The sequence below is a fragment of the Ranitomeya variabilis genome, chromosome 5 (assembly GCF_051348905.1).
Source record: "Ranitomeya variabilis isolate aRanVar5 chromosome 5, aRanVar5.hap1, whole genome shotgun sequence".
Taxonomy (NCBI): domain Eukaryota; kingdom Metazoa; phylum Chordata; class Amphibia; order Anura; family Dendrobatidae; genus Ranitomeya; species Ranitomeya variabilis.
This window is the reverse complement of record NC_135236.1, coordinates 51,819,836-51,964,014: the sequence shown is the minus strand read 5'-3', so window position 1 is coordinate 51,964,014 and position 144,179 is coordinate 51,819,836. Positions and strand designations below refer to the sequence as shown.

At 46.0% G+C, this 144,179-nt stretch overlaps 3 protein-coding genes across 6 annotated transcripts; 2 read left to right on the top strand and 1 right to left on the bottom strand.

Moving 5' to 3' along the window:
• Positions 1-58,240: 58,240 nt before the first annotated feature.
• On the top strand, positions 58,241-98,533 carry LOC143774401 (tetratricopeptide repeat protein 39A-like). 3 transcript variants are annotated; one of them, XM_077261950.1, is made up of 18 exons: positions 58,241-58,360; positions 71,604-71,705; positions 80,720-80,851; positions 81,134-81,189; positions 84,579-84,646; positions 86,275-86,339; positions 86,451-86,550; positions 87,499-87,564; positions 87,686-87,794; positions 89,073-89,140; positions 90,948-91,007; positions 91,102-91,263; positions 91,558-91,649; positions 91,726-91,846; positions 94,096-94,207; positions 94,307-94,421; positions 96,350-96,466; positions 98,057-98,533. In XM_077261950.1, exons 2-18 carry the CDS (start codon positions 71,611-71,613, stop codon positions 98,175-98,177), a joined length of 1,659 nt encoding a protein of 552 aa, XP_077118065.1. In that variant the 5' UTR covers positions 58,241-58,360; positions 71,604-71,610; the 3' UTR covers positions 98,178-98,533. The 3 variants fall into 3 exon arrangements, with proteins under 3 accessions (XP_077118065.1, XP_077118064.1, XP_077118066.1); XM_077261949.1 differs by lacking the exon at positions 58,241-58,360 and adding an exon at positions 71,242-71,505; XM_077261951.1 differs by lacking the exon at positions 58,241-58,360 and adding an exon at positions 71,351-71,505 and having other exon boundaries at positions 71,584-71,705.
• Positions 98,534-109,479: 10,946 nt separating this feature from the next.
• Positions 109,480-111,957, bottom strand: GADD45GIP1 (GADD45G interacting protein 1). The gene is made up of 2 exons (XM_077261946.1): positions 111,493-111,957; positions 109,480-110,798 (listed from the first exon to the last, which is right to left on the bottom strand). The coding sequence occupies exons 1-2, from the start codon at positions 111,837-111,839 to the stop codon at positions 110,465-110,467; spliced, it is 681 nt and encodes a 226-aa protein (XP_077118061.1). The 5' UTR covers positions 111,840-111,957; the 3' UTR covers positions 109,480-110,464.
• A 31-nt stretch (positions 111,958-111,988) lies between these two features.
• DAND5 (DAN domain BMP antagonist family member 5) lies at positions 111,989-122,692 on the top strand. 2 transcript variants are annotated; one of them, XM_077261947.1, is made up of 3 exons: positions 111,989-112,138; positions 120,374-120,947; positions 121,529-122,692. In XM_077261947.1, the coding sequence occupies exons 2-3, from the start codon at positions 120,582-120,584 to the stop codon at positions 121,799-121,801; spliced, it is 639 nt and encodes a 212-aa protein (XP_077118062.1). In that variant the 5' UTR covers positions 111,989-112,138; positions 120,374-120,581; the 3' UTR covers positions 121,802-122,692. The 2 variants fall into 2 exon arrangements, with proteins under 2 accessions (XP_077118062.1, XP_077118063.1); XM_077261948.1 differs by having other exon boundaries at positions 112,043-112,138; positions 120,454-120,947.
• The last annotated feature ends 21,487 nt before the right edge of the window (positions 122,693-144,179 follow it).

Here is a 144,179-nt window from a genome sequence, read left to right as displayed (position 1 = left end):
CTCAATCTGAGTGCAGAACAAATTACAATTTTGAGGTTTCACCTTTAATCCGTGCTTCTGAAGGCGACTCAACACCTGTTCCAGTTGTTGTAGATTATCCTCAAATGAAGCAGCGTAGACTATAATGCTGTCGAAATAGAAAAGCATGGCTTCAAAGTTCAGATCACCCAGACACCTTGAGAGGTTGAAAAGTTCCGGGAGCGTTGGCCATGCTGAACGGCATTCGGTTGAATTCAAACAGGCCCATGGATAGAATAAAGGTGGTCTTTGCTTGATCCTGTTCAGACATTGGCACTTGCCAATAGCCACTGGCGAGGTCCAACGTAGAAAAAAATTTGGATTTTCCTAGTGCGGACAGGGATTCCTCAATCCTGGGTAATGGGTATGAGTCTCTCACGGTACAAGCATTGAGTTTCCGATAATCCACACAAAAATGCAGAGTCCCGTCTTTCTTCCGCATCAGCACTATTGGAGCTGCCCATGGATTCAGACTCTCTCTGATGACACCTTTCTGCAACATCTGGCCTAACATATTCTTTACCTCTTGGTACAACTGTGGTGGGACTTGACGATAGTGCTCTCTAATGGGCGTGGTATTTTCAGTAGGTATCTCGTGTTTGATGGCTGTGGTGCAGCCGAAATCGTCTTCATGACGAGCGAACACATCCCTATATCGCCCTATTAGAGCTTCCACCTGCTGCACCTGTGCCTGAGTGAGTTCGGCCAACTCGGCCCGCATTTGTTACAGGTCAAGTCGTCCATCCTAAATGTGTTGGGGCTCTGGCGTAGAAGAGGAGTTCACCATCACAGTCCAGTGGTCTCCTTGCTGTACTTTCAGCTGCACAGCCTGAGGTGGTACTACCTCTTCAGGCATACCCACAATCCGGACTAATTCGCTTTTGGGAAAAACTGTGATGTCTTGATCCTCTAAATTGACGCAGCGTATAGGAACAGTTCCATCATGCACAATGGCTAACGTACATGCCACCGAGAATCCCGAGGGAAGTTGCTCTGAAGAAGAAGGCTCAATTTGAATCTCAACTCCTTCCAATGGGATGTGAGCTCAGATAGGCAAAGTGAGTACTGTTTGTCTGGGTGGTAGCATGAGTTTGGAAGAACGATCACTTTTCCTAATACTCCTCCTTCACGGCAAGACTCTTGAGCTTGAGCTACATGAACTAACTGTTGGAATACTCTTCTCTGAGGGGTATGTGGACTCCACTGCTACAGAGTCTCGTTAGAGGGTTCGTTGATGAGGAGACTCACAAATTCCTTCAAAACGTTCATTCCTAGGGTGACTGTGTGTCCGCTACTCACTTCTCCCTGGGTTAGTGGAGCGCCCCCACGTAAGGGCAATGGGGTACTCGGCACCGGGTCCTTCGGTTTGGGGGATGTCACGGTGGCCAGACCCAATCCGTGGCCCTTTGGGGGACGTCCAATAAAGGAAAGAGTTTTTATGGTTTTGGGAAAGGTCTTTAAAGGGGAAGTTCGTGACGCCACCTGTGGTATTCGGTCAGGGTGGCCAACGCTGCTTAGGGGTCCGCTGGGGTGATGTTATGGCAGCAAGATGGTATACCTTCCCACAGGTGAAGTGTGTCCCCAGGGCTTCCCAGAAGTGTAGGTGGTGATGGTGGATGATGTAAGGCGCAGTGAATAACGAGGACACAAGGTTGCAGTCTCTTTACCTTTACTGAAGACTTCAGCATCCACAGTCCAGGGCACCAGATCACAGGGTAGGTAGAGTCCGGCCGGTCTGAAGGCAAATCCAGAGTCCCCTTATCCAGGTGGAAATCAGTAGCCTTCCTCTAGCGCCTGTGTGTTGTAGTACCTCCCTGCTCAGCTTCTTGGTAAGGTCCTCACAACTGTTGTAGATGTTCTAGATGTTATGTCTTCCTCTCTGTCCCCCAGATGGTACAGATAGGACAAACCCATATGACTTGTGGCCTGAGGCTTTTTACAGGGACCCTAGAGACGCCCCGGCCCCCACAAGTTGCCACCGTGCCTCCTGGGTATATGGTCGGGCAGCCAACGTGGAATTAACTGTCCTGCCAGTCTCTGAAGTAAAGCGTAGAGACTATTACTCCCTTGGTGTTCTGGCTCCCGGCTTCTGCGCCTCAGAAGGAGGCAGCCTTTTACTGGGCAGAACTCCTTCTGGTTTTATCTCCTTGTGCTATGACTTCGTTTCTCACCCTCTACAATACAATTCTCTTCGTATCCCTTCTTAGCATGCTGCCGCACGTGGGGCAGGCGCAGCTCCGTAGCCTTCTGTCTAGGCCTCTGACAGGATCCCCCCCCGTCGGGGACCTCTCTGTCTGCAGCTCTGATGTTCCTCCTTTCCCTCTGCCTCACAGGATGCTGCCTGGGTGAAGCCCAGTCAGCTTCTGCCTCGATGTTACCTGGGCAAAGCCCAGCCAGCTTCTGACTAACTTTCTATCCAGCCCACCAGTTTTACCCTATTGTGAGGAGTGCCCTAGTAGATAGGAGCAAGGCTCCCCCTGGTGGACTGGAGTGTGAAGTGTGGTGTATGGTTTGTGATACCTGGTAAGAAGATCTCCTATATTGCCATCAGACGTAATATCACTCCCCCTGGTGGAAGAATAACATTGCCGCAATGACCAGGACTTTGGGGCGCTGCATTAGCACCACACCCTTTCATCCCAGATCCTTTTCACAAATGGAGATCTGCATCCACGCCACCCCTGCGACCGGAATGGGCAGTTGGTTGGCAGCCATCAACTTTATCACTGGGCCCCACTCAGGCCTCCTTGCTTCAGGAAAATGTCGCCGGAAGTAAGTTTCTGGCATCATTGTCACCCGTGAGCCCGTGTCCACCAGGCAGCACGCTGCACAACCATCAAATTCGGCCCAAAGTAGAGGGCACGTTGACACTAGACTTGTAGGACTTCCACTAGTGAGGGGTCTCTGTCGGCGAAGCATTCTAGTGTCAGGGCGGGACTTCGGGCCTTCCCTGTCACCTGGTGAATTTGCCGCAGCCTCCGACTTTTTTTTAACGTCAGCCAATTCTCCTTTAATATTCAGAAGTTCTCTCCTCAATTCTTTCACCCATTGGGGTTCAGTGATTGCATTTCCAGATACCTCCCCACTCCGGACCTTCCCCACCGGGACTGTCACCCCCTGCTGCTGTTCACACGTGCGCACTTCACTTCCTATCTCAGAAAAAGTGGCACGAGGGTTTAATCGCACGCGCTCCCGCAGGGTCTGTTTCGCCAGCGTGTCCCGCAATCCCGTTACTAAAAGGTCTCACAGCATTATGTCCTAGGGTCTATACCAGCGCCATCTTTCCTAACAATCTCAGTATGTAATTCCTGCAGTGCGTTCATGTACTGCATCATAGTCTCCCCCTCCCTCTGCATGCGACTAAAAAGACTCGTCCTCAATTCCCCTACGTCTGTGGGATCTCCATGGGTCTCTTCTAAAATTTGCAGCACCTTGTTAAAAGTGTCTCGCTCCCTGGGGGTCCGCAACATAACTGAGTCTCTGCCTTCTCCATCTAATACCATGATAGCCACCTCTGCTTCCAATACAGGGGTCATGGGGTGCATTCTCATCATACCCCTTATGCGCTCAGTCCAGCTCCACAACATGGTGTTATTTCTTGTAAATTTTGGCAAATTGTCCAACATTTCCCCAGCGAGATACTGGAAACAAGAAATAACACCATGTTGTGGGCCTCCCCCAACTGTTTGGTCTGCCACCTCCGTGCTGTTGGACTGCATCCTGCCGACTACGCCAAGGGTAAGTTTCTAGAAGGTACGCGGGATGCAGTGACAAGCAGGAGGCAGAACAAGAGTTAACGGGTTTTTTTATATACAGCTATCACAGCAGTAGATACTTCACGCAGGGAGTAAGGGGGTTAAGGTAAATAGGCACACAACGTGTAAACGGTAATAAAGTCATAAGAAAGGGTCAAATAACGAGTTAACTTATCAGTCTCTGGTTCCTGGATGATGGTGGCTGGAAAATCCCAAGATGGCGCCGTAGGTGACGCGAGAAGTCTCTGAGCCTGTTCTGGAGGAAAGTGAAGCACTGTCTCTGAACGGCGATGAAGTATCCTGGTCTTCCTACATGTGGTCTCGTGGTCCTGGAATGCAGTGCTGACTGACGGTAAGTCAGATGCACCGCTAATGGTGTACAAAATCCTGGAGTGGAGGCCGCAGTCTTACTACTACAAGCCGCGTGCACCAGAGGATCAGAGCTGCTAAGAGTTTCGGAAGATGTCAGCGGCACCGACCGGTTAATACTGTAGAGATCAGAGAGTAATGGGAAGGTATGTCTCAGGAGATGTACAGTCTGTATGCGTGGGGATGGAAGGATGAATCGCGGGCCTGTCGTTGGCGCCGGTCAGTGGAGAGGGAGTCAACCTTCTCTTGTCTCATACACTCTGGGTACCCGCCGAAAGCCCTGTTACCGTGTGCTCAGTCTCTTATACCACACCCGCCCCCAACAGTCAGGTGCAAAGGTCTACTCCAGTCATAAAGTGCTTCCCCCAGCAACAATGGTGACAGCCCTCTATTCTGATCCATCTTCCTACATCTGCACTCTGGGATGTGACTGCTTTCTCTGTACTCTGGGGTGTGACTGCTACATCTGTACTCTGGGATGTGACTGTAACCTCTGTACTCTGGGGTGTGACTGTTACCTCTGTACTCTGGGGTGTGACTGTTACCACTGTACTCTGGGGTGTGACTGCTACCTCTGTACTCTGGGGTGTGACTTCTACCTCTGCACTCTGGGGTGTGACTGCTATCTCTGTACTCTGGGGTGTGACTGCTACCTCTGTACTCTGGGGTGTGACTGCTATCTCTGTACTCTGGGATGTGACTGTTACCTCTGCTCTCTGGGAAGTGACTGTTGCCTCTGTACCCTGGGATGTGACTGTTACCTCTGCTCTCTGGGATGTGACTGTTACCTCTGCTCTCTGGGATGTGACTGCTACCTCTGCACTCTGGGGTGTGACTTCTACCTCTGCACTCTGGGATGTGACTGTAACCTCTGCACTCTGGGCTGTGGCTGCTGTCTCTGTACTCGGGTGTGACTGCTACCTCTGTACTCTGGGGTGTGACTGCCACCTCTGTACTCTGGGATGTGACTGCTATCTCTGTACTCTGGGATGTGACTGCTACCTCTGCACTCTGAGCTGTGACTTCTACCTCTACACTCTGGGATGTGACTGTAACCTCTGCACTCTGGGATGTGGCTGCTATCTCTGTATTCTGGGGTGTGACTGCTACCTCTGCACTCTGGGGTGTGACTTCTACCTCTGCACTCTGGGATGTGACTGTAACCTCTGCACTCTGGGATGTGACTGCTACCTCTGTACTCTGGGATGTGACTGTAACCTCTGTACTCTGGGATGTGACTGTTACCTCTGTACTCTGGGATGTGACTGCTACCTCTGCACTCTGGGATGTGACTGTTACCTCTGTACTCTGGGATGTGACTGTTACCTCTGTACTCTGGGATGTGACTGCTATCTCTGTACTCTGGGGTGTGACTGCTATCTCTGTACTCTGGGATGTGGCTGCTATCTCTGTACTCTGGGATGTGACTGTAACCTCTGTACTCTGGGATGTGACTGTTACCTCTGTACTCTGGGATGTGACTGCTACCTCTGCACTCTGGGATGTGACTGTTACCTCTGTACTCTGGGGTGTGACTGTTACCTCTGTACTCTGGGATGTGACTGTAACCTCTGTACTCTGGGGTATGACTGCTACCTCTGTACTCTGGGGTGTGACTGTTACTTCTGTACTCTGGGGTGTGACTGCTATCTCTAAACTCTGGGATGTGACTGTAACCTCTGTACTCTGGGATGTGACTGCTACCTCTGCACTCTGGGGTGTGACTGTTACCTCTGTACTCTGGGATGTGACTGTAACCTCTGCACTCTGGGATGTGACTGCTACCTCTGTACTCTGGGATGTGACTGCTACCTCTGTACTCTGGGATGTGACTGTAACCTCTGTACTCTGGGATGTGACTGTTACCTCTGTACTCTGGGATGTGACTGTTACCTCTGTACTCTGGGGTGTGACTGTTACCTCTGTACTCTGGGATGTGACTGTTACCTCTGTACTCTGGGATGTGACTGCTATCTCTGTACTCTGGGGTGTGACTGCTATCTCTGTACTCTGGGATGTGGCTGCTATCTCTGTACTCTGGGGTGTGACTTCTACCTCTGTACTCTGGGATGTGACTGTAACCTCTGTACTCTGGGATGTGACTGTAACCTCTGTACTCTGGGGTGTGACTTCTACCTCTGTACTCTGGGATGTGACTGTAACCTCTGTATTCTGGGGTGTGACTGCTATCTCTGTACTCTGGGATGTGACTGCTACCTCTGTACTCTGGGATGTGACTGTTACCTCTGTACTCTGGGATGTGACTGCTGTCTCTGCACTCTGGGGTGTGACTGCTATCTCTGCACTCTGGGATGTGACTGTAACCTCTGTACTCTGGGATGTGACTGTTACCTCTGTACTCTGGGATGTGACTGCTGTCTCTGCACTCTGGGGTGTGACTGCTATCTCTGCACTCTGGGATGTGACTGTTACCTCTGTACTCTGGGATGTGACTTCTACCTCTGCACTCTGGGGTGTGACTACTACCTCTGCACTCTGGGGTGTGACTACTATCTCTGCACTCTGGGGTGTGACTTCTACCTCTGCACTCTGGGGTGTGACTGCTACCTCTGCACTCTGGGGTGTGACTTCTACCTCTGCACTCTGGGATGTGACTGTCAGTGCTGTAATCAGGGCATTACTGCCCTGACTGGTGTATGGGGCCCGGTGGGCAGACGGGGCCCGCATCGGACCCCGTCTCATCTGCTCACCGGGCCCCTACCGGCAGGCTAAACCGGGCCCTTAGCGGCGCGGCGGCAGCAAAGCTATTGATGTGCAGGCCCGTGCCCGCACGTCAATAGTTAACAGCCGCCAGCCAATCGGAGGCTGGCAGCTGACGTCAGCTGCAACGCGCACGTTGCCGGCGTCTGACGTCATTGTCAGTCACCGGCGAGTGCACGCTGAGTGGAGGGAGCTTCGCCTTCACCGCTGGAGACACTGGGGCAAAATGCTGGACACACTGAGTTCAGAATGCTGGACACACTGGGGCACAATGCTGGAGACACTGGGGCAGAATGCTGGACACACGGGGGCACAGTGCTGGACACACTGGGGGCACAATGCTGGACACACTGGGGCACAATGCTGGAGACACTGGGGGCACAATGCTGGACACACTGGGGCAGAATGCTGGACATGGAGCGCCCCCACAGGCCGTGGGGTACTCGGTACCGGGTCCTTCGGTTCTCGGTGGGGATGTCACGGTGGCTGACCCGGTCCGTGGCCCTAGGGACGTCCGTTGTAAATGGGGAAAGGTCTTAATAGGGATAATGTTCGTGACGCCACCTGTGGTATTCGGTCAGGGTGACCGACGCTGCTTAGGGGTCCGCTGGGGTGATGTTATGGCAGCTAGATGGTATACCTTCCCACAGGTTAAGTGTATCCCTAGGGCCTCTGTCACGAACCCCTGACCGCTTCCACCAATATGTCAGAAATCCACACCGTGACCGTCACCCCTACGTCACAGATCGGGGTGACTTTAGGCCAACAGACGGCTATCACATGTGCAGGGGAGGCTTATCTTTGTTATCCCTCCACTCCACAATGTGATAAAAAGACACACACGAGGCTATTGACCTCTTAGTTTACAGCAGGGGCTTATTTTAGGTATCCCACTGCTCTTCAATATACCATGAACTGCAGGGACTTATGTATCCCGCTTACATTTCCACTTAACCCTTGCAGCTCTCTGGCGCCCCCCTTACTCTCAGGTCAGATTAGGTACTGCACCTAGGGTAATTGGTCGCCAGAAAGGCTGCCTGCTATGTACTGGCTATTGGGCACGCTGCAGCGACGCGATAAACTACTCCCGCTCAGGCAGGAACAATAATTATAAACGCCGCAGTCGCTACACATCACCCAAAAGCCTGCACACTATCGCTGCCACCAGCTCCGATTAAATGGGTCCGAAGCTAACCCAACACAGTAGCGTAATTCCCTTCAGGAGACAGGGTACGTTTAGAGCATGGAGAATGAACTAGTATTAAATATTATACTCCGTAAAGTTTAGGCAGTGCTTTATAAAAACATTTTACAAAGATGTTACAAATGAGACAATTGCAAATATGTACAAGGTAATTATAACATAAAGAGGATTAAAGGAGAAAAGATAACACTCACATGTTCTTAGTTCATATCAGTTCAGGCAAAAACCATGCTGGTGGGCGGTGCTCCCAAAAATCCCAATGCATGAGGTACAGCTCTTCAGATCAGACTCACATGTTCTTCCAGCAACAGACTGACGCCTGGAGTCTGGCCAAAACAGTTATAGCTCAGCTTGGTGACGTCACCAAAAAGGGCTGGCTATCCCCGACCCTCCTACCTTTTCAGTCTAACTAAATGTAAGCTAAATTAGTCTAAGACTTGTAATTCCGCTACAAAACATGTCATAGTCCTAACAATCCCAGCATTCATCTCGGATTAACGTGGGCTTTCTAATGAGATCAAATATGCACTATTTGGGATGTATATTTACACAGAAATCCCTACTTCTTTACCTGATGGAGTTAGAAGCTCATGTTTAGTGTGGCGGATAGATCCACCGAGGGGGATTAAGAATATATATTCTCGTATTCTTAACTTAAATGGTTTGCCTAATATCTTACAAAAACAGAACAAAAGACTTTCATGATTCTGGAAGTTTCTAATCCATTTGAAGCTGGTCACTTTCCACTACAGGAAATGCCGGTCGTAAATACCTTGGCGAGGGGGTGAGGGCTTGTGAGCTGAAAGTCAGGAATTTGCAGCTACAAGCTGCAGAATCACTCCAAGAAGGGGGGCTTAGCCCACAGCATGCTAGCAAGAGAACTAAACTTATATGATATTTCATACCATATCGTCACACCTCCCCTTTTGGAGTGCGCTAGGGAGGTAGAACCCCACGGTATGCCTCCATGCGCACCTCAGTAGGTTCAATGTCATGGTTCCCAATGGCAGGGACTCAGGCAAAAACGGACTAGCTCTAGGAATGATGGAATCTCAGATGACCGCGACGCTGAACCTAACACGCAACTAATAGTAGCCAGGGGGTGTGCCTACGATTATCCCTAGACACCTCGCACCAGCCGGAGATCTAGTTACCCCCTAGTAGAGGAATACACAGACCTGGCTTGCCTCCAGGGAAACCCCAAAAGTGATAGTAGCCCCCCACATATAATAACGGTTAGGTAAGAGGAAAACACAAACGCAGTATGAATATAGATTCAGCAAAGAGAGGCCCTCTGACTAGATAGCAGAAAATACAAAAGAGGACTTCGCGGTCACCTCAAAACCCTAAACAGCCATCCTGAAATTACTTTAACTCCGTTATCAACTCATGACACCGGAGTAGTAATTTCAGATCACTAGAGCTTCCAGCAGCAAGAGAAATATAAATGCATGCTGGACAAACAAACACAAAAAATGCCAAAGATCCAACTTAGCTGAATTGCAGACTTGGAGCAGGTAGCAAGCAACAGAGGTGCTCTGGTAACATTGATTGCCGGCACTAGAATGACTAAGAAGCCAGACTAAGTAGGAAACTCCCAGTTTCCTGATGGGAACAGGTGCAAGACAAAAGTCAGCCAGTACCACCAGTAACCACCAGAGGGAGCCCAAAAACAGAATTCACAACAGTACCCCCCCCTTAAGGAGGGGGCACCGAACCCTCATGAGAACCACCAGGGCGATCTGGATGCGCCCTATGAAAGGCGCGAACCAAATCAGAGGAATGAACATCGGAGGCAGTCACCCAAGAATTATCCTCCTGACCGTATCCCTTCCATTTAACCAAATATTGAAGTCTCCGTCTGGAAACGCGAGAGTCCAAAATCTTCTCCACAACATACTCCAATTCACCCTCCACCAGCACAGGAGCAGGAGGCTCAACAGAAGGAACAACCGGTACCTCGTACCTCCGCAACAACGACCGATGGAAGACATTATGAATGGTGAAAGATGCTGGTAGGTCCAAACGAAAAGATACAGGATTAAGAATCTCCAAAATCTTATAAGGACCTATGAACCGAGGTTTAAACTTAGGAGAAGAGACCTTCATAGGGACAAAACGAGAAGATAACCACACCAAGTCCCCAACGCGGAGATGATGACCCACACGACGATGACGATTAGCAAACTGCTGAGTCTTCTCCTGAGACAACTTCAAATTGTCCACCACATGACTCCAAATCCGGTGCAGTCTATCCACCACCGTGTCCACTCCAGGGCAATCCGAAGATTCCACCTGGCCAGATGAAAAACGAGGGTGAAACCCTGAATTGCAAAAGAAAGGAGAAACCAGAGTGGCAGAACTGGCCCGATTATTGAGGGCAAACTCTGCCAACGGCAAAAAGGCGACCCAATCATCCTGATCAGCAGACACAAAACACCTCAAATAAGTCTCCAAGGTCTGATTAGTTCGCTCCGTCTGGCCATTAGTCTGAGGATGGAATGCAGACGAAAAAGACAAATCAATGCCCATCCTGGCACAGAACGCTCGCCAGAACCTAGACACAAATTGAGACCCCCTGTCAGAAACGATGTTTTCCGGGATACCATGTAAACGAACCACATTCTGAAAAAATAAAGGAACCAACTCAGATGAAGAAGGCAATTTGGGCAAGGGTAGCAAATGAACCATCTTAGAAAAACGGTCACACACCACCCAAATGACGGACATTTTCTGGGAAACCGGGAGGTCCGAGATAAAGTCCATAGAGATGTGCGTCCACGGCCTCTTCGGAATAGGCAAGGACAACAACAATCCACTAGCCCGAGAACAGCAAGGCATGGCCCGAGCACAAACATCACAAGACTGTACAAAGGCACGCACATCCCGAGACAGGGAAGGCCACCAGAAGGACCTGGCCACCAAATCTCTGGTACCAAAAATTCCAGGGTGACCTGCCAACACAGAAGAATGAACCTCCGAGATGACTCTACTGGTCCATTCATCTGGAACAAACAGTCTCCCAGGCGGACAACGATCAGGCCTATCAGTCTGAAACTCCTGCAAAGCACGTCGCAAGTCTGGGGAGACAGCAGACAAAATCACCCCATCCTTAAGGATACCCGTAGGCTCAGAATCACCAGAGGAGTCAGGCTCAAAACTCCTAGAAAGGGCATCTGCCTTCACATTTTTTGAACCCGGCAAGTATGAAACCACAAAATTAAACCGGGAGAAAAACAACGACCAGCGTGCCTGTCTACGATTCAGACGCCTGGCAGACTCAAGGTAAATCAGATTCTTGTGATCAGTCAAGACCACCACCTGATGTCTAGCACCCTCAAGCCAATGACGCCACTCAAATGCCCACTTCATAGCCAAGAGCTCCCGATTACCGACATCATAATTTCGCTCGGCGGGCGAAAACTTTCGAGAGAAGAATGCACATGGTCTCATCACTGAGCAATCGGGACTTCTCTGCGACAAAACCGCCCCCGCTCCAATCTCGGAAGCATCAACCTCGACCTGAAAAGGGAGCGAAACATCAGGCTGGCGCAACACAGGGGCGGAAGAAAAGCAGCGCTTAAGCTCCCAAAAGGCCTCCACAGCCGCAGAGGACCAATTGGCAACATCAGCACCCTTCTTAGTCAAATCAGTCAGAGGTTTAGCAACACTTGAAAACCCAGTTATAAATCGACGATAGAAATTAGCAAAGCCCAAGAACTTCTGAAGACTCTTCAGGGAAGTAGGCTGCGTCCAATCACAAATAGCCCGAACCTTGACAGGATCCATCTCAACAGAAGAAGGGGAAAAAATATACCCCAAAAAGGAGATCTTCTGAACCCCAAAAATACACTTTGAACCCTTTACAAACAAAGGATTGGCCCGCAAAACCTGAAAAACCTTCCTAACCTGTTGAACATGCGACTCCCAGTCATCCGAAAAAATCAAAATATCATCCAAATACACAATCATAAATTTATCCAGGTATTTATGGAAAATATCGTGCATAAAGGACTGAAAGACTGAAGGAGCATTAGAAAGACCAAAAGGCATTACCAAATACTCAAAATGGCCCTCGGGCGTATTAAATGCAGTTTTCCACTCATCTCCCTGCTTAATCCGCACCAAATTATACGCACCCCGAAGATCAATCTTAGAGAACCACTTTGCCCCTTTAATACGAGCAAATAAATCAGTCAATAGTGGCAAAGGATACTGGTATTTGACTGTAATCTTATTCAACAGGCGATAATCAATACAGGGCCTCAGGGAGCCATCTTTTTTACCCACGAAAAAAAAACCTGCTCCTAAAGGGGATGAGGATGGACGGATATGTCCCTTTTCCAAGGACTCCTTAATATACTCCCGCATAGCAGCATGCTCAGGCACAGACAGATTAAACAAACGACCCTTGGGAAACTTGCTGCCCGGAATCAAGTCTATAGCACAATCACAATCCCTGTGAGGGGGGAGAGAACTAAGTTTGGGCTCCTCAAAAACATCACAATAGTCAGACAAAAATGCCGGAATTTCAGAGGGAGTAGATGAAGCAATGGAAACCAAAGGTACTTCCCCATGAGCCCCCTGACATCCCCAGCTTAACACAGACATTGTTTTCCAGTCAAGGATTGGATTATGAGTTTGCAACCATGGCAATCCAAGCACTAAGACATCATGCAAGTTATGCAACACAAGGAAGCGAATCACCTCCCGATGGTCAGGAGTCATACACATAGTCACTTGTGTCCAGTATTGTGGTTTATTCCTAGCCAATGGTGTGGAGTCGATACCCTTCAGAGGGATAGGAACCTCCAAAGGCTCTAGGCTAAACCCACAGCGTCTGGCAAAGGACAAATCCATAAGACTCAAGGAAGCGCCAGAATCCACATAGGCATCCACAGTAATAGATGGTAATGAACAGATCAAAGTTACAGACAAAATAAACTTAGACTGTAAAGTGCCAATTGCAAAAGACTTATCAACCTTTTTTGTGCGTTTAGAGCATGCTGATATAACATGAGCAGAATCACCACAGTAGAAGCACAACCCATTTTTACGCCTATAATTCTGCCGTTCACTTCTGGACAGAATTCTATCACATTGCATAATCTCCGGTGTCTGCTCAGAAGACACCGCCAAATGGTGCACAGGTTTGCGCTCCCGTAAACGCCGATCAATCTGAATAGCCATAGTCATGGATTCATTCAGACCTGTGGGCATAGGAAACCCCACCATGACATCTTTAACGGCGTCAGAGAGACCTTCTCTGAAATTCGCCGCCAGGGCGCACTCATTCCACTGAGTAAGCACAGACCATTTTCGAAATTTTTGACAATATATTTCAGCTTCATCATGCCCTTGAGAGAGGGCTATCAAGGCCTTTTCAGCCTGAATCTCCAAATTAGGTTCCTCATAGAGCAACCCCAGTGCCAGAAAAAACGCATCCACATTGAGCAGCGCAGGATCCCCTGGTGCCAATGCAAATGCCCAATTCTGGGGGTCACCCCGCAACAAGGAAATCACAATTTTAACCTGCTGAGCAGAGTCTACAGCGGAGCGAGATCTCAGAGAAAGATACAATTTACAATTGTGCTTAAAATTCAAAAAATGAGATCTATCTCCAGAAAAGAACTCAGGTATAGGAATCTTGGGTTCTGACATAGGAGCATGTATAACATAGTCTTGGATATTTTGAACCTTAGAAGCAAGAGCACTCAGGCCTGTAGCTAAACTCTGGATATCCATTTCTCAACAGCTGAGATCTGAGCCATTCAGGGGTTAAGAGGAGAGAAAAAAGCAGCAGATTGCAATTATGGCTAGACAGAACTTCTGAGTAAAAAAAAAAAAAAAAGTGTCAGAAACTTCTTCTTTTCTCTCTTTCTTCAGCCAATACCTTTAATACATTTGCGGCCGGCAATACTGTCATGGTTCCCAATGGCAGGGACTCAGGCAAAAACGGACTAGCTCTAGGAATGATGGAATCTCAGATGACCGCGACGCTGAACCTAACACGCAACTAATAGTAGCCAGGGGGTGTGCCTACGATTATCCCTAGACACCTCGCTTCAGCCGGAGATCTAGTTACCCCCTAGTAGAGGAATACACAGACCTGGCTTGCCTCCAGGGAAACCCCAAAAGTGATAGTAGCCCCCCACATATAATAACGGTTAGGTAAGAGGAAAACACGTACGCAGTATGAATATAGGTTCAGCAAAGAGAGGCCCTCTGACTAGATAGCAGAAAATACAAAAGAGGACTTCGCGGTCACCTCAAAACCCTAAACAGCCATCCTGAAATTACTTTAACTCCGTTATCAACTCATGACACCGGAGTAGTAATTTCAGATCACTAGAGCTTCCAGCAGCAAGAGAAATATAAATGCATGCTGGACAAACAAACACAAAAAATGCCAAAGATCCAACTTAGCTGAATTGCAGACTTGGAGCAGGTAGCAAGCAACAGAGGTGCTCTGGTAACATTGATTGCCGGCACTAGAATGACTGAGAAGCCAGACTAAATAGGAAACTCCCAGTTTCCTGATGGGAACAGGTGCAAGACAAAAGTCAGCCAGTACCACCAGTAACCACCAGAGGGAGCCCAAAAACAGAATTCACAACAGTTCACCCTGGCGGGACAGTCCATCTGCATTCCCATGCTCCCTGCCCACTTTGTGTTCAATGGTGAAGTCAAATTGCTGAAGGGCAAGGCTCCAGTGTAGCAACCTGCCGTTGGTTCCACACATGGCGTTTAGCCAGCGCAGAGGGTCGTGATCGGTCACCACAGTGAAGGTGCGACCGTACAAGTAGGGCTGCAAGCGCTGCAGGGCCCAGACTATGGCCAGGCACTCCTTCTCGATGGTGGAGTAGGCCACTTCCCTCGGCAAAAGTTTCCGGCTCAGGTACAACACAGATGCTATTGGTCCTCCGAGTCAACCTGGCTGAGCACAGCACTGAGGCCAAACTCGCTGGTGTCAGTCTGTACCAAGAACGGTCGACTGCTGTCGACTGCTTTCAACACAGGGGCGTTGCACAGTGCGGTTTTCAACGCCTGGAAGGCCCCCTCACAGCCATCTGGCCAGTTGACGATGTGGGGTAGCTTCTTCCTGGTGAGGTCCGTCAAAGGTTTTGCCAGGCTACTATAGTGCTGTACGAAGCACCTATAGTACCCTGCAGTGCCCAGGAAGGACATCACCTGTTTCTTGGTCCTGGGAGTGGGCCAGTTCACGATCGCGCCCACTTTCTCAGGCTCTGGCTTTAGGGTGTTTCCGCCTACCCGGTGCCCCAGGTAGTGGACCTCCCTCATGCCCATCTGGCACTTTCCCGGCTTGATAGTCAGTCCTGCTCGGTGAATTCGCCTGAGCACCTCCTCGAGATGCTGCAGGTGTTCCTCCCAGGAGGGACTGAAGATGGCAATGTCATCCAAGTACGCCACGGCGTACTTCTCCAGTCCCTGAAGCAGGAGGTTGACCATCCGCTGGAAAGTGGCAGGGGCATTCTTCATGCCGAAGGGCATGACCGTGGACTCGTACAGTCCGAAGGGTGTGATAAAGGCGGACTTCTCCTGCGCCTCGGGGCTCAGGGGAATCTGCCAGTATCAGATCCATTATCGTCAGGTATTTTGCGCCAGCTAACTTCTCCAGCAGCTCCTCGATGCGCGGCATTGGGTGCGCGTCAGAGGCTGTAATGGCGTTGAGCCCCCTGTAGTCCACGCAGAACCGGGTGGTCCGGTCCTTCTTTGGCACGAGAACTACAGGTGAGGCCCATGCGCTCTTTGACCGTCTAATCACCCCCAGCTGTAACATCTCATCGATCTCCTGGCGCATAATCTGCTGCACCTGGTCAGAGATTCGATAGGGTGTTCGCCGTAGTGGGGCGTGATTCCCGGTGTCCACCTCGTGGACGGCTAACTCAGTCCTTCCAGGCCGGTTGGAGAACACGACCTGGAAGGGTTCCAGTGTGGTTTGCAACTGCAACCGCTGTGGTTCATCTAGCGAGGCGCTTACCTCCACGTCCTCAATGGACCCACCGGCCTTGGCTTGGGCCAGCATGTCCAGGAGGGTGTCTTCCTCCCCGTCTTCGGGTGCGCTGCAGACCGGTAGGACGAAAGGTTCACGTTCGTGATGAGCCTTCATCATGTTGACGTGAAAGGCCTTTCGCCTACCCTGAGCGTGGTCAAGCATGACCATGTAGGTTACCGGGTTGAGCTGTTGGTGGACGACGTACGGGCCCTCCCAGGCTGCCTGAAGCTTATCCGTTGGTACGGGAACCAGCACCCACACCTTTTGACCCACGTGGTAGGTCCACTCCCGGGCTTTCTGGTTGTACCAGTGCTTCTGATCAGCCTGAGCCTGCGTCATGTTGTCATGCACCAACTGCGTCAAGGTCTGCATCTTGTCACGGAAGCTCATGACATACTCCACTATGGACACTTCAGAAGGGTTCGGCTCCTCTTCCCAGGATTCTCTTACCAACCCAAGGGGTCCCCGGACTCGACTGCCGTACAGGAGCTTGAAGGGGGAGAACCTGTTTGAGGGTACCATTGAAGCGTTCACACAAGCCATTGGTCTGTGGGTGATACGCACTCGATACCAGGTGCTTCACCTGCATCCTCTTACAGAGAGCCTCCATTAGGCGAGACATGAATTGGGTCCCTTGATCAGTGAGCATCTCCCTGGGAAATCCTACACGTGCAAAGATATCCAACAGGGCATCCGCCACCTTATCTGCCCTAGTTGACGACAGAGCTACTGCCTCTGGGTACCGGGTAGCGTAGTCTACCACAGTAAGGATGTATTGCTTTCCAGAGCTGCTGGGGACGGCCAGCGGGCCTACAATGTCCACCGCGATCCTCTGGAAAGGCTCCTCTATCACTGGCAAAGGGATCAAGGGAGCCTTAAGAGCAGGCCCCGCCTTCCCCACTCTTTGACAGGTGACACAGGAGCGGCAGTAGTTTGACACATCTGTCCCCATCTTAGGCCAATAGAAGTGTTGAGACAGCCGGGCCTTAGTTTTGCTGATCCCCAAGTGTCCAGCTAGCGGGATCTCATGGGCAATCCGCAACAACTCACCCCGGAATTGCTGCGGGACGACCAGCTGTCTTTCCCTCAACCACTCCTTTTGTGATTCTCCGGGTACTGTCTCCCGGTACAACCTTCCTCCTTCCCAGAACACCTTCTCCTTATCAGTCTCGGAGAATGGCGTCCCGGCGAGTTGTCTCAAACTCTCTAGGCTCGCATCTGTGTGCAGAGCGGCCTGAAACTCCTGGCTAGGGGAAGCCAGAAGCAACGTCAGGGTCCCTTCCCCACGGGAACCCTCTTGGACCTGCTCTGGGTCCACCTCTGGTTCAGTCACAATGATGACTGAGGAGGGTCCGGAAGGCAAACAGTTATCTGCGTTCCGGGCACTCTGCGGGTGACAGCAGCTACGTAGGCTGTCTCCCCAGGGATTTCTACAGACCCATCAGCCGGCGCTGCTATGGGCTCTACCTCCCCATCCACCCCCAACACTTCAGGGGCAGGGCTACTTATGGGCCAGTTACCTTCCTCGGTGGCACTGGTCAATTTCATGGCATCACCTTTCTCACGGTTCCCATCCATTTCCCCATTTCCTGTAGCACCGACACTTGCCCCTGCTAGGGGTTCCTCAGCCGTCTCACTCCGCAGAGCGACGTGGCTGAGCACGCCTGTACCTATGGACACATTAATCTATTCAGAAAAATGGTTATCAGCTTCAGTTGGCACAGGTACAACATTTTCATCATCAATCCTAGGGAAAATATGGTTATCAGATGCATCATTACAAGATAAAGCATGGTCAGGTAACACATGCAATTTCCCATCATCATCATCATCAGGGTTAACGTTACCCTCATTAGTAGATTGGGGAGGGGTGTCAGGGACATAGTATGCAACCAACCTCCCCAAATCAGTCCCCAACAAAACATCAGTGGGCAAATTATCAGACTGCCCCACTTCCTTCACCCCGCTCCCGGCACCCCAATCAATATAAACCCGGGCCATTGGCAAGGGACAGCTGATGCCCCCAATCCCAGTGACAGTTAGTGTTTTCCCCAGAATGATTTCTTCAGGGGCCGCCAGTTCGGGTCGGATGAGGGTTCGTTCAGCCACGGTGTCCTTGAGGCCTGTAGCAACATGGCCTCCCACAGTGACGTGCTGTATGTTGTCACACACCCTCCCAACCACACCACCCACCAAAAGAACTGCTGCATTAGGCCCTGGGGCCTTGGCTGGGAGGTTCTTCTGCTTGTTTGGACAGAAGGTACTGATATGACCAGGCTGCCTGCAGTGGTAACACTGGCGAAGTTCGGTGGTAGGTCTGGTGCTGTTGGCCACGGGGACAGGACCTCTGGAGTGTTGGCTGGCAGGGGTACTGGCATTGGATGCAGGCTTACCCCCTCTCCAGCTGGTGGTGACTGGCTTCCGCACTTCCGATCTACGGTTGGCCTCATAGGCATCGGCAATCTGCGCTGCTTTCATCACGTCTTTGGGTTCTCTGTCCATCACGAACTGTCGCACCTCAGCTGGGCAAAGATGGAAGAACTGGTCTTTGATTATCAGGTCTCGCAGCTGTGCAAAGGTGGTCACTGACAGTCCTTGCGTCCACTGGTCAAAGTGGGTCCCCAGTCCATGCACCACATCACTGTAACTGTCGTGTGGGCCACGTTGGAGGGTCCGGAACTTTTTACGGTACACCTCGGGTGTAAGCTGGTACTTGGCTATCAGAGCCTGCTTGATGGCCTCATAATCACCATCTTGTTCTTGAGGGAGGGCAGCAAACGCCTCCAGAGCTTTTCCTCTCAGCCCTGGTGTCAGGTATCGTGCCCATTCTTGTGTAGGCAGCTGGTACTGTCTGCGGGCTTTCTCAAAGGCCCGCAGAAAAGTGTCCAAGTCCCCGTCCTTTTCCATAACAGGGAAGTGGGCTTCGGTATCTGAGCGCTGCTGGGCTCACGGCTGGACTGGGACGACCCCTGCATTTGCAGTCGGGCCATCTGCATCTGGTACTCCGCTGCGCTTGGGCTTCTTGCTTGGCTCGCTGGGCCTCTCGCTCGGCTCTCTCAGCCTCCTGCTGGGCCTCTCGCTCGGCTCGGGACTCGGCCTCCTGCCGTTATTGCTGAATCAGCTGCCGACGTCCCTCATGGTCATCAGTGGGGAATTCTTTCAAGGCCGCCTGCAGGTGGGGGTCCAATTCGCCCAGATTGCTAACAGGGCCAGCATTCAGTGGTTGGACCTCTGCTGCAGCACCATGTTCGCTGGTGCTGGCTTCTGCGGCCTCTGGGCTCTGTGAGTGGTCTAGAGCGGCTTCCCATTGCATCAGAACAGCGACCAGTTGGCTTTTGTTTTTGCCTGCATAGTCAATGTGCTGTGACTTGCATAAGGCAACAAGGGTGTCTCTGGTCTGCTGCTCATAAAAGGTTTCTCCAAGCCCAACCATGGTTGCCAAATAAAAGATAGGATAGAAAAACGAAGAGAAAGGGAGGGGATAATTACCAGTACGCAATTGTCTCAAGTCTAATAAACACTGAGTTCGTTCTCCAAACTTATTTGCGCAGAGTCCTCGCAAGAACTTTCTGCAAGTTTTTAGTGAGAGGAATGATTGCTCAAACCAAATCACTAATACTCTAATATCCCACCGCCTTGCCACAAACCCCTGACCGCTTCCACCAATATGTCAGGGATCCACACCGTGACCGTCACCCCTACGTCACAGATTGGGGTGACTTTAGGCCAACAGACGGCTATCACATGTGCAGGGGGGGCTTATCTTTGTTATCCCTCCACTCCACAATGTGATAAAAAGACACACACGAGGCTATTGACCTCTTAGTTTACAGCAGGGGCTTATTTTAGGTATCCCACTGCTCTTCAATATACCATGAACTGCAGGGACTTATGTATCCCACTTACAGTTCCACTTAACCCTTGCAGCTCTCTGGCGCCCCCCTTACTCTCAGGTCAGATTAGGTACTGCCCCTAGGGTAATTGGTCGCCAGAAAGGCTGCCTGCTATGTACTGGCTATTGGGCACGCTGCAGCGACGCGATAAACTACTCCCGCTCAGGCAGGAACAATAATTATAAACGCCGCAGTCGCTACACATCACCCAAAAGCCTGCACACTATCGCTGCCACCAGCTCCGATTAAACGGGTCCGAAGCTAACCCAACACAGTAGCGTAATTCCCTTCAGGAGACAGGGTACGTTTAGAGCATGGAGAATGAACTAGTATTAAATATTATACTCCGTAAAGTTTAGGCAGTGCTTTATAAAAACATTTTACAAAGATGTTACAAATGAGACAATTGCAAATATGTGCAAGGTAATTATAACATAAAGAGGATTAAAGGAGAAAAGATAACACTCACATGTTCTTAGTTCATATCAGTTCAGGCAAAAACCATGCTGGTGGGCGGAGCTCCCAAAAATCCCAATGCATGAGGTACAGCTCTTCAGATCAGACTCACATGTTCTTCCAGCAACAGACTGACGCCTGGAGTCTGGCCAAAACAGTTATAGCTCAGCTTGGTGACATCACAAAAAAGGGCTGGCTATCCCAGACCCTCCTACCTTTTCAGTCTAACTAAATGTAAGCTAAATTAGTCTAAGACTTGTAATTCCGCTACAAAACATGTCATAGTCCTAACAATCCCAGCATTCATCTCGGATTAACGTGGGCTTTCTAATGAGATCAAATATATACTATTTGGGATGTATGTTTACAGAGAAATCCCTACTTCTTTACCTGATGGAGTTAGAAGCTCATGTTTAGTGTGGCGGATAGATCCACCGAGGGGGATTAAGAATATATATTCTCGTATTCTTAACTTAAATGGTTTGCCTAATATCTTACAAAAACAGAACAAAAGACTTTCATGATTCTGGAAGTTTCTAATCAGGTTGAAGCTGGTCACTTTCCACTACAGGAAATGCCGGTCGTAAATACCTTGGCGAGGGGGTGAGGGCTTGTGAGCTGAAAGTCAGGAATTTGCAGCTACAAGCTGAAGAATCACTCCAAGAAGGGGGGCTTAGCCCACAGCATGCTAGCAAGAGAACTAAACTTATATGATATTTCATACCATATCGTGACAGCCTCCCAGTGTGTAGATGGTGGATGGTGAGAGGCGCAGTGAAGAGCGAGGACACAAGGTTGCAGTCTCTTTACCTTTTCTGAAGGCTTCAGCATCCACAGTCCAGGGTACAGATCACAGGGTAGGCAGAGTCCGGCCGGTATGAAGGCAAATCCAGAGTCCCCTTATCCAGGTGGAAATCAGTAGCCTTCCACTAGCGCCTGGGTGTTGTAGTACCTCCCTGCTGAGCTTCTCGGTAAGGTCCTCACAACTATTGTAGATGTTATGTCTCTTTCTCTCTGTCCCCCTGATGGATAGGATAGGACAAACCCGTATGACTGGTGGCCTGAGGCTTTTTACAGGGACTCTATCACGCCCCAGCCTCCACAAGTTGCCACCGTGCCTCCTGGGTATAAGGTCGGGCAGCTAACGTGGAATTAACTGTCCTGCCAGTCTCTGAAGCAAAAACCAACCACCGGAACTAATAGACCAAACTCAAAGAAATTAGTGGCTTTAAAATATGAACTTTATTTGCAATGGTTACAACATAATTGTGTGCACATGTTTGAAAATAAAAAATAATAGGCGACATATACATAAAAAGTTCACCAATGTATATAAAAACCTAAGTAGGCATAAGGGGCACCAAAGGGATAAAAGATTACGCAGGATTCCCACATATAAAAACCAAGTATAAAAAATACAAATATAAAAAAGTTCCACCAGTGACCTAAAATTCATGTGGGTAAACTAAAATGGCATAAGCACTAGAAATGTCCAAGACGTGGAATATATATAAGTATAAACAATAGTGCAAAGTGCAATGTGCGATTGAATAGAAAAAAAGGGTGAAGAGGTGAAAGAATATACAATTGGGAAATCCTGTACCTTTAATGTGCCACCAGATCCAAACAATGCGCACACCCCGACGCGCGTTTCGGATAGAAAAATCCTTCGTCAGGGGGTGGCAGGTTGCATAGTCAAGGAGTTTATATATTACATGATCATCCGACGTCAGACGCCGGGCCGATGTACGGCGCAGACGCCGACAGGTAGATCCGGAAGTTCCCGCCCCCGCATCACGTGGTCGGACGCACGGGGACTGAGTACCCGGCGTTGCCAAGACCACAAAGACACAAAGAGCGAGGATGGCGGACCGCTGAAGGCGCATGCGCACAACTCCGGCATACAGATGTGTGGGATTCTAAAAAGCCGATCTAATATTAGCTAAAGAAAAAAGAAAAGGAAGCAGCATAGTATAACCCTAAGAGACATGGCAAGTGACTATATGCAGTATGAATATATACACCAATAAACAAAAACACCGTACTTGTAGAAATATAAAAAGGTGCACCAGGAAGTACTGAATGAGCAAAAATACAGATGCCCAGTTCCGATGCACCAAAACAGGGCCACAAAGTCACCATGGCCCAAAAAAATAGGAAAAGAAGAGAGACCCTACCAAAACTAAGAAAAATAACATCAAAGTACAATACTGACCTAAATTGCCAATAATAAATGTGAAGCATGAATAAGAACAGAGTGCTATCTTCTTCATTTTTGACAGTGTCCAAGTGCACTTTGTAATTATCATTTTTTCTATTGCTCATCCTGCACCTCCTGATGCACTCTGTTCTTATTCATGCTTCACATTTATTATTGGCAATTTAGGTCAGTATTGTACTTTGATGTTATTTTACTTAGTTTTGGTAGGGTCTCTCTTCTTTTCCTATTTTTTTGGGCCATGGTGACTTTGTGGCCCTGTTTTGGTGCATCGGAACTGGGCATCTGTATTTTTGCTCATTCAGTACTTCCTGGTGCACCTTTTTACATTTCTACAAGTACGGTGTTTTTGTTTATTGGTGTATATATTCATACTGCATATAGTCACTTGCCATGTCTCTTAGGGTTATACTATGCTGCTTCCTTTTCTTTTTTCTTTAGCTAATATTAGATCGGCTTTTTAGAATCCCCCACGTCTGTACACCGGAGTTGTGCGCATGCGCCTTCAGTGGTCCGCCGTCCTCGCTCTTTGTGTCTCTGTGGTCTTGGCAACACCGGGTACTCAGTCCCCGTGCGTCTGACCATGTGATGCGGGGGGCGGGAACTTCCGGATCTGCCTGTCGGCGTCTGACGTTGGATGATCATGTAATATATAAACTCCTTGACTATGCAACCTGCCACCCCCTGACGAAGGATTTTTGTATCCGAAACGCGCGTCGGGGTGTGCGCATTGTTTGGATCTGGTGGCACATTAAAGGTACAGGATTTCCCAATTGTATATTCTTTCACCTCTTCACCCTTTTTTTCTATTCACTCGCACATTGCACTTTGCACTATTGTTTATATTTATATATATTCCACGTCTTGGACATTTCTAGTGCTTATGCCTTTTTAGTTTACCCACATGAATTTGAGGTCACTGGTGGAACTTTTTTATATTTGTATTTTTTATACTTGGTTTTTATATGTGGGAATCCTGCGTAATCTTTTATCCCTTTGGTGCCCCTTATGCCTACTTAGGATTTTATATACATTGGTGAACTTTTTATATATATGCCGCCTATTATTTTTATTTTCAAACATGTGCACACAATTATGTTGTAACCATTGCAAATAAAGTTAATATTTTAAACGGATATCCGTGCCACTAATTTCTTTGAGTTTGGTCTATTAGTTCCGGTGGTTGGTTTTTGCTACACATGTGAGTGGTCTCCACTCTTTCTTCTTTGTTGCACTAGGGTTCATTGGAAGGATCCATAGAAGTATTACTGATTCATAGAATATTGGCCCTATAAGGTGTTAACAATTTTGCTTTGCTTGCCAGTCTCTGAAGTAAAGCGTAGAGATCCTTTCTCCCTCGGTGTTCTGGCTACTGGATTCCTGCGCCTCAGAAAGGAGGCAGCCTTTTGCAGGGCAGAACTCCTTCTGGATTCCTCTCCTTTTGCTATGACTTCGTTTCTCACTCGCTACAATACAATTCCCTTCTAATGTCTCTTCCTTAGGATGCTGCCGCACGTGGGGCAGGCACAGCTCCGTGGCCTTCTGTCTAAGCCTCTGACAGGATCCCACCCCTGTCAGGGACCCACTATCTGAGAGGAGCTCAGATAGCAGCTCACTGGGTGAAGCCCAGCTCGCTTCTGCCTGACTTCCTGTCCAGACCACCAGTTTTACCTTATTGTGAGGAGTGCCCTAGTAGGTAGGAGCGTAGCTCCCCCTGGCGGCCTGGAGTGTGAAGTGTGTGGTGTGGTTTGTGATACCTGGTAAATCTCCTTTATTGCCTTCAGAAGTAACATGACTTCCCCTGGTGGAAGAATGATGTTACTGCAATGACCAGGACCAGGACTCTGGGGTGCTGCACTCCCCCCCCCCCCCCCCCCCGTTAAATCCAGTACTCCCGGACTGGGAAAAGAAAACAACAATACATTAGCAAAAGACGTGCAAATTTTTGAAATGCTATAAAACAAGTTAATATGCGAAGCTTCCCTTTATGGGAGGTGAAAACACTTGAACGTTACAAACAAGAACATATTTGCATTGCTTGCTCATCTTTGCCCTGGTCATATCCAAACATCTTATTTAAGTGCAAAACAGTAGTTTTCCTAAGTGCAAACTTTAGACTAACCAGCTAACTAAGTAATTCACTAACCCCCACGGGTTCACTTTATTGTAATGCAGAACAGTTTATCAACCCCCACGGGCTCACTGCATTCATTTTCAATTTATTCAAAGTACATCAAACGTGCTATCAGGAGCTACACACTCTCACGCCTGCTCAGCTATTCTCCTTACGTACCAGCTCCGCCTAGCTGATGTTCCACGACAAGCTCCCTTTATTTTATTCAACAGTGCATTATCAAACATTTTACTATTATCCAACTTTTTGACTACATACTATCAACTATGTGAGCATTATTACTATCCCTATTTGTTATATTACCCTATAATATACTAACTCTTCAGCAAAGTGCAATACTTCAACATTCCCTTTAAGAGGAAACTCAAGTCTTTTTCTGAGATAGTGCAACATATCAATCACATCATCAGTGTTCAAGTCAATTTAAAGGTGACGTGATGCGAGGGACCAGTGACGAACCCCCAACGTTGGGCTTGGATGGGCTACAAGACGTGTAATCCTGACCCGGAATTCTGCCACACCAACGGGTTTTTCTTCAGGTCTGTAAGGCAAAGCAGTTATTTTACAGCAAAATTAACAGCAGTTCCTGTTAAGAGGCAGTCTCTGTAAAAGCCTCCTTTGTAAAACCAGTAGGGAGCACCTTTAACCCCTTAACAACCGCCGATACGCCTTTTAACGGCGGCCCCTAAGGGTACTTAAACCACAGCGCCGTTAATTAACGGCGCTGTGGAAAAAGTGAATAGCGCCCCCCAGAGTCGGATTTTCTCTGGGGTCTCGGTTACCGGGGGTAGCCGAGACCCCAGAGAACATGATTCGGGGGTTTTTTACCGACCCCCGAGTTGCGATCGCCGGTAATTAACCGTTTACCGGCGATCGCAAAAAAAACCCAACGCGATTTCCCATTTAATTTCTCTGTCCTCCGATGTGATCGCACATCGGAGGACAGAGAAATGGGGTCCCCGGTCGCCAAGGATGCCCCCCCGATACTCACCTGTCTCCCCCGGTGCTCCTCGTGGCTCCCCATGGGCGCCGCCATCTTAAAAATGGCGGGCGCATGCGCAGTGCGCCCGCCGGCCGGCACCTGGGAGATCTTTGGGGTCTCGGCTGCTGGGGGTAGCCGAGACCCCAAAGAACATGATCGGGGTCGGTTTTTACCGACCCCTGTTTTGCGATCGCCGGTAATTAACTGTTTACCGGCGACCGCAAAAAAAAAAAAAAAAAGTTTTGTGTAATTCTCTGTCCTCTGATGTGATCGCACATCAGAGGACAGAGAAATAGGGGGATTCGGGGACCCTATCATACCTACCGGTGTCCCTGGGTCCTCCTGTGTCTTCTCCTGGCCGCCGGCTTCTTCCTATGAAAAGAAAATGGCGGGCGCATGCGCAGTGCGCCTGCTCTCTGCTGCCATCTGCCGGCCGGCAGGAGAGAATAGTTGGGGCTAAAATTAGGGTTAGGGTTAGGGCTAGGGTTAGGGTTAGGGTTAGGGCTAGGGTTAGGGTTAGGGTTAGGGCTAGGGTTAGGGCTAGGGTTGGGGCTAAATTTAGGGTTAGGGTTGGAGCTAAATTTAGGGTTAGGGTTGGGGCTAAATTTAGGGTTAGGGCTGGGGCTAAATTTAGGGTTAGGGTTAGGGTTGGGGCTAAAGTTAGGACTAGGGTTGCGGCTAAAGTTAGGGTTAGGGTTGGGATTAGGGTTTGGATTAGGGTTGGCATTAGGGTTACGTTTGGGATTACGGTTAGGTTTGGGATTAGGGTTAAGGGTAGGGTTGGGATTAGGGGTGTATTGGGATTAGGGTTAGGTTTGAGGTTAGGGTTGAGATTAGGATTAGGGGTGTGTTGGCTTTAGTGTTCTGATTAGGGTTATGGTTGTTTTGAGGTTATGGTTGCGATTATCCTTAGGGTTGTGATTAGGATTATGGATCGGGTTGGCATTAAGGGTTAGGCCTCTTTCACACTTCAGTCTTTTGGCGTCAGTCTGAAACCGCCATTTTCATCAAATAGCGGATCCGCCATTTTTTTGGCGGTTCCGCTATTTTCCCATAGACATGCATTAGCGACGGATTGTGGCGGATGGTCGTCCGTTCCATCCGCCATGTGACGGATCCGTCGAGATTTGGCGGACGTCATCTAGACATTGACGGCCATTGTAACGTTTTTTGTCTGCGCCGAAATGGCGGTTCGCGACGGATCCATCGCGTTCGTCATTCCATAGAATGGCCGCCTATGGGCGACGGATCCGTCGTTACCGTCATTTTGGCGGATCCGTCGCCCCAATCCGCTTTTTCAATTGCGCATGTTCCAAAAAGTCGATACTTTTCACAGACAACCCCCAAGTAATGGATCCGTAAAAAAAAACGGATCCGTTAGAACCGTTTTCTCAACAATTGTGACGGATCCGTCACTATGTCGGAGCTGACTGACGCCAAACAACTGAAGTGTGAAAGAAGCCTTAGGGGTGTGTTGGGGTTAGGGTTGGAGTTAGATTTGGGGGGTTTCCACTGTTTAGGTACATCAGGGGGTCTCTAAACGCCACAGCCAATTTTGCGCTCAAAAAGTCAAATGGTGCTCCCTCCCTTCCGAGCTCTGCTGTGCACCCAAACAGTGGTTTACCCCCACATATGGGGCATCAGCGTACTCGGGATAAATTGGACAACAACTTTTGGGGTCCAATTTCTCCTGTTACCCTTGTGAAAATAAAAACTTGGGGGCTAAAAAATCTTTTTTGTGTAAAAAAAAAATATTTTTTATTTTCACAACTCTGCATTATAAACGTCTGTGAAGCACTTGGGCATTCAAAGTTCTCACCACACATCTAGATAAGTTCCTTGGGGGCTCTAGTTTCCAAAATGGGGTCACTTGTGGGGGGTTTCTACTGTTTAGGTACATCAGGGTCTCTGCAAACGCAACATAATGCCCGCAGACCATTCTATCAAAGTCTGCATTCCAAAATGGGGTTCCTTCCCTTCCGAGCTCTGCCATGCGCTCAAACAGTGGTCCCCACCACACATGGGGTATCAGTGTACTCAGCACAAATTGGACAACAACTTTTGGGGTCCAATTTCTCTTGTTACCCTTGTCAAAATACAAATTTGGGGGCTCAAAAATCTTTTTTGTGGAAAAAATGTTTTATTTTTATTTTCACGACTCTGCATTATAAACTTCTGTGAAGCACTTGGGCATTCAAAGTTCTCACCACACATCTAGATAAGTTCCCTGGGGGGTCTAGTTTCCAAAATGGGGTCACTTGTGGGGGGTTTCTACTGTTTAGGCACATCAGGGGCTCTGCAAGTGCAACATAACGCCCGCAGACCATTCTATCAAAGTCTGCATTCCAAAACGGCGCTCCTTCCCTTCCAAGCTCTGCCGTGCACCCAAACAGTGGTCCCCCCTCACACATGGGGTATTAGTGTACTCAGGACAAATTGGACAACAACTCTTGGGGTCTAATTTCTCTTGTTCCCTTGTGAAAATAAAAACTTGGGGGCTAAAAAATCTTTTTTGTGGAAAAAAAAAATATTTTTTATTTTCACGACTCTGCATTATAAACTTCTGTGAAGCAGTTGGGCATTCAAAGTTCTCACCACACATCTAGATAAGTTCCTTGGGGGGTCTAGTTTCCAAAATGGGGTCACTTGTGGGGGGTTTCTACTGTTTAGGTACATCAAGGGCCCTGCAAACGCAACATAACGCCCGCGACCATTCTATCAAAGTCTGCATTCCAAAACGGGGCTCCTTCCCTTCCGAGCTCTGCCATGCGCCCAAACAGTGGTTTACCCCAACATATGGGGTATCAGCCTACTCAGCATAAATGCACAATAAATTTTGGGGTCCAATTTCTCCTGTTACCCTTGAGAAAATAAAAAATTGCAGGCTAAAAAATAATTTTTGAGGAAAAAAAAAAGGATTTTTTATTTTCACGGCTCTACTTTATAAATTTCTGTGAAGAACTTGGGGGTTTAAAGTGCTCACCACACATCTAGATAAGTTCCTTAAGTGGTCTAGTTTTACAAAATGGGGTCACTTGTGGGGGGTTTCTACTGTTTAGGCACATCAGGGGCTCTCCAAACGCGACATGGTGTCCGATCTCAATTCCAGCCAATTCTACATCGAAAAACTAAAACTGCACTCCTTCTCTTCCAAGATCTGCAGTGCGCCCAAACAGTGGTTTACCCCCACATATGGGGTATCGCCATACTCAGGAGAAATTGCACAACAACTTTTGTGGTCTAATTTCTCCTGTTACCCTTGTCAAAATAAACATTTGGGGGCAAAAATATCATTTTTGAAAAAAAATGCGACTTTTTATTTTCACGGCTCTACGCTATAACCTTCCGTGAAGCACCTGGGGGTTTAAAGTGCTCACCACACATCTAGATAAGTTCCTTAAGGGGTCTAGTTTCCAAAATGGTGTCACGTGTGGGGGGTTTCCACTGTTTAGGCACATCAGGGGCTCTCCAAACGCGACATGGTGTCCGATCTCAATTCCAGCCAATTCTACATCGAAAAACTAAAACTGCACTCCTTCTCTTCCAAGATCTGCAGTGCGCCCAAACAGTGGTTTACCCCCACATATGGGGTATCGATGTACTCAGGAGAAATTGCACAACAACTTTTGTGGTCTAATTTCTCCTGCTACCCTTGTGAAAATAAAAATTTTGGGGCAAAAATATCATTTTTGTAGAAAAAATTTGATTTTTTATTTTCACAGCTCTACGTTATAAACTTCTGAGAAGCACCTAGGGGTTTAAAGTGCTCACCACACATCTAGTTAAGTTCCTTAAGGGGTCTAGTTTCCAAAATGGGGTCACTTGTGGGGGGCTTCTACTGTTTAGGCACATCAGGGGCTCTCCAAATGCGACATGGCGTCCAATCTCAATTCCAGCCAATTCTACATTGAAAAAGTAAAACGGCACTCCTTCTCTTCCAAGCTCTGCGGTGCGCCCAAACAGTGGTTTACCCCCACATATGGGGTATCAACATACTCAGGAGAAATTGCACAACAACTTTTGTGGTCTAATTTCTCCTGTTACCCTTGTGAAAATAAGAATTTGTGGGCGAAAAGATCATTTTTGTGTAAACAAATGCGATTTTTTATTTTCACGGCTCTACTTTATAAACTTCTGTGAAGCACTTGGGGGCTCAAAGTGCTCACCACACATCTAGATAAGTTCCTCAAGGGGTCTAGTTTCCAAAATGGGGTCACTTGTGGGGGGTATCCACTGTTTAGGCACATCAGGGGCTCTCTAAACGTGACATGGCATCCGATCTCAATTCCAGCCAATTCTGCATTGAAAAAGTCAAACGGCGCTCCTTCTCTTCCAAGCTCTGCGGTGCGCCCAAACAGTGGTTTACCCCCAGATATGGGGTATCGGCGTATTCAGGAGAAATTGCACAACAACATTTATGGTTAAATTTCTGTTTTTACACTTGTGAAAATAAAAAAAAATGGTTCTGAAGCAAATTGTTTGCAAAAAAAAGTTAAATGTTCATTTTTGCCTTCCACATTGTTTCAGTTCCTGTGAAGCACGTAAAGGGTTAATAAACTTCTTGAATGTGGTTCTGAGCACCTTGAGGGGTGCAGTTTTTAGAATGGTGTCACACTTGGTTATTTTCTATCATATTGACCCCTCAAAATGACTTCAAATGTGATGTGGTCCCTAAAAAAAAAATGGTGTTGTAAAAATGAGAAATTGCTGGTCAACTTTTAACCCTTATAACTCCCTAACAAAAAAAAATGTTGGTTCCAAAATTGTGCTGATGTAAAGTAGACATGTGGGAAATGTTATTTATTAACTATTTTTTGTGACGTATCTCTCTGATTTAAGGGCATAAAAATCCAAAGTTTGAAAATTGCTAAATTTTATTTTTTTTTGCCATATTTCCATTTTTTTCATAAATAATCGCAAGTAATATCGAAGAAATGTTACCACTAACATGAAGTACAATATGTCACGAAAAAACAATCTCAGAATCAGCAGGATCAGTTGACGCGTTCCAGAGTTATAACCTCATAAAGTGACAGTGGTCAGAATTGTAAAAATTGGCTCGGTCATTAAGTACCAAATTGGCTCTGTCACTAAGGGGTTAAGAAGGTGCAAACTATTTACAAGCAGTTCAGGAATCATTCACCGTCCATGTTCCTACAGTATTTAAGGCCATGATGAACTTGAGCAAAACAGGTGCAAAACTTGGAATTCTCCTATAACTGAGGACCCCTTTAAGGCATAACCCCGGTCGGGTTTAAAGGTAGAAAAGGCAATGTCTTTGAACTATTTACATTTTGTCGGTTTTTCGAGGTTTATTTGAATAGCTCTGGAGGTAGTACCGGCGGGGGTAGTCCTCTGGGATACGGACGACTACCTGGTACTACATAGAGTGCATCCGCACTCCTGATAGGAGTCTGTGTGCTGATAGTCCTCCGTGCCACCGTAGTTTGGGTGCATTTGGAACACATGGTGACCGGTGCAGAGGTCACCTGTTCGGGTGGAGCTTGCGGTGTTTCCCTTGGTGCGAGATCAGGGCTGTGAGGTGGCGATGCGGTGGTTTCCAGTTTGTACTTGTGGACATGGAGGGCATACCATCCCTTGTCCCCCCCAATGTCGCGTGTATGTGACATGGTCACCCAGGTACAAATCCCGGCCTGGGTGTCCCTCCATGAGGTGTGCCTCCACATCACGCCGGTTCACAAATACTTCAGGATAGAGGCCTGGTTCCTTAATAAAGCCCCAGCCTCCTTGCAGGCGAAAGGTTACGACAGTTCCGTAACGCTGCGGGCCCCAGTCCTCCTGACTCATCTGCCTGGCCCGGCTTTAGCTTGTAAGTCTTTTTCACGATCAGCCTGGCGCCGGCGCTCTGCCTCCCTCTCCTTCTGTTCTTGCCGGAGGGTTTCCTAGCGTTGGTATTCCACTAGCCCGACCACCTCGATCTTCTCTCCCTCTAGCTGGCCCTCTCCAGGGAACCCGATTAGATTGGTGGTGGCACAGGTCCATGTAAATGTCACCCACTCTCGCTGGATGCTCACCGTCCTCTTAGTGGGCTGCAGCGGGACGTCGGAGGTTCTCAGGGTCCCAACCATGTCAGGGACCCACTACCTGAGAGGAGCTCAGATAGCAGCTCACTGGGTGAAGCCCAGCTCGCTTTTGCCTGACTTCCTGTCCAGACCACCAGTTTTACCTAATTGTGAGGAGTGCCCTAGTAGATAGGAGCGTAGTTCCCCCTGGCGGCCTGCAGTGTGAAGTATGTTGTGTGGATTGTGATATCTGGTAAAGAGATCTCCTTTATTGCCTTCAGACGTAACATCACACCCCCTGGTGGAAGAATGACGTTACTGCAACGACCAGGACTCTGGGGCACTGCAGACACACTGGGGCACAATGCTGGAGACACTGGGGGCAGAATGCTGGAGACACTGGGGGCAGAATGCTGGACACACTGGGAACACAATACTGGACACACTGGGGGCAGAATGCTGGAGACACTGGGGCAGAAGCTGGAGACACTGGGTGTAGAATGCTGGACACCCTGGGGGCAGAATGCTGGACACCCTGGGGGCAGAATGCTGGACACACTGGGGGCAGAATGCTGGAGACACTGGGGCAGAATGCTAGACACATTGGGGGCAGAATGCTGGAGACACTGGGGGCAGAATGGAGATACGGGGCATGATTGGATCATGGGGCAGGATGGATACGATGGAGACAGATGGGGCAGGGTGGGGAGATCATATGGGGCAGTATGGATACTCATGAGGGCAGGATGGGGGAACATATGGCTGATGCCAGGAATGAGACACACGGGGGCCAGGATGGGGAATATTATTACCATAGGGGCTAATTAAGGGATATTATTACTGCAGTAATGTATTTATTTTATTTTTTGAGTATACTGCTTTAAATGAAGGGGGGGGTGGTCCTGTTACTGTGTAGAGTGACACTATGTTGCCTTTTTTTCTTCATGTGGTGTAATGTAGAAGTTGGGAAAAATTATTTAATGTGTTCTACAAGCGGAGCTCGAGATAGCTGTGTTATTTCCTGCAGAGACGAGTCCTGGCTGGAAGAAGTGAAGGTGGTCTGTGCTGGATGAAAAACAAAGATGAAGGACTTCACCTAGAAATGTCACTGGTGAGTCAGTGTGTTACCTATAAACTGACACTATACACTGTATACTATATAGAGGTCCTGTGTATAATGTCACCGGTGATCACTGTATTACCTATACATTATATACTTCTACCTCTGTACTCTTGGATGTGACTGTAACCTCTGCACTCTGGGGTGTGACTGCTACCTCTGTACTCTGGGGTGTGACTGCTATCTCTGTACTCTGGGGTGTGACTTCTACCTCTGCACTCTGGGATGTGACTGTAACCTCTGCACTCTGGGATGTGACTGTCAGTGCTACCATCAGAAAAAAGGGGCGACTTGGTGAGCGTTGACGTTTCGGCTAATGTATAGCCTTGATCACAACGTCGCCAATATATGAAGAGTCTATCTTGGTCTGAGACCGTGGTGCTGTAGAGCAATGGAAATGGTGTATCCCTTGAAATTTAGTTGGTTGTCATATAGTATAGAGTATCCTCTGTATAGTGCGGCACAATCACCGTAATGGTTGGAATGAGGATGGGAATCCTATGTCAAGGGGCCCCAGTGGTAAGCACGGGGATTTTCGTGTCTCCAGGTATGGGGTCCAGACCCCAATGGGTATGTTATTGTGATGCCCAGCGTTTGTCCGGCAATGAGTCCATGGGTGGCGCAGTGGATGTGCGGCTGACACTTGAGTCCCAGCTTAGACACGGAAGTGTCAGCCGCACATCCACTGCGCCACCCATGGACTCATTGCCGGACAAACGCTGGGCATCACAATAACATACCCATTGGGGTCTGGACCCCATACCTGGAGACACGAAAATCCCCGTGCTTACCACTGGGGCCCCTTGACATAGGATTCCCATCCTCATTCCAACCATTACGGTGATTGTGCCGCACTATACAGAGGATACTCTATACTATATGACAACCAACTAAATTTCAAGGGATACACCATTTCCATTGCTCTACAGCACCACGGTCTCAGACCAAGATAGACTCTTCATATATTGGCGACGTTGTGATCAAGGCTATACATTAGCCGAAACGTCAACGCTCACCAAGTCGCCCCTTTTTTCTGAAAATCACTATAAATAAATTTTCACTTGAAGCATACTTTCCATTTGTACGTGTGCAGTGATCTCCATACCTAGCATATTAGGAACCTCTGGCTCCTTTCACTAGCACCGTCACCCTCAATTTTGTCGTGTGCGGGCCATCACAGCTTCATAGTGCTACCATCAGGGCATTACTGCCCTGACTGGTGTATGGGGCCCGGTGGGCAGACGGGGCCCGCATCGGGCCCAGTCTCATCTGCTCACCGGGCCCCTACCGGCAGGCTAAACCGGGCCCTTAACGGCGCTGCGGCGGCAAACCTATTGATGTGCAGGCCCGTGCCCGCACGTCAATAGTTAACAGCCGCCAGCCAATCGAAGGCTGGCAGCTGACGTCAGCCGCAACATGCACGTTGCCGGCGTCTGACGTCATTGTCAGTCACCGGCAGTGTGCGCTTCAGCTGTGCGGAGGGAGTTTCGCTTTCGCCACAGAAGCGCGGCCAGGTAAGAACTTTTTTTTTTATTATTGATAGCGGAGATCCGGGGGGCCCCAGGGCAGAATGCTGGAGACACGGAGTGGGGGGTACAATGCTGGAGACACCGGGGCACAATGCTGGAGACACTGGGGCAGAATGCTGGACACACTGGGGCACAATGCTGGACACACTGGAGGCAGACTGCTGGACACACTGGGGACACAATGCTGGAGACACTGGGGCAGAATGCTGGACACACTGGGGGCAGAATGCTGGAGACACTGGGGCAGAATGCTGGACACACTGGGGGCAGAATGCTGGACACACTGGGGGCAGAATGCTGGACACACTGGGGCAGAATGCTGGAGACACTAGAGGCAGAATGCTGGACACTGGGGGCAGAATGCTGGACACACTGGGGGCAGAATGCTGGAGACACTGGGGACACAATGCTGAACACACTGGGGTCAGAATGCTGGAGACACTGGGGGCAGAATGCTGGACACACGGGGGCAGAATGCTGGAGACACTAGAGGCAGAATGCTGGACACACTGGGGGCAGAATGCTGGACACACTGGGGGCAGAATGCTGGAGACACTGGGGACACAATGCTGAACAAACTGGGGGCAGAATGCTGGAGACACTGGGGGCAGAATGCTGGACACACGGGGGCAGAATGCTGGAGACACTGGAGGCAGAATGCTGGACACACTGGGGCAGAATGCTGGACACACTGGGGGCAGAATGCTGGACACACTGGGGGCAGAATGCTGGAGACACTGGGGACACAATGCTGAACACACTGGGGTCAGAATGCTGGAGACACTGGCGGCAGAATGCTGGACACACGGGGGCAGAATGCTGGAGACACTGGAAGCAGAATGCTGGACACACTGGGGGCAGAATGCTGGACACACTGGGGGCTGAATGCTGGACACACTGGGGGCCGAATGCTGGACACACTGGGGGCAGAATGTTGGACATGCAGAGCCCCAGAGTCCAGGTCATTGCAGTAACGTCGCTCTGCCAAAGTTGGGAAAAATTAATTAATGTGTTCTACAAGTGGAGCTCGAGATAGCTGTGTTATTTCCTGCACAGACGAGTCCTGGCTGGAAGAAGTGAAGGCGGTCTGTGCTGGATGAAAAACAAAGATGAAGGACTTCACCTAGAGACGTCACTGGTGAGTCAGTGTGCTACCTGTACACTGACACTATACACTGTATACTATATAGTAATATACAAAATCCCAAAACCATATTGACAGTCTGGATGAAGGGGCACTAAAATAGTGCACCCCCAGACAAATAAATCCGCTCCACAAGGTACATATCAAAAAGAAGGAGAACAAGGAGCATACCGTAGGATAATATATAAGCGAATCTTTATTGATATACAAAAAGTTAAAAATACAACAATTCAATCAGTAGTACGTCATATTACATCAGTTCCAATTCAAAAGCAGAAGAGAAACCACCCCTCCTGTGTACCCCAATAGTACTGTGTAACAAGGGAAAGCACATAGTGTGCCCCCCATAAACACTATTAAAGCAGGTGAGCCCAGAGTAAACAAGTAAGTGCAGTGTGCCTGTCACATAACTGTGCCCATAGACAAAAGTGCACAACTGTCTAGGGCATTACCTCCATAATAAGAGGTGGGCTTACCGGCAGAGAGATGCAGAGGGATGCAGAGGAGGAGCACCGCCAGAAAAGAGACCCCGACGCGCGTTTCGCGGCACTATACTGCCGCTTTTTCAAGGGAATATGGGTGTAGCTGAGCCAGGACCTTCTAATAACCCCCAGTGAACTCGGTCACATGTATACTATTATCCAATGGCGGTGGCGCGAGCGGCGCATGCGCACTGTGGCGGCCAGGTCAGAGAATGGAGGCAGGGCGTCAAACCAAGTGCGCGTACGCCGGGAGAAAATCCCAGAGCGAGCACACCAAGCAACTAAGACGCCCGCCCCCATCCCCGAGCCAGCCATGCACAGCGCGATGCGCACTGCCACCAATGGTAATATATTATCACAAATGTAGTGTGACGTTCACAAATAGATAAAGAAAGACATGTCTAATAAAGCGCAGCTTATAACTCTGCAAGGAGGCACGATATATCACCAATATATAAAAAGACACAGAGGTATATTAATACAAATAAATGTGAGCATAGAAATGGCGCATTCTTGATTCATGATGTGAGTTCATATTTGCAGGCAACATAAGTGCAGGTCGACTGAGTCCACACGGAGGGTAAGGAGGCGGCCCATAAGAGCCATTACTGATAATGAAAAAATAAAACAACAAGTTAAAAACAATTAAAAACAAAACAAAAGAATAAATCCGGATGAAAATGGTGGTGTACAACGACTAGGATATATAGGAAATAAGGAGGACAACGGACCAACAAGTTAATAGGGCAATAAGGTTACAAATACGCGGCGAAACTCAAGGATTCGTTAAGACCACGAGGGGTCAGAGTATCAAGCAGGACGATCCACTTAGTTTCCATCTGGGCCAGGCGTTTTTTATTATCGCCCCCTCTGATGCCCAGATGGAGTGCATCTATCCCCCTGACAGAAAGTAGTCTCCCATCACAATTATGGTATGACTTAAAGTGACGGGGGATCATCTTTAAGTCCAGCGTAGGGGGGCCGTCCTGGCTGCGCCAATGTCCCGCACATGCTCACGTACGCGAACGCGAAGTTCCCGAGTAGTAAGACCGACGTACACCTTGGGACACGGACAAGTAGCATAATAGATCACATTAGTGGTCCCACATGTTATACGTTGTCTTATCTGAAATTCCTTCGAACCGTCGCTAGAGGTAAAATTCGAGCAGCGCAGGACATTGGCGCAGGCAAGACAGCGCCCACATGGTATTGAACCCGGACAAGGTCCACTTGTGCCAAAGAAGTTTGTTGGAGTGGGAACGTAATGGCTCCTAACCAACATATCACCCAGATTTTTGCATCTTTTAGGTGTCATAAGGGGAAAGCTGCCCAGGGTGGCACGGAGTGAGGGCTCAGTTTGAAGAATAGCCCAATGCTTTTTGAGAATAGAACGCATACTTTCCCATTCATGATTATAGATAGAAATAAATCTAATGGGTGCATTACCGTCAACAGCACGACGTCGTTTGGTAGAATGTAATAAGTGATCACGGGGGTTTTTTCTGGCACGATCGTATCCAGCCTTGACCGATCTGCGGCTGTAGCCGCGAGCCAGAAACCTCTGTTTTAAATCACCAGCCCGTGATTCGAAATTAACCTCAGAGGAGCAGATGCGCCGCATCCTGAGGAACTGTCCGACTGGCACGGCCCTAATTGTGGCTGGGTAGTGAGCAGAGGTAGCGTGCAACAAAGAGTTTACAGAGGTAGGTTTCCTGAACACATCCGTCTGGATGCGCCGGTCAGAATCAACCTCCAGGCGGATGTCCAGGAAATCAATCGTGACCGCGTTGGATACATAGGTAAGTCTTATGTTGCAGGCATTGTCATTAAGACCCCTCATAAACTCCTCCAGCTGGTCGACAGATCCCCCCCACAAAAACAAAATGTCATCAATGTAGCGGTACCAGCACAGCACATGGGCAGCGGACAGTGGGCCCCCGTCACCGAAGATATCCCTCTCCCAGGCGCCAAGGAAGAGGTTGGCGTACGAGGGCGCACAACCCGCGCCCATGGCTGTGCCGCGCTTCTGCAGATAGAAATTGTCCTTGAAGACAAAGAAATTGTGGGTGAGGATGTAGTCGACCAGCTCGAGGATCAGCTCACGCAAGGGGCCGTCCAGGTCGGAGGTCCCCAAGAAGCGGCGAACAGCATCCAGTCCCTGGGAATGATGGATGCTGGTATATAAACTCTCGACGTCAGCTGTGACGAGAATGGTATCAGGGTCCACAAGGATGCCATCAACCCTCGACAGGACGTCTGTGGTGTCTCTCACATATGAGGGTAAAGTTTCTACCAAAGGTTTGAGGTAGTAGTCAATGAATTGACAGATGGGATCACAGATCCCATCAATCCCCGACACAATGGGGCGCCCTGGAGGGTCGAGGGCATCCTTGTGGACTTTAGGTAGTAAATAAAATGTTGGAACTCTGGGTGATTTGACCATCAATCCATCAAATACCTGTTGAGTAATGGTATTAGTTTCAAGGGCTCTAATAAGAATATCTTGTAACTCCCGCAAGTATGAAGACGTTGGATTGGAGGACAGCCTGAGGCATGTATCCACATCCCTCAATTGGCGGAAAGCTTCCCGCTCATATTTCACGCAGGGCCAGACCACCGCATTCCCCCCCTTGTCCGCCGGTTTGTAAACTACGTCATTGAAAGATTGTAGTTGATTAATGGCTTGACGCTGCCTCAATGTCAGGTTGTCATATGTCCGCCGGGAGGAAAGTTTTTTAAAATCCTCACTTACCAGTCTGGTAAAAATTTCTATTGCCGGTGAAAGGGACAAGGGGGGGAACCTGGTCGATCTCGGTCGAGCGGAAGGAGGGAACTTACTTATAGTGGGTGAAATTTGTTCCTCAAGCAGATCCTCCAAATCCCGGAGTGTTTGTCTCTCCATATCACTCATCTCCTCGACAGCATCTCTTTTGGTGTGAAGCTTCTTGAGAATTAACTTGCGGGAGAACAAGTGAAGGTCCCTTAATGCTGCAAAATAATTAAAGGCATTAGTGGGAGAGAAGGTCAAACCCCTGCTTAAAACATCCAACTGATCCTCCATAAAGTTGTGTGCTGAAAGATTAAGCACCTGTATACCCCCTGTGTACCCACCTGGGCAGCCTTTCCACCCGATGTTTTGTTTTTGGTATATTGCCTCGTAGCCATACGTTTGTTGGTAATTCCAGAGGCAGATGGAATCCCAGATTGGGATGTGGCACCAATATCCTCGTCACCCATAGATCTCTCGGACCGTATGGAGGTGGATCTAGATCTAGAGTAATTGGTGTTCCTGGACTTAGCCCGAGATCGTCCAGATGTATTTTGCCACCTGTATACCCTAGACAACTGTTGATCCTGTACATCACGCTGAAATTTCTTAGCTTTGGTGGATTGGATATCGCCGGCCCATTTCTGGAGCTCGGCATCCACTTCTTCATTCAATTTTTTGAGGGCATCACTTGATAGATCTTTTTGTAGAGTGGCCTGTAAGCCATCAATTTCTGTTTCAATGGACTCTAATGATTCATGGTTCATCTGTTTAAGGAGGACCATAAAGCCCTTTGAACAAGTATTGGCCAACTCCTCCCATTTATTCTTGAAATCTTCGTTAATTATAGGGAATGAGGGAAAGACCTGAATGCGAAGGCCTGGTGGAATGAGATCTTTTTGTATATATTGATCTAAAAATTTGTGATTCCACCAAATGCGTGTTCTTTTACGCAGTAAATCCTTGAAGCGAAAAATGACCTCCTGTACTTCTCTGTTGGACCCACCATTGCTCCCTTCTGCATTGACATGGAACACATCATTTAACTGTGCACGCCAGGCACTTTTGTCTATGGGCACAGTTATGTGACAGGCACACTGCACTTACTTGTTTACTCTGGGCTCACCTGCTTTAATAGTGTTTATGGGGGGCACACTATGTGCTTTCCCTTGCTACGCAGTACTATTGGGGTACACTGGAGGGGTGGTTTCTCTTCTGCTTTTGTATTGGAACTGATGTAATATGACGTACTACTGATTGAATTGTTGTATTTTTAACTTTTTGTATATCAATAAAGATTTGCTTATATATTATATATATATATATATATATATATTATATATTATTATATTATTATGCTCCTTGTTCTCCCTCCTTCTTTTTGAACTGTATACTATATACAGAGGTCCTGTGTATAATGTCACCAGTGATCACTGTATTACCTATACATTATATACAGAGCTCCTGTGTATAATGTCACCAGTGATCACTGTATTACCTGTACACAGACACTGCATACTAAGTACAGATCTCCTGTGTATAATGGCTCTGATGGTGATATTAGTATTGTGTGTGGGTTTTTTTTATTACTGATCAGTATTGTAGTATTCAGTCACTATGTGGTGGTAATATGTGGTCTGGACATGGTGTTGCGGTATTTGTCCCTTGTATGTGCTATTTGGTCACTATGTGGTGGTAATATGTGGTCTGATCATGATGTTGTGGTATTTGTTCCCTGTATTTGATATTGTTCGATCACTGTGGTGGTAATATGTCATCTGGTCATGGTGTAGCGGTATTTGTTCTTTAAATGTGATATTATTGGTCAATTTAAAAATTGAAAAATAAATAAAAATATACCTAAATTGTATTGCATATTTTATCAAATATTTAATAGGTTACAGTAGAGTAGGGCTCGGCCAAAAGTGTCTACCGTGTTATGGTGGCGGCTTAAAAAATCTTTTGGCCAAAACAAAAGCTGCCGACTATATGTGTGATCTGGTGATGGGAACTGTCAATGTGTGATAGGTGAGAAGTGGAGTTTTTCCAAGAGAGAGCGGTGGGACTGTGGACAGTTGGAGGGGTGTAGCATGGAGGAGGGGCTGGGGTGGAGCCTGGGCGGAGTCTAAAGGGGGCCCCGGAAATGTTGCCAGTATGGGGCCCCGAAATTTCTAGTGGCAGCCCTGGTGACTGTGTTGTGAATTGGACTTTTTGGCTCCCTTTTGTGGTCACTAGCGACATGACACTTTGAGCTTCTTTCTCTAGCTTGGTACCCACCTGGCTCGTTAGTCCAGGGGTGTTGCTATTTAAGCTTCCTGGATTTTCAGTCTGGTGCCTGGCATCGTTGTAATCAGTTCCTTTCTGTTTGCTCCTGTCTGCTGGTCCTGGTTCTTGCAAAATCAGCTAAGTCCTGCTTCCTTAGTTTTTGGTTATTTGCATTTGCTCTTATTTCTATCCAGCTTGTACCAAATGTGATTCCTGATATAGCTGGAAGCTCTAGGGGGCTGATATTCTCCCCCCGTGCCGTTAGACGGTTCGGGGGTTCTTGAATATTCAGCGTGGAAATTTTGATAGGGTTTTTGCTGACCGTATAAGTCATCTTCCTATATTCTGCTATTAGTCAGTGGGCCTCTCTTTGCTAAAAAACCTAGTTCATCCTTGCGTTTGTCTTTTCTTCTTACCTCACCGTTATTATTTGTTGGGGGCTTGTATCCTACTTTTGGGGTCTTTTCTCTGGAGGCAAGAAAGGTCTATCTTTTCCCTTCTAGGGTTAGTTAGTTCTCCGGCTGGCGCGAGACGTCTAGAACCATTGTAGGTACGTTCCCCGGCTGCTGCTATTTGTGGTGCTAGGTTCAGGTATATGGTCAGCCTAGTTACCACTGCCCTATGAGCTGGTTTTTTGTGTTTGCAGACTTGGTTATAAATTCTGAGACCCTCTGCCATTGGGGTCATAACAGACTGTTACCTCTGTACTCTGGGAGGTGACTGTTGCTTCTGTTGCTAATTGTTATTTCTTTGCTGAGCTGAGCCATGAGTTAATGTACGGGACGTGAAGGAGTTAATGCAGTGAGAGTTCTGGCCGGAGTCTGCATCCTGGAGAATCCGGTTGGAGAAGTTTTCTGCAAATACAATGATGGGAAGACGGTCAGAGGAAAGAGTCTGAGTGCGGCCGGAGATATATACGCATCATGTACAGAGCTATATACACTGTACGGCCAGCGGAGAATTATAGCAGTCTATGTGGGGGCTCATACTGTATATAGGGGGCTCACACTGTATATGGGGACTCACACTGTATATAGGGGGCTCAAAGTGTATATGGAGGGCTCACACTGTATATAGGGGACTCACACTGTATATAGGGGACTTAAAGTGTATATAGGGGACTCACACTGTATATAGGGGACTCACACTGTATATAGGGGACTCACACTGTATATAGGGGGCTCAAAGTGTATATAGGGGACTCACACTATATATAGGGGACTCACTGTATATAGGGGACTCAAAGTGTATATAGGGGGCTCATACTGTATATAGGGGACTCACACTGTATATAGGGGGCTCAAAGTGTATATAGGGGACTCACACTATATATAGGGGACTCACTGTATATAGGGGACTCAAAGTGTATATAGGGGACTCATACTGTATATAGGGGGCTTAAAGTATATACTGTATAGGGGTCTCTTGCTGTCGATTGTGCACTGCATGTTATATGTAGTTAATTACGGTAAATCGATTGCGCACTGCACTTTATATTTATGTATATTACTATAGTTATGGGTGTTTGAGCAAAACTCTACCGTGCACTTTATAAATATACCATATTTTTCGGCTACTAGAAGTCCGTACTGCTGTTTATGCTGTTGCTGCCTCCACTTTTTAATTGTTGTTCATTTTTATTATGTCTTGTAGTTTTGTGTTTTTTAATCAGTCTTGTCAAATATTGGTGTCCTGATTAAAATGATGTTATTGTTTGAATATATTTGTTGATCTATTTTCTTTTTCAAGTACAAGTGCTTCTCACAAAATTAGAATATCATCAAAAAGTTAATTTATTTCAGTTCTTCAATACAAAAAGTGACACTCATATACTGTATTATATAGCGTCATTACAGAGTGATCTATTTCATGTGTTTATTTCTGTTAATGTTGATGATTATGGCTTACAGCCAATGAAAACCCAAAAGTCATTATCTCAGTAAATTAGAATACTTTATAACACCAGCTTGAAAAATGATTTTAAAATCCGAAATGTTGGCCTACTGAAATGTATGTTCAGTAAATGCACTCAATACTTGGTCTGGGCTCCTTTTGCATCAATTACTGCATCAATGCGGCGTGGCATGGAGGCGATCAGTCTGTGGCACTGCTGAGGGGTTATGGAAGCCCAGGTTGCTTTGATAGCAGCCTTCAGCTCGTCTGCATTGTTGGGTCTGGTGTCTCATCTTCCTCTTGACAATACTCCATAGATTCTCCATGGGGATAAGGTCAGGCGAGTTTGCTGCCAATCAAGCACAGTGATACTGTTGTGTGTAAACCAGGTATTGGTACTTTTGGCAGTGTGGACAGGGGCCAAGTCCTGCTGGAGAATGACATTTCCATCTCCAAAAAGCTTGTCGGCAGCGGGAAGCATGAAGTGCTCTAAAATTTCCTGGTAGACGGCTGCGCTGACTTTGGTCTTGATAAAACACAGTGGACCTACACCAGCAGATGACATGGCTCCCCAAACATCACTGATTGTGGAAACTTCACACTAGACCTCCAGTAGCTTGGATTGTGGCCTCTCCACTCTTCCTCCAGACTCTGGGACCTTGGTTTCCAAATTAAATGCAAAATTTACTTTCATCTGAACACAACACCTTGGACCACTGACAACAGTCCGGTTCTTTTCCTCCTTGGCCCAGGTAAGACGCTTCTGGCGTTGTCTATTGGTCATGAGTGACCTGACACAAGAAATGCGACACTTGTAGCCCAAGTCCTGGATACGTCTGTGTGTGGTGGCTCTTGAAGCAATGACTCCAGCAGCAGTCCGCTCTTTGTGAATCTCCCTCACATTGTTGAATGGCCTTTTCTTAACAATCCTTTCAAGGCTGCGGTTATCCCGGTTGCTTGTGCACCTTTTTCTACCACACTTTTTCCTTCTGCTCCACTTTACATTAATATGCTTGGATACAGCACTGTGTGAACAGCCGGCTTCTTTAGCATTGACCTTTTGTGACTTCCCCTCCTTGTGGAGTGTGTCAATGACTGACTTCTGGACATCTGTCACGTCAGCAGTCTTCCCCATGATTGTGGAGCTGCTGAAACAAACTAAGGGACCTTTATAAATCCTTAGGAAGCCTTTGTAGGTGTTTTTTGTTAATTATTCTAATTTACTGAGATAATGGATTTTGGGTTTTCATTGGCTGTAAGCAGTGTCAGACTGAGGTGCCAAGGGCCCACCAGTAACACTGACTTTGGGGGCCCACTTTTCACCTTTATATACTGTAAATACTACACTACCCTTATTCACAAATTTACCTATATCTCCTTATAATTATAAACTGGGCAGTTTGGTTAATGAATAATGAAATGCTGCTTTTTTCTGTACAGAGTAAATCAAGTGAATTATGCTAAGTACTGCAAAAACAGTGAGGTTGGAGGCCCAGATCTGCACAGGGGCCCACCGGGGGATTCCCCTGTTCCCCTATTGGCCAGTCCAAGCCTGGCTGTAAGCCATAATCATCAACATTAACATAAATAAACAAAAGGAAATAGATCACTCTGTAATGACTCTACAGTATATAATATGAGTTTCACTTTTTGCATTGAAGAAATTAAATAAACTTTTTGATGATATTCTAATTTTGTGAGAAGCACCTGTAGCTTTTGTTTTTGCATCTTATATTTTGTCTGCTTGAATAGTGCTTCACACTACACCCATCTCTATGGTGGTGCTTTGTTTATAATTTCCTTCTTTTCTATGTTAAAAGCTGTTAAAAGCTGAGGTAGTCTGTGGGGTCAAACCATATATAGGAGGCTATGTGGGTTCATACTGTATATAGGGGCTATGTGGGTTCATACTGTATATAGGAGCCTATGTGGGGGCTCATACTTTATATAGGGGGCTATGTGGTATCTCATACTGTATTTAGGAGGCTATGTGGGGTTCATACTTCATATAGGAGGCTATGTGGTATCTCATACTGTATATAGGAGGCTATGCGGGGGCTCATACTGTATATAGGAGTCATACAAAAAATCATGAAGCACATCTTTCCATTGTGGCCGAGAGCAGAAGAGTAAAGCTCTCCCAAAATTAGTGCCCAGACTAACTGGGTCAACAGGACAACTCCAATAACCATAGAACAAGACAACAAAACGGAGTATAAAAATTCAAAAAAACATAGCAATCATGAAAAAAGAGAATTTAGTAATACAGATATACATATGAATTAATAGATAACAAACATTGTAACCCAAACAGTGAGGAAATATGGAGGAGACATGAAGGTATGCTGGATTTAGGTAGGAAAAGCAAAGTACATCCTGAGCAAGCTACACATTAGTGACCATCATAGCACAGAACTACCCAAATGGTAAAAGGAGTTCAGTGACATAAATGGGTGTCAGACCGGCAGTACCCCGCAAATCACTCCCAATAGACTGGTCGTTCATGCATGCTTACCCATAGGTAAAAGGACGGCAATCCCACTTGGACCCAGCAGCCCCTTGACTCGCGTTTCGCGGTCCAACTTTATCAAAAGGAGTTCATCCCATGGTGCCATTCAAAAGTACTACTCATCCCTGAAAAAGAAAGCCCTCATATCTATATATATAATTGTCTAAGGTCCACTTCCGTCTGTTTGTCTGTCTGTCTGTTTCTCTGTCACGGAAATCGCGCGTCGCTGATTGGTCGCGGCCGTATGGCGCGACCAATCAGCGACAGGCTTAGTCCGGCTGCGAATTGGCACCTCCCTACTCTCCTCCAGTCAGTGCCCCCCTCCTTACTCCCCTCCAGTCAGTGCCAGTGTGTCGCCCCATCCTGCCTATGCAGCATCAATAGTAAAAAAATATATTGTATAAAATAGATATAATGTTAAAAATAATAAAAAATTGTGCTATTCTCACCTTCCGCTGTCCACCGATGCGCGCGATGCTGCCGCCAGCTTCCGTTCCCAGTGATGCACCCTAGTGAGACTGCTAAGTCATCTGGGTAATTTCGCAATGCATCACTGGGAACGGAAGCTGGCGGCAGCATCGTGTGCATCGGGACAGCTTCGGTGGACGCCGGAGGGTGAGTATATAACTATTTTTTATTTTATTTTTTTTTAACAGGGATATGGTGCCCACACTGCTGTATACTACGTGGGCTGTGTTATATACTGCATGGGCTGTGCTATATACTACGTAGCCTGTGTTATATACTGCATGGGCTGTGTTATATACTACGTGGGCTGTGCTATATATTACGTGGGCTGTGCTATATATTACGTGGGCTGTGTTATATACTACGTGGCTGCTATATACTACGTGGCTGTTATATACTGTGTGGGCTGTTATATACTGCGTGGCCTGTGTTATATACTACGTGGGTTGTGTTATATACTACGTGGGCTGTGCTATATATTACGTGGGCTGTGTTATATACTGCCTGGCTGCTATATACTACGTGGGCAGTGTTAAATACAGCGTGGGCTGTATTATATACTACGTGGCCTGTGTTATATACTGCATGGGCTGTGTTATATACTATGTGGGCTGTGTTATATACTACGTGGGCTGTGTTATATATTACGTGGGCTGTGTTATATACTGCCTGGCTGCTATATACTACGTGGGCAGTGTTATATACTGCGTGGGCTGTGTTATATACTATGTGGCCTGTGTTATATACTGCGTGGGCTGTGCTATATATTACGTGGGCTGTGCTATATATTACGTGGGCTGTGTTATATACTACGTGGGCTGTGCTATATATTACGTGGGCTGTGCTATATATTACGTGGGCTGTGTTATATACTACGTGGCTGCTATATACTACGTGGCTGTGCTATATACTGCGTGGGCTGTTATATACTGCATGGCCTGCTTTATATACTACATGGGTTGTGTTATATGCTATGCGGGCTGTGCTATATATTATGTGGGCTGTGTTATATACTGCCTGGCTGCTATATACTACGTGGGCAGTGTTATATTCTGTGTGGGCTGTGTTATATACTACGTGGCCTGTGTTATATACTGCGTGGGCTGTGCTATATATTACGTGAGCTGTGCTATATACTACGTGGCTGTGCTATATACTACGTGGCTGTCTGTGTTACGTGGGCTGTGCTATATACTATGTGGCTGCTATATACTATGTGACTGCTATATACTATGTGGCTGCTATATACTACGTGGCTGTGCTATATACTACGTGGCTGTGCTATATACTACGTGGCTGTGGTATATACTACGTGGCTGTGCTATATACTACGTGGCTGTGCTAAGCGCGACGTACGTACATACATACATATTCTAAAATACCCCATGCGTTAGAATCAGGCCACCATCTAGTACTGTATATAAGGAGCTATGTGCAGGCTCATACTGTATATAAGCTATGTGGGGCTCATACTGTATATAGGAGGCTATGTGCGGTCTCACACTGTATATAGGGGGCTATGTGCAGCTCATACTGTATATAGGAGGCTATGTGGGGGCTCATACTGTATATAGGAGGCTATGTGTGGGCTCATACTGTGTTTAGGGGGTTATGTGCGGGCTCATACTGTATATAGGAGGCTATGTGGGGGGCCCATACTGTATATAGGAGGCTATGTGGGCTCATACTGTATATAGGGGGCTATGTGGGGGCTCATACTGTATATAGGAGGCTATGTGGGGGCCCATACTGTATATAGGAGGCTATGTGGGCTCATACTGTATATAGGGGGCTATGTGGGGGCTCATACTGTATATAGGAGGCTATGTGGGGGCCCATACTGTATATAGGAGGCTATGTGGGCTCATACTGTATATAGGGGGCTATGTGGGGGCTCATACTGTATATAGGAGGCTATGTGGGGCTCATACTGTATATAGGGAGCTATGTGCGGGCTCATACTGTATATAAGAGGCTATGTGGGGCTGATTCTGTATATAGGAGGCTATGTGGTATCTCATACTGTATATAGGAGGCTATATGAGGGCTCATACTGTATATAGGAGGCTATGTGGGGCTCATACTGTATATAGGAGGCTATACGGGGCTCATACTGTATATAGGAGGCTATGTGGGGCTCATACTGTATATAGGGAGCTATGTGCGGGCTCATACTGTATATAAGAGGCTATGTGGGGCTGATTCTGTATATAGGAGGCTATGTGGGGCTCATACTATATGGGGGATGTGTGTGGTTCATACTGTGTATAGGAGACTATATACGGGCTCATACTGTATATAGGGGCTATGTGCGGGCTCATACTGTATATAGGAGGCTATGTGGAGCTCATACTATATATAGGGGATGTGTGGGGTTCATACTTTATAAAGGAGGCTATGTGGGGCTCATACTATATATAGGAGGCTATGTATGGTTCATACTGTATATAGGAGGCTATATGTGGGCTCATACTGTATATAGGCTATGTGTAGGCTCATACTGTATATAGGGGGCTATGTGTAGGCTCATACTGTATATAGGGGCTATGTGTAGGCTCATACTGTATATAGGAGGCTATGTGAGGCTCATACTGTATAGGGGGCTATGTGTGGTTCATACTATATATAGGAGGCTATGTGTGGTTCATACTGTATATACAGTACAGACCAAAAGTTTGGACACACCTTCTCATTTAAAGATTTTTCTGTATTTTCATGACTATGAAAATTGTACATTCTCACTGAAGGCATCAAAACTATGAATTAACACATGTGGAATTATATACTTAACAAAAAAGTGTGAAACAACTGAAAATATGTCTTATATTCTAGGTTCTTCAAAGTAGCCACCTTTTGCTTTGATGACTGCTTTGCACACTCTTAGCATTCTGTTGATGAGCTTCAAGATGTAGTCACCGGGAATGGTCTTCCAACAATCTTGAAGGAGTTCCCAGAGATGCTTAGCACTTGTTGGCCCTTTTGCCTTCACTCTGCTGTCCAGCTCACCCCAAACCATCTCGATTTGGGTCCAGGTCTGGTGACTGTGGAGGCCAGGTCATCTGGTGTAGCACCCCATTACTCTCCTTCTTGGTCAAATAGCCCTTACACAGCCTGGAGGTGTGTTTGGGGTCATTGTCCTGTTGAAAAATAAATGATGGTCCAACTAAACGCAAACCGGATGGAATAGCATGCCGCTGCGAGATGCTGTTGTAGCCATGCTGGTTCAGTATGCCTTCAATTTTGAATAAATCCCCAACAGTGTCACCAGCAAAGCACCCTCACAGCATCACACCTCCTCCTCCATGCTTCACGGTGGGAACCAGGCATGTAGAGTCCATCCGTTCACCTTTTCTGCGTCGCACAAAGACACTGTGGTTGGAACCAAAGATCTCAAATTTGGACTCATCAGACCAAAGCACAGATTTCCACTGGTCTAATGTCCATTCCTTGTGTTCTTTTGCCCAAACAAGTCTCTTCTGCTTGTTGCCTGTCCTTAGCAGTGGTTTCCTAGCAGCTATTTTACCATGAAGGCCTGCTGCACAAAGTCTCCTCTTAACAGTTTTTGTAGAGATGTGTCTGCTGCTAGAACTCTGTGTGGCATTGACCTGGTCTCTAATCTGAGCTGCTGTTAACCTGCGAGGCTGGTGACTCGGATAAACTTATCCTCAGAAGCAGAGGTGACTCTTGGTCTTCCTTTTCTGGAGCGGTCCTCATGTGAGCCAGTTTCTATGCAGCGTTTGATCGTTTTTGCCACTGCACTTGGGGACACTTTCAAAGTTTTCCCAATTTTTCGGACTGACTGACCTTCATTTCTTAAAGTAATGATGGCCACTTGTTTTTCTTTACTTAGCTGCTTTTTTCTTGCCATAATACAAATTCTAACAGTCTATTCAGTAGGACTATCAGCTGTGTATCCACCAGACTTCTGCACAACACAACTGATGGTCCCAAGCCCATTTATAAGGCAAGAAATCCCACTTATTAAACCTGACAGGGCACACCTGTGAAGTGAAAACCATTCCCGGTGACTACCTCTTGAAGCTCATCAAGAGAATGCCAAGAGTGTGCAAAGCAGTCTTCAAAGCAAAAGGTGGCTACTTTGAAGAACCTAGAATATAAGACATATTTTCAGTTGTTTCACACTTTTTTGTTAAGTATATATAATTCCACATGTGTTAATTCATAGTTTTGATGCCTTCAGTTTGAATGTACAATTTTCATAGTCATGAAAATACAGAAAAATCTTTACATGAGAAGGTGTGTCCAAACTTTTGGTCTGTACTGTAAGAGACTATGTGGGGGCTCATACTGTATATAAGAGGCTATGTGGGGCTCATCTAATATATAAAGCTGAGTGTGTGTGCGTGTGCGTGCGTGCGTGTGTGTGTGTGTCTGGGATTGGCATCTGCACCGTCGCAGTTACAGCCACAAAATTTTGCACAGTCACACGACTGGACCCCGAGAGCGTCATAGGCTATGTTGTGAGGCGAAATTTTAACCCTGCGCGTTCCAATTCACCAAACGATTTTGCCCCTATGTACGTAATGGGGAAAAAGTGAAAGGAAAAGTGTTGGAGGAAAATTGACAGCTGCCAGATGTGAACAAGGGGGACTTAAAGAATGAGAGCGATGGCGCCAAAGAGTATATACCGTACAGTTGCTAAGGTGGGGCCACGACATGGGATATTCACCACACACAGGGATATGAACACACACACAAAATGCGCCACACACTTCCACATGCCTGAACACATATACCACCCTCAGCACACATTTCACCACACATACACCAACCTCGCCACATAAAAGTCGAAACACAAAATTCACTGCTCAAAACTCGCCATGCGCAAAACTTGCCACGCGCAAAACTAGGCTCACTCAAAACTAAACAATAAATCCAGCGCTGAAGATTGGACCCGTAGAAGAGCCAGGTAGGCGTGAAACGGCCATCGTCAGGCCTGCAGCACTCTGTGCGAATGTACCCCCGGCCGTGAAGACTTTTATATGAGTTAATAAAGAAACTGCTTTGGAAGATCGGTGAGTGCAGCCTTTTCTTACTCTTCAGCGCTGGATTTATTGTCTGTTTACAGAGGCTCAGCACCCGAGATCAGGCGGCTAGACTCCGGATGCAGGTTCATGTGCTCAGCGATACTTGTGAGCGGTAGTGCGGTCACTCTTTTTTCTATTGATGTTGATCACTCAAAACTAAGCTCACGCAAAACTAGCCACACGTTCAAAACTCACCTCATGGAAAACTCGCCACACGCAAAACTTGCACAGGTGGAAAAATTGCCACATGCACAAAAGTTGCAACACATGCACAAGTTGCCTCACACAAAACTTGCACCTACTCAAAACGCACCACACATAGAACTCGCCACGCGCAAAATTCGCCATGCGCAAAACTTGCTGCTTGCTTGCTGTGTCATCTCCTTTATATAGTATATACCTGTGTGCCATCTCCTCCTGTATATAGTATATGACACACAGGTATATACTATATACAGGGGAGATGACACACAGATATATACTATATGCAGGAGCAGATGACACACAGGTATATACTATATACAGGAGGAGATGACACATAGGTATATACTATATACAGGAGGAGATGACACACAGGTATATACTATATACAGGAGCAGATGACACACAGGTATATACTATATACAGGGGAGATGATACACAGGTATATACTATATACAGGAGCAGATGACACACATGTATATACTATATAAAAGAGGAGATGACATACAGGTATATACTATATACAGGGGAGATGACACACAGGTATATACTATATACAGGAGCAGATGACACACAGGTATATACTATATAAAAGAGGAGATGACATACAGGTATATACTATATACAGGGGAGATTACACACAGGTATATACTATATACAGGAGCAGATGACACACAGGTATATACTATATACAGGAGCAGATGACACACAGGTATATACTATATACAGGGGAGATGACACACAGATATATACTATATACAGGAGCAGATGACACACAGGTACATACTATATACAGGAGGAGATGACACATAGGTATATACTATATACAGGAGGAGATGACACACAGGTACAAACTATATATAGGAGGAGATGACACAGGTATATACTATATACAGAGGAGATGACACACAGGTATATACTATATACAGGAGCAGATGACACACAGGTATATACTATATACAGGGGAGATGACACACAGGTATATACTATATACAGGAGCAGATGACACTCAGGTATATACTATATACAAGGGAGATGACATACAGGTATATACTATATACAGGAGGAGATGACTTACTGGTACATACTATATACAGGAGGAGATGACTTACTGGTACATACTATATACAGGAGGAAATGACTTACAGGTATATACTATATACAGGAGGAGATGACATACAGGTATATACTATATACAGGAGGCGAGGACACACAGGTATATACTATATACAGGAGCAGATGACACATAGGTATATACTATATACAGGGGAGATGACATACAGGTATATTCTATATACAGGAGGAGATGGCATACAGGTATATACTATATACAGGGGAGATGACATACAGGTATATACTATATACAGAAGATGACATACAGGTGTATACTATATATAAGGGAGATTACAAACATGTATATACCGAGGGGAAAATGATAGGTGTGAGGTGAAAATGAGAGGAGTGATGTGAAAATGAAAAGGTGTGAGTGCAAAATGAGAGGAGTGAGGGAAAATAGTGGAGTGATCGGAAAATGACAGATGTGAGGTCGAAATGACAAGTGTTAGTGGGGAATGAGAGGAGTGAGGGGGAAAAATAAGAGGAGTGAGGGGGAAAATGAGAGGTGTGAGGGAGAAAATGAGAGATGTGAGGGGGAAAATGAAAGATGTGAGGGGGAAAATGAAAGATGTGAGGGGGAAAATGAGAGGCGTGATGGGAAAATGAGAGAAGTGAGGTGCTATAACTAACCACATATATTTACTATGCCCAGGCAACGCCGGGCTCTTCAGCTAGTACTGTATATAGGAGGCTATGTGTGGGACTCATACTGTATATAGGGGGCTATGTGGGCCTCATACTGTATATAGGAGGCTATGTGGGGCTCATACTGTATATAAGAGGCTATGTGTGCGGCTCATACTGTATATAGGTAGCTATGTGGAGCTCATACTATATATAGGCTATATGCGGGCTCATACTGTATATAGGAGGCTATGTGGGGCTCATACTGTATATAGGGGGCTATGTGGGGCTCACACTGTATATAGGGGGCTATGTGCAGCTCATGCTGTGTATAGGAGGCTATGTGGGGCTCATACTATATATAGGAGGCTATGTGCAGGCTCACACTGTATATAGGGGGCTATGTGCAGCTCATGCTGTGTATAGGAGGCTATGTGGAGCTCATACTGTATATAGGCTATATGCAGGTTAATACTGTATATAGGAGGCTATGTGGGGCTCATACTATATATAGGAGTGTGGGGCTCATACTGTATATAGGAGGCTATGTGGGGCTCATACTATATATAGGAGGCTATGTCTGGGCTCACACTGTATATAGGGAGCTATGTGCAGCTCATACTGTATATAGGAGGCTATGTGGGGCTCATACTATATATAGGCTATATGCGGGCTCATACTGTATATAGGAGGCTATGTGGGGCTCATACTGTATGTAGGGGGCTATGTGCGGCGTCACGCTGTATATAGGGTGCTATGTGCAACTCATACTGTATATAGGGGCTATGTGGGGCTCATGCTGTATATAAGGGCTGTGTGGCTTATACTGTATATAGGAGGCTATGTGCAGATCATACTGTATATAGGAGGCTATGTGCAGATCATACTGTATATAGGAGGCTATGTGGGGCTCATACTGTATATAAGAGGCTATGTGTGGGGCTCATACTGTATATAGGTAGCTATGTGGGGCTCACACTATATATAGGAGGCTATGTGGGGCTCATACTGTATATAGGAGGCTATGTGGAGCTCATACTATATATAGGCTATATGCGGTCTCATACTGTATATAGGAGGCTATGTGGGGCTCATACTGTATATAGGGGGCTATGTGGGGCTCATACTATATATGGGAGGCTATGTGGGGCTCATACTGTGTATAGGAGGCTATGTGGGGCTCATACTATATAGGAGACTGTGTGGGCTCACACTGTATATAGGGGGCTATGTGCAGCTCATACTGTGTATTGGAGGCTATGTGGAGCTCATACTATATATAAGAGTGTGGGGCTCATACTGTATATAGGAGGCTATGTGGGGCTCATACTATATATAGGAGGCTATGTCCGGGCTCACACTGTTTATGGGGGGCTATGTGCAGCTCATACTGTATATAGGAGGCTATGTGGGGCTCATACTATATATAGGCTATATGCGGGCTCATACTGTATATAGGAGGCTATGTGGGGCTCATACTGTATATAGAGGGTTATGTGTGGCCTCACACTGTATATAGGGGGCTATGTGCAGCTCATACTGTATATAGGGGCTATGTAGGACTCATGCTGTTTATAGGGGCTGTGTGGCTTATACTGTATATAGGAGGCTATGTGCAGCTCATACTGTATATAGGAGGCTATTTTTGGGCTCATACTGTGTTTAGGGGGCTATGTGCGGGCTCATACTGTATATAGGAGGCTATGTGGGGGCCCATACTGTATATAGGAGGCTATGTGGGCTCATACTGTATATAGGGGGCTATGTGGGGGCTCATACTGTATATAGGAGGCTATGTGGGGCTCATACTGTATATAAGAGGCTATGTGGGAGCTCATACTGTATATAGGAGGCTGTATTGGGGCTCATACTGTATATAGGAGGCTATGTGCAGCTCATACTGTATATAGGAGGCTATGTGGGGCTCATACTGTATATAGGAGGCTATGTGGGGCTCATACTGTATATAGGGGCTATGTGGGGCTCATACTGTATATAGGGGGCTACGTGGAGCTCATACTGTATATAGGAGGCTATGTGTAGGCTTATATGGGGCTAGGTGGGGCTCCTACTGTATATAGGGGGCTGTGTGGGGCTCATACTTTATATAGGGTGCTATGTGTAGGCTTATACGGGGCTAGGTGGGGCTCCTACTTTATATAGGGGGCTATGTGGGGTCCATACTGTATATAGGGGGCTATGTGTAGGCTTATACGGGGCTAGGTGGGGCACCTACTGTTTATAGGGGGCTATGTGGGGCTCATTCTGTATATAGGGGGCTATGTGGGGCTCATACTGTATATAGGGGGCTATGTGGGGCTCATACTGTATATAGGAGGCTATATGGTGGGAGCTCATACTGTATATAGGAGGCTATGTGCGGCTCATACTGTATACAGGAGGCTATGTGTAGGCTTATACGGGGCTATGTGGGGCTCATACTGTATATAGGGGGCTATGTGGGGCTCCTACTGTATATAGGGGGCTATGTGTAGGCTTATACGGGGCTAGGTGGGGCTCCTACTGTATATAGGGGGCTATGTGTGGGCTCATACTGTATACAGGGGGCTATGTGGGGCTCCTACTGTATATAGGGGGCTATGTGTAGGCTTATACGGGGCTAGGTGGGGCTCCTACTGTATATAGGGGGCTATGTGTGGGCTCATACTGTATACAGGGGGCTATGTGGGGCTCCTACTGTATATAGGGGGCTATGTGTGGGCTCATACTGTATATAGGAGGCTATGTGTGGGCTCATACTGTATATAGGAGGCTATGTGGGGCTCATACTGTATATAGGAGGCTATGTGGGGCTCATACTGTATATAGGGGGCTATGTGGGGCTCATACTATATATGGGAGGCTATGTGGGGCTCATACTGTGTATAGGAGGCTATGTGGGGCTCATACTATATAGGAGACTGTGTGGGCTCACACTGTATATAGGGGGCTATGTGCAGCTCATACTGTGTATTGGAGGCTATGTGGAGCTCATACTATATATAAGAGTGTGGGGCTCATACTGTATATAGGAGGCTATGTGGGGCTCATACTATATATAGGAGGCTATGTCCAGGCTCACACTGTTTATGGGGGGCTATGTGCAGCTCATACTGTATATAGGAGGCTATGTGGGGCTCATACTATATATAGGCTATATGCGGGCTCATACTGTATATAGGAGGCTATGTGGGGCTCATACTGTATATAGAGGGCTATGTGCGGCCTCACACTGTATATAGGGGGCTATGTGCAGCTCATACTGTATATAGGGGCTATGTAGGACTCATGCTGTTTATAGGGGCTGTGTGGCTTATACTGTATATAGGAGGCTATGTGCAGCTCATACTGTATATAGGAGGCTATTTTTGGGCTCATACTGTGTTTAGGGGGCTATGTGCGGGCTCATACTGTATATAGGAGGCTATGTGGGGGCCCATACTGTATATAGGAGGCTATGTGGGCTCATACTGTATATAGGGGGCTATGTGGGGGCTCATACTGTATATAGGAGGCTATGTGGGGCTCATACTGTATATAAGAGGCTATGTGGGAGCTCATACTGTATATAGGAGGCTGTATTGGGGCTCATACTGTATATAGGAGGCTATGTGCAGCTCATACTCTATATAGGAGGCTATGTGGGGCTCATACTGTATATAGGAGGCTATGTGGGGCTCATACTGTATATAGGGGCTATGTGGGGCTCATACTGTATATAGGGGGCTACGTGGAGCTCATACTGTATATAGGAGGCTATGTGTAGGCTTATATGGGGCTAGGTGGGGCTCCTACTGTATATAGGGGGCTGTGTGGGGCTCATACTTTATATAGGGTGCTATGTGTAGGCTTATACGGGGCTAGGTGGGGCTCCTACTTTATATAGGGGGCTATGTGGGGTCCATACTGTATATAGGGGGCTATGTGTAGGCTTATACGGGGCTAGGTGGGGCACCTACTGTTTATAGGGGGCTATGTGGGGCTCATTCTGTATATAGGGGCTATGTGGGGCTCATACTGTATATAGGGGGCTATGTGGGGCTCATACTGTATATAGGAGGCTATATGGTGGGAGCTCATACTGTATATAGGAGGCTATGTGCGGCTCATACTGTATACAGGAGGCTATGTGTAGGCTTATACGGGGCTATGTGGGGCTCCTACTGTATATAGGGGGCTATGTGGGGCTCATACTGTATATAGGGGGCTATGTGTAGGCTTATACGGGGCTATGTGGGGCTCATACTGTATATAGGGGGCTATGTGGGGCTCCTACTGTATATAGGGGGCTATGTGTAGGCTTATACGGGGCTAGGTGGGGCTCCTACTGTATATAGGGGGCTATGTGTGGGCTCATACTGTATACAGGGGGCTATGTGGGGCTCCTACTGTATATAGGGGGCTATGTGTAGGCTTATACGGGGCTAGGTGGGGCTCCTACTGTATATAGGGGGCTATGTGTGGGCTCATACTGTATACAGGGGGCTATGTGGGGCTCCTACTGTATATAGGGGGCTATGTGTGGGCTCATACTGTATATAGGAGGCTATGTGTGGGCTCATACTGTATATAGGAGGCTATGTGGGGCTCATACTGTATATAGGAAGCTATGTGGGGCTCATACTGTGTATAGGAGGCTATGTGGGGCTCATACTGTATATAGGGGGCTATGTGGGGCTCATACTGTATATAGGGGGCTATGTGGGGCTCATACTGTATATAGGGGGCTATGTGGGGCTCCTACTGTATATAGGGGGCTATGTGTGGGCTCATACTGTATACAGGGGGCTATGTGGGGCTCCTACTGTATATAGGGGGCTATGTGTGGGCTCATACTGTATATAGGGGGCTAGGTGGGGCTCATACAGTGTATAGGGGGCTATGTGCGGGATCATACTATATATAGGGGCTGTCAGAATTCTTCATTCTGTTCAATACTAATACAATTAATATAAATAATTCTATGATAATATTGGCCAGACTGAACTCCTACTGAGACGCTGTGAGAAGTCGTGAACATTGCTGATCACAGACAACCCCAGGATGGGGCAGAGATGTCCCCTGTAGCTGTGCACAGCAGTGATGTCCGCGCACAGCGATAATGGGACCTACAATCTGCGGATAATAATCTGCTCCAGTTTGTCGTCCGACCACATTGGTCGCGGATTGCGCAGGGCAAACATGAGATCACGTGACGGCGCCGCAACACGGACACACACTATACACGTTTCCTAGCAATTGATGTGGGCGTGACCACATGCGTAAACGTGTCAATGGGCGTGTTCTTAGGGTACGTTCTGCAAAGTGGGCGTGGTTAACAAGTTTTCCACCTGCACAGGTGTGTGTGGGCGGGGTTTTAGGATCGGAGCCGCAGCAGGAGCCGGGAGCAGGAGGCTGCGGACAGGTCGGTGTACCGGGATGGGGCGGGAGGGACCGGGAGGGAGGCGGCAGCCCCTACACAGCGGTGATATCGGGAGTCACAGCCCGGGCAGAGGCATCTGACTCCCCTGTTATACCGCCTGTAGACCCGGTGTGACAGCAGCGCACAGCCCCATCATTGGCACCTGGTGTCTCTTCTTTCTGTCGTTTGCTTTAATTCTTCTTAAAGGGGTTTTCCATTTTGAACAAAAACCCATCAACTAATCATTGACACCAGGGTCCCTGCAGATCAGCCCCCCGGGAGGATCCGTTACCCTGCAGCCCTCGGGATGTGACCACCGGCTGTGATCACCCTAATATCCTGATAAACCTCACCTCATAGTGCGCACACCGTCCCCCAGATCCCAACCCGCCCTCCCCGTGTAGAAGTGAACACACCCTGCACTGTTATTACACCTCAGTCACACATGGTAGGAACGGCTGCTATTCACTAACCGGGAGTAGTGTGAGAGACCCCCCACTATACAGGACCCCCAATATACAACACCCCGGCTCCTGAGCCTCCTATTACCCTGTAACCTCTTATTACAGTAACCCGGCTCCTGATCCTCTTATTACCCTGTAACCTCTTATTACAGTAACCCGGCTCCTGATCCTCTTATTACAGTAACCTGGCTCCTGATCCTCTTATTACTCCTGTAACCTCTTATTACAGTAACCCGGCTCCTGATCCTCTTATTACAGTAACCTGGCTCCTGATCCTCTTATTACCCCTGTAACCTCTTATTACAGTAACCCGGCTCCTGATCCTCTTATTACCCTGTAACCTCTTATTACAGTAACCCGGCTCCTGATCCTCTTATTACCCTGTAACCTCGTATTACAGTAACCCGGCTCCTGATCCTCTTATTACCCTGTAACCTCGTATTACAGTAACCCGGCTCCTGATCCTCTTATTACCCTGTAACCTCTTATTACAGTAACCCGGCTCCTGATCCTCTTATTACCCCTGTAACCTCTTATTACAGTAACCCGGCTCCTGATCCTCTTATTACCACTGTAACCTCTTATTACAGTAACCCGTCTCCTGATCCTCTTATTACCCTGTAACCTCTTATTACAGTAACCCGGCTCCTGATCCTCTTATTACCCTGTAACCTCTTATTACAGTAACCCGGCTCCTGATCCTCTTATTACCTCTGTAACCTCTTATTACAGTAACCCGGCTCCTGATCCTCTTATTACCCCTGTAACCTCTTATTACAGTAACCCGGCTCCTGATCCCCTTATTACCCTGTACCCTCTTATTACAGTAACCCGGCTCCTGATCCTCTTATTACCCCTGTAACCTCTTATTATAGTAACCCGGCTCCTGATCCTCTTATTACCTCTGTAACCTCTTATTACAGTAACCCGGCTCCTGATCCTCTTATTACCCCTGTAACCTCTTATTACAGTAACCCGGCTCCTGATCCCCTTATTACCCTGTAACCTCTTATTACAGTAACCCGGCTCCTGATCCTCTTATTACCCTGTAACCTCTTATTACAGTAACCCGGCTCCTGATCCTCTTATTACCCTGTAACCTCTTATTACAGTAACCCGGCTCCTGATCCTCTTATTACCCTGTAACCTCTTATTACAGTAACCCGGCTCCTGATCCTCTTATTACCCTGTAACCTCTTATTACAGTAACCCGGCTCCTGATCCTCTTATTACCCTGTAACCTCTTATTACAGTAACCCGGCTCCTGATCCTCTGATTACCCTGTAACCTCTTATTACAGTAACCCGGCTCCTGATCCTCTTATTACCCTGTTACCTCTTATTACAGTAACCCGGCTCCTGATCCTCTTATTACCCTGTAACCTCTTATTACAGTAACCCGGCTCCTGATCCTCTTATTACCCTGTAACCTCTTATTACAGTAACCCGGCTCCTGATCCTCTTATTACCCTGTAACCTGTTATTACAGTAACCCGGCTCCTGATCCTCTTATTACCCTGTAACCTCTTATTACAGTAACCCGGCTCCTGATCCTCTTATTACTCCTGTAACCCCTTATTACAGTTATCAGCTCCTGATCCTCTTGTTACCCTGTAACCTCTTATTACAGTAACCGGCTCCTGATCCTCTTATTACCCTGTAACCTCTTATTACAGTAACCCGGCTCCTGATCCTCTTATTACCCTGTAACCTCTTATTACAGTAACCCGGCTCCTGATCCTCTTATTACCCTGTAACCTGTTATTACAGTAACCCGGCTCCTGATCCTCTTATTACCCTGTAACCTCTTATTACATTAACTCGGCTCCTGATCCTCTTATTACCTGTAACCTCTTATTACAGTAACCCGGCTCCTGATCCTCTTATTACCCTGTAACCTCTTATTACAGTAACCCGGCTCCTGATCCTCTTATTACCCTGTAACCTCTTATTACAGTAACCTGGCTCCTGATCCTCTTATTACCCTGTAACCTCTTATTACAGTAACCCGGCTCCTGATCCTCTTATTACCCTATAACCTCTTATTACAGTAACCCGGCTCCTGATCCTCTTATTACCCTGTAACCTCTTATTACAGTAACCCGGCTCCTGATCCTCTTATTACTCCTGTAACCTCTTATTACAGTTATCAGCTCCTGATCCTCTTGTTACCCTGTAACCTCTTATTACAGTAACCGGCTCCTGATCCTCTTATTACCCTGTAACCTCTTATTACAGTAACCCGGCTCCTGATCCTCTTATTACCCTGTAACCTCTTATTACATTAACTCGGCTCCTGATCCTCTTATTACCTGTAACCTCTTATTACAGTAACCCGGCTCCTGATCCTCTTATTACCTGTAACCTCTTATTACAGTAACCCGGCTCCTGATCCTCTTATTACTCCTGAAACCTCTTATTACAGTAACCCGGCTCCTGATCCTCTTGTTACCCTGTAACCTCTTATTACAGTAACCGGCTCCTGATCCTCTTATTACCCTGTAACCTATTATTACAGTAACCCGGCTCCTGATCCTCTTATTACCTGTAACCTCTTATTACAGTAACCCGGCTCCTGATCCTCTTATTACCCTGTAACCTCTTATTACAGTAACCCGGCTCCTGATCCTCTTATTACCCTGTAACCTCTTATTACAGTAACCCGGCTCCTGATCCTCTTATTACCCTGTAACCTATTATTACAGTAACCCGGCTCCTGATCCTCTTATTACCCTGTAACCTCTTATTACAGTAACCCGGATCCTGATCCTCTTATTACCCTGTAACCTATTATTACAGTAACCCGGCTCCTGATCCTCTTATTACCCTGTAACCTCTTATTACAGTAACCCGGCTCCTGATCTTCTTATTACCCTGTAACCTCTTATTACAGTAACCCGACTCCTGATCCTCTTATTACAGTAACCCGGCTCCTGATCCTCTTATTACCCCTGTAACCTCTTATTACAGTAACCCGGCTCCTGATCCTCTTATTACCCTATAACCTCTTATTACAGTAACCCGGCTCCTGATCCTCTTATTACCCCTGTAACCTCTTATTACAGTAACCCGGCTCCTGATCCTCTTATTACCCTGTATCCTCTTATTACAGTAACCCGGCTCCTAATCCTCTTATTACCCCTGTAACCTCTTATTACAGTAACCCGGCTCCTGATCCTCTTATTACAGTAACCCGGCTCCTGATCCTCTTATTACCTGTAACCTCTTATTACAGTAACCCGGCTCCTGATCCTCTTATTACCCTGTAACCTTTTATTACAGTAACCCGGCTCCTCATCCTCTTATTACTCCTGTAACCTCTTATTACAGTAACCCGGCTCCTGATCCTCTTATTACCCTGTAACCTTTTATTACAGTAACCCGGCTCCTGATCCTCTTATTACCCCTGTAACCTCTTATTACAGTAACCCGGCTCCTGATCCTCTTATTACCCCTGTAACCTCTTATTACAGTAACCCGGCTCCTGATCCTCTTATTACCCCTGTAACCTCTTATTTCAGTAACCTGGCTCCTGATCCCCTTATTACCCCAGTAACCTCTTATTACAGTAACCCGGCTCCTGATCCTCTTATTACCCCTGTAACCTCTTATTACAGTAACCCGGCTCCTGATCCTCTTATTACCCTGTAACCTCTTATTACAGTAACCCGGCTCCTGATCCTCTTATTACCCTGTAACCTCTTATTACAGTAACCCGGCTCCTGATCCTCTTATTACCCCTGTAACCTCTTATTACAGTAACCCGGCTCCTGATCCTCTTATTGCCCTGTAACCTCTTATTACAGTAACCCGGCTCCTGATCCTCTTATTACCTGTAACCTCTTATTACAGTAACTCGGCTCCTGATCCTCTTATTACCCTGTATCCTCTTATTACAGTAACCCGGCTCCTAATCCTCTTATTACCCCTGTAACCTCTTATTACAGTAACCCGGCTCCTGATCCTCTTATTACAGTAACCCGGCTCCTGATCCTCTTATTACAGTAACCCGGCTCCTGATCCTCTTATTACCTGTAACCTCTTATTACAGTAACCCGGCTCCTGATCCTCTTATTACCCTGTAACCTTTTATTACAGTAACCCGGCTCCTGATCCTCTTATTACCCCTGTAACCTCTTATTACAGTAACCCGGCTCCTGATCCTCTTATTACCCCTGTAACCTCTTATTACAGTAACCCGGCTCCTGATCCTCTTATTACCCCTGTAACCTCTTATTTCAGTAACCTGGCTCCTGATCCCCTTATTACCCCAGTAACCTCTTATTACAGTAACCCGGCTCCTGATCCCCTTATTACCCCAGTAACCTCTTATTACAGTAACCCGGCTCCTGATCCTCTTATTACCCCTGTAACCTCTTATTACAGTAACCCGGCTCCTGATCCTCTTATTACCCTGTAACCTCTTATTACAGTAACCCGGCTCCTGATCCTCTTATTACCCTGTAACCTCTTATTACAGTAACCCGGCTCCTGATCCTCTTATTACCCCTGTAACCTCTTATTACAGTAACCCGGCTCCTGATCCTCTTATTGCCCTGTAACCTCTTATTACAGTAACCCGGCTCCTGATCCTCTTATTACCTGTAACCTCTTATTACAGTAACCTGGCTCCTGATCCTCTTATTACCCTGTAACCTCTTATTACAGTAACCCGGCTCCCGATCCCCTTATTACCCCTGTAACTTCTTATTACAGTAACCCGGCTCCCGATCCTCTTATTACCCTGTAACCTTTTATTACAGTAACCCGGCTCCCGATCCTCTTATTACCCCTGTAACCTCTTATTACAGTAACCCGGCTCCTGATCCTCTTATTACCCCTGTAACCTCTTATTACAGTAACCCGGCTCCTGATCCTCTTATTACCCCTGTGACCTCTTATTACAGTAACCCGGCTCCTGATCCTCTTATTACCCTGTAACCTCTTATTACAGTAACCCGGCTCCTGATCCTCTTATTACCCTGTAACCTTTTATTACAGTAACCCGGCTCTTGATCCTCTTATTACCCTGTAACCTCTTATTACAGTAACCCGGCTCCTGATCCTCTTATTACCCTGTAACCTCTTATTACAGTAACCCGGCTCCTGATCCTCTTATTACCCTGTAACCTCTTATTACAGTAACCCGGCTCCTGATCCTCTTATTACCTCTGTAACCTCTTATTACAGTAACCCGTCTCCTGATCCTCTTATTACCCTGTAACCTCTTATTACAGTAACCCGGCTCCTGATCCTCTTATTACCCTGTAACCTCTTATTACAGTAACCCGGCTCCTGATCCTCTTATTACCCTGTAACCTCTTATTACATTAACTCGGCTCCTGATCCTCTTATTACCTGTAACCTCTTATTACAGTAACCCGGCTCCTGATCCTCTTATTACCCTGTAACCTCTTATTACAGTAACCCGGCTCCTGATCCTCTTATTACTCCTGTAACCTCTTATTACAGTAACCCGGCTCCTGATCCTCTTGTTACCCTGTAACCTCTTATTACAGTAACCGGCTCCTGATCCTCTTATTACCCTGTAACCTATTATTACAGTAACCCGGCTCCTGATCCTCTTATTACCTGTAACCTCTTATTACAGTAACCCAGCTCCTGATCCTCTTATTACCCTGTAACCTCTTATTACAGTAACCCGGCTCCTGATCCTCTTATTACCCTGTAACCTCTTATTACAGTAACCCGGCTCCTGATCCTCTTATTACCCTGTAACCTCTTATTACAGTAACCCGGCTCCTGATCCTCTTATTACTCCTGTAACCTCTTATTACAGTTATCGGCTCCTGATCCTCTTGTTACCCTGTAACCTCTTATTACCGTAACCGGCTCCTGATCCTCTTATTACCCTGTAACCTCTTATTACAGTAACCCGGCTCCTGATCCTCTTATTACCCTGTAACCTCTTATTACATTAACTCGGCTCCTGATCCTCTTATTACCTGTAACCTCTTATTACAGTAACCCGGCTCCTGATCCTCTTATTACCCTGTAACCTCTTATTACAGTAACCCGGCTCCTGATCCTCTTGTTACCCTGTAACCTCTTATTACAGTAACCGGCTCCTGATCCTCTTATTACCCTGTAACCTCTTATTACAGTAACCCGGCTCCTGATCCTCTTATTACCCTGTAACCTCTTATTACAGTAACCCGGCTCCTGATCCTCTTATTACCCTGTAACCTATTATTACAGTAACCCGGCTCCTGATCCTCTTATTACCCTGTAACCTCTTATTACAGTAACCCGGCTCCTGATCCTCTTATTACCCCTGTAACCTCTTATTACAGTAACCCGGCTCCTGATCTTCTTATTACCCTGTAACCTCTTTACAGTAACCCGACTCCTGATCCTCTTATTACAGTAACCCGGCTCCTGATCCTCTTATTACCCCTGTAACCTCTTATTACAGTAACCCGGCTCCTGATCCTCTTATTACCCTGTAACCTCTTATTACAGTAACCCGGCTCCTGATCCTCTTATTACCCTGTAACCTCTTATTACAGTAACCCAGCTCCTGATCCTCTTATTACCCTGTAACCTCTTATTACAGTAACCCGGCTCCTGATCCTCTTATTACCCCTGTAACCTCTTATTACAGTAACCCGGCTCCTGATCCTCTTATTACCCCTGTAACCTCTTATTACAGTAACCCGGCTCCTGATCCTCTTATTACAGTAACCCGGCTCCTGATCCCCTTATTACCCCTGTAGCCTCTTATTACAGTAACCCGGCTCCTGATCCTCTTATTACCCCTGTAACCTCTTATTACAGTAACTCGGCTCCTGATCCTCTTATTACCCTGTATCCTCTTATTACAGTAACCCGGCTCCTAATCCTCTTATTACCCCTGTAACCTCTTATTACAGTAACCCGGCTCCTGATCCTCTTATTACAGTAACCCGGCTCCTGATCCTCTTATTACCTGTAACCTCTTATTACAGTAACCCGGCTCCTGATCCTCTTATTACCCTGTAACCTTTTATTACAGTAACCCGGCTCCTCATCCTCTTATTACTCCTGTAACCTCTTATTACAGTAACCCGGCTCCTGATCCTCTTATTACCCTGTAACCTTTTATTACAGTAACCCGGCTCCTGATCCTCTTATTACCCCTGTAACCTCTTATTACAGTAACCCGGCTCCTGATCCTCTTATTACCCTGTAACCTTTTATTACAGTAACCCGGCTCCTGATCCTCCTATTACCCCTGTAACCTCTTATTTCAGTAACCTGGCTCCTGATCCCCTTATTACCCCAGTAACCTCTTATTACAGTAACCCGGCTCCTGATCCTCTTATTACCTGTAACCTCTTATTACAGTAACCCGGCTCCTGATCCTCTTATTACAGTAACCCGGCTCCTGATCCTCTTATTACAGTAACCCGGCTCCTGATCCTCTTATTACAGTAACCCGGCTCCTGATCCTCTTATTACAGTAACCCGGCTCCTGATCCTCTTATTACCTGTAACCTCTTATTACAGTAACCCGGCTCCTGATCCTCTTATTACCCTGTAACCTTTTATTACAGTAACCCGGCTCCTCATCCTCTTATTACTCCTGTAACCTCTTATTACAGTAACCCGGCTCCTGATCCTCTTATTACCCTGTAACCTTTTATTACAGTAACCCGGCTCCTGATCCTCTTATTACCCCTGTAACCTCTTATTACAGTAACCCGGCTCCTGATCCTCTTATTACCCCTGTAACCTCTTATTACAGTAACCCGGCTCCTGATCCTCTTATTACCCCTGTAACCTCTTATTTCAGTAACCTGGCTCCTGATCCCCTTATTACCCCAGTAACCTCTTATTACAGTAACCCGGCTCCTGATCCCCTTATTACCCCAGTAACCTCTTATTACAGTAACCCGGCTCCTGATCCTCTTATTACCCCTGTAACCTCTTATTACAGTAACCCGGCTCCTGATCCTCTTATTACCCTGTAACCTCTTATTACAGTAACCCGGCTCCTGATCCTCTTATTACCCTGTAACCTCTTATTACAGTAACCCGGCTCCTGATCCTCTTATTACCCCTGTAACCTCTTATTACAGTAACCCGGCTCCTGATCCTCTTATTGCCCTGTAACCTCTTATTACAGTAACCCGGCTCCTGATCCTCTTATTACCTGTAACCTCTTATTACAGTAACCTGGCTCCTGATCCTCTTATTACCCTGTAACCTCTTATTACAGTAACCCGGCTCCCGATCCCCTTATTACCCCTGTAACTTCTTATTACAGTAACCCGGCTCCCGATCCTCTTATTACCCTGTAACCTTTTATTACAGTAACCCGGCTCCCGATCCTCTTATTACCCCTGTAACCTCTTATTACAGTAACCCGGCTCCTGATCCTCTTATTACCCTGTAACCTCTTATTACAGTAACCCGGCTCCTGATCCTCTTATTACCTCTGTAACCTCTTATTACAGTAACCCGTCTCCTGATCCTCTTATTACCCTGTAACCTCTTATTACAGTAACCCGGCTCCTGATCCTCTTATTACCCTGTAACCTCTTATTACAGTAACCCGGCTCCTGATCCTCTTATTACCCTGTAACCTCTTATTACATTAACTCGGCTCCTGATCCTCTTATTACCTGTAACCTCTTATTACAGTAACCCGGCTCCTGATCCTCTTATTACCCTGTAACCTCTTATTACAGTAACCCGGCTCCTGATCCTCTTATTACTCCTGTAACCTCTTATTACAGTAACCCGGCTCCTGATCCTCTTGTTACCCTGTAACCTCTTATTACAGTAACCGGCTCCTGATCCTCTTATTACCCTGTAACCTATTATTACAGTAACCCGGCTCCTGATCCTCTTATTACCTGTAACCTCTTATTACAGTAACCCAGCTCCTGATCCTCTTATTACCCTGTAACCTCTTATTACAGTAACCCGGCTCCTGATCCTCTTATTACCCTGTAACCTCTTATTACAGTAACCCGGCTCCTGATCCTCTTATTACCCTGTAACCTCTTATTACAGTAACCCGGCTCCTGATCCTCTTATTACTCCTGTAACCTCTTATTACAGTTATCGGCTCCTGATCCTCTTGTTACCCTGTAACCTCTTATTACCGTAACCGGCTCCTGATCCTCTTATTACCCTGTAACCTCTTATTACAGTAACCCGGCTCCTGATCCTCTTATTACCCTGTAACCTCTTATTACATTAACTCGGCTCCTGATCCTCTTATTACCTGTAACCTCTTATTACAGTAACCCGGCTCCTGATCCTCTTATTACCCTGTAACCTCTTATTACAGTAACCCGGCTCCTGATCCTCTTGTTACCCTGTAACCTCTTATTACAGTAACCCGGCTCCTGATCCTCTTATTACCCCTGTAACCTCTTATTACAGTAACCCGGCTCCTGATCCTCTTATTACCCTGTAACCTCTTATTACAGTAACCCGGCTCCTGATCCTCTTATTACCCTGTAACCTCTTATTACAGTAACCCGGCTCCTGATCCTCTTATTACCCTGTAACCTCTTATTACAGTAACCCGGCTCCTGATCCTCTTATTACCCTGTAACCTATTATTACAGTAACCCGGCTCCTGATCCTCTTATTACCCTGTAACCTCTTATTACAGTAACCCGGCTCCTGATCCTCTTATTACCCCTGTAACCTCTTATTACAGTAACCCGGCTCCTGATCTTCTTATTACCCTGTAACCTCTTTACAGTAACCCGACTCCTGATCCTCTTATTACAGTAACCCGGCTCCTGATCCTCTTATTACCCCTGTAACCTCTTATTACAGTAACCCGGCTCCTGATCCTCTTATTACCCTGTAACCTCTTATTACAGTAACCCGGCTCCTGATCCTCTTATTACCCTGTAACCTCTTATTACAGTAACCCAGCTCCTGATCCTCTTATTACCCTGTAACCTCTTATTACAGTAACCCGGCTCCTGATCCTCTTATTACCCCTGTAACCTCTTATTACAGTAACCCGGCTCCTGATCCTCTTATTACCCCTGTAACCTCTTATTACAGTAACCCGGCTCCTGATCCTCTTATTACAGTAACCCGGCTCCTGATCCCCTTATTACTCCTGTAGCCTCTTATTACAGTAACCCGGCTCCTGATCCTCTTATTACCCCTGTAACCTCTTATTACAGTAACTCGGCTCCTGATCCTCTTATTACCCTGTATCCTCTTATTACAGTAACCCGGCTCCTAATCCTCTTATTACCCCTGTAACCTCTTATTACAGTAACCCGGCTCCTGATCCTCTTATTACAGTAACCCGGCTCCTGATCCTCTTATTACCTGTAACCTCTTATTACAGTAACCCGGCTCCTGATCCTCTTATTACCCTGTAACCTTTTATTACAGTAACCCGGCTCCTCATCCTCTTATTACTCCTGTAACCTCTTATTACAGTAACCCGGCTCCTGATCCTCTTATTACCCTGTAACCTTTTATTACAGTAACCCGGCTCCTGATCCTCTTATTACCCCTGTAACCTCTTATTACAGTAACCCGGCTCCTGATCCTCTTATTACCCTGTAACCTTTTATTACAGTAACCCGGCTCCTGATCCTCCTATTACCCCTGTGACCTCTTATTTCAGTAACCTGGCTCCTGATCCCCTTATTACCCCAGTAACCTCTTATTACAGTAACCCGTCTCCTGATCCTCTTATTACCCTGTAACCTCTTATTACAGTAACCCGGCTCCTGATCCTCTTATTACCACTGTAACCTCTTATTACAGTAACCCGGCTCCTGATCCTCTTATTACCCTGTAACCTCTTATTACAGTAACCCGTCTCCTGATCCTCTTATTACCCTGTAACCTCTTATTACAGTAACCCGGCTCCTGATCCTCTTATTACCTCTGTAACCTCTTATTACAGTAACCCGGCTCCTGATCCTCTTATTACCCTGTAACCTCTTATTACAGTAACCCGGCTCCTGATCCTCTTATTACCTCTGTAACCTCTTATTACAGTAACCCGTCTCCTGATCCTCTTATTACCCTGTAACCTCTTATTACAGTAACCCGGCTCCTGATCCTCTTATTACCACTGTAACCTCTTATTACAGTAACCCGGCTCCTGATCCTCTTATTACCCTGTAACCTCTTATTACAGTAACCCGGCTCCTGATCCTCTTATTACCCTGTAATCTCTTATTACAGTAACCCGGCTCCTGATCCTCTTATTACCCTGTAACCTCTTATTACAGTAACCCGGCTCCTGATCCTCTTATTACCTCTGTAACCTCTTATTACAGTAACCCGTCTCCTGATCCTCTTATTACCCTGTAACCTCTTATTACAGTAACCCGGCTCCTGATCCTCTTATTACCTCTGTAACCTCTTATTACAGTAACCCGTCTCCTGATCCTCTTATTACCCTGTAATCTCTTATTACAGTAACCCGGCTCCTGATCCTCTTATTACCCTGTAACCTCTTATTACAGTAACCCGGCTCCTGATCCTCTTATTACCTCTGTAATCTCTTATTACAGTAACCCGGCTCCTGATCCTCTTATTACCCCTGTAACCTCTTATTACAGTAACCCAGCTCCTGATCCTCTTATTACCCTGTAACCTCTTATTACAGTAACCCGGCTCCTGATCCTCTTATTACCACTGTAACCTCTTATTACAGTAACCCGGCTCCTGATCCTCTTATTACCCTGTAACCTCTTATTACAGTAACCCGGCTCCTGATCCTCTTATTACCCTGTAATCTCTTATTACAGTAACCCGGCTCCTGATCCTCTTATTACCCTGTAACCTCTTATTTCAGTAACCCGGCTCCTGATCCTCTTATTACCTCTGTAACCTCTTATTACAGTAACCCGTCTCCTGATCCTCTTATTACCCTGTAACCTCTTATTACAGTAACCCGTCTCCTGATCCTCTTATTACCCTGTAACCTCTTATTACAGTAACCCGGCTCCTGATCCTCTTATTACCACTGTAACCTCTTATTACAGTAACCCGTCTCCTGATCCTCTTATTACCCTGTAACCTCTTATTACAGTAACCCGGCTCCTGATCCTCTTATTACCTCTGTAACCTCTTATTACAGTAACCCGGCTCCTGATCCTCTTATTACCCTGTAACCTCTTATTACAGTAACCCGGCTCCTGATCCTCTTATTACCCCTGTAATCTCTTATTACAGTAACCCGGCTCCTGATCCTCTTATTACCCTGTAACCTCTTATTTCAGTAACCCGGCTCCTGATCCTCTTATTACCCTGTAACCTCTTATTACAGTAACCCGGCTCCTGATCCTCTTATTACCCTGTTATCCCCGGTTCGTTCTTTTCTTCTCTCTGGCATGGATTGGCTATGTAATGACTTTTCATTAATGATTACAGTTACGAGCTTTCTCTCCGCCATCAGTAAACATCCCGCAGGGTGGCTCCCTCCGCAGTGCTAATGCTGAAGTGCAGTGAGGTAGAGGGTGGTTATAGCTTTGTCTGAGAACATAATACCTTTATCTACAATACCCTTTATTTTCTCAGCCATTCTGGAAGTTTTCCCTGTTACGTTCAGATGTTCCCTGAGAAGGCAATGAATACGGGGGGTATAATCTGTCGCTCTTAGCTCCTCTTCCCAGAACTGATTTTGGTTTCTTTGAGGCTCGGTGGAGGATCTCGCTCCTATGTTTGCCTATTTTATGTAGGTAATCTTTTGCGGAGTATAAAATCCTGGATATTTTAGTTTTTGGCAGAGTTCCCCTTTAAGGTTAGGCTTCAGTCTGTGATTCGTGTTTTCAGGTCTAACATGGACCTTTCTCGGGACCTCAGCGATTGTATGGCCGCTCTGAACCTATTTCTGAACAACGGCTTCAATGAAAGCTTGGAACTCCTACAACCAAGGTGAGATCTCCTGAGATCTTAAGGGAATGTGTAATCGATAAATTGTTTAAATCAAGTATTCTTCTACTTTTGATCTTATATTTATACGTGTTTGATGTTTTTTCCCTCCCTTTTCTATATTGTTTTATATTTACCTTTTCTTTAATAATATACACTGGTATTTTGGCTCTATCGTGTGGGTACAGAAGCTAAAATTACCGTATATACTCGTGTGTAAGTCGACCCGAGTATAAGCCATGACACCGAATTTTGCCACGAAAAACTGGGAAAACGTATTGACGCGAGTATAAGCCGGGTATGCATTGTCCCCTCATCCCTATCCTGGTATGTATGGCTCCTCATCCCTATTCTGGTGTGCATGGCCTCCTCATCCCTGTCCTGGTATGCATTGTCCCCTCATCCCTGTCCTGGCGTGCATGGCTCCTCATCCCTGTCCTGGATGGAAAAACTGGGAAAACGTATTGACACGAGTATAAGCCGGGTATTCATTGTCCCCTCATCCCTATCCTGGTCTGCATGGCTCCTCATCCCTATTCTGGTGTGCATGGCTCCTCATCCCTGTCCTGGTATGCATGACTCCTCATCCCTATCCTGGTATGCATTGTCCCCTCATCCCTATCCTGGTGTGCTTGGCTCCTCATCCCTATCCTTGTCTGCATGGCTCCTCATCCCTGTCCTGGCGTGCATGGCTCCTCATCTCTGTCCTGGCGTGCATGGCTCCTCATGCCTGTCCTGGCGTGCATGGCTCCTCATGCCTGTCCTGGCGTGCACGGCTCCTCATGCCTGTCCTGGCGTGCACGGCTCCTCATGCCTGTCCTGGCGTGCACGGCTCCTCATGCCTGTCCTGGCGTGCACGGCTCCTCATGCCTGTCCTGGCGTGCACGGCTCCTCATGCCTGTCCTGGCGTGCATGGCTCCTCATGCCTGTCCTGGCGTGCACGGCTCCTCATGCCTGTCCTGGCGTGCACGGCTCCTCATGCCTGTCCTGGCGTGCACGGCTCCTCATGCCTGTCCTGGCGTGCACGGCTCCTCATGCCTGTCCTGGCGTGCACGGCTCCTCATGCCTGTCCTGGCGTGCACGGCTCCTCATGCCTGTCCTGGCGTGCACGGCTCCTCATGCCTGTCCTGGCGTGCACGGCTCCTCATGCCTGTCCTGGCGTGCACGGCTCCTCATGCCTGTCCTGGCGTGCACGGCTCCTCATGCCTGTCCTGGCGTGCACGGCTCCTCATGCCTGTCCTGGCGTGCACGGCTCCTCATGCCTGTCCTGGCGTGCACGGCTCCTCATGCCTGTCCTGGCGTGCACGGCCCCTCATGCCTGTCCTGGCGTGCATGGCCCCCATGAGAAATGCGTAAATAAATAAAAAAACTCCCACTTACCTTCCTTGCGCGCCCTTGCAGCATTTTGTTCCGGCTTCAAGCAGCTCCTGCGGCCGAGTGATCACGTGTCCCCGCTCATTAAGGTAATGAATATTCACCTCTCTCCACTCACCGGGGACACGTGATCGCTTGGCTGCTGGATGCCGGAACAAGATGCTGCGAGGGCGCACAGGGAAGGTAAGTAGGCGTTTTCTTGTTTTTTGTACATTTTTTTTACAGCTGTTGAAAGCCGGCGGCTGTAACTGTGCGCGATATAAGAGAAATGAATATTTATTGCCAATGTAGTGAATATTCATTTCTCTTTAGCAGCGTGCATAGTTGCAGCCGCCGACTCCTGCCTCCTGTGACCCGCTGCTGCGCCGCTTCCCCTCCCCTGCCAGCTTCTGGGACAATGTCTCGTGTATAAGCCGAGGGGGGAGTTTTCAGCACAAAAAAAAAAAACTGTAAAACGTCATCTACAGTGAATATGAAAAGTCTACACACCCCTTTTTAAAGTTTGTCATGTAAAAAAAAAAATCATACCAAGATCATTTCACAACTTTTTACAACTTGAATATTATCCCAAATCTATTAAGAAACAAACTGAAATTGTTTTGAGGGGCTGAACTAAAATAACCAAACTATAAAATAACCAGGCTCATCCCTTATTGAGGATGAGGTTGTGCTCAGAATTAGCCAATCACTTTTACACTCATATTAGTTGCATAATCCAGTAATGTCCATAAACAGCTGACAACACAGCAAAGGGATCTCAATGTTGAAAGTTATCGGTCAGGAGAAGGGTGCAAAAAATATTCAAGGCATTAAATACATCTGTGCTCACATCTGAGGGTCGAAAGATGGCCGCAGTGGCCTGTAAGCTCCTGCTTGGTTCAGGAGCTGACAAGCCTCCTCCCAGTGTGAAAGATGCCGATCTAATGCTCTGCAGTGCAGAAGCTTTGCAGATTATCAGATCTGCGATCTGTCACTAGACAGTTGATGTCTCATCCTGGGACAATGTAAAAAAAAAATAAAAAATAAATAAAAAATAAATTATATATATATATATATATATATATATATATACACACACACACATACACTCACTGGCCACTTTATTAGGTACACCTGTCCAACTTCTTGTTAACACTTAATTTCTAATCAGCCAATCACATGGCGGCAACTCAGTGCATTTAGGCATGTAGACATGGTCAAGACAATCTCCTGCAGTTCAAACCGAGCATCAGTATGGGGAAGAAAGGTGATTTGAGTGCCTTTGAACGTGGCATGGTTGTTGGTGCCAGAAGGGCTGGTCTGAGTATTTCAGAAACTGCTGATCTACTGGGATTTTCACGCACAACCATCTCTAGGGTTTACAGAGAATGGTCCGAAAAAGTAAAAAAAATCCAGTGAGCGGCAGTTCTGTGGGCGGAAATGCCTTGTTGATGCCAGAGGTCAGAGGAGAATGGGCAGACTGGTTCGAGCTGATAGAAAGGCAACAGTGACTCAAATCGCCACCCGTTACAACCAAGGTAGGCCTAAGAGCATCTCTGAACGCACAGTGCGTCGAACTTTGAGGCAGATGGGCTACAGCAGCAGAAGACCACACCGGGTACCACTCCTTTCAGCTAAGAACAGGAAACTGAGGCTACAATTTGTGCAAGCTCATCGAAATTGGACAGTAGAAGATTGGAAAAACGTTGCTTGGTCTGATGAGTCTCGATTTCTGCTGCGACATTCGGATGGTAGGGTCAGAATTTGGCGTAAACAACATGAAAGCATGGATCCATCCTGCCTTGTATGGAGCATCTTTGGGATGTGCAGCCGACAAATCTGCGGCAACTGTGTGATGCCATCATGTCAATATGGACCAAAATCTCTGAGGAATGCTTCCAGCACCTTGTTGAATCTATGCCACGAAGAATTGAGGCAGTTCTGAAGGCAAAAGGGGGTCCAACCCGTTACTAGCATGGTGTACCTAATAAAGTGGCCGGTGAGTGTATATATATATATATATATATATATATATATATATATATATATATATATATATATATATATATATATATATATATATATATATATATATAGTGCTCCCAAATCGAAATGCCCCCTTCCCTTCTGAGCCTCCGTGTGCTTGAATCACATTTAGCCCGCCTAATTACTTCAGAATCATGTACTGGTCACCACAGCGCGCCGGTCACCACCACAGCGCGCCGGTCACCACCACAGTAGGAGTTTTCAATTTTCACTCAGCAGAATCCGATGCTGCTTGTTTCTGGAAAACACCCATGGAGTCAATTCGTCACTAAACCTGTAGATAAACTCCCAAAGGGGTATAATTAACAAAATGGGGTCACTTATGGGGGATTCTGCTCTTCAAGCACTTAACGGCTCTGTATACGACTTCCGCAAACTATTCTAGCAAAATCTGCACTCCAGGAGGCGAATAGAGCTTCTTCCTTCCCGAGTCTCTCCGTATGGCTAAAAAGTGCTGTACAGCCATATGTATTTCTACATTCGGCATAAATTGAGGGACAAATTTTGGTGCCATTTTTACCCACTTCCCAGTGTGAAAATGTTAAATCTGGGGCTAAAACAACATTTTGGGAGTAAAAATTATTATTATTTTTCTTCATTGCCCAATGGTAAAAAATTCTGTGACACACCTGTGGTGTCAATATGATCACTGCACCCCTAGATGAATTAATTGAGCGGTGTAGTTTGTAAAATGGGGTCACTTATGGGGGGTTCTGCTGTTCTGGCACCTCAGAGGCTCTTCCAATGTGACATGGTACCCTCAAACCATTCCGGCAAAATCGGAGCTCCAATAATGGCGCCTCTTCCCTTGTGAGCTGTGCACTGTTCGTCAAAAGTAGTTTTCAACCACACATGGGGCATTGTCACACTCGAGGTATTGCACAAAAAAGTTTGGGGTCCATTTTCTCCTGTTACCTTAGTAAAAATTAAGAATTAATTGGGGTTAAATAAAATGGTAGTGGCCAACCTCTTTTTCAATCTGTTACTATGGTTTTCTTTGGGATTATACACTGCTCAAAAAAAAATAAAGGGAACACTTAAACAACAGAATATAACTCCAAGTAAATCAAACTTCTGTGAAATCAAACTGTCCACTTAGGAAACAACACTGATTGATGATCAATTTCACATGCTGCTGTGCAAATGGAATAGACAACAGATGGAAATTATTGGCAATTATCAAGACCCCCTCAAAGGAGTGGTTCTGCAGGTGGGGACCACAGACCACATCTCGGTACCAATGCTTTCTGGCTGATGTTTTGGTCATTTTTCAATGTTGGTTGTGCTTTCACACTCGTGGTAGCATGAGATGGACTCTCTAACCCACACAAGTGGCTCAGGTAGTGCAGCTCATCCAGGATGGTACATCAATGCGAGATGTGGCAAGGAGGTTTGCTGTGTCTGTCAGCGTAGTGTCCAGAGGCTGGAGGCGCTACCAGGAGACATGGAAGGGGCCGTAGGAGGGCAAGAACCCAGCAGCAGGATCGCTACCTCAGCCTTTGTGCAAGGAGTAACAGGAGGAGCACTGCCAGAGTCCTGCAAAATGACCTCCAGCAGGCCAAAAATGTGCATGTGTCTGCATTAACGGTTAGAAACCGACTCCATGAGGATGGTCTGAGGGCCCGACGTCCACAGATGGGGGTTGTGTTCACAGCCCAACACTGTGCAGGATGCTTGGCATTTGCCACAGAACACCAAGATTGGCAAATTCGCCACTGGTGCCCTGTGCTCTTCACAGATGAAAGCAGGTTCACACTGAGCACATGTGACAGACATGACAGGGTCTGGAGACGCCGTGGAGAGCAATCTGCTGCCTACAACATCCTTCAGCATGTCCGGTTTGTCAGTGGGTCAGTAATGGTGTGGGGTGGCATTTCTTTAGAGGGCCGCACAGCCCTCCATGTGCTCGCCAGAGGTAGCCTGACTGCCATTAGGTACCGATATGAGATCCTCAGACCCCTTGTGAGACCATATGCTGGTGCGGTTGGCCCTGGGTTCCTCCTAATGCAGGACAATGCCAAACCTCATGTGGCTGGAGTGTGTCAGCAGTTCCTGCAAGATGAAGGCATTGAAGCTATGGACTGGCCCGCCCGATTCCCAGACCTGAATCCGGTTGAACACATCTGGGACATCATGTCTCGCACCATCCACCAACGTCACATTGCACCACAGACTGTCCAGGAGTTGGCGGATGCTTTAGTCCAGGTCTGGGAGGAGATCCCTCAGGAGACCATCCGCCGCCTCATCAGGAGCATGCCCAGGCGTTGTAGGGAGGTCATACAGGCACGTGGAGGCCACACACACACACACACACTACTGAGCATCATTTCCTTGTTTTGAGGCATTTCCACTGAAGTTGGATGAGCCTGTAATTTGATTTTCCACTTTGATTTTGAGTATCGGTCCAAATCCAGACCTCCATTGGTTAATAAATTTGATTTCCATTGATGATTTTTGTGTGATTTTGTTGTCAGCACATCCAACTTTGTACAGAACAAAGTATTCAATGATAACATTTCATTCATTCAGATCTAGGATGTGTTATTTGAGTGTTCCCTTTATTTTTTTGAGCAGTGTATTGTATTTGAAATCCTTGATGTTTTTCATTGCTGAAACATTCCATATCTGAACCAAAATCCAACGACTTAGTTTTCCGACACCATCACTCTGCCGGGTTTTCTGGCGCAGAGTAGGCCTCTGTCATTGTGACACTCACACCCGAGGTATAGTCAGCAACTCGCGTTGTGACGTCATGATGTTGTGTAGTGATGTCCGAGGCTAACTCCAATGTTGGGAGTGAAAATGCCAGAAGAGGGCATCACATGATAAAAACTGAGCTTAGGACCAAATGGATGGGTGTTGATGCATTGGAACAGCTGTTATGGTGATGGTAGTACTATTATTTTTTTTTCTCCTTACATTTATTATCCTGAAGAAACCTTTAGAGCATAATGAGGAGCATCCGATTTCCAACTTCAAATTGGATTTTCCTGACCAAAATCAAGAAATCACTAATGTATCTACATCCTCCATAGTCAAACACAAGTCATTGTCAAAGTTTTCATTTTTTTTTTTTTTGTTTCGAATTGTCAGCTCCGTAGTTAAGTTCTACCATATACAATGATGTCACATCAGGCAAAGTCCTTTTTTTTTTTTTTTCCACTCCTACAAATAATCCCAAGATCAGTCTGAGTTAAACATTTGGGATAAAGTAAATAACCATCATCTTTAGGTCCATTGTCCTGATTTCCAGAGGAAAACTCATCACAAACATAATTTTTGCAAGCACAATACCAAACATAACGAGAGAAGATTATTGGTTATCAGTCACTACACGCATACTGCTAAATCCGACAATAAGGGTACTCCTATACTCATAAAGGCTCTGCACACAGTGCAAAGCCAGAAAAAATTATAAGTAGGGTCATCCATAGACCCTTGAAAGCAAAACCTGGAAGGCTTCATTCAAATATTAAGATAGTGTAGTTGTGGTACGTTTCACTTAACACTCACACAGACAGACCTCATCATCCATCATCCATAATTATAAGCATGTATATACCACTCATACTTACATTGACTGTCGGCTGAACCCGTTGATATAAACTGATGCTGCCAACATTTCTCTATGGGGGGCTTTACACTATATTCCACCTTTCTGTAGAGTTTCTATTAAGCCCCCCCCCCCCATTCACGGATCTGACAGACCGTGTAATCTTTATGGTGGTCCCCGACCAATGATGTTGGGGAAGATAAGGATCCAGCTTTCCAGATTTTTGGACTGCCAATCCTTTTGTACTCTAGTGTTATGTTTACACGACATCTTTTTTGGGGGCATCTGCGTAGTTGCCCACCTGAAAAAGGACTATACTCAGTCTTTTGAGTCTCTCTTTTAACTGCTTCAGGTTTCCAAAGATGCCAAGAGGTTAAAAGAAGTGACCTGACAATTCTTCAGGCACAACTTGTCCTCTGGGGTATAGAGGAGTCAGGTAAGATAGCTGTCGGTGGCTCCATTGTTTGGCAGGCGGCTATCTACTCTCCACTCTGCTAGAAACTGTAAACATTTGCGATCTTCTCTCCTTACACTTACATGCGGTAACACAAACATCATCTTCTTTTTAGCTAATCTGAATCCGCCAGAGCCAACAGATCTTAAAATCTCCTGGATCTAATTCTAAAAAGACATTCATTTCTTTACCATCATTTGTCTTATATTTATATTTTAAAGACCTGTCACTTGCTCAAAAAAGTTAGTCAAATACCTTGTAAAAATCCCTGAGCTCCCCTGATTCTGTTGCTTTTTTCCATTTTATGATGCGTCGCTCCATTGCGAAGATATTCACATCTGTTTCTTTTGGAACCCAATATGTGAAATCGCCACTTGCAGACCAACTGGGAATTCTCCAGAGTCTAATCTGGGGGCGTGTGATTTTACCCTTCTTTCCTAGATGCTGCCAATCACAGCTCAGCAGCTGATCTGTGATTGGCAGCTTCTTTGAGAGGGGCGTGGAAGAACATCCCCACAGAGAAGACTATGATGAAACTCCTAGTTGGGCTGCAAGGAGAGCTTTCACATACTGAACTCAAAAAGCATCAAATGTGAATATCTCCGTAATGGAGTGACGCAGCACAAAACTAAAGTGGGGCTGAATCGGGGGAGCTCAGAGATTTTTTTTTTACTAGGTAATTAATCCAATTGTTTTGAGCAAGTAACAGATCCTCTTTGACAATAATACTTGCTTACCAAGCTTCAAACCTGTGTACAGTTTTTTTATTGGCACATATACATTGAAGATATTCCGGTGAAAAATTTGCCAGAGTTTTCCATCCTGCTGTTTTGGGTCCGGAATTAAACTAAACCTAACAAACATTCTTATCCAATAGGCCCTGATAGTCCGGATCTATATTAGCCCGAAAAAAAAAGGTTGGACCACTTGAGTGTCTCCCTCCTTGGCATCCATATATATTTTTTTTTTCCACGCATCCTATCGCTGCCTTCAAATGTTTGATAATAGATTCAAAGGTGCAAGAAAGTAAATGACTTCACACACTATGGCAAAATGAAATCATAGTTTTACTAAACTGATAGAGATAAGTACATATAAAAACCTAAAACTTGCCAAAAGATATATCAAGAGCATGGCCCCGATTCACCAATTGTGGCTTTTTTGAAGTCTCTTTTTGACTTTTCTGTTTTCTTGTCTTGTAGTATTTGTTGTGTTTTTTTTTTTTTTCTTCTTTGTGGTGTATTCTGTTTATGAATTTTGAGCAAAGTTAAAAATCATCTTTGTCTTTAATCCTATTTTGCAACTTAGTTAAAAAAAAATTGCATTCAAAACTATGGAAAAATCACTCCGGGGGTGGAGTGTGAGGACTAAAGTAGATTTGCGACAAATTTTGAGACTTTTTGAACAGTTGCAAATGATAAACCAGGCGAAAGCATCTGGAAACTCGCAATCTTTGCATGTGTTGTGGCTGTCGAACAGCTGCGAGACATGCAGCCGCGGGAATTCAAACCTCTTATTTGATCACGCCGAGGTCACCCGGTTCGCACCTTATCACAGGACGCTCGCTCATCACTAGTTAGTAATTGAAATCTTGTCTGTCTTTGATCTCAGGGCTAGAGACAGCATGTACCACAGCCTTGTATATGGCACCATCCTGGAAATGCAGGCCATGATGACATTTGAACCCGATGACATCAGCAACGCTGGACAAGTGATGAAACAGGCGCAAGACATCTGCCAGAGGTAACATTTCCTGGTTTCTGGGAGAGATCCAGTTTACGGAAAGAGAAAAAAAATGGACAGAAAATGTGAAGAACTAAAGAAATGTTTTAATTACCGGAAAGGCTTTAGAGTAATTTATAAGAAGTGATGTGATTGGGTGTAAAATCAATCTTCCATTGTGACTCCGCCCTAATGACTCCTAAAGCTGTGTTGTAGACCTCCCCATAATGCTCTCCAGACCGCATTGTGCTCGCTCCCTCTCTGCCACCATCAGATCCGCCTGATTTCATGTTGTTTCTTCAGGTTTCGGAAGAAAACTTCCCTCATTAACAAATCTGGATCGGAAATGTTTACAGAAGGTGAGATTACTATTCCTGATCAGTAAGTATTGTCTAGACGGGGTTCAATTGTAGCAAACCCTCAGCAGTGAGGAGTATAAAGACTGTACATGCTTACTGCCTCTGGATTTAGAAAAAATCACTTCCACTCACTGACGGCACAGGGGAGTCCACTGTGGGCGACACTGTAATAGGAAGGCCAGTGTGGGGGACGCCATCACCTGTGGCAGACGCTGCGAGAGTCAGGCCATCATAGCAGACTTGGAGATGGTGAAGCCACTGCAGTGGGTACAAAGACCTCGCTGTCGGGTGCAGGGAAAGGGCCTCGCTGTTGGGTGCAGGGAAAGGGCCTCACTGGCGGGTGCAGGGAAAGACCTCGCTGTCGGGTGCAAGGAAAGGCCTCGCTGTCGGGTGCAAGGAAAGGCCTCGCTGTCGGGTGCAAGGAAAGGCCTCGCTGTCGGGTGCAAGGAAAGGCCTCGCTGTCGGGTGCAAGGAAAGGCCTCGCTGTCGGGTGCAAGGAAAGGCCTCGCTGTCGGGTGCAAGGAAAGGCCTCGCTGTCGGGTGCAAGGAAAGGCCTCGCTGTCGGGTGCAAGGAAAGGCCTCGCTGTCGGGTGCAAGGAAAGGCCTCGCTGTCGGGTGCAAGGAAAGGCCTCGCTGTCGGGTGCAAGGAAAGGCCTCGCTGTCGGGTGCAAGGAAAGGCCTCGCTGTCGGGTGCAAGGAAAGGCCTCGCTGTCGGGTGCAGGGAAAGGGCCTCGCTGTCGGGTGCACACACTGATGAGAATGTTTAGATTGTGAGCCCCAATGGAGACAGTGATAATGTCTGTAAAACGTTGCGGAATATGATGACGCTATATAAGTAGGTATAATAATAATACGGCAGTGAAATGCCGCCATGCACGCTAAATAACATTAACTGGTTTTAATTTGCTTTGAAATGGTGACTATAAGGATAGGTTAACACAAAGTGGAAAATATCAGTATGTCTTTTACATATAGAAGTAATGGTATGTCTGTGTGGGTGCTTCTCCCTCAAAAATTATATATTTTTTGTAGCACTCCGGTGTGCCAGTTATGAGACATCTAGTGTGGAAGCCGTATGCAAATCGGGCTGGAAAATTACTTGGTGCGTGACAAGGCTTTTGGAAGAACTGACGCCCCCAGTGCACTTCCAGCCTTATCTGCATAAGACTTTGTCACGTACCCGCTTCTCAGCACGTGACTTGGGGTTGTGCCTGCAAGGGTTAATCTATCTCCTCTCTTTCAGTCCAGCAATCATCCTCTGTCCCATGCTGCAATGGGAGCATAATTCACACCCCCAACACGGTCCACACCCCCGCTCATACACGCTGCCACCACTCACTGAACACACGGGCGATGAGTCCCGGAAATATTACTACTACTGTCTGCCAATCACCAGTAGCACACACTCTAAGGCTATGGATTCTTTGGAGCATACAAGGTTTAGACTTATTAAAGTTTTAAGCTTTAGTATAAAAGGTACAGTGCTTACAATAAAAAGGATATAAAAATGGAAATAAAAAGTGACATGCAAATATGCAAAAACAGTGATAAAATAAAGGGAGAAAACTTACAGAAATATCGAACTTTGCATTCTGGTTCTCTATCCCTGAGGGAGGGAGAAATATGGAATGGCTCACATCAGCTTTCCAGGCTGCCCCCACATGTGAACATCTTTCTTTTGTGTGTAGGCCTAATTTATAGTCTTACTCTAGAGATCAGATTGCTAGACCAGCATCTCATGTTAATATTCTAATTGCTGTTTTGTGACAGGACCATGGCTATTTTACCGATGAATACATAATTTTTCTCTGAAACTCTTTGTGTAACCTTTCTCACGGATAGTGTCAGGCTGTAATTGGCATCTCTCTTCAAAAGAGCCATAAGGTGTGAAATGTTTCCACTTTGTGGTTCTCAGTATAGCCCCCTGGCGAGATTGGAGACTGCCTTCTCAGGATAACATATGCTGTGACCCCTGTGAGACCTGTAGCCTAGAACAGATGGTAATTACTGCCAGTCATACATCCATACCTATACATATTTCACTACAGACTTACACTATCCAGTGCCTATAGAGGCATACCACTATTTCCATACAGTAGATATAAAAAGTCTACACACACCTGTTATAATGTTAGGTTTTTGTTATGTAAACCTATCATGCCAAGAAGAAGAATTTCATGACTCTCTTTTTTCCAGCAATGTTGCCCATAATCTGTACAAAAAATAAAAATAATGAAGTAAAATAGTGTGGTTGCATAAATCTGTACACCCCTACACTGACAGCATTGTCACTTTGGGTCGGAGGCTAGCTTCAGCTGCCGATAAATAGTCCCAAAGCAAAGTGCTGCCTCTGCTGTGCTTCACTGTGGGGATGGTGGTCTTTTGGTGATGTGCAGGGTTATCTTTATGCCAAACATTTTTCTGGAAATATGGCCAAAAAATTAACCTTGGTGTCATCAGACCTAACACATTTTTCCCAAATGCTTTTTGTCAGACTTAATGTAGATTTTGGTAAAACATAGTGGGCTTGCATTGTGTGTGTGTGTGTGTGTGTGTGTGTGTGTGTGTGTGTGTGTGTGTGGGTGGTGTTGTTGTTGTGTTTTTTTTTTTTTGGTAAGAGAAGGTTTCCGTCTCGCCACACTATCCCACAGTCCAAACAAATGAAGAATACAGGAGATTGTCACATGCAGTACAAAACCAGTAATTGCCAGAAATGTATGCAGCTCCTTTAATGTTACTGTAGGCCTCTTGGTAGCCTCCTGGACCAATTTTCTCCTTGTCAATAATTTTTGAGGGACGTCCAGTTCTAAGTGAGGTCATTGCCACTTATTGATGACATTTTTACGGTTTTCCTTGATAGATCTAATCTTGGACATTTTTTTTGTGCCCTTCACCTGACTGATAACTTTCAGCAATGATGTCCCTTTGCTGTGTTGTCAGCTGTTGTGGCTTCTGCTGTAAGTTGCTGTTAAGAAAATGTCAGGAAAATCCTCCTAGAACAACAAAACTTTATATGGGGCTAATCAGAATCCCTGTAAATGATGGCGGCCGTGCCCTTATTGCTGTGTAACATGAGGGTAAATGTGATTGGCTAATTCTGAACATAGGCACCTCCCCAATTATTAAAGGGTGTTCAAACTTATGCAATCACATTATTTTACATAATTTCCCACCTCCCTCCAAATTTTTGTGACATTTACCATCATGGCAAACATTTCTGCAGTGTTTTCAGGGTTTTGAGGATCTTGAGATCTCTGCCTGAACATGCACTTAAGCTCATTGACCAGGACTTAACAGGGCTGCAGTAGTGTATAGCATCGTCTATGTAACCTGATAGTTATGGCTGCAGAGCTGTCACACTGGTTACACTGGTGTTTTTCTCATTGCAGTTGAGGCACATGCAGAGGTTTGCTTCGCTGAGTGTTTGCTACAACGGGCGGCTCTGATCTTCTTGCAGGTACCTAATAAACTTCAAAGCCTCACAGCTAGACCAACCCAGGACTGTGGTACATAATCAGAGTCCTGAATGTAAACTCTTGACATAAAAAGCACAGAAGATAGGTATCTGATGACGTCCTGACTCCTAAGAAAGAAAATACCTATGCCTCCTATGTACAAGAATATAACTACTATAATACTGCCATTACGTACAAGAATATAACTACTATAATACTGCCCCTATGTACAAGAATATAACTACTATAATACTGCCCCTATGTACAAGAATATAACTACTATAATACTGCACCTATGTACAAGAATATAACTACTATAATACTGCCCCTATGTACAAGAATATAACTACTATAATACTGCCCCTATGTACAAGAATATAACTATAATACTTCCCCCTAAGTACAAGAATATAACTACTATAATACTGCCCCTATGTACAAGAATATAACTACTATAATACTGCCCCTATGTACAAGAATATAACTACTATAATACTGCCCCTATGTACAAGAATATAACTACTATAATACTGCCCCTATGTACAAGAATATAACTACTATAATACTGCCCCTATGTACAAGAATATAACTACTATAATACTGCTCCTATGTACAAGAATATAACTACTATAATACTGCCCCTATGTACAAGAATATAACTACTATAATACTGCTCCTATGTACAAGAATATAACTACTATAATACTGCCCCTATGTACAAGAATATAACTACTATAATACTGCCCCTATGTACAAGAATATAACTACTATAATACTGCCCCTATGTACAAGAATATAACTACTATAATACTGCCCCTATGTACAAGAATATAACTACTATAATACTGCCCCTATGTACAAGAATATAACTACTATAATACTGCTCCTATGTACAAGAATATAACTACTATAATACTGCCCCTATGTACAAGAATATAACTACTATAATACTGCTCCTATGTACAAGAATATAACTACTATAATACTGCTCCTATGTACAAGAATATAACTACTATAATACTGCCCCTATGTACAAGAATATAACTACTATAATACTGCTCCTATGTACAAGAATATAACTACTATAATACTGCTCCTATGTACAAGAATATAACTACTATAATACTGCTCCTATGTACAAGAATATAACTACTATAATACTGCACCTATGTACAAGAATATAACTACTATAATACTGCCCCATGTACAAGAATATAACTACTATAATACTGCTCCTATGTACAAGAATATAACTACTATAATACTGCCCCTATGTACAAGAATATAACTACTATAATACTGCACCTATGTACAAGAATATAACTACTATAATACTGCACCTATGTACAAGAATATAACTACTATAATACTGCCCCATGTACAAGAATATAACTACTATAATACTGCTCCTATGTACAAGAATATAACTACTATAATACTGCCCCTATGTACAAGAATATAACTACTATAATACTGCTCCTATGTACAAGAATATAACTACTATAATACTGCACCTATGTACAAGAATATAACTACTATAATACTGCTCCTATGTACAAGAATATAACTACTATAATACTGCCCCCTATGTACAAGAATACATCTGCTATAAGTCGGTTTCTTTATGCAGGATGAGAACATGATCAATTTTATAAAGGGTGGGATGAAGGTTCGGAGCAGTTACGTCATCTACAGGTAAGATCTGTGTGATGTGGAGAATGACATGAATCTGTTCAGGTGACATATTAGCAGCCTTCATCTTCTGCAGAGCTACAACTCTCAGCATATTTTTATGTTTATTTCCAGAGAACTTAATAACTTCATACAGTCCAACGGTTTCCGAAAAGGAGAGTCTCACGCTCACCTCCAGGGCGGAATCTCGTTGGGTATCGGCGCTTTTAATTTGGTGAGTGTTGTCCCTGCGATATATACGGTAGGCGTCCAATAATCTGGGAACGGTGTGATCACTCTCCGTGCCATCAGTCGCGTTGTGTGTGATTTGTGGTCTTCATTATCCTTTTCCTTCTTCTTTTGCTGCTAGAGGAGCCTTATCCACAGGTAAATGGATGTTTTTATCGTGCGTATAATTGACATTTGGGGTGAGAGGGGGGATGGGTGAGTGCACCCACTGTGTTCACATTGGGCTATTTGATTGGTGACCCAACTTTAAGGGGTGGTCCATGCTTGGGATGAGTCTGCAGTCACGTTCTGTGATTACAGGCTTCTGGATCCTGACAGTGTGTGGTGCGCACGCTGTCCGAATTCTCCGGTGTGGTTGAAGGCAGTGAGTTTTAATCCTTACGGCCATGTGCAGACTAGATGGGTTCGTCCTCTCTCGGTAAAAGTACACGGAGACAGGACGAGCACATCGCTTACACCGTCACGTGACCACCCGCTCTCACCGGCAATAATGGAGAATCCTGACAGTGTGCTCACCGCACGCTGCCATAACTCCGAAGTCTCCAGTCGTAGATTGAATGCAGACTTTAATCCCAAACTTGGACAACCCTTCTAAAGAAACACTAACACTCTAAACATCCTATTTTACTCCAGAGCTGTATTCACAATTAAGCTATATGTCGTTGGAAACAGTCAGCAGGCTTGTGTCAGCAACTTGCCTAACAGTTTAGCTCTGCTCCTATTATGTAGACCAAAAGATATCTTCTGAGAGTGAAGATAAGTTCTGTAGAGACTCAGAACAAGCAGGACAGGTAGGGAGATTTCAGCTCTGAAGCTTGGATGATGGTGAATGCAGCTCTGCAGTGTAATCCAGGTTGTGCATAATGGGTGCGCCTGTGGAAGCTGTAGTCGTGTACAGGAGCCGCCATCACTGACTTATCTTTTTCCCCCTTAGACGTTGTCCCTTTTCCCTCCCCGGATTCTGAAGATTCTGGAGTTTGCCGGCTTCTCTGGAGATAAGGTCTCTATATAACGTTATAGGGCTGTATTAGAGGGGGAACTGGGCTAATGGCAACAGACATTGTGGCCACATGAGGTCTGCAGTGACTACGGTGGTCTTACCTTGTCTAATCACCCCTCAGGAATACGGCCTGACCCAGCTCCAAGAAGGGGCCACATCTTCTAACCTGCGCTCCCTGCTCTGCACCATGCTCCTGCTGTGTTACTACACCTTCCTGAGCTTCGTCCTGGGTGAGTCTCCTCCTCGCGGCTCCGGGGTGTGTGGTCTTCTGAGGAAGAATTGTAAATCGTTTGACAATCGCAGACCCCAGCAATGATATCGATCACATTTGCTGTTCTCTGCTCATATACTTGGCCCCCCTGGTTAGTTGTAGAGCCAGGCTTGGGCCCCTGGTTAGTTGTAGAGCCAGGCTTGGGCCCCTGGTTAGTTGTAGAGCCAGGCTTGGGCCCCCATGGTTAGTTGTAGAGCCAGGCTTGGGCCCCCCCTTGTTAGTTGTAGAACCACGCTTGGGCCCCCTGGTTAGTTGTAGAACCACGCTTGGGCCCCTGGTTAGTTGTAGAGCCAGGCTTGGGCCCCTGGTTAGTTGTAGAGCCAGGCTTGGGCCCCCCTGGTTAGTTGTAGAGCCAGGCTTGGGCCCCTGGTTAGTTGTAGAGCCAGGCTTGGGCCCCTGGTTAGTTATAGAGCCAGGCTTGGGCCCCCCTGGTTAGTTGTAGAGCCAGGCTTGGGCCCCCTCTTGTTAGTTGTAGAACCACGCTTGGGCCCCCTGGTTAGTTGTAGAACCACGCTTGGGCCCCTGGTTAGTTGTAGAGCCAGGCTTGGGCCCCTGGTTAGTTGTAGAGCCAGGCTTGGGCCCCTGGTTAGTTGTAGAGCCAGGCTTGGGGCCCCCCTGGTTAGTTGTAGAGCCAGGCTTGGGCCCCTGGTTAGTTGTAGAGCCAGGCTTGGGGCCCCCCTGGTTAGTTGTAGAGCCAGGCTTGGGCCCCTGGTTAGTTGTAGAGCCAGGCTTAAGCCCCCTGGTTAGTTGTAGAGCCAGGCTTAAGCCCCCTGGTTAGTTGTAGAGCCAGGCTTGCCCCCCCAGTTGTTGAGCTCCCAGATTAACTGCAGACCATAGACCGAACCCCCAAATTAATGTAGACCTTAGAATTGGCCTCCTAAAATATTAGGCCTTAAACTATGTCCCCAAATTGTTAGTTAAATGAAATGATGGGAAATCTCAGGTTGGCTATCAGTTTACCCAATGGGTGATCAGGTGTGGGTCTCACAAAACAGACCTTGTAAGGTGGGTACAGGTGTAAGGCTGATGGAAAGGAGACTGGTGTGACCATAGCTTGGGTGGAGTAGCCAATGAAAGCCCATAAACAGCCATTTTGGACTAGGATGTACGAGGTAGCACCCAGAAGGCCACCTCACAGTCCGGGCATCATCTGTAGATATCAGCTGAACGTCTCTGACCATTTGCACTCCATGAACGTGGTGGGCACAGTCCTAGGGATCTTCCTCATGTCTTACAGGAATCGGCGAGGAAGACGTCAGAGAAGCAGATTCCCTTCTTCAGCCGTATCTCAGCCGATATCCTAAGGTGAGGACGGATGTTCTGAGGAGGAATCGTGAGAAATATGACACTGTCCTACCTATAAAGTCCTTACCAGCTCTTACATGATGTCCTTCAGCTTCTGGAGGCTCAGTGCCAGCTACGAACCTCCACTTATCATGTATGGTGCCACTGTCTCCTGGCAGGAGGTCTTAGGACCTTGGGGCTTTGTGACCTCATCCTCTACACCCCTATAGATACTACATTTATATTCCTGAGCTGTGGCCACAGGGGCTTTTTATGCAGAAATGACCACTAAATACACAGCCAGACCTAATACTAGGTTCACCCTTCCTGATCCTTGCAAAAGACTTTTCATTAATCTCATTATTATCACGGTCAGGATAACAATGACTGATAACACTTCTATATACAGTAGATCATCACAATAGGTGATATCACAATAGGTGATGTCACAGCTCACCTCCTCCTCTACAATGACTGATAACACCTCTATATACAGTAGATAACACAGGATCCACCATTCACAGTAGGTGATGTCACAGCTCACCTCCTCCTCCTGTACAATGACTGATAACACCTCTATATACAGTAGATAACACAGGATCCACCATTCACAGTAGGTGATGTCACAGCTCACCTCCTCCTCCTGTACAATGACTGATAACACCTCTATATACAGTAGATAACACAGGATCCACCATTCACAATAGGTGATGTCACAGCTCACCTCCTCCTCCTGTACAATGACTGATAACACCTCTATATACAGTAGATAACACAGGATCCACCATTCACAATAGGTGGTATCACAGCTCACCTCCTTCCCCTACCTTCACAATAACCTTTGCCCAGATTGAAGCCTGCCCAGGAAACCTCTCCTGAATAACGGTCAGTCCGTCTCTCTTGCTGCTTATGCCCATGTGTCTTTCTGTGCCGGTGGTTGGATATATGTGAGGACATTACAGCTCTCCTCCTCTCCCGGTGCAGTAATGACCGTAAGCATCGGGAGTGAGGAGATCTGTGTGTGATCAGGTTTAGACACCTCGGTCTAACAACATCAAAGTGTAAAAGCCGGTTCTGACGTCCTCGGGGGAGGACTAAGAGGCATTTTTCCCCTGTACAATGCTGTTTACTTATAATTGGGCACAGTCAGAAAATGTGAAGGCCCCCAGAGAAGAATCTCTGCTAGCGCCCCCCCATGGTATTATGCAGCCCCCTCTTTATGAGCCAAAATCTGCACAACAGAGACAGGAAACGATAAAAGGAAAAATGTTTTCTAAATCCCCCATGTGTTCCAGCGTATGGGTCTTTTTTTAATTTAGAGTTGATTTATATGGTCTTTTCAAGGGGGTGTGGCTCAGATCCTCGGGGGTGGGTCTTTAGATTGCTCCACTCACAACCCTGTGAGCCACGCCCCATTGTAAACGCCAGAAAAATTAGCATTAAAGAAAAAGGCTCCTATCTCTGGAACCATATGGCAGATTAAAAAAACAAACAAACAAAAACTAGAAAACTCAATGGATCAGTGGGAATCAAATGCGAGCAACACCTGAAATCTTTTGACCTGGTGACTCTTGTGTACTGACATCTAGTGGTCACTATAAAAACTGCAATAATTCCAAAGAAAGTGGCCATTAAAGTCAGTATCTGCTGTTGACGTGAGCTGTTGGGACAGCGCAGCGATGTAGCAGAGCTGAGTGTTCAGTTATTGTATGACAATTGGCGCTTACATGGGACTGCAATCCTCGTGTAACCATGTACGGTGTACCTTACCATTATCATAGGCTGTAGTGCTAGACTATTAACCAAGGCATCGTTTCTTCCATCGCAGAGCGCCATCTTTCTATTTTTCGCTGGAAGGATCGAGGAAATTAAAGGCAACATTGATCAGGTGAGTCCCGGAGGGGAAACCGCGACTTCACTGCGGCTTATCTGAGTCCTGTTCACACCAGCGTTTCTTCACTCTCCTTGTCGCCCCGTCCCAGGCCATCCACTGGTATGAGGTCGGGTGTTCGGCCCAGCAGTCCTGGAAGCAGTTTCACCACATGTGTTACTGGGAGCTGATGTGGTGCTTCGCCTACAAGGGGATGTGGAAGATGGCGTACTTCTATGCCGATCTGCTGAGCAAAGAAAACCGGTGGTCAAAGGTGCCGCAGACCCTTCCTCTAATCCTCACCCCTCTGTGTCACCTGCCGCTTATATAACTCTTCCCTTCTGCTGCTCAGCTGTAAGGGGGCAACTTCCAAAATCAGGACTTCACTTATATGTACTGATCCTATGCACTGTTAAACTGTAAAGCCCTGCGGAATATGTTGGCGCTATATAAATAAAGATTATTATTATTATTATTATCCTGAGTTACATCCTGTATTATACTCCAGAGCTGCACTCTCTAGTCTATTCTCAGGACACTGATGACGTGGTCTCCTCTGCTTCCCCAGGCCATGTACGTGTACATGAAGGCGGCCTTTCTCAGCATGCTCCCTCCCGATGAGCCTCGGCCTTTCGATGAGAGCGAGGTGGAGTTGTTCCGGTACGGACTCTATAGCGCCCCCTTTCTCCTCAGACATGTGAGGAGCCAGTAACCGCTCACCTTCTGTCATCCACAGACTTGTGCCTTCATTAAAACAGAAAATAGCTGGAAAATCTCCCCCCACTGAAAAGTACGTGATCCGGAAGGCAAGGAGGTACCAGGCCAAGGATCCTATCTGCCTACCGGTTCCTGCTCTGGTGGGTACATCGCTATTGTGATTAGTCCTGATGGCAGTGATAAGTGCAGTCCTACTGCTTTCCCTCAATAAGCAATGCAGAAGGGGGCTGGCTTAGCTGTTAAAATAATCAGCCAGCCCCCTTCATACACAACGCTCGTATCTTGCAGAGCAGGACCAATGGGCTGCGTACCTGATGTTTCACCCATTGTCTTGGCCACCACCTTCCTCTCACTAGTAGCCAGGACAGACAGTCTTTGTGCCACATATTCCAACACTTGTCAGCACTAACAGCTCGCCCACAAAGATATATATTTTTTAAACCCTTAAAGAAGACCCATCACCAAGTCAAAAGTGGGCAGTTTTTGCTCTTGCGTACTTTTCCAGAGATATGGGGGCCCTAAATGATGGGACCATTATACAAATTTTTCATGTTGTCCACTAAGGGGGCGTGGCTCACTTGGTTCCTCGGGGGTGTATCTTTAGGCTTATTTGCATAATCACCGTGTGTGCCACTCCCCCTGCAAAGATCCTGAAAAGTAGTAGTAACTAAAAAGGCCCATATCTCTGAAACCTTATGACGGATTTAAAAAAAAAAAAAATGAAATAAAATAAAATGAAAAAGGAAAACTCAAGGGGAGCAGCACCAGGAAAATGGGATCAAAATCTGACCACGATAGACCTGGTGTTCCAAAATATTTGCCGTGTTAATATATCTATTTTTTCATAAATAGTGAAAGTAGAAGACTGTAATATATTTTATCAGAGAAATCTGCTTCTTTCTCCTCCTGGGCGGATCATTTACTGTTAAATCTTGGGTAAAAGAAAAGTTGTATTCAGTGATGAGACCTTCCCATCACTGAGATAAGATGACAGTTTGGTGCTCATAAAGTTCTGTCCAGAACTGTAACCGTTATGTAGATCTTGCAGAGGAACGTCTGTCTAGCTCCTCCCTTCTCCTCTGGCTGGGTCTAGCTCCTCCCCTCCTCTGTCTAGCTCCTCCCTTCTCTGGCTGGGTCTAGCTCCTCCCCTCTGGTGGGCTATCTGTCTCTAGCGCCTCTGGCTGGGTCTAGCTCCTCCCCTCTGGTGGGCTGCCTGTCTAGCTCCTCCCTTCTCTGGCTGGGTCTAGCTCCTCCCCTCTCCTCTGTCTAGCTCCTCCCTTCTCCTCTGGCTGGGTCTAGCTCCTCCCCTCTGGTGGGCTATCTGTCTCTAGCTCCTCTGGCTGGGTCTAGCTCCTCCCCTCCTCTGTCTAGCTCCTCCCTTCTCTGGCTGGGTCTAGCTCCTCCCCTCTGGTGGGCTATCTGTCTCTAGCGCCTCTGGCTGGGTCTAGCTCCTCCCCTCTGTCTAGCTCCTCCCTTCTCTGGCTGGGTCTAGCTCCTCCCCTCTGGTGGGCTGCCTGCCTGTCTAGCTCCTCCCTTCTCTGGCTGGGTCTAGCTCCTCCCCTCTCCTCTGTCTAGCTCCTCCCTTCTCTGGCTGGGAAAAGCTCCTCCCCTCCGGCGGGCTTTCTGTCTCTAGCTCCTCCCTTCTTCTCTGGCTGGGTCTAGCTCCTCCCTTCTCTGGTGGGCTGTCTGTCTCTAGCTCCTCCCCTCTCCTCTGTCTAGCTCCTCCCTTCTCTGGCTGGGTCTAGCTCCTCCCTTCTCTGGTGGGCTGTCTGTCTCTAGCTCCTCCCTTCTATGGCTGGGTCTAGCTCCTCCCCTCTGGTGGGCTGTCTGTCTCTAGCTCCTCCCCTCCATAGAATTTTATGAGCACCAACTGTCATCTCCTATTAGAAATTTGAAAATCTCTCTCCACTGAACACATATTTTACCAATCAAATCAGAACGAACGATCCGTCCTTTTTTTTTTTTTTTTCTTCCAAGAGCCATAACTGTTAATATTTATTTAATTTTTTTTTACAGGACGAGTTGTAGTATTACAGTATTAGAGGACACCGTTCATTTGACCATTTAATGTTATGAAAAACTAATTTCGGTGTTTTTAGATTTTTTTTTTTTTTTTTATGCTGTTTTCTTTATAGGTTAATTTTACATTTCGATAGATCGGACTGTTCCTGACTCGGCAGTACGAAATGTTTACGTTCTTATTCTTGAATTTAGGGGCGAGGGGCAAAGAGGTGGGAGAAGACAAAGTTTTATTATTTTTTTTCTAAACTTTTCTTTTTTTTTTTGTGCTTACGGGATTTGATCTGTGATTGTTAGTACGCTATAGCGCAGGGAATGTTGTGTGTGCCCCTTTAAGCGTTGGCGTCCTGTGCTTTCTTCTGTCCTCCAGGAGATGATGTACTTGTGGAATGGCTTCTCTGTGATCGGTAAAGACGTCCAGTTGACAGAAGACGCCTTGAATACAATCTCTGCGGCTGAGAACCGCCTGCTACAGGAGCCAGGTGAGTAATGTGCCAGCTGTGGTGCCGCGCCGCCAAACCGTGAGCTGTACGGGCATCAGGACCCAACATCCTAGATGACTCCATGTCTTCCCGTAACAGCCAACGACTACCAGGACGACGACCGCTGCTCCATTTTACTTCTGAAAGGTTTATGTCTGAAGCATCGGGGAAAGCTGACGCAAGCGGAGCAGTGCTTCACCGACATCTACCAGAGGTGAATCATTCCTGGAGAACTACACGTAGAAATGAATTATAGTAGTGCACAGGGAATACAACCGCCTATAAATCCTGCCAGGAACAAAGGGGTATAGAGGGGAGAGGCTCCTGCTGCAGCCAATACTCCTTCAGCCACCGGCAGGATAGTGATCTCTTTTGATACTGAGAAGATTTTACTAGTGATATTCTTATACGTAGGAGGCAGTATTATAGTAGTTATATTCTTATACGTAGGAGGCAGTATTATAGTAGTTATATTCTTGTACATAGGAGCAGTATTATAGTAGTTATATTCTTGTACATAGGGGCAGTATTATAGTAGTTATATTCTTGTACATAGGGGGCAGTATTATAGTAGTTATATTCTTGTACATAGGGGCAGTATTATAGTAGTTATATTCTTGTACATAGGGGGCAGTATTATAGTAGTTATATTCTTGTACATAGGGGCAGTATTATAGTAGTTATATTCTTGTACATAGGGGGCAGTATTATAGTAGTTATATTCTTGTACATAGGGGGCAGTATTATAGTAGTTATATTCTTGTACATAGGAGGCAGTATTATAGTAGTTATATTCTTGTACATAGGGGCAGTATTATAGTAGTTATATTCTTGTACATAAGAGCAGTAGTATTATAGTAGTTATATTCTTGTACATAGGAGCAGTATTATAGTAGCTATATTCTTGTATATAGGAGCAGTATTATAGTAATATTCTTGGACATACGAGCAGGATTATAGTAGTTATATTCTTGGACATAGGAGCAGTATTATAGTAGTTATATTCTTGTACATAGGGAGCAGTATTATAGTAGTTATATTCTTGTACATAGGGGCAGTATTATAGTAGTTATATTCTTGTACATAGGAGCAGTATTATAGTAGTTATATTCTTGTACATAAGAGCAGTATTATAGTAGTTATATTCTTGTACATAGGAGCAGTATTATAGTAGTTATATTCTTGTACATAGGAGCAGTATTATAGTAGTTATATTCTTGTACATAGGAGCAGTATTATAGTAGTTATATTCATGTACATAGGAGCAGTATTATAGTAGTTATATTCTTGTACATAGGGGCAGTATTATAGTAGTTATATTCTTGTATATAGGAGCAGTATTATAGTAGTTATATTCTTGGACATACGAGCAGTATTATAGTAGTTATATTCTTGTACATAAGAGCAGTATTATAGTAGTTATATTCTTGTACATAAGAGCAGTATTATAGTAGTTATATTCTTGTACATAGGGAGCAGTATTATAGTAGTTATATTCTTGTACATAGGGGCAGTATTATAGTAGTTATATTCTTGTACATAGGAGCAGTATTATAGTAGTTATATTCTTGTACATAAGAGCAGTATTATAGTAGTTATATTCTTGTACATAGGGGCAGTATTATAGTAGTTATATTCTTGTACATAGGAGCAGTATTATAGTAGTTATATTCTTGTACATAGGGGGCATTATTATAGTAGTTATATTCTTGTACACAGGGAGCAGTATTATAGTAGTTATATTCTTGTACATAGAGGGCAGTATTATAGTAGTTATATTCTTGTACACAGGGAGCAGTATTATAGTAGTTATATTCTTGTACACAGGGAGCAGTATTATAGTAGTTATATTCTTGTACATAGGGGGCAGTATTATAGTAGTTATATTCTTGTACACAGGGAGCAGTATTATAGTAGTTATATTCTTGTATATAGGGGCAGTATTATAGTAGTTATATTCTTGTACATAGGAGCAGTATTATAGTAGTTATATTCTTGTACGTAGGAGCAGTATTATAGTAGTTATATTCTTGTACATAGGGGGCAGTATTATAGTAGTTATATTCTTGTATATAGGGGCAGTATTATAGTAGTTATATTCTTGTACACAAACTAATAATAATCATGATTCTTTCTCTGCAGTGAGAAGAAGATTAAGTATGATCACCATTTAGTCCCCAACGCCTTGCTGGAGCTGAGTCTCCTTTACATGCAGCAGCGCAGAGGAGAAGACGCCATCCCATTCCTACGACGTGCTAAGTATGTAGCTCTGTATCTGGCCCCCATTACTGTTATGTTATTACGCACGCTGTATAGGGAGCTGCTCCTTTATACAGTTATTGCCGTCTGCAGCTCCTGATGAAGCGCTGTCACGGTTCACACTGCTGCCAACAATATGTCAGGGATCCCGGGGAGGATACCTTTATCGTCCTCACTACTCACACCAATTTGTCACTAACCGGGGTTGTTTGGTCGCCCCTGGTTCCTTCTGAAGGGGATTTATCTATATCCCACTTCTCACTTCCCGTTTGGAACTTGCAGCCCTCTGGCGCCCCCTTTACCCTCAGGTCAGACTAGGTACCTCACCTAGGGTAATTAGTCGCCAGAAACGCTGCCTGCTATGTACTGGCGATTGGGCACGCTGCAGCGAGGGCGTTATAACTACTCCCACACAGGCGGAAACAATAATTATCAACGCCACCGTCGCTACAAAGATTCCGAATTGCACAGAACAAAGTATGCTGCCACCAGCTCCGATTCAACCAAAGGTTAACGGGTCCGGAGCCAACCCAAATCAGCGTAATTCACTTCAGAGGAAGCGACAGTTTGTTTATAGAGCACAGAGAGACAAGCTAGCAAATTATATATTTTACTCCATAAAAAGGTAGGCAATGTTTAAAAGTATAAAAAGATATCATAAAGAAGACAAAATAATGTGTACATTACAAATTACAAATAAAATGGGATTAAAATTGAATAACACTTTAAAAAGCGTTCAGATCATTTCATATAATCATGGCTGGCTTGTGGGCTTTGTAGGATCCACACATCAAAATGCATGACCCATCTATATATCAGCTACATCCCGGACACAGACACTGCTGGAATGCTGAATCATTAAGATATTCTTAGCCCCAAACCCAGGCACTCCACCTGTGGTGACATCACTTAGAAGCTGAAACCTCCTCTTTACTTAGAGCTATATTAACTATTTTTATACAGAACTTGCTGTGTGAACCTCGCATAAGTACGACACCATGCTCATGATGTTCCCCAAGTCAGGGACGTTCTTTTAAGTGTAAATACGGAGCAATTACCTGAACCGTTTACTGAGAAATACGCACTTTGCACTCTTTGAGTTTAGGTGCTCGCGCTTTTAGTGGGTGCTAGATCTACCGATGGACATCCGGAATATATCATTCTTATCTTTCTAGCCCAAATCGGTGCCGCGATATAAAACTTTAATCGGACAAAGAAACTCAGGGCTTTACACCAGGTCCAACTAGTCTTAGGTGTGAGGGGGGAAATAGGCAGCCTTCACAGAGACTGCTTTCTGCAGCTACAGCCATAAATTATAGTGAGGGTTTTGAATTACACACTTCGCAGCAGGCAGAAGAGAAGGGGGGGGGGGGGGTCAGAATGGCCCGCAGCGTGTCGACTCAGCTTTAAGGGACTTAGCAGAGCTCAGTGTGCGTGATAATACACAATCAAATACCTCATGTTCCTGACAAGTGCTGAGCTTTGTGAAGATTTATGAAGAACGTCCTCACGTCAGACTTCAAGATTTCATGGTCCTTTCCCTAATCCTGGTTTTCCTTTTGTGTTTTGTTTTTTCCATTTTTCCCGTAGAAACAATTACAAGAATTACTCCATGGAGTCGCGTACCCTATTCAGGGTCCACGCTGCCCTCTCGAAGCTGAAGGCCCCGGACTCGGAAGAGAACAGCACAGATGGCGCCAGCGTCTCCTGACTGCTGCTCTCTCCGCCAGATGCCACAGATGCAGTATGGTCGCCAGCTCCCACAATCTGCCCCATGTGACTGAAGATTTGTCTGTTACATGTTTTATATTAATTAATTGGTGTGAAAACGCTGATAATAAACTTAGTGAAGACTAATTCTGCAGGAGCCATAAAAACCAGAGGGCGCCTTACCCCAAAGCATGGCCTATGCCGCAGACAATCAGAGCTTACTATTCATTCTCTCACCTTTGCTGGAGAAATGAGACACAGACTCTGATTGGTTGTCATGTACTTTTATGAGGCCCAGTGACTGCAGCGCCTGCAGAATACAGGCTGTGAATGTAATAAATTGTATAGTTGTTATAACATTTTGTCCGGTGTTCATCTTATAGCGGTGAGCAAATTCTGACCATCCACAGGGTGTCTAGGACTAAACTGTGACAAGGATTCTGCTCCTCCCACCACAGCGTGAGTCAGGTGGGAGGAGCTAGGTATGCAGGATGCTCCTCCCACCACAGGGTGAGTCCGGTAGAAGGAGCTAGATATGCAGACTGTCCCTTCCACCACAGGGAGAGTCAGGTGGGAAGAGCTACAAAATAAAATAATAAAGCCTATACTCACCTCCTGTGCCGGCGCTCTCCCTGGGGCTGTGATGCGATGTTGTGACATTTGACCCCGGCGCACAATCAGCACTGACTTCACTGTCTCCGCCTTCAGACAAACTGACTCTAATGAAGGCTGTGTTTTTTATTGTTCATTTGTTTCATAAATGTAGCTTTCTAAATCATCATTGTGAGATCTGGTAGAATGGGATCTATCAGATGCAGTTTGGCCCAGGAATACTTGCTCTAAACTCAGCCCCCACTTTTGGCATTCCCCCACACCAATGTTTTCCCTTCCCCCATGACGGCACACCTGAGAGAGGGGATCCGCCCAGCCAGGACAGGAAACCCTACTGAAAATAAAAGGGCGGTACCTCTCTGTCGCTTCAGTTGGGTTTCCTGTCCTGACAGGGATCCTCGTGCTGAACACGGCGGTGATTCCACTCACCCAGGTCCCGTCCCGGCGTGGAAGAGCAGGCGGCGCCTGTGCGTCGGTGTTCGGGAGCCTGGAAGCGCCGTCCGCAGGTCCCCCGGGGTCTCTGCGTCCGAGCGGGCGTTGGTGCAGCACGGTCGGACCCAGCTCCTTCCGTGGCTGCCACGCCGCCCTCCTCCCTCTGCCGGCATCCGGGTTGCCCGTCTGACGTCACGCGCAAGGCACGCTGGGAATGGGCGTGCCCGCATGACGTTGGGGGTGGGCGCCGGATCCAAGATGGCGGCGCCCATGAAGAAACGCCGGCCGGTGGAAAAAGGACTCCGGCGGCGTGGCAGAGGAGGGGAGGGGCCACCATTGGGCACCGGAGGAGGCGGGGAGTGCAGTGGTCCCCCATAAATGGGTGTCTGACCACAGAAGACGCGCTCATGTCCAAAAACTTCAGCATGGAAGTGAGACAATCAGAGCAGCAGCAGCAGCCGCCGCCATCACAGCAGCAGTGTCAGGAGCTCTCGCCAGATGCCTTGCCGAGCCACCAGCACCGGAGCAGTCGCTCAAGTGGTAGGAGCAGCAGCCGTCCTGTCCGGCAAGACTCTTCAGCGTCCAGAAGGGACACTGCACATGCATCTGTCCAGCCTCCAAAACCGGTACCCTTGACTGACGGCGGTGGTGGGTGATCTTCGTGAATGTCACCCTTATGGTAACAGGGTCCATTTTTTCTGTTTGATCACTAGGGCTCGAGGAAATCTAGCGGCAAAACAAAGAACCGCGAATGTGCCCTTTGTAAAGCCCCGCTTGCAGTTCAGTGGCAGAAGGACCTCTGCTCTGACTGCATTCAAAAAACCATACATGATGAGACTCCTAATTTCGCCACTAGCCTCAAGGCCATATTTCAGGCAGAAATTAAAAACTCCCTAAAACTGGCCCGTAAAAAATCAGGGAGGAAGAGCCGTAAAGTGTCTACGGATTCGGATGCCTCTCAGAAATAGGAGAGTCAAAAATCATCCCGTTCTCCCGCTACCTCCTCCGCCTCTATCCAGTCCTCAGATTCCTCCTCAGATAGTGATACAGGGGGTCGCCCGTGTTTCCCAACTGAGGATGTAGAAAAGTTAGTCAAAGCAGTCAGGTCTGCAATGGGACTTAAAGAGGAAAAGACACCTAGGTCACTTGAGGGTGTCATGTTTGGCGGTTTAGAGGAAAAAAGAAAACGGACATTTCCGGTCAATGCAAAAATTAAAGCATTGATCGAAAAAGAATGGAAAAAACCCGAAAAAATGGGTACCTTACCTTCTTCATCTAAAAGGAGATATCCTTTTGAAGAAAAAGACTCCGAATCCTGGGAGAAAATCCCTAAGATTGATGGTGCGGTAGCCAAATCTCTGAAAAAATCATCCCTTCCCTTAGAAGATTCAGGGGTCCTAAAAGATCCACTGGACAAAAAAGCAGATGGGTTTTTGAGGCACATCTGGGAAGCAGCGGCAGGGGGCTTGAAACCGGCTATAGCTGGGACATGTACAGCTCACGCTCTTATGGTCTGGTTACAACAGATAGAAGATCAGCTAAGGGATAAAGTCCCTAGGAATTCTTGCAAATATATCCCTAGTTCAAGGGGCAGCAGCATTTCTGGTGGATTCCTCTGTGGACTCCGCGAGATTAACAGCTAGAGCAGCGGGCCTGTCCAATGCGGCCAGAAGAGCCCTATGGCTTAAGGGTTGTCCGGGAGATTTGCCATCCAAACATAGGCTATGTTCCATCCCATGTGACGGTCAACTCCTCTTTGGGAAAAAGTTAGAGGAGATTTTGGAACAGGCAGGAGACAAAAAGAAAGCCTTTCCAACCTTCCCGAAAGATCCGAAAAACCCCTTTTTTCGGAGGAGATTTAACAGGGGCCGACCTCCAGGAGATAGGAGAAATTGGGACTTCAAAGATAAAAGGAAATCAGGCTATATGTTCAAAGGGCCCTCTACATCTGCCAAAAAGTCCCCCCAATGACATTACATCAGAGGTTGGAGGAAGGCTCTCCCTCTTCTATCCAGCCTGGATAAACATCTCCCCGAGCATCTGGGTTTTAAATATCATAAAAGAAGGCCTAAAAATAAAATTTATCTGTCCACCCAGGCACAATTTTGTAATAACCCCCCGGAGGAAAGCCTGGCAGGAACAATTAGCTCTAGAAACGGAAGTCCTCGGACTGATTCAAAAGAATGTCTTGCAAGAAGTCCCGATTCAGGAGTTGGGAAGGAGGTTTTACTCCCCCCTCTTTCTAATACAAAAACCCGATGGCTCTTGGAGGACCATAATCAACCTAAGAAAGCTCAACCTTTCAATAGACAATCACTCCTTCAAGATGGAGTCCATCAACACAACCACAAAACTTCTGTTTCCTCACTGCTTCATGGCAGTAATAGACTTAAAGGACGCATATTACCATATTCCAATACATCGCAAATACTGGAGATACTTGAGAGTGGAACTCTACATACAGAACCAAGTGAAACATTACCAATACACAGCCCTTCCATTCGGCCTATCTACTGCTCCCAGGGTTTTCACCAAGGTGATGGCAGAGGTAATGTCATATCTCCGTTCCCGGAATATAGTAATTGTCCCTTACTTGGACGATTTTCTTGTGATAGGGAAGACAGAGGCCGATTGCTCCCATCAGATAACGGTAGTGATATCAACTCTAATAGAACTCGGTTGGTTAATAAATGTCCCCAAATCGAAGTTAGTTCCCGTAAAGGTACAGTCCTTCCTGGGCCTGATACTAGATTCAGAACGTCAACTCTGCCTCCTCCCGGAGAACAAAGTAACCAAAATAATCAATTTAACCACTGCAGCGATACATCAACCAGCGATGACCCTAAGGAAAGCGATGTCCCTACTAGGCTCGTTAACGTCCTGCATTCCGACGGTAGGATGGGCACAATTCCACCTGAGACAACTGCAGTGGGAAGTTCTGTCAGCCCAAAGATGTCTTCCTCAGGATGTAAGAAATTCCTTAAAATGGTGGACCATAGAGAAACATCTCACTATGGGAGTCCAATGGCAGAAACCGGTCGAGGACATCATCACGACCGACGCAAGCAACATAGGTTGGGGAGCTCACTTAAGATCCCATTCAATTCAAGGAACTTGGTCCCCCCAAGAAAAGAGCTATGGCTCAAACGTAAAAGAACTATTGGCAGTAGTAAAGTCCTTGAAACATTTTCTTCCCCTGCTCCAGGGCCGCCATGCTCGAGTCATGACGGACAATCGAGCAGCAGTGGCCTATATCAATCACCAGGGGGGGACGAGGTCTTGGAACCTCATGGAGGTGTCAAACTCACTATTTCATTGGGCAGAAGAACACCTATCTTCCCTAACAGCTCTACACATAAGAGGGGTAGAAAACTTACAGGCAGACTGTCTGAGTCGCAGAATTCTGAGACAAGGGGAATGGTCCCTGAATCCCGAGATATTCCAACAAATAATACAGGCCTGGGGTACACCAGAGATAGACTTGTTTGCCACCTCACGCAACAAAAAAGTGAAAAAATTTTGCTCACTGAACCCAAACGAACATCCTTTCGCAGTAGATGCCCTACTAATACCGTGGAAATTCTCTCTGGCTTACGCATTTCCCCCGATAGTGATGATTCCAACAGTAGTCTGGAAAATCAGAGAAGACCGAGCTAAAATAATACTCATAGCTCCATTCTGGCCAAGAAGACCATGGTTCTCCCTTCTAAGGCAAATGTCGATAACAGACCCATGGATTCTGCCAGATGTGCCGGACTTGTTAACCCAGGGACCAGTGACCCACTCTCAGGTGAAGGGCTTCCATCTGGCAGCCTGGCTTTTGAGAGGGCGCTACTAAGTCGCCAAGGATTCTCACCAGGGTTAGTCTCCACCCTATTAAAAAGCAGAAAGCCTATAACGTCTAGAATCTACGGTAGGACCTGGAAGAAATTTTTAGATTTCTTAGGTGAGCCGTTAGGGGATGTAGCTCCAGTGGGTCCCATCCTAGAATTTCTACAAGCAGGCTTGCAGCTAGGGTTAGCAACTAGCACCCTTAAGGTTCAAGTTTCAGCCTTAGGGGCCCTATATAATTGCAACCTAGCATCTAATAGATGGGTTTCACGATTTATAAAATCCTGTGGCAGGTCTAGACCAGTTATTATTCCCAAAATCCCTCCTTGGGATCTAAATCTAGTCTTGGAGGCTTTAACCAAAGATCCTTTTGAGCCTTTGCAGGAATTATCACCTAAATTACTCATCCTGAAAACGGTCCTACTAGTAGCTCTAACATCGGCCCGTAGAGTAGGTGATTTACAAGCTCTATCAATATGCCCTCCTTACACTCAGGTTTTTGATGACAGGATAATCTTGAGACCAGATCCAGCGAATCTCCCCAAGGTAGTCCAAAAATTTCATAGGAGTCAGGAGATTACGTTACCATCATTTTGTAATAATCCTAAAAATATGGGGGAACAAAAGTTCCATATGCTAGATGTAAGGAGATCCATGTTACAATAACCATGACTAGTCAGTGGAGGAAAGATCAAACCCTATTCGTAGCCTTTCAAGGTAGTAAAAAGGGATGCGGGGTAGCTAAAAGTACCATTGCTAGATGGATCAGGGAGGCCATTAGTCTGTCCTATTCTGCAAATGGCACTCCGGTTCCTGGCGGCATCAAGGCTCACTCCACCAGGGCTGTGGCTACCTCCTGGGCAGAGAAAGCTGAGGTATCGAATGACCAAATTTGCAAGGCCGCTACCTGGTCCTCACCCTCAACTTTTTTCAAACACTACCGGCTAGACCTTTCCTCCTCTGCTGACCTAACCTTTGGTAGAAGGGTACTCCAAGCGGTGGTCCCTCCCTAAGGGTTTTTCTTTCTACAAAAGTCTCTCAGGTGTGCCGTCATGGGGGAAGGGAAAACACCAAGGTTACTTACTGGTAGCCGGTTTTTCCGGAACCCATGACGGCACCCGTATATTTCCCCCCTTTATCACCCCTTCGGTGTGCACTATTGTTTTGGGTGTTTTTATTTAATATAATGTATTGGATTGCCATGTGTACTAACCAGGGGGGCCTCTCATGCTCTGAAAACCAACTGAAGCGACAGAGAGGTACCGCCCTTTTATTTTCAGTAGGGCTTCCTGTCCTGGCTGGGCGGATCCCCTCTCTCAGGTGTGCCGTCATGGGTTCCGGAAAAACCGGCTACCAGTAAGTAACCTTGGTGTTTTTTATATTCAGCTGGTCAAATAGGCCTTTGAGCCTCTTGAGGGGGGGGGGGGGGGCGGCAAAAGGCATAGACCCTGTATCCCCAGCAATTATCACAGTGGTGTGAACTCTTGTGCAGTTACCAGCCAACTGGCTTTCTCTGTTTGACTCAGGCAGGTTGCCATGCAGACATTGTGGCACCACAGCTTCCTGCACAGATAAAATCCAGCAGAACCCAGTGGCGCCGCCACCGTCTTATTTAGCGCTTAGGGCTGAAAGTTATGGGCATCCACGGTTCAGGACAGGAAACCATAAACTCAGATATGGGAGGAGAAAAGCTGCACAAGCCCAGGGGTGCGTGTAGTGTGTGGGAGGGGGCAGCCTAGGGGATAAGAGGCTGCTCCTCATTTTGGACTCAGTTTTTCTTCTGGCAGGCCTGTTAGACATGGCCAGGGAATCACGTAACAAAGAATTGGACCTGAGATCCATCAGCGCCTCCCTGTGGTCACATGCTACATCACACAGTAATTGGAATCGATTTGTAACCTACCCTTGTACTACACTCCTGACTGTATACTTGTATATTATTCATGTGTATATATATTCCTGTATCTTCTAGTGTGCCTTTCGGCGATTAAATGTAAAATTAATCTTGAGACGCTCGATTCCCGAATCCCCACGTCTGCACGCTCAGCTGGTTATTATACGCTACTCCGGGGTTGGTTTCTGACTCGATATAAGCCTGTTGTTGGACGGGGCTTATATCTAATGAGGAACTGGTGGCAGCATACAGCACTGTGTTAGTGAGGAACTCTGACAGTGTCAGCCAGGATATATATATATCTCCCCAGCCTGGACTGCCCTCACTGGGAGCTCCTCAATAATTTGTACCTATGAGGGAAGTCTCTCCGGCAACTATTTGCCTAACTGACCTGGGGTAAGTGGTGGCGCCAGAGAGCCGATCCCTGCTGGGTCATTCTCTCCCCTCCCCAGAGGAGAGTGATTGACACACCCCTTCCCCTGTACGATCCGTTAGTCTTTTTGCTGCAGTAGAGTCTCTGTAAGTCCCATATTTATCAAGAGTGATCTGCAAAAATGTCACACATCCATCTGAGCTCCTGCGCCTCCCTTTCCGAATGGTAAATGTTTCAGGAGGGAGAAGGGGTTGTACACAGATTTCCACACCGTGGACAGGAGGGAAAGTATCGCAGGGAGGGCAGAGAAAATGGTCTGCAGTAATGGAGGTAAGTACATGAAGATGAAATAAGTGCAGGATAGAAGCTGTGCTGATGTATTCAGTCATGAAGACCTCAGCATCATGGATACACACTGTGCTCGCATCCAGCCTGTATTACAGGGAGAAACACTCCCACAAGGCCTTACAGTTCCAGCAACGTGAGCTTATTTTTTTGACACTTCATACACTGGCCTGTGGTGGCTGCATTTTTTTTTTTAGATCACCAACATCTCACTTTCTCTGTAAGGTACGTTGAGTTTTATTTGAGGATTTTCGCATAGAATTGCATTATGTAAAAAAAAAACCCACATGTAATCCGCACATGACTGTAACAAAGTTTTATCAAACTAAATACCAGAAAGTAACAAAAACAGAGCAACTTTATTTAAAGAATGACATAGAAAATAGAGACAAAAACTGTCGTAAAAAAAAAACAATAGAAAGTAACCTACTATGTGTAGAAAATCAGCAACCTCGAAAGCTCATGGGAACGGGGCCGAAGCTTGAAAATTGCCCCAACGTATATATATAAATAATTTTTCCATGTTAAAGACGTCCAAAGCTTCTGATAGATTTGTCCATTACTTTATGATCAATCTTTGGGATCGGTCATCAATATCATTGAGTACTACCATTGAGTACTTTCAATCAGCTGTAAAAGGGAAGCTAGTGGATGCGGCTTGTGGATTGGGCAACATGTGCCAGATGTAGCTGCATGAAATCTGCCATGTATGTTTGACGCTGCAACAGTTTTAGACAAAATTTACTTTAGCCCTTTCAAGACCTCTGACGTACATTTACGTCAAAGGTCGTTTTCCTGCCTGTGATGCGGACTCGCACATGATGGTTGATTTAACAGTGGCGGGAGGATCTGTGCTCCACCTGCGGCTGTTAACCAGTTAAATCTCTTTGTCAATCTTTGACAGCGGAATTTAACACTCGCTGACTGGAAGCACATCATTCACCCCGCCTATTGGCCTCCATCACGTTATCACAGGGCGCTGAAGGGTTGTCATGACAGTTGGGAGTCAGCTGAAGACCCCCATGCCTGACATTACGATCTTCCTCTGAACGTCAGCATTCATAAGAGATTGTGATTTCTTCTATACATAGCAGTCGCTTGCGAAAGTATTCACCCCTTTGGAATTTTTGGTATTTTGCTACATCACAACCTGGTTTTTCACTTTTTATTTTGAGGGTTTGTATCAGTTCATACATAGAACATGCCTACAGCTGTGAACATTTGGTTTTATTTTTGTGAAGCAAACAACAAAATAACTGAAAATTTCAGTGAGGATAACAATTACCCCCTAAAGTCGGTACTTTGTAGAGCCTCCTTTTGTGGAAATTCCAGCTGCAAGTCGCTGTGGATAAGTCTGTCTGAGCTTTCCACATCTAGCCACTGGGAGTTTTACCCATTCGACAAGGCAAAACTGCTCCAGCTCCTTCAGGTTAGATGTTTCCTCTGGTGGACAGCGATCTTCAAATCTGACCACCGATTCTCCACTGGATTAAGGTCTGGGCTGTGACTCGGCCGCTCCAAAACATTTACATGTTTCCCCTTAAACCACTCGATTCTAGCACTCCCTACGCATTTCTTCCTCTGTAGAGAGTTCATCCAGGGAGTCAATGAACTGCGGGGGTAAATGGGGTGAGAAATCCTCTATCAGAGGAAGACGTGTATCGAGGGATGTATTTTCTTTTTGGGGTATTACTAAGGCAGTATTACACTTGGGAGCAACACATGGGGCACGCCAGGGTTTGATATAGTCCCGGTTATATCCTGCTGCTACAACCCGCCTGGATGATCGCGAAACATTGGTGAAATCACGCCTTTTATACGAGCACTTGCACTTTATATTGTCACCATCATTGGTGGTCATTGTGTTTGGTGAGTGTTGTTCTAGGTTCTTTTAGATCATTAAAAGTTATTATTTTTACTATCATTGCTGAGATTTAATTAGTGGTGCCTCTTGATAATGGTGGTGCTTGGTTAGTGGTGCCTCTTGTTAATGGGTGTTTGTTTAGTGGTGCCTCTTGTTAATGGGTGTTTGTTTAGTGGTGCCTCTTGTTAATGGGTGTTTGGGTTAGTGGTTCCTCTTGCTAATGGGTGTTTGGTTAGTGGTGCCTCTTGTTAATGGGTGTTTGGTTAGTGGTGCCTCTTGTTAATGGGTGTTTGGTTAGTGGTGCCTCTTGTTAATGGTGGCATTTGGTTACTGGTGCCTCTTGGTAATGGTGGTGCTTGGTTAGTGGTGCCTCTTGTTAATGGGTGTTTGGTTAGTGGTGCCTCTTGTTAATGGGTGTTTGGTTAGTGGTGCCTCTTGTTAATGGGTGTTTGGTTAGTGGTGCCTCTTGTTAATGATGGCATTTGGTTAGTGGTGCCTCTTGGTAATGGTGGTGTTTGGTTAGTGGTGCCTCTTGTTAATAGAAAACTATTAAATACAATAAAAAGTGAGAAAAAGTTTTTAAAAATGTGAACAAAAAACCCACAAGTTCAATACACCTCTTTTGCAGCTTTAAAAATAAAAATGTAAAAAAGAAACACGGTTGTTATCGCTGCATTTGTAAAAGTCCAATCAAAATATAATAATCATAATTAATTAGATCAGTAAAGGGCATAACCGGAAAAGTCATCAAAATGCCAGAATTAGTTGTTTTGTTATTTTTTTGCTGCCGCAACATTGTAATAAGAAGCAATCAAAACATTGTATCTATACTAAAATGGCATCAATGAAAACATCAGATCAGGGAGCAAAAAATAAGCCCTCACCCAGCCCCAGATACTGAAAAATTCAGGTGCTATGGGTCTCGGAAAATGACGACAAAAGCAAAGTTTTTGTTTCTTTCAAATCTCTGAATTTTTTTTTTCAATATATATATATATATCTATCTAAGCATTTGGTATCTGCAAACTCGAACTGACCTGGAGACTGGCAGGTCAGTTTTACCATATAGCGAACATGGTAAATGAAAAAAAAAAAAAAAAACTAATTTGGCAAAATTATGTTGTCATGCAAAAGTACAACTCATCCTGCAAAAAGCAGGTCACCGGAAAAGTCAAAATGTTATATCTCTGGGAAGAAGAAAACAAAAACGCAAAATAGGTCATGAAAGGGTTAAAAGGAGCCTGACAGCACAGAATGACTGTTCAAACCAAGCAGTGGGGCCAGTCATTTAAATGCACCAGCTCACCCGCATGTTTCCTCTCTGCGCCTCCTCATCCGACTGTGTTCCCTCTCTCTGCACCTCCTCACCCGCCTGTGTTCCCTCTCTGCACCTCCTCACTCGCCTGTTCCCTCTCTGCACCTTCTCACTCGCCTGTTCCCTCTCTGCACCTCCTCACCTGCCTGTGTTCCCTCTCTGCACCTCCTCACTCGCCTGTGTTCCCTCTCTCTGCACCTCCTCACTCGCCTGTGTTCCCTCTGCACCTCCTCACTCGCCTGTTCCCTCTCTCTGCACCTCCTCACCCGCCTGTTCCCTCTCTGCACCTCCTCACCCGCCTGTTCCCTCTCTGCACCTCCTCACCCGCCTGTTCCCTCTCTGCACCTCCTCACCCGCCTGTGTTCCCTCTCTGCACCTCCTCACTCGCCTGTGTTCCCTCTCTCTACACCTCCTCACTCGCCTGTGTTCCCTCTCTGCACCTCCTCACTCGCCTGTTCCCTCTCTCTGCACCTCCTCACCCGCCTGTTCCCTCTCTGCACCTCCTCACCCGCCTGTTCCCTCTCTGCACCTCCTCACCCGCCTGTTTCCTCTCTGCACCTCCTCACCTGCCTGTGTTCCCTCTCTGCACCTCCTCACTCGCCTGTTCCCTCTCTGCACCTCCTCACCCGCCTGTTCCCTCTCTGCACCTCCTCACCCGCCTGTTTCCTCTCTGCACCTCCTCACCTGCCTGTGTTCCCTCTCTGCACCTCCTCACTCGCCTGTGTTCCCTCTCTCTGCACCTCCTCACCCGCCTGTTCCCTCTGCACCTCCTCACCCGCCTGTTTCCTCTCTGCACCTCCTCACCCGCCTGTGTTCCCTCTCTCCGCACCTCCTCACCTGTCTGTGTTCCTTCTCTGCACCTGCTCACCCGTGTTCCCTTTCTCTGCACCTCCTCACCCGCCTGTTCCCTTTCTGCACCTCACCTGCCTGTGTTCCCTCTCTCTGCCCCTCCTCACCTGCCTGTTTCCTCTCTGCACCTCCTCACCCTCCCGTGTTCCCTTTCTTCACCTCACCTGCCTGTGTTCCTTCTCTCTGCACCTCCTCGCTCACCTGTGTTCCCTCTCTCTGCACCTCCTCACCCGCCTGTGTTCCCTTTCTGCACCTCGCCCGCCTGTGTTCCCTCTCTCTGTGCCTCTTTGCCCGCCTGTGTTCCCTCTCTCTGCGCCTCCTCACCTGCCTGTGTTCCTTCCCTCTGCACTTCCCCTTCTTTGATTGACAGCTCTGGCTTTGTAAAGCTCGGAAATGGTGGCGATAGATGGAAAACAAGCAGGTGTAAGAGCTCTAGGGAAGGGTAATACACCACATTTTAGCATCTGTACTGCAGACTGATTTTTGGGGCGATTAGTTTGGCTCATTAGACGCGCAGATGGGCCTTACAGGCTGAACACAAATACGAAAATTGTCGCCCCCTCCCGCAAACTAACAGTCAGTGGACGTAGAGACATTCTAAGTTCTTGTTTTATTACAAATCGCGGTTATATACAGAAAGGTTGTAACGATGTGGCGCTGACGGCAGCAGCGCGACTGCCTGTGCTCATCAGTCATGTGTCTACATAATAGTCCCATGCACGCTCCCGTGTGACCAGAGAACCGAGGAAGGCCACCCCGTCCGTAATTCGGCATCACCCTGAGGTATCGGACACCGGAGGAGCCGGCTGAGCGCCTGAAGTGGCTGCACTTAGAAGCTCCGCCATTGCTGCCCTCTCTTCTTCCCTTTGCTTCCTCTTCACAGCCTTCATTTTCTTTTTGTCCTCCTTCTCCAGGTCCTTCACCATCTCTTGGAACTTAGCACTACGGAAATCTACTTGGATGCCAAACTTCTCACGGGCGAGGGCCAAGAGACGTTGCTTACGGGCTTTCTCGTCTCGTTCTTTCTGCTTTGCTTCCTTCTTTGCCCTGCGCCACTCCTCCACCATCTTGGGCATTTTTGCCATGTTGGCCGCTATCAGCCGAGCCCTTAAAGAAACAAAGACGCGTTAGATAGACACACAAGGAAGTCATGCGTGATCCGTGAGGGGACAGGGCTGGTGGGACCCCCTGCTTGTGACATCCCAGGTGGCAGGAGGGGAGTGTAATGTTACACGGCAGCCATTCAGGCGTCCCTATAATCTGAAGCCGCCTCAATTCTGTCTCCTATAGGGTGTCACTGCGCCCTAAGGGAGCACAAGGACAACAACGCGCGCCATAAACAAAGCTGGCGGGTGTTAATAGTGGCTTTCATGGGGTTAACAGCGAGGATTGCCGCTCCTGAGCCGGCTCCTCTCACTGTGCTCCGATGTAACCGGCAGGTACCATGCGCACACCAGAGGGGCCTGCACATCCCCTTTATGGAAGGACTTCACATTACTGCATGGATTCCTGGCCCGTCCATCCTGACACATCATGAGGCCATCAGTCCTGGCTACGAGGTCGGCAGTCGGGCCGGTAATCGCTCGCCTATACGGATGAGAATACATGCCCACTATACGGGCTGGTCTGGATTACAGCAGTGAGCACTAGGTGGCGCTGCAGTATATGCCCCATCACATGGCTGCTCATACACCGTCTACAACAGCGCCACCTGGTGCTCAGCCATGTGTGGTGCACTCTGTAATGATACAGTGCGTGCTGGGCCTTGTGGTTCGGGGTTGCTATGGCGACCAGCCCTGACCTCTCCTTCTCCTGCCGCGCCAGCTCCCGGTCTTTGGCCTCCAGCCGCTCCTGCATCTCCCTCAGGCTCGGGCACCATTCCTTCTCCTCTTCCTCCACAGCCCGGAGCTGCTCGGGACTCGGCCACAGACTCTCAGGTTTCACCCCAGAGGCGCTGCCATGGCGGCCGTACAGCTTGGCCTCATACTGCGGCCCTTTATGCCAGGGCTTGGTCTCTGGGTCATTAGGGTCAGGCTTATAGATGCCCCCTAGCCCCCAAATCCTCGGCCTGGCATGGTAACCCGCCGCCGGCCAGGGTAAGGTCAGTGCCCGCAGCCCGGCCCAGCACCTCTGCATGGGCAGCGCCATCTTTGGACACCCGCACTCTGACCTCAGAAGGAGCCGGAAGTCCGGAGACCGCGCTGCGTCTATGTGGGTCCTTCCATAGGCGGCGGCGATAATGCCTGCACACACCGCTGACACGGGGCGTCCGCGGAGATGCCTGTCTCATTAGCTCTAATTAGAGCGCTAATTACCTATAACAAGCCATGGAGGGGCTGCTACTGTGTCAGGGGCGATAAGGAGGCTGTGCTGCCGGTGTGGGAGGCTGTGCTGCACGGGGGAGAGTGGAAAGGGCCAAAAAAGGGGAGTTACATTGCTGTATTATTGTAAGTAATTGGTGTTCCACCCCTATGTTGTGTGGTGAGGGGTCACTGGGCTACATTGCACGGAAACTGCTATTAATATAGATTTTGTATTGATCTAAAAGTTTCCTATTCACCCTCCCCGGGTCCAGCGCTGCGTTTCCTCTCCCAGTGTCCTGTATTGTCCACAGTGCAGATGTCACGTTAACAGCGCTGCAGCCAATCAAAGAGCATGTAAATGGAGCGTGAGCGCTGCAGACAATGCCAGACCCTGCGACTGACGGAGACTTTGTGCTGGACCCGAGGATGGTGAGTAAGACTGTTTTGTTTTTATAACACACTGTAGTCTGGAGATGGGTTTTCTGAAAAGGAGCCCTCCCTTTTAACCGTTCCGCACTAGGTGAATCTTCATTTCTGCGCAATTTTTTTTTTTTTTTCCTTTTTCCTTTTTGTCATCAAAGTGTTTTGCCAGAAAAAGCTGCAAAATGTTTTCTGCAATGCAGAGTTGTTCAAGAAAGTTGCCACTTCTGGCGTTTTCCTGCCAGCTTGAAGAAGCTGTGGTGGAGCGGGGGGGATGCCAGGACGGAGCGCGCCGACACCCGCCCATCAAATTCCTATCGGCGCAAGAGCTGTAGCTTTCAAGGACACCATTGATTTTGCTTCAAAAGGCTTTATTCACACGTCAGTATTTCTATGCCAAAAACAGGAGTGTCAGTATCTCAGTTGGCCCGCGTTCACACGGTCAGGATTTTACATCAGTATTTGTAAGCCAAAACCAGGAGTGGGCGATAAAGGCAGAAGTGGTGCAGATGTTTCTATTATATACTTTCCCTCTGATTGTTCCACGTCTGGTTTTGGCTACAAATACTGAGATAAAATACTGACGTGAGAATAAGCCGTTATGTACTGAAAAATAAATATATATATATATATATATATATATATTATATATTTTTTTGTCAAAATGACCTGGTAGTGTCATTCTTCAGGTAAGTATACATCAGACTTGTATCATTTAAGTGGTGAGGGGAAAATGGTGACTTTTTTTTTTCTCTGATCCTATTTTCTCATAGATAAAAAAAAAAAAAAAAAACCCTCACACAGATTTGTTGTTTTTGTTTTTTTCCCCCCCCCCCAACTGAAGTGAAGTTTTGGATATTCTTTTGGAGTAAAGACAATGTAATAATTATATTTTTTGTTGTTGTGTGTGTGTTTGTTTGTTTTTTTTTTTTTTTTTTTTTATTATTATTTCTATGTGAGCGTAAACAAAACCAGAGAGTAATTATGACATTTAAAAAAAATTTTTTTTAATTTATTTATTTTTTTTTACAGTGTTTGCCCTTCAAGTTAAATTAATTTTATGTCCTGCTACCAAAACAGATTTATTTTTAGTTTTATTCATTTTTTTTTTAAATTTGAAGAAAAGGGGGCGCTGAAAGTGTACGTGTGTATATTAAAATCACCCTTCTCTTACCAATTCAGAAATAAAGAAATTAATAACCAAAATAAAAATAAATGGGTTCATTTATAATTGTACAATGACACAAATCCAGGAGGATTATATATATATATATTTCTATTTATTTTTTTTCTTTGGCCCCCTCAGGGGATTTGTGCCAGTGCCATCTGCAGTATGTCCAGTACTATAGTAATTAATATAAGCACCAAGATGGCGTCAGCTGGCCCATGGCTGCCATGCAGACTCCTTGCTATGGCAGGAGGTGATTCTGGACGGTCGGATTTCCAGACCATCAGATGTGAGGCTGTGGGATCTCCCTGTATGGGGGCAGTGATGGCGACAGCTGAGTGACACCAGGGCTCAGACACAGCTGTGCGTCCTCTTTACACCCGGCCCTGTATACACAGCCCCACACATGTAGGTGACAGTTTCGTCCTGTATCCCGGGGGTCTCGCCCCGTATATCATGAATCCTCCATAAGGCCGATAATACATCAGGGCAGATTGATGGCACTATCTAAAACCAATTGCCCCTAGCAACCAATCACAAGGCTTCTTTTATTCTTCAGAAGCAGAATATGAAATGAAAGCTGCGCCGTGATTGGTTGTTCTGAACAAAAACGAGCACGTCTCCACTGCATAATGGAGCCGTGTGTATATGTCGACCTCCGAATCGTATGGGGTGCAGCAATGACTATGCCCCCCCAGTGGTCGGCTAGCCGCTGAGGACTCAGGCTTTTGGGACCCCCTGTAGGTTGTGGCTGAGGAAGAGTATTCTACATCAAAAAGCCTTTAAAGTTAGGGTTATATCAGAAAAAAAGCACCAAAACAGCGCCTCTCCTGTGCACAGGTTGTGTGTGGTATTGCAGCTCAGCAGAATCATGTCGCAGGAGCTGATCCGCCATACCAGACACAACCAATGTGCGGAGCAGTTTCTGAAGACTGCGCTGTGCCCGGTGCTGCCGTTCATTGTCGGGCACAGTCACAGCCATCGCCATGATGGCCTATGTGAAGTCGTCCATGATGAGCCGCGTCGTCTGAGTGCAGCGATGCTATAAGTGGAAGAAACTAGGAGAAGCTGCCACCATAATCCCCCACGCCGCTCCAGTGCTGCCGCTCTGGGGGTCTCCGCTCGGTCCGGAGGTGATGATTTACTGGCGTGACCCCCACAGTCAGCGGCCACAGCAGTCGGGTCACACTGGTCACTTGTGGAGACTGTCAGAAAGGCAGCTCTATACTGGGGTAGAATTTTGCGGACGCTATGGCTCCTCTAGTTGGCATCTTTAAACTCTGGGAAAGGTTAAAAAAAATCACTTTTTTAAAGGGGTTGTTCTCCTTTTGGGACTATTATTCTTTAATATTTTTATTCTTAAATGCTTGTATTTTTGGCTAAATATATAATAAATCAAATGTTTGCAATTGGATGTCATTAAAGATGTAGCACCGTTTGCCTTCTATAGGCTCCTCATTGTACCAAGTACTGCTGGCGGCAACGTGAGTTAACTGAGAATCAGTCAGTGAGCCCGCTATGAAGATTTGCTGCCACTTTTGAGATATTAACTATTTCTTTTGCTTACAGTTCGTTGCCTAGGAAACAGACCACTGCTGCTGTCTCTCGCTTACAGTTAGGTCCATATATATTTGGACAGAGACAACAGTTTTCTAATTTTGGTTATAGACATTACCACAATGAATTTTAAACAAAACAATTCAGATGCAGTTGAAGTTCAGACTTTCAGCTTTCATTTGAGGGAATCCACATTAAAATTGGATGAAGGGTTTAGGAGTTTCAGCTCCTTAACATGTGCCACCCTGTTTTTAAAGGGACCAAAAGTAATTGGACAATTGACTCCAAGGCTATTTCATGGACAGGTGTGGGCAATCCCTTCGTTATGTCATTCTCAATTAAGCAGATAAAAGGCCTGTAGGTGATCTGAGGTGTGGTGCTTGTATTTGGAAGGTTTTGCTGTGAAGTAAACATGCGGTCAAAGGAGCTCTCCATGAAGGTGAAACAAGCCATCCTTAAGCTGCGAAAACAGAAAAAACCCATCCGAGAAATTGCTCCAATATTAGGAGTGGCAAAATCTACAGTTTGGTACATCCTTAGAAAGAAAGAAAGCACTGGTGAACTCATCAATGCAAAAAGACCTGGGCGCCCACGGAAGACAACAGTGGTGGGTGATCGCAGAATAATCTCCATGGTGAAGAGAAACCCCTTCACATCAGCCAACCAAGTGACCAACACTCTCCAGGAGGTCGGCGCATCAATATCCAAATCTACCATAAAGAGAAGACTGCATGAAAGTAAATACAGAGGGTTCACTGCACGGTGCAAGCCACTCATAAGCATCAAGAATAAAAAGGCGAGACTGGACTTTGCTAAAAAAAACATCTAAAAAACCCAGCACAGTTCTGGAAGAACATTCTTTGGACAGATGAAACCAAGATCATCCTCTACCAGAATGATGGAAAGAGAAAAGTATGGTGAAGGCTTGGTACAGCTCATGATCCAAAGCATACCACATCATCTGTAAAACACGGCGGAGGCAGTGTGATGGCTTGGGCATGCATGGCTGCCAGTGGCACTGGGTCACTAGTGTTTATTGATGATGTGACACAGGACAGAAGCAGCCGAATGAATTCTGAGGTCTTCAGAGCCGCCATACTGTGTGCTCAGATCCAGCCAAATGCAGCCAAACTGATTGGTCGTCGTTTCATATTACAGATGGACAATGACCCAAAACATGAAGCCAAAGCAACCCAGGAGTTTATTAAATCAAAGAAGTGGAATATTCTTGAATGGCCAAGTCAGTCACCTGATCTCAACCCAATTGAGCAGCATTTCATTTGTTAAAGACTAAACTTCAGACAGAAAGGCCCACAAACAAACAGCAACTGAAAACCACCGCAGTGAAGGCCTGGCAGAGCATCAAAAAGGAGGAGACACAGCGTCTGGTGATGTCCATGAGTTCAAGACTTCAGGCAGTCATTGCCAACAAAGGGTTTTCAACCAAGTACTAGAAATGAACATTTTATTTAAAATTATTGAATCTGTCCAATTACTTTTGGTCCCTTTAAAAACAGGGTGGCACATGTTAAGGAGCTGAAACTCCTAAACCCTTCATCCAATTTTAATGTGGATACCCTCAAATGAAAGCTGAAAGTCTGAACTTCAACTGCATCTGAATCGTTTTGTTCAAAATTCATTGTGGTAATGTCTATAACCAAAATTAGAAAAATGTTGTCTCTGTCCAAATATATATGGACCTAACTGTATATGTCCTGTGCTGAAGATGACTGGGATTAGGAGGTAACTGCTCTCCAGTGATCCTGGCCGGCTTCAATATGGGCTTGACGGTAAAGAGATTGGAAGCACTTGGCATGTTCCGCTATCTAGCAGCGGTGGTCGTTTTCCAAGGCATCAAGGGGGTAAACACAAGAAGTCCGAAAGCGGCCCCCATTTCTCTCTCCTCTGATGTGCTAGATCATATCAGAGGAGAGAGAAATGAAATGGGAAATCTGACTTCTTTTTTTTTTTTTTTGTGGTCGCCGTTATTCCATAAATAACGGTGATTGCAACACTGGGGTCGGTAAAAACCAACCCGAATCATGTTCTCTGGGGTTTCGCCAGCCCTCGGTAGCTGAGACCCCGGAGAATTTCTGATGTTGGGGGGGCGCTATACCCTTATTTGTCAGCGCCGTTAAAAAGCGACGCTGAGGAATAAGTACCCTTAACTCCGACGTAAAAGGCGTATTGGCGGTCGTTAAGGGGTTAAGCATGCAAGCATACATCCATTACAAAAAAAAAAATCCCTCTACCAGAACTGTGCTGCTAACTATAGACCTGTCTCTAATCTTCCCTTCATCTCTAAACTCCTGGAAGGCCTGGTCCACTCCCTTCTCATCCGCTATCTCTGGATAACTCTCTTCTTGACAATTTACAATCTGGTTTCTGCTCTTTACACTCTACTGGAACGGCCGTCACTAAAGTCTCTAATGATCTACTAACAGCTAAATCTAATGGTCACTGCTCCCTGCTGATTCTCCTGGATCTCTCCGCAGCATTCGACACTGTGGATCACCAGCTCCTCCTCACTATGCTCCGCTCCATCGGCATCAAGGACACCGTTCTCTCCTGGTTCTCCTCCTATCTCTCTGACCGATCCTTCACTGTATGTTTTGCTGGTTCCTCCTCCTCTCACCTTCCCCTTACTGTTGGGGTTCCTCAAGGATCAGTCCTAGGCCCCCTCCTCTTCTCTTTGTATGCTGCCCCTATTGGACAAACAATCAGTAGATTCGGTTTCCAGTACCATCTCTATGCTGATGACACCAATTATACACTTCCTCCCCTGATATCACCCCTGCATTACTACAAACCACCAGTGATTGTCTTACCGCTGTCTCTAACATCATGTCCTCCCTCTATCTGAAACTGATCTCCTTGTGTTTCCTCCCTCCACTAACCTACCTATGCCGACATTGCCATTTCCGTGTGTGGTTCCACCACTACTCCCCAGTAACATGCCGTTGTATTGGTGTTATATTTGATTCCTATCCCTCCTTCACTCCCCTCATCCGATCACTCGCCCGCTCAGGTCATTTACACCTCAAAAACATCTCTAGAATTCGACCTTTTCATACCTTTTGACTCTGCAATAACTGTTACTGTAGATCTTATTCATTCTCGTCTGGATTATTGCAACTCTCTACTCTCCCTTTTCTAATCCATCCTGAATGCAGCAGCCAGGATTATATTCCTCGCCAGCTGTTACAACGATCCATCTATGCTGTGCCAGTCATTGCACTGGTTACCCATCTACTTCAGAGTCCGATATAGACTTATCTCTCTCACCCACAAAGCGTTCCACGGTTCTGCACCAACCTACATCTCCTCTCTGGTCTCTCTACCACCCTATCCATGCTCCCTGTTCCAGTAATGACCTAAGATTAACATCCGCAATAATTTGAAACTCCCACTCCCGTCTCCCAGACTTCTCTCGTGCTGCACCAGTTTTCTGGAATGCTCTGACCCAGGCAATACGGCTAATTCCGAGTATTCAGTTTCACAACACGTACTTTATTTTTACCTTTCGTGTCCCTCCCTGTTTCCTCATAGACCCTCGCTCCTCCAGGTATCGGAGTTGTGTTACTCTGTGATGTCTGTACAAGTCCCCTCTGTAATGTTAAGCGCTGTGGAATATGTTGGCGCTGTAGAAATAAAAATGATTGTTTGGTTTCCTGAACTCTTTGTGTAGTTCCAAAGGGGTTAGATAGCCGTGTCATGTATGGGATTGGCAAGCTGCGGTGCTCCAGCTGTTGGGAAACTACAACTCCCAGCAACTATGTGATGTGAATGATCCCCAACTGGCTTATACGCAGCCATTGTATACAGTAAATCGTTAGGTGTCTCAGGGGAGAATTAATTTGCATAAATTATTGTGAATCACTCGTGTATCCCATTGATATTCAAATGTGAGCGCTCCGTCGCCTCTCCAGACACCGGCAGGTAATGGAAGTGGGGGCGATTATCGGCTTCACATAACGAGTTACCGAGCATCGCAACGGGTTTGAGATTGGGATGAGCGCTGCTCTGGAGAGGTCTATTGTCCTCGTCTGATGGGGACAGGGCGCTGCACTTTATTCAGTGGATTAATGAGACTCGCTGCTAACATGTTAGATGCTGGATTATCAGAAATTGCAGATTATTTGGTGGCCATGTAAACTTTCACATTTTTTTTTTTAAATTATTTTTATTTTACTTTTTTTCCTCCGAGTTGGGATGCCATAAATACTAGGGTTATTTCCATTTCTTCATATTTATGGACCATTCTTAAACGATAGATGTGGTGGGACCAATATCCATCTCTGGATTCGGTCAGTAGAGCGGTGGACTTGTATCCACAACGCTCTATTCATTTCTATGGGAGTTCAAAAAATTTCTAAACATACTTGCTCAACAAATCTCTGGGGAGTGGGGTGAAACCTGCTGCCAGACAACATGCAAAAATTTGGCATGTCGAAGCGTGACATGCCTAATCTGTCTTTCGCCCTGACATCTGCTGTCCGAGAGTAGGGTGGTGGATCGGGACACTCAATATGGTTTTGGCCACAAAAACACCTTGTAGAACCTAAGAGGATTCCGATGGACGGGTCTGGCCACGAGCTCCTCCGTCAGCCGATGGACGGGTCTGGCCACGAGCTCCTCCGTCAGCCGATGGACGGGTCTGGCCACGTGCTCCTCCGTCAGCCAACATGTTTGTGTCTGTGGGTGTAGAAAATGCCTTTTCATAAATCCCACTACAGAATGTAACTCGTTGCGCACCACAGGAGACATCTGCAAATTTTCTGGAGGACCTCCTATATTGTTCATTTATTTCGCTGGATACCTTCTAATTCATTATTTCCCCTGCGGGGGACGCTACAAGTAAATTGAACACTCTTTACTAGATCCTCCTACAGACGAGGGATGATCACTGGTGGTCCCAGCTTATTTTTAGGGTTTGTTCAAAGTAGACTACCCCCTTAACACCATTGCCCCGGTTTTCATATGTTGCCCTGTTCCTATCTGTTTTGGGGCAATGTATGTGACAATGGATGATGTAAAGACTATACAATGGTGGACCTCTGGCCATAAATGATGAATGGCTGCCACCTGCAGTGTCGACCTGTCCTGTGCACAAGTTTTACCACCAGACGCCCCATCACCTGTCGTCTATGAAACTCAAACATATCTGAACTGGCGAAACCAACTTGACTCCAACCAAAGTTTTTTTTTTGTTTTTTTTTTCTATGTTCGGACAGGTGTGATGAGCGTGGAAGAGATCTCCAACCACATTTCCTAATTTTCAGTCCTTCTCCCCCCCCCCCATTGTCTATATAAGGCAGTGCCGAACCTAAAGTGATTGAGAAGGTAAATCAGCGTATGACTCTGGGGTCTCCTGAGACCCTCCAAGACTGACGAAAGGGCACTGATCCCTCAGACTTTACAGCGTTACACCTACTGAAGAAAATGCTCCTGCTCCTTATTATTGTGGCTGCCTCCTCGGTGAACTCGGCTCCTTTCCTCGAGGATGAAGGATCGACCTTCATCAGTGTGGAACCGAATCATGGACGAAGACAGAAGACGTCTGATAGAAGGGCGGTCGGAGAAGGACAAAGGCTCCTCTTCGAAAACAGAAGGAGCAAAACGGATTCCTTCCAAGCAATGGCCAGAGTTCCTCTAAAAGACCACATGGACGAAGGAGCCCTCCAAAGGAAAGTGGTTTGGGAGAGCGCCATCCGGAGGGAGAGGCCCGCGTCTCGTCCTGACACGGTGCTACCGATCGGCCGAGACGCCCTGAAAAGATCCAGCTGCAACGCTCTGCCCTTCATACAGGTAAGAGGCTGCTCTTCTCTGGTCCCCTACGGGTCCGCTGTGGATTCAGCCGCAGCAGCGCGATTTCTGCGCTGATTTATTTCATTTTATTTTATTATTTAAATAAGATTAATGAGAAAAATATTATTTTTCATATTAATATTATAATATGAATATTAATGATTTAGTATTTAATAAAATGTATTAATACTTTTATGTAATCTTATTTTTTATTTTTAGTATATAATCGCATTTAATGTTTAATAAATACTTTACTTTAATAATCTTATTAAATACACATTCTCTAATAAGACTGTGTGATATATATATATATATATATATATATATATATATATATATATATATATATATATATATATATATATATATATATATATATATATATATTTATATTTTTTTTTTTATGCTCCCTTTAATGAATTGACTAAAGGAGAAAAATTATATCTACCGTATCTCACACTCTTATTCTTGGAGAGTAATTATATTATAATAAAAAAAAGATATAATATAAAATATTAGATTATAATATTTTTTTATATTATATATTTTTTTAGATTAATTTTTTCTTTTTTTTTCTCCAGAACGTCTTCAGGAAAGGTTGTGCTCCTCTGAAGTTTCCCAATAAATTTTGCTTCGGTCAGTGCAATTCGTTTTACGTCCCCGGTTTGCCCTCCGGACTGTCTCAGCCCTGCACGTCGTGCGCTCCCGTCCGTTCCAGGCGTATCTCGGTCCCGCTGCGCTGTCGCGATGGGCGCCTGTCGTGGGAAGAGGTGGTCCTTGTGGAAGATTGTGACTGCGACTCCCCGGAGCTCGGACAGGTGGGCAGCGGCGAGGGGTTTCTGCCCGTGCCCTAAATCCCAGACTGTATGGGGAAGACTGTATGTGACGCGGGGCCTCAGCGATGGCCTCTGAGCCTCTGTAACCGACCCCTGGCGACCCGGCCAGACGAATCGACCAGAACTAATAATTTATTTTTTATAAACCTTTTTTTATTTTAACGTCGCTCCCTTTAGAGGAGTTTGCAAAATGAATTTCAACAATGGAACGTCTCTCGTCCTGATGTCGTTTTTTTTTTTTTTTACTTTTGCACATTCCAAAATTGCTTTTTCTTCTCAGACGTCTTTTGTCTTTCTGTGACTTGATCCCGGCTTGTGGTCAGTGAATAAGAACCCTGTCCTGGTCCTGCTGCTTACACAGCTGCTGGCCTCGCTGCAATGTGTCGGTGCAGCCGGTGAGCGCCATCATTGGGGAGTGGTGACAGCCTCGGCCGTACGAGCGGCTCGGGACGGGTTAGAAGTGTCGCCTATGGCGGAGAGTAGCAGGACTGTACAGAAAAGTGGAGAACCCCTTTAATGCCTGGACCCCGGCCCTCCAGTGAGATGTGCGGGGGAGGCCCTTTACATGGGGCTCCAGATACTATTTATGTTGTGCGCTGATGATTACTGCCCCCAGCAGGGCGATCTCTTCATAGCAGGAACCAGCCCTCATCATTGTCTGTGGGGGGAAGGAATATTCCTACGCACACCTGCTTCCTGAGCAGCCCCAGCGGAGCCCTCGGTAAGGGAGATGAGACACATGGGGGTTCCTGCTAAATCGTCACTTTATTTCAATGATTTGTTGTTGTTTTTTTTACAATGTGGGCCGAGGGAAGGTCTGGATCGTCTTCCTGCTCACTTGTACTCTGTAACTAAATGACCCAATGTGGGGGTCACAGCCCCCATCTGGAATAAACACATTTTATTATATTTTTCTTGTATGAAAACTCATTTTATTTTGATATTTTATAATCCAAAAGTTCTGATTTTTTTTTTTTTTTTTTTACCCTTTACATCCGTCTAATAATAAAGAATAGTTTATAATCGAGCACTTATTAGGTTCAGTAATGGCGGCTACCATTGGTTGAAGAGCTGTTCAACTGCAGTTCCAGAAGTGACCACTAGATATGGTTTTTTTTCTCTTTTGTGGAAGTAATGTCATTTTTTTTTTTTTCCTCCTAGTATTATATAGATAAACTTGTATTCAGCCTTGTATGGAATGTAGTAGTATTATTATTATTATTATTATTATTATTATGTGATACTCACTTTTTCTATATACTACTTGGAAAAGAAAAGTGCCATCTGGTGGTTGTACTGGGAACTGCAGTTAAAGGAGTTGTCCACTTTTTTGGGGTTTCAGTAAAAAGTTTGCGCCATTTTTATAGCCTCTGTCCTGCATGGTCTGAAGAATGAGCTTGCTGAGAATCCATCAGTGAGTCCACTATGCCAGCATGATAGGGAGTTTAATTATTTTTTTTTCTTTATCTGATTTATGACCACATCAAAGTGAACTGTGCAGGAAAAAGAGCCTGTAAAATAAAAAAAACAAAAAAAAAAAACGTGTGCTACATTTTTAATGCAACCCAATTCAAATAAAAACAAAACAAAAAAACCCTTAACTCCGAATACATGCATTGGTTCCAAGTTGGACAGCCCCTTTAAGTAGAGCTCATGGACTCCATTGGACTTCTATAGAGCCATCCTTCAGTCTTGGAGCACTATGCTGCACTACTGAGGGTCTGATTACTAGACGTAATGCAACCTATGGGTCTTCCAAAATCTTGTGATTTTTTTTTTTTCTTCTTCTTTTAATTGCAAGACCTCCTTTGACCACATGGTGGCGCTGCAGCACTGCGCTCTTCCCCTGTCTGCGCCATTATTCTGTGGTAATCTCCTATGTCTGAATTCTAGCTATTCATTGCGTCCACAGACCACTCTCCTGCCCGCAGCTATTCTGGAGCTGCACAGACCGCTGTCAATCATCCCATCAAATCACATGACCAGTATCCTTAAAGGGGTTGTCCATCTTATTTGGGACTTTTTTTTATTCTTAAATGCATGTATTTTGTCAGAGGTGTAGCTAGGGGTTCAGCTAGGGGTTCAGCTGGGGGGGGGGGCAAAAATCTGAGTGGGCCTCTAACCATTAACCCTGAATGCAACTAATAGTGGATGCAGGAGAACCTCAGCAGATGACCGCGCTGTTACTAATAAATATCCCTATACAAAACACTGATATTACCGCCCTCTAGTGGCAGATACCAGTCCTGCAGACCATATAGGAGAGCACAGTCCAGTTATAGACGGTGACTTACAGAGGACGTTCTTTCTGATGGAATCGTTCATTTTTCCCGTCTTTTCCATCTGGCCCAGACCGACATGACCACTTCTCCAGCCAGGACTCGTCTGCAGAGAATACAACAAAGACACACCTGACTTCTCACGTTTCCTGCACCGTCCCAATCTATTCCCAACCTGCACAATGTGACCATCCTGCTGATACCCCAATACTGAGCCACACACAGACACACTCACACTCTACAATTAGGTCGGGGTCACACTTGTGAGAAACTCACACGAGTCTCGCACCTCAGTACCCGGCACTGTGACCGGAGCGTTCAGCTGCATAGAAATCCATGCAGCCGCACACTCCGGTCCTGAGTGTCGGCGGCAGTGTCGGGTATTGAGGCGAGAGACTCGTGCAAGTTTGTTGCAAGTGTGACCCCGGCCTTAAACGCAATATCTGTTTAATTTAAAAATTAAAATGCAAAAAAAAAATGGCGTGGGCTCCCGCACAACTTTCTGCACCAGAGAGGGAAAGCCAGCGACTGGGGGCCGATGTTTATAGCCTGGGAAGGGGTTAATACCCATGGAGCTTCCCAGTCTATGAACATCAGCCCGCAGCTGTATATTTAGCCTTTACTTGCTATTAAAATAAGGGGACCCCCAAAAAAACTACGTGGGGTCCCCCTATAATTAATAGGCAGTAAAGGCTATGCAGACAGCTGCAGGCTGATATTAATAGCATTAGAAGGGGCCATGGATTTTGCCCCCCCCCCCCGGCTTCAAACACCAGCTCACAGCCACCCCAGAAATGGCATATCTCTAAAATGTGCCAATTCCGGCACTTAGCCTCTCTCTTCTCACCACCCTGTAGCGGTGGCATATGGGGTACTATTTGTGGGGTTTATGTCACCTTTTGCATTGTAAGGTGACATCAAGCTTGGCTTAGTAATGGAGAGGTGTCAATAAGATACCTATCTATTACTAATCCTATAGTTGTTAAGGGATTAAATAACCACACAGCCGGAATAAAGTCTTTTAATTAAATAAAACACTAAACACCGTTTCCCATCTTTATTATTCAGCTAATCCATGCAACGTCCTCAATCTCCTGTAAAAAACAAACAAAAAAACGCCGTACACTTCCTGTTCCGAATTAGTCCATTTTATAACGAATGTCCCACAATGATCTCCCCTATAGAGCTGTGACATCAAGAGATGTGACTGCTTTATAGGCCTCCAGTGACACACTGACAGGAGATAATGGCTCCGGCAGTGTTGTCACTGAGGGTTCACTGGAGTTCATGCTCTCATATTACGGCTCCGCTGCGTGAGAATTTTCCCACGCAGCGGTACCGCAAGTGACAGCATGAACTCCAGTGACCTCTGACGGCGGAGTGATACAGTGCGGGAGGATACCTGCCATCATTGTATCACCGGAGGCCCCTGGAGAGTGTTCACATCTGCCGATGTGACAGCTCTACAGGGAAGATCGTCGTGGGACACTCGTTATTAACTGGATTATATTGGATTAGGGAGTATACTGTTGGTTTATTTATTTTTTTTCTTTACAGGTTATTGAGGTTGTCGGATTAGCTGTATGGCGAGTATGTACTGTATGTATGTGTTTTTGTTTTTTTGTACACTTGAACACAGTAGCCGGATGATGAGACTACTACTGTCCCATCATCAGCTAGCTGTCACTGTAGCAGACATAGCCGGTTGGGAATAGTAGTCCTATCGGACGATGCCTGCCTACTTACAGACCCGCACACACAGCCCCACAGACACCCACACACAGACACGCACATATTGTTGTGAATTCTGCTCTTGGGTTCCCTCCGGTGGTTGTTGGTAGTAATGCAGTTGTCCCTGGGTTGCAATCCTGGGCAGGTGTCCCTGCTGATTGCAGCTCTGACTGGGATATTTAGGTGTGTAGGATTCATTAGCCCTTGCCAGTTGTCCATTGTTCTTGGAGGTTTTGCATCTCTGCCTGGTTCCTCCTGCCCTGCTGCCAAATCAGCAAAGATAAGTGTCTGGTTTTGTTTCTACAGCACACATGCTGTGTGCTTTACAATTCAGTACTATTAAATGTTTTCTCTTGTCCAGCTTAGACTGTGTTTGGATATTTCAGTCAAGTTGGATTCTCAGGAGATGCAGATATACATTCCATGTCTTTAGTTAGATGGTGGAATTTTTGTATTATCTGCTGTGGATATTTTTAGGGTTTTAATACTGACCGCTTAGTATTCTGTCCTATCCTTTCCTATTTAGCTAGCGTGGCCTCTTTTGCTAAATCCTGATTTCTGCCTGCGTGTGTCTTTCCTCTAATACTCACAGTCAATATTTGTGGGGGGCTGCCTATCCTTTGGGGTTCTGCTCTGAGGCAAGATAGAATTCCCATTTCCATCTGTAGGGGTATTTAGTCCTCCGGCTGTGTCGAGGTGTCTAGGATTGTTAGGCACACCCCACGGCTACTTCTAGTTGCGGTGACAGTTTAGAGTTTGCGGTCAGTACAGGTTCCACCTACTCCTTAGAAAGTCTCATGCGGCTCCAAGGTCACCGGATCATAACAGTACAACTGGCCAACAATGAGTTAAATGCATCTCAGAAGAAGGGAAGAAAGCCATTTTTTTTTCTGTAGCCTGCTTTGTCTTTTCTTCCCTCTTTTTCTCTGGGTGGCTGAGGAGTCTTGTGCTAGCATGGATGTTCAGGGATTAGCTTCTCGTGTAGACCAGCTTGCTGCTAGGGTACAGGGTATTTCTGATTATATTGTTCAGACTCCAGTTTTAGAGCCTAAGATTCCTACTCCTGATTTGTTTTTTGGGGACAGGTCCAAATTTTTGAGTTTTAAAAACAACTGTAAACTGTTTTTTGCTCTGAGACCTCGATCCTCTGGTGATTCCATTCAGCAGGTTAAAATTGTCATCTCCCTGCTGCGTGGTGATCCTCAGGATTGGGCATTTTTCCTGGATTCTGGGAATCCGGCCTTGCTTAATGTAGACGCCTTTTTTCAGGCTTTAGGATTATTATATGATGAACCAAATTCTGTGGATCAAGCGGAGAAGACCTTGTTGGTCCTGTCTCAGGGTCAAGAAGCGGCAGAATTGTATTGTCAGAAATTTAGAAAATGGTCTGTGTTGACTAAATGGAATGATGATGCTTTGGCGGCAATTTTCAGAAAAGGTCTTAATGAATCCGTTAAAGATGTTATGGTGGGGTTTCCCACGCCTTTCGGTCTGAGTGATTCTATGACTCTGTCCATTCAGATTGATCGGCGTTTGCGGGAGCGCAGAACTGTGTGCGCTGTGGCGTTGTCCTCAGAACAGATGCCTGAGTCAATGCAGTGTGATAGGATTCTGTCTAGAACGGAACAACAGGGATTCAGACATCAGAATAGGTTGTGTTTTTATTGTGGCGATCCTTCTCATGTCATTTCAGTCTGCCCAAAGCGTAGAAAGAGGATCGCTAGTTCATTTACCATCAGTACTGTACAACCTAAATTTTTATTATCTGTGTCCTTGATCTGCTCATTATCATCATTTTCTGTCATGGCGTTTGTGGATTCAGGCGCCGCCTTGAACTTAATGGACTTTGAGTTTGCCAGGCGTTGTGGTTTTCCCTTGCAGTCTTTGCAGAACCCTATTCCTTTAAGGGGCATTGATGCTACACCTTTGGCTAAAAATAAGCCCCAGTTCTGGACACAGGTGACCATGTGCATGGCGCCAGCCCATCAGGAAGATTGTCGATTTCTGGTGTTGCATAATTTACATGATGCTATCGTGCTGGGTTTTCTGTGGTTGCAGGCACATAATCCTGTGTTGGATTGGAAGTCTATGTCTGTGACTAGTTGGGGATGTCAGGGGGTTCATAATGATGTTCCTTTGATGTCAATCTCCTCTTCCTCCTCTTCTGAAGTTCCAGAGTTTTTGTCTGATTTTCAGGATGTATTTGATGAGCCCAAGTGTTGTGAACTCTATTTTTGGGCTCCCTCTAGTGGTCACAAGTGGTACTGTATAGTGTTGTCTTTCTGCAGGTTGGCAGCATCAGCTGGTTCGTTATCCTTGGTTGGTTTCCTATTTAGCTCACCTGGATACTCAGTTCCTTGCCTGCTATCAATGTATTCAGTGCTCTTCAGATTCCTTGTGACTACCTTGCTCCCAGTCTCTCCAAGACAAGCTACGTTTTTGTTTGTTCCTTTTTTGATTATCAGCATTCTTCATGTTTCTTGTCCAGCTTGTTAAAATGTGATCTCCTCGCTTGCTGGTTGCTCTAGGGGACTGAGTTTCTCCCCCCACACTGTTAGTTGGTGCGGGGGTTCTTGAAATCTCAGGGTGCATATTTTGTAAGGGTTTTTTACTGACCGCACAGACCCCTTTCCTATTTTCTGCTATCTAGTATTAATGGGCCTCATTTGCTGAATCTGCTTTCACCCCTGTGTATGTGCCTTCCTCTTACCTCACCGTTATTATATGTTGGGGGCTTCTATATCTTTGGGGATTATTTCTCTGGAGGCAAGAGAGGTCTTTCTTTCTCTCTAGGGGTAGTTAGTTCCTCAGGCTGGCTCGAGACGTCTAGGATTTTTAGGCACGTTCACAGGCTACCTCTAGTGTGTTGGATAGGTTCAGTTTTGCGGTCAGTCCAGTTTACCACCTCCCTAGAGCTTTTCCTATGTTTGTTACTTAGCTGGAGTAATTTGTGATCCTCAACCACTAAGGATCATAACACCCAAGTCCAGTTCCCTTCCACCGCATAGGGACTGTGATTGTGCGATTGACTTGATTCCAGGCTGTAAGTTTCCTAAGGGACGACTTTTTAACCTGTCTGTGCCTGAACATACCGCCATGCGGAGTTATGTTAAGGAGTCTTTGGAGAAGGGGCATATTCGGCCATCTTCTTCACCGTTGGGAGCAGGATTTTATTTTGTTGCTAAGAAGGATGGCTCCTTGAGACCCTGTATTGATTATCGCCTCTTGAATAAGATCACGGTCAAGTTTCAATACCCTTTACCTCTGCTTTCCGATTTGTTTGCTAGGATTAAGGGGGCTAGTTGGTTTACTAAGATTGACCTTCGGGGGGCATATAATCTTGTTTGTATTAAGCAGGGTGATGAATGGACAACTGCGTTTAATACGCCCGAGGCCATTTTGAATACCTTGTGATGCCATTCGGGCTCTCTAATGCTCCATCCGTTTTTCAGTCCTTCATGCACGATATCTTCCGGAATTATCTTGATAAATTCATGATTGTATATCTGGATGCCATTTTAATTTTTTCTGATGATTGGGAATCTCATGTGAAACAGGTCAGGATGGTATTTCAGATCCTTCGTGATAATGCTTTGTTTGTGAAGGGGTCTAAGTGTCTCTTTGGGGTGCAGAAGGTTTCTTTTTTGGGCTTTATTTTTTCTCCCTCATCTATAGAGATGGATCCGGTTAAGGTTCAGGCCATTCATGATTGGATTCAACCCACATCTGTGAAGAGCCTTCAGAAATTTTTGGGCTTTGCTAATTTTTATCGCCGTTTCATTGCTAACTTCTCCAGCGTGGTTAAACCCTTGACCGATTTGACGAAGAAAGGCGCTGATGTGACGAATTGGTCCTCTGCGGCTGTCTCTGCCTTTCAGGAGCTTAAACGCCGATTTACTTCTGCCCCGGTGTTGCGTCAACCAGATGTTTCTCTTCCGTTTCAGGTTGAGGTTGACGCTTCTGAGATTGGGGCAGGGGCCGTTTTGTCTCAGAGGGATCCTGTTGGTTCCTTGATGAAACCGTGTACCTTCTTTTCCCGTAAGTTTTCGCCCGCTGAACGCAATTATGATGTCAGCAATCGGGAGTTGTTGGCTATGAAGTGGGCATTTGAGGAGTGGCGACATTGGCTCGAGGGAGCTAAGCACCGTATTGTGGTCTTGACCAATCATAAAAATCTGATTTACCTCGAGTCTGCCAGGCGGCTGAATCCTAGACAGGCTCGATGGTCCTTGTTTTGTTCCCATTTTGATTTCGTGGTCTCGTATCTTCCGGGTTCTAAGAATATTAAGGCTGATGCCCTCTCTAGGAGTTTTTTGCCTGATTCTCCTGAGGTCCTTGAACCGGTCGGCATTCTGAAAGAAGGGGTGGTCCTTTCTGCCATTTTCCCTGATTTACGACGGGTTCTTCAGGAATTTCAGGCTGACAAACCTGACCGCTGTCCAGTGGGGAAACTGTTTGTTCCTGATAGATGAACTAGTAGAGTGATTTCTGAGGTTCATTGTTCTGTGTTGGCTGGCCATCCTGGTATTTTTGGTACCAGAGATTTGGTTGGTAGGTCCTTTTGGTGGCCTTCTTTGTCGCGTGATGTGCGTGCTTTTGTGCAGTCCTGTGGGACTTGTGCGCGGGCCAAGCCTTGTTGTTCCCGTGCTAGTGGGTTGCTTTTGCCTTTGCCGGTCCCTGAGAGGCCCTGGACGCATATTTCTATGGATTTTATTTCTGATCTTCCGGTTTCCCAGAAGATGTCTGTCATCTGGGTTGTTTGTGACCGGTTCTCTAAGATGGTCCATTTGGTGCCTTTGCCTAAATTGCCTTCCTCTTCTGATTTGGTTCCGTTGTTTTTTCAGCATGTGGTTCATTTGCATGGTATTCCGGAGAATATGGTGTCCGACAGAGGGTCCCAGTTTGTTTCTCGGTTTTGGCGGGCCTTTTGTGCTAAGCTGGGCATTGATTTGTCTTTTTCTTCCGCATTTCATCCTCAGACAAATGGCCAGACCAAGCGAACTAATCAGACTTTAGAAACTTATCTGAGATGCTTTGTGTCTGCTGATCAGGATGATTGGGTGGCTTTCTTGCCATTGGCCGAGTTTGCCCTTAATAATCGGGCTAGTTCGGCTACCTTGGTTTCGCCCTTCTTTTGTAATTTTGGTTTTCATCCTCGTTTTTCTTCGGGGCAGGTTGAGCCTTCTGACTGTCCTGGTGTGGATTCTGTGGTTGACAGGTTGCAGCAGATTTGGGCTCATGAGGTGGACAATTTGGTATTGTCTCAGGAGGGAGGCTCAACGTTTTGCTAACCGTCATCGGTGTGTTGGTTCCCGGCTTCGGGTTGGGGATCTGGTCTGGTTGTCTTCCCGTCATGTTCCTATGAAGGTTTCTTCCCCTAAGTTTAAGCCTCGCTTTATTGGTCCTTATAGGATTTCTGAGATTATTAATCCGGTGTCTTTTCGATTGGCCCTTCCGGCTTCTTTTGCTATCCATAATGTCTTCCATAGATCTTTATTGCGGAAATATGTGATGCCTGTTGTTCCTTCTGTTGATCCTCCGGCCCCTGTGTTGGTTGATGGGGAGTTGGAGTATGTGGTTGAGAAGATTTTGGATTCTCGCTTTTCGAGGTGGAGGCTTCAGTACCTTGTTAAATGGAAGGGTTATGGCCAGGAGGATAATTCTTGGGTTTTTGCCTCTGATGTCCATGCTGCTGATTTGGTCCGTGCCTTTCATCTGGCTCGTCCTGATCGGCCTGGGGGCTCTGGTGAGGGTTCGGTGACCCCTCTTCAAGGGGGGGGGTACTGTTGTGAACTCTGCTCTTGGGTTCCCTCCGGTGGTTGTTGGTAGTAATGCAGTTGTCCCTGGGTTGCAATCCTGGGCAGGTGTCCCTGCTGATTGCAGCTCTGACTGGGATATTTAGGTGTGCAGGATTCATTAGCCCTTGCCAGTTGTCCATTGTTCTTGGAGGTTTTGTATCTCTGTCTGCTTCCTCCTGCCCTGCTGCCAAATCAGCAAAGATAAGTGTCTGGTTTTGTTTCTACAGCACACATGCTGTGTGCTTTACAATTCAGTACTATTCAATGTTTTCTCTTGTCCAGCTTAGACTGTGTTTGGATATTTCAGTCAAGGTGGATTCTCAGGAGATGCAGATATACATTCCATGTTTTTAGTTAGATGGTGGAATTTTTGTATTATCTGCTGTGGATATTTTTAGGGTTTTAATACTGACCGCTTAGTATTCTGTCCTATCCTTTCCTGTTTAGCTAGCGTGGCCTCTTTTGCTAAATCCTGATTTCTGCCTGCGTGTGTCTTTCCTCTAATACTCACAGTCAATATTTGTGGGGGCTGCCTATCCTTTGGGGTTCTGCTCTGAGGCAAGATAGAATTCCCATTTCCATCTATAGGGGTATTTAGTCCTCCGGCTGTGTCTAGGATTGTTAGGCACACCCCACGGCTACTTCTTTTTGCGGTGACAGTTTAGGGTTTGCGGTCAGTACAGGTTCCACCTACTCCTTAGAAAGTCTCATGCGGCTCCAAGGTCACCGGATCATAACACATTCACCGCACACACACATGGTCTTCAACACACTCTTCCTCCTCTCGATCTTCAGCGTTTCTCGAACGCAACTCCGCTGCACAACCGCAGATCTTTTTAAACCTGTGGATTTGCCTGACTCAATGTTAGTCAATGGATGCAGAAACGCTGCAGATACGCAGAAAGAATTGACATGCTGCGGAAAATAAAACGCTGCAAATCGGCGCGTATTTTTCCGCAACATGTGCACAAAAATTCTCAATTTCCCATTGACTAACATTGGTGGTGCACCACACTGCGGATTTGATGCAATTCTGCACGACCAAAAACGCTGCAGAAACGCATCAAAATCCACAACGTGTGCACATAGCCTAATAATTTTGAGTCCCTCCCGCCCCCGTACACATTATGAATGACCCACATCTTCCCTATACACAGTGATGGTCCCACAGCTCCACTGTACAGAGTATGATCATGATGAGCCCACAGCTCCCTCAAAACACAGCATAATGGTCCCAAACAGTAGCCCCCACACTAGTCCCTACATTGTATAATGGTCCCTACGTTATTCCCCCACACTGTAGAATGGCCCCCACACTAGTCTCTACATTATAGAATGGCCCCACACTAGTCTCTACATTGTAGAATGCCCCCCACACTAGTCTCTACATTGTAGAATGGCCCCCACACTAGTCTCTACATTGTAGAATGGCCCCCAACTCTATAATGGCTTCCACACTGTATAAGGGTCCCACCACAGTAGTCACTACAATATGAGAGGCCCCTCAACAGTGGCTTTCATGCTGTATGAGGGTCCCCCATACTTTACAATGCCCCCACAGTCCCACCACATGTTGTAAATATAATAAAATAAATGTCCTATACTCTCCTAATCCAGGATGCTGACGAGTCCACCCCGCACATTGTCGTCCAGGCCAACGCGCTGCCATCACACGCACAGGACATCAGAGTCCCGGGGCCGCCCTGATGTCCTGTGCTCATGCTGGCGCCTCACCTGCTCTTCTATAAACTGAGGCTTAAAGCAACCAGCGGTCTACAGCACAGGGAGCGGCGGTGCGTGGGAACGATGTCTCCCTGCTCTACCGCTGAGCTTAGCCAGATCAGTATAACCGGGTGGGCCCCTCCGAGTGCAGGGTCCAGGGAGACTGCACCCTCTGCCCCCCACTGTATGTGGGGCTAAAAAAAAAAAAAAATGTAAATCCTTTTTGCTAATGTTTCATTAAAAATGTTACCTCTTTTAGAAGCTTTGTCATTTTCTGAGCTCCTCCTGCTTGGAAACGAACTGGAGTCAGACTCCTCATACTGAGCTCAATGACAACCTGACGCTATAGGAGGTAAAAAGTGCAAAACTTTGAATGGAACCTATTTGAAAAATTGCTTTTTTGTCCTTTGAATTACATCCGTTTAAGTGAAAAAAAGGTAGAGGTGTTGGGTGGAAAACAGAATTTTAAAAAATCTATATATATCTATAATTTTTATTTATTTTATTTTTTTTTTAAACAAAAAAGTTTTATGGTATAAAATCTAAATAATAATTTAAAGTTTTGATAATTTCTTGATTTGAACACTTTTTGTAGCCACCGCTATCATTTGCCATGAACCTAGTGTTCAGCTAGCTCACCTTATGACTGCAGTAAAAGTGGGCGGGATCTGGTCACACGGGTGTGATGTCACTTCTCCCCTCCCCTTCTGGGTGTTTGCAAAAGTATAAGGGAAGATGAAGTATGGGATGAAGCATTATAAGGCTGGAGTGCTAGAGATCAGGGGGCAGAAATCTTACAATCTATGTATAATGCAGACCAGCAGGAAATTATAGCCCCCGTATTCTTCACAATCAGCTATCCTTTCCGGTACAAGATTATACTCCTCTTAGGCCTCTTTCACACGTCCGTGTCTCCGGTATGTATGGTGACAGTTTTCATACGTACCGGAGACACATACACACGTAGACCCATTCAAATGAATGAGTCTGTGCACATGTCAGTGTGTTTCCACGGACCGTGTGACCGTAGGCAAAACACACTGACATGTCCGTTATTTGCCATCATCACGGATGGCAAAACGTCGTGCACACGAAGAACACACTTTGATGTCCTCTGTTTAACACGGACGGCCTCTGGGGAAGAAGTGCTACTGTAAGCACTGTTCCCCGGCGCCGGGTGCTGAAGTGGTAAATCACAATACACACTTTACACTCCTTGTCTTCAGGAGGAAGGGTATATGACAGGACCTGTAAGGGTGTGACGGGGACTATCAAAGGCAGAAACAGACAGAAGAGGCCCCTGAGCAAGAACGGGAGCTCACCATGATACACCCCTTCATGACTGTGATAGATGCTGATTTCTGTTTAGGAGGGGTGAGTTTGCCCCTTACCTCCGGGACACCGATGCGACTGCACAGAAAGCACCAATGTTATGTTTGCCATATGGGTCCAGTATATTAGATTATGTCTCCATAGAGATACACTGTATATTTCAATGTATTTCTATGTTCCCTGTATACTGAGATGAAGAAAAGGTCAGATTATTTTTGTTCCTATAAAACAGCTAAAAAAAAAAAAAAAATTTATATATATATATATAATTTTTTTTTTTTTTTTTTTTGTGATTCTCCCTTGTAATCGAACCCTCAACACCAGGGGCAGGCGATAAAACAACTGGGCCACAAGCTCTGGTGATGTAATGGGAGAATTCTGTGTACTTGTTCTTTATGGCCGGCTCTGACTCCGCAGGCAGATTGTGCTGATACATTGTACACATCTGTTATAAATACATACCAGAACTGATAAAAAAAAAGACCATATTCAAACGGAATACTCCTACTAAGCAATAGAAAACATATGGAAAGAAACCATAGAGCTTTACATTCCCAAATAATAACTAGTAAGGATATAATAATCAATGCCTAAACAATTACTATAGAAAATATATAACTCTCTTTATTGATAACAAAAGGCAAACAAATGTATAAGAATCACAAAAATTACACCACAAATATTGGACAGGTCTAATAGCGAATCATGCAAAAAACTGGCGTGGCAGGCTATCCGTAACTTAAGAGCACTCCCAATAACCTCACATGTATGTACATCAATAGGAGGAGTGACCACAATGAGTAACCATGTAGAGACCGTGCAAAGACTGTCAGTAATACAAATAAAGCACAGAGGTTACAAGTAAAGTGCAAAAGTGCGTGTAAACACAGACAAGCAGGTCCTACCCATTGGATGCCGACAGCCACAGCACAGAGACCCCAACGCGCGTTTTGCTGCTGCTGCTTCTTCGGGGGGGGGGGGCAGTATATCCATGTGCCATATAAACCGGCTTAAATATCCCAGTGTGACTCAAAAGCGCCAATCCCAGACCAGGAGGGAGTGGTTAGTGTCGACCGCGTCTATGAGCGCATGGGGGCGGGGACGGCCACCGCCGACTTCACATCCAGCGTCAAGAAGCAAGGAGTGCTGGGAAGGTTCCCATAGTAACCGCTATACCAATTGCCTCATATAGACGCCGGAGGAGACGCGGGCCGGGGCAGGCTCACACGCGCATGCGCTACCCGCGGTCAAGGCAACCAGGTAGCGGAATAAAGCTAATAAATGAAACAAATTACAGCAAATATGTCATACATACATAATTAATGAAAACCATAACATAATGTATTAAATACAGGATCATAAGAAACACAAATACAATAAATACCAATAAAAATATGAACATATATGATAAATTAGTCCACAGGGCGTAAATCCTGATATTCTGACGGTCCGTCGCAGTCCAGCAGAGACTGTTAACAATTCGTCCATGGAAGAAAATATAAAGGCCAACGTGCAAAACCTGGTCCACACATCACGAGTCACATTGAAGACATGGTGTAATGTCCAAAGCCAGAATATCCAATAGAACGTCCACTAGTAATACACATAAAAGACACAAAAACACAAAATTAAAATTAAGATAAAAACAGACTTCAAGGGCACGTGATCAACGCTGACAACGAAGGAACCCTATATTAGAAAAAGCGCACACGCTGACAAGGCGTTCGATAGGGTAGCATGGGATTATCTATACGATCTGCTATTATTCCGAGAGTTTGGTCCATGGTTTTGTGAAGCTGTCAAATCAATTTACAGGTACCCACTATCTAGGATGTCTGTGAACAATGTTCTATCTAGACCCTTTGAGATTCAGCGGGGAACACGCCAGGGTTGCCCTTTGTCCCCACTCTTATTTGACATAGCATTAGACCCCCTTTTGAGAACACTACAGAACGAAGCAGCTTTCGAGGGGGTGAAGGTGGGAGCTACATCTATAAAGATCTCGGCCTTTGCTGATGATGTTCTTTTATTTATTGCCAACCCAGGAAAAGCAATCCCGGCCATTATGCAAATTTTGGAGAATTTTGGTAGATGCTCTGGGTTTAAGGTTAATCATAGTAAATCTGAGGCCCTGGCGGTTTTTAGATCTGGGAGGCTGGATGACCCCTCATTCCCATTCCACTGGTGCCAGAATTCTATCAAATACTTGGGAATAAGATTGCCTGCAGACCCATCTATTTTATATAGAGCTAATTACAAACCATTAATCTCCTCCATAGTTGATCTTCTCCATTCATGGAAACACTTCACATTGTCGTTTTCTGGTAGATGCCATTTGATTAAAATGGTGGTGTTTCCTAAATTGTTATACACCTTTCAGACGCTGCCCCTTCTCCTGACTAGATCAGACCTGGACTTATTGAACCTAAACTTTCGTAAATTCATTTGGGGAGTTGGTGGTAGATCACGAATAAGTCTTGCAAGATTGCAGGCAACGAGACTAGAGGGTGGAGTAAACTTTCCTGACTTGGGAAGATATAATCTAGCGGCTAATTTTAGATATGCAATTGATTGGATTAGAGGTGTCTCCCACTTTGCAAATGTTGAACTAGAGCAACAATTCTTCCCACACATCTCGTTGCCGGCTTTGTTACATCTAAGTGGGGAAGATCTCCCAACGGGAATACACGAACACCCATCACTATGGCAAACGCTACAAACTTGGAAACAATGCAGGAAAATATGTAATTTAAAGCATGGTCTGTCCCCCTTCCAGTCCTTTTTAAATAACCCGGGGTTTTTGAGGGGCTCCGCACCATTTTTTTACAAGCTTTTGGCTTCCCAAGGTTGTGGGCAAGTAGTGGATCTTTTAGATACTAATTTCTCTATATTATCTTTTGAAGTGGCGTCACAACGATTCCCACTATTTAGTAATAGACCATTCTTATTTCTCCAGGCACGTAGCTTGGTACAGAAATGTCAGTCGGGGGGAGTAGGTGGGGCGGAGGGGAGAATTAATCTAGACGGATTTATTCGAAATGCAAGGTCCAATCCGGCTTCTATAAGCAACATTTACTCATTATTACGCAGAAAGTGGGTGGGGGAAGGGAAAACTACAGGAGTGGCGAGATGGCTGAGGGATATGCCATGCTTGGAGGTGGGAGACCTATTTGAGGCTACCATGTCGCAGAGAAAGACTCTGCCATATAGCAGTTACACGGATATGGCACTTTTAATACTACACAGAGCCTACATTACACCTTGCATGCAATCCAAAATGTCCCCCTCCACAGTCTATATGTGTTCTAAATGCAAGTCTCGTAACACTGACATTTATCATCACTTGTGGGGTTGCCCGCAAATTCTGGAACTATGGAGAGAGGTACACAAAGAATTACGGAGTGTTTGTGGAGTGGATTTTACGCTTACTCCACAATGGGCTATATTTAATATCCTAGACGAGTCATCTCACAAACTGCCCAGACATATTAAGGCAACACTTATAATTTGGGCTTCGGCGACTAGGAAGAGTATTTTACACCAGTGGCTGAGCCCCTTGGTCCCTTCAATTCCTTTCATCCGCACCAAAATCCAGTTCATATTCAGAATGGAGTGGTTGGACGCATTGACTAATAGAGAAAAGCAAGTGGGTAAATTCTTTTCTACATGGGCTACTTTCATTCCTTCGCTCCCTCTAGAAACTAGGGAGAAACTGAGAGCACATTTTGAAAATACCCAATGGTACTTATTACAGAGGATAGGTGGTAACTCACCAGTTTCGTGAGACACTTCTTGGTTATGCGCAAACAAAGTTTGGGGGTCTCTAATTGGGTTTATGTAGGGGGGGGGGGAGGGATGTTGAAGTTACATTATTATTTAACACTGTCATATTATTACATTGTTATTGGACTGATATGATTTGATTTGTACTGTCTTGAAAAATCTAATAAACAAATTTAAAAAAAAAAAAGAAAAAGCGCACACGGTTAAAGAAATGGCAAAAAGCTGACTCTTTTTCATTCAACCCCGATGGAGTGACAGTATCAAGAGTGACAATCCATCGACATTCCAGCTGCCCCAGCCTGCGTTTAAGATCACCACCACGGACACCGCCGTGTATCCGATCAATACCACGGATCAAGAGTAAGTCCGGGTCACAGGCATGGCACAAACGGAAATGTCGAGGGATTGTTTTAAGGGATTCTAATTCAGTAGCAGATGCAACAGCTTTGATGTCCCTAACGTGTTCACTGGTACGCACACGCAACTCCCTTGAAGTAAGTCCAATGTATATTAGGCCGCAGGGACACGTGGCGTAATATATGACAAAATTGCTGCTGTGTGAAATATATTCCCTAATCCTATAACTCCTTTTACCATCAGATGAACAAAAATCGGAAGCACGAATAATGTTACGGAAGGCCAAACATGACCCACACGGAAAACAACCTTGTTGTGGCTTCCCTGTATAAAATGGAAGAGAGGGAGCGAATATGTGGTGACTCCTCACCAGAAGATCCTTCAAATTTGTGCTACGTCTTGCTGTCATCAGCGGTCTCTCAGGAAGTAACCCACCTAACACAGGCTCAGTCTTCAAAATAGGCCAATGTCTGTTGAGGATGTTACGGATAATATGCCATCTGTTATTACATGTAGAGATGAATCTATTTTGGTTACAGTCACTCTTATCCGTCCTGGAGCCTGACAGCAGCTGACCACGGACGGACGTCCTGGCCCTCAAATAGCCCTTTTTAATGCAACGTTTACTGTATCCACGCTCATGAAAGCGATCACGAAGGTCCAGCGCCTGCACCTCAAAACGCTCGTTAGAAGAGCACAAGCGTCTGATTCGCAGGAACTGGCCTATCGGAACCGCCCTGACCGTGGATGGGGTGTGAGCTGATGAGGCATGTAAAAGAGCATTCACCGAAGTTTCCTTCCTAAATACATCAGTTTGGATGGTATTATCATGGTCCACAATAATCTGGATATCCAAAAAATCAATTTGATGAGCATTATACTTGAACGTCAAATTAATATTATACTCATTATTGTTTAATAATGAAAAACAAACAAATCAGACTCTGACCCTTGCCAAATAATCAAGAGGTCATCAATATAGCGGTACCACCCAATGACCTGGGTGGCAGCGCATGCGCCATCCCCAAAAACCTCCCTCTCCCAAAACCCCAGAAAGAGGTTAGCGTAAGATGGCGCACACGCCGTGCCCATCGCAGTACCGCGTTGCTGCAAAAAGAAACGGTCCTTAAAAGTAAAAATTTTTTTAGTCAAAACAAACTTTAACAATTCCAAAATCAATTGTTGCAACAAGACATCCAGATTACTTGTCCCAAGAAAAAACTCAACAGCTCTCACCCCATGTTGATGTGCAATGCATGTATATAGGGACTCTACGTCTGCCGTGACCAACAGCATGCCAGGCTCCAGGATCAGGCCATCCAGCCTGCGTAGGACGTCATTGGTGTCTCTGACGTGGGAGGGGAGCGTTTCCACCAAAGGTGGCAAATAATGATCGATAAACTTACAAATTGGGTCGCAAAGCCCTCCCACGCCAGAAACAATTGGATGCCCAGGGGGGACCAGTGGGTCATTGTGTATCTTCGGTAAAAGATAAAACGTGGGGGTCACTGGAGACTGAACAAAGAGACCATCAAAGATTTTTTTAGTAATGACTTCCTGAGAGAGCGCTGATTCCAAAATTCGAAGAAGTTCACTCTGAAACCGTGAAACCGGATTATAAGCATGTATAGAATAAGCCTCCTTGTCTCTAAGCTGTGTAAAGGCCTCGCGTTCATACATTTTAATAGGCCAAACTGTTGTGAATTCCGCTCTTGGGCTCCCTCCGGTGGTTGTAAGTAGTACTTTTGTGAATTCTGCTCTTGGGCTCCCTCCTGTGGTTTTCAGTGGTATAGCTGCTTCTTGGATTTAGCATCAGCAGCTGCGTCCATTGATCTTCTTTCTGCTCGGCTATATTAGTCTGGCTTTATCCCTCAATCAATGCCAGTTGCCAATTGTTCCTGCCTGGAGACACGGCTCTTGGATTTCCCTGACACTCTGACTCGTTCAGCAAAGATAAGTCCTTGCTTGTCCTTTTGCAGCACATTCTATGTTTTGCTCATTTGTCCAGCTTATCAGTATGGATCTATTCAGCTAAGCTGGAAGCTCTGGGCTGCAGTTTTTGCCCTCCACACCTTTAGTCAGGTGTGGAGATTTTTGCATATCTCTGCGGTGGACTTTTTCTAGTTTTTATTACTGACCGCACAGTGTTTCTTTCCTTACTGTCTATCTAGCTAGAATTGGCCTCCTTTGCTAAAATCTTGTTTCATACTACGTATGTAATTTCCTTCTCCTCTCACAGCCAATATTTGTGGGGGGCTGTCCTATCCTTTGGGGATTTTCTCTGAGGCAAGATAGCTTTCCGTTTTCTACCTTTAGGGGTAGCTAGTTCTCCGGCTGTGACGAGATGTCCAGGGAGTGACAGGAACATTCCACGGCTACTGCTAGTGTTGTGTTAAGATCAGGAACTGCGGTCTGTATAGTTACCACCTGCCCAGAGCTAGTCGCATGTCGCTCCTAAATTATCAGTCCATAACAGTGCAACTGGCCAAAAATGAGTTGAATGCATCTCAAAAGAAGGAAAAGAAAAAGAGTTCTGAGCCATTTTTTTTTCTTTAGTCTGTTTTGTCTTTTTCCTTCCTCTTAATCTCTGGGTGGATTTGGGCGTGGACATGGATGTTCAGGGTTTGTTTTCTCGTGTGGATCAGCTTGCTGCAAGAGTTCAGAGTATCCAATATTATGTTGTTCAGACTCCAGCCTTAGAGCCTAGAATTCCTACTCCAGATTTGTTTTACGGGGATAGATCTAAGTTTTTGAACTTTAAGAATAACTGCAAATTGTTTTTTGCTCTGAAACCCCGTTCCTCTGGTGACCCCACTCAGCAAGTTAAAATAGTTATTTCTCTGCTGCGTGGTGACCCTCAGGACTGGGCATTCTCCCTTGAGTCAGGGGATCCGACATTGCTTAATGTGTATGCATTTTTTCAATCACTCGGATTATTGTATGACGAACCTAACTCTGTAGAGCATGCTGAGAAAACACTTTTGGCCCTGTGTCAGGGTCAGGAAGCGGCAGAATTGTACTGCCAGAAATTTAGAAAATGGTCTGCTCACTAAATGGAATGAGGATGCTCTGGCAGCAATTTTCAGAAAGGGTCTTTCAGAAGCCCTTAAAGATGTTATGGTGTGGTACCCCACGCCTGTTGGTTTGAGCGAATCTATGTCCCTAGCCATTCAGATTGATCGGCGCCTGCGCGAGCGCAAAGTGGTGCACCATATGGCAGCGTCCTCTGAACAGAGTCCTGAGCCTATGCAATGTGATAGGATTCTGACTAGAGCGGAACAGAGGGGATACAGACGTCAGAATGGGCTGTGTTTTTACTGTGGTGATTCTGCTCATACTATTTCTGATTGCCCTAAGCGTATTAAGAGGGTCGCTAGATCTGTTACCATTAGTACTGTACAGCCTAAGTTTCTCCTGTCTGTGACCCTGATTTGCTCATTGTCATCTTTCTCTGTCATGGCATTTGTGGATTCAGGCGCTGCCCTGAACTTAATGGACTTAGAATTTGCCAGGCGCTGTGGTTTTTCTTTGCAGCCTTTGCAGAGCCCTATTCCTCTGAGGGGTATTGATGCTACACCGTTGGCCAAGAATAAACCTCAGTATTGGACTCAGCTGACTATGTGCATGGCTCCAGCACATCAGGAAGATTGTCGTTTTCTGGTGTTGCATAATTTACATGATGTTGTTGTACTGGGTTTTCCATGGTTACAAGAACACAATCCAGTGTTGGATTGGAAATCGATGTCTGTGACTAGTTGGGGTTGTCAAGGGGTACATAGTGACGTTCCTTTAATGTCAATTTCCTCTTCCCCCTCTTCTGATGTTCCTGAATTTTTGTCAGATTTCCAGGATGTATTCGATGAGCCCAAGTCCAGTTCCCTTCCTCCTCATAGGGACTGTGATTGTGCTATCGACTTGGTTCCTGGCTGTAAGTTCCCTAAGGGCCGACTCTTCAATCTGTCTGTGCCAGAGCATGCCGCTATGCGGAGCTATGTTAAAGAGTCTTTAGAGAAGGGGCATATTCAGCCATCTTCGTCACCATTGGGAGCAGGATTCTTTTTTGTTGCCAAGAAGGATGGCTCCTTGAGACCTTGTATTGATTATCGCCTTCTTAATAAGATCACAGTCAAATTCCTATACCCTTTACCTTTGCTCTCTGATTTGTTTGCTCGGATTAAGGGGGCTAGTTGGTTTACCAAGATTGACCTTCGAGGGGCGTATAATCTTGTTCGTATTAAACAGGGTGACGAATGGAAAACTGCATTTAATACGCCCGAAAGCCACTTTGAATACCTGGTGATGCCTTTCGGGCTTTCTAATGCTCCTTCTGTATTTCAGTCCTTCATGCATGATATTTTTCGCAATTTTCTTGATAAATTCTTGATTGTGTATTTGGATGATATTTTGATTTTTTCCAATGATTGGGAGTCTCACGTGAAGCAGGTCAGGATGGTATTCCAGATCCTTCGTGATAATGCTCTATTTGTGAAGGGGTCTAAGTGCCTATTTGGGTCCAGAAGGTCTCTTTTTTGGGGTTTATTTTTTCTCCTTCGTCTATAGAAATGGATTCTGTTAAGGTCCAAGCCATTCATGACTGGGTTCAACCCACATCTGTGAAGAGCCTTCAGAAATTTTTGGGCTTTGCTAATTTTTATCGCCGTTTCATTGCCAACTTCTCTAGTGTGGTTAAGCCCCTGACCGATTTGACGAAGAAGGGCGCTGATGTGGCAAATTGGTCCTCTGAGGCTCTGGAGGCCTTTCAGGAGCTTAAGCGCCGATTTACTTCTGCCCCGGTCTTGCGTCAGCCTGATGTGTCTCTTCCTTTTCAGGTTGAGGTTGACGCTTCTGAGATTGGGGCAGGGGCCGTTTTGTCACAGAGGAACTCTGATGGTTCCTTGATGAAACCATGTGCCTTCTTTTCCCGAAAGTTTTCGCCTGCGGAACGCAATTATGATGTCGGCAATCGGGAGTTGTTGGCGATGAAGTGGGCATTTGAGGAGTGGCGACATTGGCTTGAGGGAGCCAAGCATCGCGTTGTGGTCTTGACCGATCATAAGAATCTGATTTACCTCGAGTCGGCCATGCGGCTGAACCCTAGACAGGCTCGATGGTCCCTGTTTTTCTCCCGTTTCGATTTTGCGGTCTCATATCTTCCGGGATCTAAGAATGTTAAGGCAGATGCCCTCTCTAGGAGTTTTTTGCCTGATTCTCCTGGAGTTCTTGAGCCGGTTGGCATTCTTAGGGAAGGGGTGATTCTTTCTGCTATCTCCCCTGATTTACGGCGGGTGCTTCAGGAATTTCAGGCTGATAAACCTGACCGCTGTCCTGTGGGGAAGCTGTTTGTTCCTGATAGATGGACAAGTAAGGTAATTTCTGAGGTCCATTGTTCTGTGT

Bases quoted from the DNA above. Each gene is read 5' to 3' on its own strand.
- LOC143774401 (XM_077261949.1), top strand. The intron at 89,141-90,947 runs GTGAGGACGGAT...CTTCCATCGCAG, and splicing joins ATCTCAGCCGATATCCTAAG to AGCGCCATCTTTCTATTTTT. The intron at 96,467-98,056 runs GTATGTAGCTCT...TTTTTCCCGTAG, and splicing joins CCATTCCTACGACGTGCTAA to AAACAATTACAAGAATTACT.
- GADD45GIP1 (XM_077261946.1), bottom strand. From the start codon at position 111,839: ATGGCGCTGCCCATGCAGAGGTGCTGGGCCGGGCTGCGGGCACTGACC. The intron at 110,799-111,492 runs GTCAGGGCTGGT...TGTTTCTTTAAG, and splicing joins GCGCGGCAGGAGAAGGAGAG to GGCTCGGCTGATAGCGGCCA.
- DAND5 (XM_077261947.1), top strand. From the start codon at position 120,582: ATGCTCCTGCTCCTTATTATTGTGGCTGCCTCCTCGGTGAACTCGGCT. The intron at 120,948-121,528 runs GTAAGAGGCTGC...TTTTTTCTCCAG, and splicing joins ACGCTCTGCCCTTCATACAG to AACGTCTTCAGGAAAGGTTG.